Source organism: Phocoena phocoena, chromosome 6 (genome assembly GCF_963924675.1).
Source record: "Phocoena phocoena chromosome 6, mPhoPho1.1, whole genome shotgun sequence".
NCBI lineage: Eukaryota > Metazoa > Chordata > Mammalia > Artiodactyla > Phocoenidae > Phocoena > Phocoena phocoena.
Window position 1 is genome coordinate 88342328 of NC_089224.1, and position 144179 is coordinate 88486506.

General features: G+C 39.2%; 1 protein-coding gene, 1 non-coding gene and 1 pseudogene across 2 annotated transcripts; 2 read left to right on the plus strand and 1 right to left on the minus strand.

Annotated features, from left to right (window-relative positions):
* The first annotated feature begins 14330 nt into the window (after positions 1-14330).
* On the plus strand, positions 14331-14676 carry LOC136125108 (10 kDa heat shock protein, mitochondrial pseudogene; annotated as a pseudogene).
* Positions 14677-17249: 2573 nt separating this feature from the next.
* Positions 17250-87625, plus strand: TMEM38B (transmembrane protein 38B). The gene is made up of 6 exons (XM_065879433.1): positions 17250-17421; positions 38361-38517; positions 55053-55237; positions 56051-56138; positions 61817-61934; positions 86859-87625. The coding sequence occupies exons 1-6, from the start codon at positions 17310-17312 to the stop codon at positions 87072-87074; spliced, it is 876 nt and encodes a 291-aa protein (XP_065735505.1). The 5' UTR covers positions 17250-17309; the 3' UTR covers positions 87075-87625.
* A 25084-nt stretch (positions 87626-112709) lies between these two features.
* LOC136125263 (U6 spliceosomal RNA) lies at positions 112710-112817 on the minus strand. Its single transcript, XR_010656028.1, has one exon. It is a non-coding gene; the product is annotated as a U6 spliceosomal RNA (small nuclear RNA).
* Between the last annotated feature and the right edge of the window lie 31362 nt (positions 112818-144179).

Consider the following 144179-nt stretch of genomic DNA (forward strand, 5'->3'; position numbering starts at 1 on the left):
ATCATTCTTAAGGCCTGATTACTGGCACCTAATGATTAACTCCAGGATGATTGTTATTAACCTCATCTGCTCTGGAAGGAATTCTTTAGAAAAAGAAGAGTATGGAACTAAGAGAATTGCATACAGCTTAACTTTTGTGTCTCAGGATTCCAGAAGAAACCTCTGATGGAGCTGATGACATAACAATGCCTTTGACTGGACTCCAAAAACTTAACATGAATTAGGATAGGCTTTTATACCTTGGCTTACCATGCTACTCCCACAGAGATTGGGCTTCTTCTGGAGAGACAGAAAACCTAGTGAGGGCCAGACTGCCTACCAAGCCCTAAGCTACCTAGTAAATTTGTTAGAAGATGTCATTACTCCTCTTTAACTGAAATTTTTTGAAGTATAAAACATGTATAAAAAGTGCACAAATCATACCAGTGCAACTCTATGTATTTTCACAGTGAACACACCAACATCGTAAAACAGAACCAAAACTCCAGAAGCCCTCTCCCCCACCTCGAAGAGCATCCGCAGTCCTGACTTCTAACTCTGTAGATTAGTTTTACCTGTTTTTAAACACCATATACATGGAATCATGCAGAATGTCTTCTTTTTTTTAATCTCTGGTTTCTTTCTCTCAACATTATATTTGAGATTCGTTGATGTTGATGCAGGTAGCAGTATTTCATACTTCTCATTGCAAATATATTATTATATACGTATATATATTGTAAGTATATAACACAATTTATTAATTGTATTCATTAATATTACTTCTGATGAACATTTGGGTTATTTTCAGTTTGGGCTATTTTAAATAATGCCTCTATGAACATTTCTGTACATGTCTTTTGGTAAACATATGATCTCTTAGGAATGGAATTGCTGGGTCTGAGGCTATCTGTGTTCACTTTTAGCACATACCACCAGCTGTCCAAAGGGTTGTGTCAATTTATCCTCTTACCAGCAGTGTAAGAGAGCTCAAGCTACTTAACATCTTCAGCAGCAGTTGGTATTATTTCTTTTTTTTCATTTTAGCCATTTTAATGAGCAGATGGTGGTATCTTGTTGTAGTTGTAATTTGCATTTCTGTGATGACGACTGAAGTTGAGCACTCTGCATATGTTTATTGGTTATTTGGATATCCTCTTTTGTAAATTACCTGTTCAAGTTTTTGCTCAGTTTTGTACTGAACTTAAAAGATACTAGTTGTCTTTTACTTATCTATTTATACGAGTTCTTTATATTTTCTGGGTAAGAGTCCTGTGTTGGAGATAAACACAAATAGCAAGTATCTTGCACTTTGTGCTTGCCTTTTTATTCTCTTAATAGTGCCTTTGATAATTGGAAGTTCTTAATTTTAGTGTGATCCTATTTATCTATTTTTTTCTTTTTTAGTTAGAGCTTTTCCCGAGAAGGTGTCTTTTGAATAGCAAGTCCTTTTTGGCGCAACTCTTCACCCATCTGGGAGAAATTTTTGTTTGGTTCCTGCCAAGTGTTAACACTTGGTTAACACCAAGTGTTAGTCAGCCATACCTTGTCACCCAGGTGTTCCTTGCTTCATTGGCTTGACTTTTTTCTCCTGACATTTTTGCTCTGGTAACGTTTGACTTTGTTCCTGCTTAAGCCTGCTGACTAAACCTCATCCGGTCCTCAGGTTGGATTTCTTAGTCTCAGTTACAATCTGACTGACCAAACTTGCCAATTACTCTAATTAGCTAGTCTCAATATCCCTGCATCTAATTTTATCCTCAGCCTCTCTCCTGGTTATGGATTTGCAACAACTGTTGGCCCAGTTGTCCTAACCTCCGTCTGGTAGGGAATGTTCCCAGCTCTTCTTTAGAATATGTCCTGGCTAACCCTTCTTCTTCTTTTTTTTCACTTTGGGATGTCAAAGGTGAATTTAGAGGATTGGAGGCCCTGCCAAAGACTTTTCTGAACTGAACTAGTAGATTTCAATGTAGATGATTTCTGGCTGAGAGAATGTGCTAAGGGGTCTCCTAGAAGACCTCAAGAACACACCTTTGGTCAAAGCAATAGCATCACCTTCATGTATTCAGGGAAGCATTATTGTTATTTGGGCACACATTATTACCAGGTATAGTGCTAAAGAGAAGGAAATAAGAAGAAAAAACAGAACACAAAACCAAAAGGGAGACAAATAAAGGAGAAATGCCTATAACTGGAAGAGGCAGTTGGAATGCTAAAGACAATTTTAGTGAACTTTAGTAAGTCTTCATCCTTTTTTTTAAATAGATCTTTATTGGAGTATAATTGCTTCACAATACTGTGTTAGATTCTGTTGTACACCAAAGTGAATCAGCCATATGCATACACATGTCCCCATATCCCCTCCCTCTTGAGCCTCCCTCCCATCCTCCCTATCCCAGCCCTCTAGGTCATCACAAAGCACTGAGCTGATCTCCCTGTGCGATGCTGCTGCTTCCCACTAGCTATCTATTTTACATTCAGTAGTGTATATATGTCGATGCTACTCTCACTTCGCCTCAGCTTACTCCTCCCACCTCATGTCCTCAAGTCCATTCCCTATGTCTACATCTTTATCCCTGCCCTGCAACTAGGTTCATCAGTACTTTTTTTTTTTTTTAGATTCCATATACATGTGTTAGCATACGGTATTTGTTTTTCTCTTTCTGACTTACTTCACTCTGTATGAAGGATTCTAGGTCCATCCACCTCACTACAAATAACTCAGTTTCATTTCTTTCTATGGCTGAGTAATATTCCATTGTATATATGTGCCACATCTTCTTTATCTATTCATCTGTTGATGGACACTTAGGTTGCTTCCATCTTCTGGCTATTGTAAATAGAGCTGCAATGAACATTGTGGTACATGTCTCTTTCTGAATTATGGTTTTCTCAGGGTATATGCCCAGTAGTGGGATTGCTGGGTCATATGGTAGTTCTATTTTTAGTTAGTTTTTTTTTTTTTTTTTTTGCGGTACGCGGGCCTCTCACTGCTGTGGCCTCTCCCACTGCGGAGCACAGGCTCCGGATGCGCAGGCTCAGCGGCCATGGCTCACGGGCCCAGCCGCTCCACAGCATGTGGGATCTTCCCGGAGCAGGGCACGAACCCGTGTCCCCTGCATCAGCAGGCAGACTCCCAACCACTGTGCCACCAGGGAAACCCTATTTTTAGTTTTTTAAGGAACCTCCATACTGTTCTCCATAGTGGCTGTATCAATTTACATTCCCACCAACAGTGCAGGAGAGTTCTCTTTTCACCACACACTTTCCAGCATAGTTTCTAGATTTTTTGACAATAGCCATTCTGACCAGCGTGAGGGTGATACCTCATTGTAGTTTTGATTTGCATTTCTCTAATAAATAGTGATGTTGAGCATCTTTCATGTGCCTCTTGCCCATCTGTATGTCTTCCTTGGTGAAATGTCTATTTAGGTCTTCTGCCTATTTTTTAATTGGATGGTTTGTTTTTTTGATATTGAGCTCCATGAGCTGTTTGTATATTTTGGAGATTAATCCTTTGTCTGCTGTTTCATTTGCAAATATTTCTCCCATTCTGAGGGTTGTCTTTTTGTCTTGTTTGTGGTTTCCTTTGCTGTGCAAAAGCTTTTAAGTCCCATTTGTTTATTTTTGTTTTTATTTCCGTTACTCTAGGAGGTGCGTCAAAAAAGATCTTGCTGTGGTTTATGTCAAAGAGTTTTATAGTGTTTGGTCTTACATTTAGGTTTTTAATCCAGTTGGAGTTTATTTTTGTGTATGGTGTCAGGTAGTGTCCTGATCTCATTCTTTTACGTGGAGCTGTCCAGTTTTCCCAGCACCACTTGTTGAAGAGGCTGTCCTTTCTCCATTGCATGTTCTTGCCTCCCTGGTTGTAAATTAGGTGACCATATGTGTGTGGGTTTATCTCTGGGCATTCTATCCTGTACCACTGATCTATATTTCTGTTTTTGTGCCAGTACCCTATTGTCTTGATTACTGTAGCTTTGAAGTCAGGGAGCGTGATTCCTCCAACTCCGTTTTTCTTTCTCAAGATTGTTTTGGCTATTCAGGGTCTTTTGTGTTTGTAATATGAATATGAATTGTAAATTTTTTTGTTCTAATTCTGTGAAGAATGCCATTGGTAGTTTGATAGGGATTGCATTGAATCTGTAGATTGCTTTGGGTAATATATTCATTTTCATAATATTGATTCTTTCAATCCAAGAACATGGTATATGTCTCCATCTGTTTATGTCATCTTTAATTTCTTTCATCAGTGTTTTATAGTTTTCTGAGTACAAGTCTTTCACCTCCTCAAGCAGGTTTATTCCTAGGTATTTTATTCTTTTTGTTGCAATGGTAAATGGGATTGTTTCCTTAATTTCTCTTTCTGATTTTTCATTGTTGGTGTATAGGAATGCCAGAAATTTCTGTGCATTAATTTTGTATCCTGCAACCTTACTAAATTAATTGATTAGCTCTAGTAGTTTTCTGGTGGCCTCTTTAGGATTTTCTATGTGTAGTATCATGTCATCTGCAAACACTGACAGTTTTACTTCTTCTTTTCCAATTTGTATTTTTCTTCTCTGACTGCTATAGCTAGGACTTCCAAAACTTCTTGAATAAGAGTGGTGAGAGTGGACATTCTTGTCTTGTTCCTGATCTTAGTGGAAAGGCTTTCAGTTTTTCACCATTGAGTATGATGCTGTTGTGGGTTTGTCATACGTGGTATTTATCATGTTGAGGTAGTTTCCCTCTATGCCCATTTTCTGGAGAGTTTTGTTTTTTTGGGTTTTTTTTTTTTGCGGTACGCGGGCCTCTCACTGCTGTGGCCTCTCCCATTGCGGAGCACAGGCTCTGACGCGCAGGCCCAGCGGCCATGGCTCACGGGCCCAGCCGCTTCGTGGCATGTGGGATCCTCCCGGACCGGGGCACGAACCCGCGTCCCCTGCACCGGCAGGCGGACTCCCAACCACTGCGCCACCAGGGAAGCCCTGGAGAGTTTTTATCATAAATCGGTGTTGAATTTTGTCAAAGGTTTTTTCTGCATCTATTGAGATGATCATGTGGGTTTAATTCCTTAATATGTTAATGTGGTGTATCACATTGATTTGCCTACCTTGAAGAATCCTTGCATCCCTGGGATAAATCCCACTTGATCATGGTGTATGATCCTTTTAATGTGTTGTTGGATTCTGTTTGCTAGTATTTTGTTCAGGATTTTTGTATCTACGTTCATCAGTGATATTGGTCTATAATTTTCTTTTTTTGTGATATCTTTTTCTGGTTTTGGTATCAGGGTGATGGTGGCTTTGTAGAATGAATTTGGGAGTGTTTCTCCCTCTGCAGTTGTTTGGAAGAGTTTGAGAAGGATCAGTGTTAGCTCTTCTCTACATGTTTGATAGAATTCGCCTGTGAAGCCATCTGGTCCTGGACTTTTGTTTGTTGGAAGATTTTTCATTACGGTTTCAATTTCATTACTTGTGATAGGTCTGTTTATATTTTCTAATTCTTCCTGTTTCAGTCTTGGAAAATTGTACCTTTCCAAGAATTGGTCCATTTCTTCGTGGTTGTCCATTTTACTGGCATATAGTTATTTGTAGTAGTCTCCTATAATCTTTTGTATTTCTGCGGTGTCAGTTGTGATTTCTCCTTTTTCATTTCTAATTTTATTGATTTGCATCCTCTCCTCTTTTTCTTAATGAGTCTGGCTAAGGGTTTATCAATTTTGTTTATCTTCTCAAAGAACGAGCTTTTAGTTTTATTGATCTTTGCTATTGTTTTCTTCGTTACTATTTCATTTATTTCTGCTCTGATTTTTATGATTTCTTTCCTTCTACTGACTTTGGGTTTTTTGTTCTTCTTTCTCTAGTTGTTTTAAGTGTAGGGTTAGATTCTTTATTTGAGATTTTTCTTGTTTCTTGAGGTGAGATCGAATTGCTATAAACTTCCCTCTTAGAACTGCTTTTGCTGCATCCCATAGGTTTTGGGTCGTCGTGTTTTCGTTGTCATCTGTTTCTATGTATTTTTTCTTTTTTCTTTGATTTCTTCAGTGATCTCTTGGCTATTTAGTAGTGCACTGTTTAGCCTCCATGTATCTGTGTTTTTTACAGTTTTTTTTTCCTGTAATTGAATTCCAATCTCATGGCATTGTGGTCGGAAAATATGCTTGATACAATTTCAATTTTCTTAAGTTTTCTGAGGCTTCATTTGTGACCCAAGATGTGATCTATCCTGGAGAATGTTCCATGTGCACTTGAGAAGAAAGTGTATTCTGCCACTTTTGGGTGGAATGTTCTATAAATATCAATTAAATCTATCTGGCTTATTGTGTCATTTAAAGTTTATATTTCCTTACTTATTTTCTGTTTGGATGATCTGTCTATTGGTGTAAGTGGCATGTTAAAAGTCTGCTACTATTATTCTGTTACTGTTGATTTGTCCTTTCATGGTTGTTAGCATTTGCCTTATGTATTGAGGTGCTCCTACGTTGGGTGCATGAACATTTATAATTGTTATATCTTCTTGGATTGATCCTTTGATCATTAGGTAGTGTCCTTCCTTATCTCTTGTAACAGTCTTTATTTTAAAGTCTATTTTATTGGATACGAGTATTGCTATCCCAGCTTTCTTTTGATTTCCATTTGCATGGAATATCTTTTTCCATCCCTTCACCTTCAGTCTGTATGTGTCCCTAGGTCTGAAGTTGGTCTCTTGTAGACAGCATATATATGGGTCTTGTTTTTGTATCCATTCAGCCAGTCTCTGTCTTTTGGTTGGGGCATTTAATCCACTTACACGCAAGGTTATTATCCATATGTATGTTCCTATTACCATTTTCTTAATTGTTTTGGGTTTGTTTTTCTAGGTCTTTTTCTTCTCTTGTGTTTCCCGTCTAGAGAAGTTTCTTTAGCATTTGTTGGAAAGCTGGTTTGGTGGTGCTGAATTCTCTTAGCTTTTGCTTGTCTGTAAAGGTTTTAATTTCTCCATTGAATCTGAATGAGATCCTTGCTGGGTACAGTAATCTTGGTTGTAGGTTTTTCTCTTTCATCACTTTAAGTATACCCTGCCACTCCCTTCTGGCCTGCAGAGTTTCTGCTGAAAAATCAGCTGATAACCTCATGGGGATTTCTTTGTATGTTATTTTTTGTTTTTCCCTTGCTGCTTTTAATATTTTTTCTTTGAATTTAATTTTTGTTAGTTTGATAAATATATGTCTTGGTGTGTTTTTCCTTGGGTTTATCTTTCATGGGACTCTCTGTGCTTCCTGGACTTGGGTGACTATTTCCTTTCCCATGTTAGGGAAGTTTTCAACTATAATCTCTTCAAATATTTCCTCAGACCCTTTCTTTTTCTCTTCTTCTTCTGGGACCCCTATAATTTGAATGTTGGTGTGTTTAGTGTTGTCCCAGAGGTCTCTGAGATTGTCTTCAATTCTTTTCATTCTTTTTTCTTTATCCTGCTCCTTGGCATTTATTTCCACCATTTTGTCTTCCAGCTCACTTATTCGTTTTTCTGCCTCAGTTATTCTGTTATTGATTGCTTCTAGTGAATTTTTCATTTCAGTTATTCTGTTGTTCATCTCTGTTTGTTTGTTCTTTAGTTCTTCTAGATCTTTGTTAAACGTTTTTTGTATTTTCTCAATCCGTGCCTCCATTCTATTTCCAAGATTCTGGATCATCTTTACTATCATTATTCTGAATTCTTTTTCAGGTAGATTGCCTATTTCCTCTCCATTTATTTGGTCTTGTAGGTTTTTACCTTGCTCCTTCATCTGTGACATATTTTTTTTGCCATCTCATTTTTTTTTTTTTTTTAATGAGTGGGGTTGTGTTCCTGTCTTACAGCTTGTTTGGCCTGAGGCTTCCAACACTGGAGTTTGTAGGCTGTTGGGTAGAGCTGGCTCTTGGTGCTGAGATGTGGACCTCTGTGAGAACTCACTCTGATAAATATTCCCTGGGGTCTGAGGTTCTCTGTTAGTCCAGTGGTTCTGATACAGAGCTCCCACCACAGTAGCTTTGGCTCAACCCCCCGCTTGTGAACCAAGATCTCACAAGCCACCTGTGGTGACAAAAAGAAAAAAAAGAGAATAACAAAGTAAAAAATAAAATTAGACAAGGAAACTAACAGATATGTTAGAAAGAATATAAAAATAAAAATATAGATGAATCAACAACCTGAAGGTACAACAGTACCACAATAGTAAAATGAAGATGGGGGGAAAGGCCTTGGCTGTGGAGGGCAGGGCCTAAGCAAGGGTGAGGTTTGGGCTGTGGGTGGGGCCAATGCTTAAGACCCACAGGACTGCAAAACGTCCTGGGGGCTGTGGGGGGTGGGGCTTAGGCTCAAGGAACAGAAGGGGCCCAGGCGTGCCCCCCACCCCTGGTCGCCCAGCCGGCTTCCTGAGCTCATGTGGGTGGGGCAAACGCCCTCCTCTCCTCTCCTGCTACTCTGGTCTGGAGGGCTCCTCTCGCCTGCCTCTCCTGAACTCCCCTCAGCCTCCTTCCTATGCCCTCAGGACCCATGTGTGTGTGGGGGGGTGACCTTGGAGGGCAGGGGACTGGCCTGGGAGCTCAGCAGGCTCCCCAGACCCGAGTGGATGGGGCAAACGCCCTCCTCTTCTCTCCCACTCCTCCCAGTTGGCTCCTCCCTCCTGCCTCACCTGATCTCCCTGGCCTCCCTCCTATTCCTCCAAGGACCCACAAGGCCTGGAGGGGGCTTTGGAGGGCAGGGCACCAGCCTGGGAACTCAGCAGGCTCCCGGTGCCAGAGTGGGCGGAGCAATCGCCGGCCTCTTCTCTCCCGCTCCTCCCGGAGAGCCCCTCCCGCCTGCCTCTCCTGAACTCCCCTTGGCCTCCTTCCTATGCCCCCAGGACCAATGCGACCAGGGGGAGGGGGAGCCTTGGAGGGCAGGCCACTGGCCTGGGAGCTCAGCAGGCTCCCTGGGCCCCAGTCGTTGGGGCAAACTTCCTCCGCTCCTCTCCTCTCCTCTCCTCCCAGAGGGCCCCTCCTGCCTTCCTCTCGTGATCTCCCCGGCCTCAGGGGCGCTGATCCTGTCTGGCCTCCACTTCTCCCCCCTGTGTCCCCGCACGTCCTACCGGTTCACTTGGGGGTTCCTCCCGTCTCTTTGGGTGTCAGGGTCCCCCACCAGCGGCCAGCAGGTGCCCTAGTGGTGGGGAGACGCTAACTCAGTGTCTTCCCACAGCGCCATCTTCTGCATCCTTTTTCTATTGCACACTGATCATTCTGTTCATTATTTAGGTCAATGCACTAGAACACAAATTTGAATGCTTTTATGTGGTAGGTATTTTCCATGAAATTAGGTCCAGGTTGAATTCTATTCATAAGAGAAAATTAAAGAACTTACGTTGGGTAAGTAAATTCTGAGTAATAATAACTGACATTGATGGGATTTCTATGTGCTAGGCACTGTTCTTTACATATCTTAACATATTTAATCCTCACAAAACTCCATGAGGTCCAGTGTATTATTTTCACCATTTGAGAGATGAGAAAACTGAGGCATGGAGAAACTTGCAGAAGGTAATTCATGGAGCAAGGCCCAGAGCCAGGATTTGATGCAGGACATCTGGCTTTAGCAACGGCACTCTTAACCACTATGTCTCTAAAATTAGTGTGATCTCTAAACTTTAGAAGTTAAGAAAGCAGTAGGAAAGGAACTTCTAAGTTCCTCTTAAGAGATCTGAATATCGCAGGAGAAGAGTCATAACTAAAATTTATCAAGCAGGCACCACGTGTCAGGTACTGTGCTGAGCAATTCATATGTATGCGCTCTGAATTGTTTTTGCCTCAGGTCCTGCTTATCTGTCAGGTCAGGTCTTTTTGTTTTTTTCCCTTAAAAATTTTTTTTACAATTTTTAAAGGTTACACTCCACTTATAGTTATTACAAAATATTGGTCATATTCCCTGTGTTGTACAATATATCCTAGCAGCCTATCTTACACCCAGTAGTTTGTACCTCCCACTTCCTCACTCTTATATTGCCCCTCCCCCAACTGGTAACCACTAGTTTGTTCTCTATATCTGTGATACGCTCTTTTAACTTTGAAAACGACACCGTGAAATAAGTACTATTCTTCCTAGGTTAAAGAGGAAGACACAGGCTTATAGAGATTTAGCAGCTGCTTTCTATCAGGTTACACAATAAGTAGAATGTCTGACTAAAGACTGTGCATTCTGTGTTACCACTAGTGTACACCACCTCCCAAGATGAGAAAGTTTCTCAGATGAACTCCTTGGTATAAAGTCAAGAATATAATTTGATATGTTGCTCTGGCTGGCTAAGCCTAACAGAGAGGTAGCTGAAGAGGTGGAGGGAAAGACTTTGCTGTTATGATCTGAAAGATGAGATACATATTTATTGAGTGAATGAACATTTTAAATAACCTGATGGTGCAGCTGATTATAGTGGAGATAGGAAAAGCTTTCTACAGGGTTCTCAAGCTGGATTTCCAGTTTGGTGAACTGTTTGGAGGGGAAAAATTAGATTTCCATGGTTAAGCACTTTGAGAAATTATCCCATTCTAAAATAATTATAATGCCTATAAGAAGTTGGACTAATATTAAAAATATTCTCTTTAGCTTTTTTTTTTTTGTGTGTGTGTGTGTGGTACGCGGGCCTGTCACTGCTGTGGCCTCTCCCGCCGTGGAGCACAGGCTCTGGACGCGCAGGCTCAGCGGCCATGGCTCACGGGCCCAGCTGCCCTGCGGCATGCGGGATCCTCCCGGACCGGGGCACGAACCCATGTCCCCTGCATCGGTAGGCGGACTCTCAACCACTGCGCCACCAGGGAAGTCCATGAATTTTCTTTTAAACCTCACTCATCGACCTTGTTTTTAAAATTTCTTTCCTTTGCCTGTCTTTTGGTGTAACAAGATGTTAGTTGGGATTATCTTGGAATTCCAGGTAGAGGTCCAAAGACAAAAGATGTTACCTTCACACTGTAAAGAGAGGAGCTAGGCTGTCTAAGTGGGACTTAATTAAAGATAACAACTAGTCCAGTGAACTTCACTCCCAACAGCCCAAGAAATTAAAAATTTTAAAGGAAATTCACAGAAGGGAATTCAAAAGGTTAGAGTGCTTTTTCTACTCCTCTCTGTATGAGGAAAGCAGTGCTTCTCTTCCCCAAGCCAAGTCAGACTCTGTTTGAATAGATAAAGGATTATTTTTTTCTCACATAGCAGTAAGTCTGAGAGAGCTGCTACCTTCAGTTATTAGCTATTTTCTTGACCCTTCTCCCATGGTCACAGGGCATGCCCCAGCTCAAGGCAGAAAAAAAGAAGGGCCCACCTCAAGGGCATAGTCACTTTAATAAGAGAAGGCACATTGTTTTCATCCTTCTGCTTGTCTATTCTTTTACCAGTACCACACTGTCTTCATTACTGTAGATGTACAGTAAGTCTTAAGACTGAGTAGCATCAGTCCTTCAACTTTGTTCTTCTTCATTTAGTTTTCAGAGGCATGTCAAACAGATTTCTTCATTTTCATTTGCCCATATTCTAACACATGGCCAACCGCTTGCTGAGTGGCTGGAAAAAAACATATTTAATGTTTTAACTCAACATGCAGAGTTGGATATACCTTTTTGGTTAGCCATCTGATGGTATCCACAGTTCCTGACAACTGCAGGTGTCAGGAAACCTTGCTATGCAGAGGTCCATGGCATCATTGTGGAGCCCGCAAATGTACCCCATGAATGAGTCAGCACTGGGAGCCTGCTATAAAGAAGAATATCGATAGCAGAAAGGAAAACAGAAGCCATAACAAACCCCTGCGAACTAGAAGGCCTTTTGTTCCTTTTCTATAATCCCCCTACCTACTACCTTGACCCTGGAGGACACAGATGGTGGAAGGGGCAGAAGAGGAGGAAAGGTTGAAAGACCACCCCATGCCTCTTTCCCCCACTGCAAGGCTCTGAGCCAGGCAGACCTGAGCTGATGGAGTGGGAAAAGCTCTGAATTAGATGCAACACTGACATTTTAATTGGATTGGACTCAATATTTTAGTATCTTAAATGATGAGGAAGTAATGGGATCTGCTGAGATAAAGTTAAAGGATGGGAAGGGGAGATCTGACATAGGATCATAGTTGGGGGCTTTGTCTGGTGGATGTTAGATCCACTTCCTGACTGTGCCCCACTGATTTCAGCCTCTTCAACAAACTGGTTATGCTGGAAACTACAAACTCCTTTAATCCTAGCTGTTGACCCACAGTCCTTACTCCTAATAGGTCTTTCTGGCTCTCATCCAGTAGCCTTTTCATTGCTGTGGGGATGCTGGATCTGTCAGTAAAAGGCAACTTTAGGAGAACATTTTGGGTTGTGTGGGACCAGAGAAAGCCCAGTAGGAAGACTGTAACAGGTTAATAACAAATCCCGGTCTATCAATGCCTGCCTTTGTGATCTCTCTCTAGCTCTGAGTTTCCTACTCTGAAATAAATGGTCTAAAGAAAATGATTGTAATAGATACTTCTTGTGATGGCTGCGTGGCTCCCTCCATTCTCAGACATTGCCTCTGATACCTAGGGATGTGACCTAGCATCCCTCCAGAGCTGATCAACAAGAAGAGGACATCTGTCCCAGGCCAGGGCAGGCTCTTTCCTGGCAGTACCGAATAGGGGGACACAGACTGAACAATATTAACATTGACCATCATTAGTAACTGAGGGTATCCCACATCTACCTACTGCTGCTGGCCTCAGAAATGCCCAACTTCTTGCTCTTTTTGGGGATTGATGGCTGATTCCCTGGTAGCCTTTCAGTAAATCCGTCACTTTGCTTAAGCTGTCCTGAACTGTTTTATATGACTTGCAATCCATGTTACTTTTTTTAAAGGGGCCATTCAACTTCCAGAATTCTTTTATTCTTTGATTTAATGGTACCTGTTACTCTTGAACAGAGATGAATTATAACTTGGAGTGCGAGTAACCATAGACACCTGGCAACTATGGCACCAGTGGGTGACTGCAGTTTTGGAAGTCTTTATACTGATGAACACTAGAGATATTCCTTTTCATAACATCAGATATTTTAAGTAGGTAAATTTGTACTTGTTACACATGGAGAATATTTTTAGTTTAATAGTTCATATTAGAGGTATAAGTGATGTTTACAGAAAAAGATTTTATTTCAAGTGCAAGTAATAAGTGAGCCAAGTTATATTTTTCAAGTCACCATATCAGTGTGTATTATTAGATACACAGAGTCTAAAGAGTTGAGTTTATAATTGAATTGGTTTATCACTTAAATCTTATGTGCCAGGATCTCACGGTACTGACTGAATTCAGGACAATTTGTGCTCTTTAGTTAATCCTCCTTGATCATGCTGACCATTAAAAAAATAGAAATTAAATTTAACATTTTGTCTTAAATGTCATATTTTACTACACTGTAACTGGAAAGGGCAGAGTTATCAAATCCCTATGAGAATAACTTCAGAATGAAAATCCCTAACCAGAATACTAAAGTATAGAAGTGTAGTTGGCTCCTCTAATATGAAACTTCCTCATCATGGACTCTTCATGGTTTTTAAAACGTTTTTGACTTTCCAAAGTGAAAGGCATGCCAATCAGTGGATAGAAAGCAGTATTGCAGAGAAGAAAGAGCTAGGATTACCTTTGTGGTACTGGGTTTTGGGATGTTGCCAACTCGATCCAGGGGATGGATGATCAAGCTGAGACCAAGAAGGGTTATGTAGAATTAACTTGATGATTAATATTAGATGCATAACCATAATGTTTGTACAAATAGAGGAACATGCTGCCAAAAAATTTATAAAGTAGTTCTGAACTAGAGGCGATTCCCGCCTCCCCAAGACAAAAGTGTCTAGAGACATTTTTGGTTGTCACAATTGGTGTGTGTATGCGTGCTACTGTAATCTAGCGGGTAGAGGCCAGGGATGCTGTTAAACATCCCATAACACACCCCATAAGACAACTAAGAATTGTTCAGCCCAAAATGTCAATAGCATTGAGGTTGAAAAACCTGGTTTATAACAATTAGTTTCACATGTTTTTGTACTCAAAATGCTTCAAATATGTTTAATCAAAATTCTTTTCCATTTCCGGAAGGGGGGCTAACGGTAAGTATTTTCACCTCGGCCCGCGGCCTAGAAAAGCCTAGAAAAACCTCCTCTTTTCTTCCGCCTACCGGTCCGCGAGTCAGAGCCCTGAGCAGAGCCCAGGAAACGAACCGTGGCGCGCGCTGGTGCAGCCGCCCCCTTTCGCGGGGAGGGGCCGGGGGCGAGGGCGCTGGGAGGTCTTTTCTCGAGTTCACGTGGCCGGAGGGTCAGACTTCGGATCTCCCTTTTGTGGTGGCGGCCAAAGAGCGACAGTACGAACTGCGGCAACCAGAGTCATGGCAGGACAGGCATTTGGAAAGTTTCTTCCCGTATTTGACCGAGTATTAGTTGAAAGAAGTGCAGCCGAAACTGTAACCAAAGGAGGCATTATGCTTCCAGAAAAATCACAAGGAAAAGTATTGCAAGCAACGGTAGTAGCTGTTAGATCAGGCTCTAAAGGAAAGGGTGGAGAGATTCAACCAGATAGTGAAAGTTCTTTTCCCAGAATATGGAGGCATCAAAGTAGCTCTAGACGACAAGGATTATTTCTTACTTATAGATGGTGACATTCTTGGAAACTACGTCGACCAAAATAAGTCACTATTGAAATGGCATCACGTGAAGCTGCCACTGAAGTTCTGAAATCTTTCATCATGTAAATAATTTCCCTGTTTCTTTTATAATAAAGTAATGATATCCAAACGAAAAACAAAAAACCCTCTTTTCCAGATATTCATACAGTTAGACCACTTTTGCTTTCTAATAGATAAGCAGTACTTTATAATTTGATTTCTTTTATCTGCAATAATTATGTAACTTTGTAAACCGCTCCCAAAAGTCAGGGCAGGTTTTAATTTTCGCACATAATTTCCCCAAATCTTGCCTCTCCCTGTTACCAATTCAAAGCCTTCCCTCATTTTATTGCCCACTTGCTTCTGTTTGGCCCATTTCATTAAATAACTGAAGCACTGACCAGAAGCACATATAGTGAGCACAGTTAACGTTTAGATAGAACTTGTCTTTTTGTGAGATGATATCATTTCCCTTAGATTAAAAAAAAAGTATTCTTTAGGCTCTAGGCAGATGGGGATCCAGCTTATTTTCACAGTTTGGAAATGAAACAAATTTCAGATTACTCGTAGAGTCTGAGATGATTAATTCTCTTCTGTTGGAATTAATATGTTTAGGGAAAGCAAAATGTTTGATTTATCTTTTTAAAAAAAATTCTGATGCTTTTCACTATTGCCATATTGGTGTTAATAATGAACTTAATTATACCCCAGAATGATACTGGCATAGACATATGATTTAGAGATGTGATAGTATTTTTTTTTTAAGTTCAAGGACAAAACACATATTTTGTGGAGTCTAATTAAAGACTTTTAAAACTGTAAAATCTTTTGGGAAATAACATCCAAGTTCTGCCCCTAAATTCACAAAGCTAAAGAAATATATAAAAATTATGAAAGAACAAACTGAAACATCAAAGTATAAATATTCACAAAGGTTGCTTTTTTTCCTTTAGTTTGGCTAGAGGTCTAAAAGCCTTTCTCTAACAAGAGGTGCTTGCTTAGAAAACCACATATGAAAAGTATCTTAGCAACTCTATTCTTTCTTGATAAGTAGTGAAATGTAGAGATTTACTACAATTTCCCCCACATTTTGAACACTTAGTATTTAGGGCAGGGCCTCTGACATCCAGCAAAATGCCTGGTACAGAGCAAAAAGCCCTTGTTAAACGAATTAAAACGAACAGACAAATATTCAGATAAAAAAAAATCAATGCAAGTCTGTAGTTCTTACTCCCATGCGGCTCTTACTTATCTAGCAGCTCATTATGTTATTTCCAGTTTCCTGGTGTCTGCATGATCTGTTGACATATCAAATAAAAATTGTGCCAAACTAAACTTGTTTTTTTCTACCCAAGTCTACTCCTCATTCTTGTTTCCTATTTCTCTGAATGTAACCATAATTCTCCTACTCACCCATTCCCCACATCCTTTTTTGACAGGTTGAGGTGACACCCAGCCTGTTCTGGTTCTACTGCATCTTTCCCCATCCAGTTCCCTGCTCCTAGTGTCCTCAGCCTCCACTACATTTTGTTTGGAACTGTGAATATCCTCCATTTTCGCCTGTCTTTAGTCTCTTTTTACCAAACTTTCCTAATCTTGTTGCTTGATTGCAACCCTCCCTCCCACCTCACCACCCCCACCACCCCACCCCCGCAAAAAAAACAAAGAAAAACGCAGTTTAGCATAATGGTTGAGAGACTGGAGTCTGGCTCGGATTTGTCTGAGCATAAAATGTAGCGATCAAGAGCTTAGGCTCTGGGGTCAAACCACTTGGTTTATGGTCTGCCGTTCAAGGACTTCTTTTCTGAGCTAATTTCTCACTTCGTAGTCCAGCCAAAGTACTTCCCTCCATCTTTCCCTTAGCTTTTAGAGGCTAGTTTGCCTTACCACTAACCTGAAATAGCCTTCCTCTCCTTGGAACTTGCCCTATCATGGCACCTATACTTATTATTACCCACTTTGTAATCTCCCTTGGGAAAACACGTTTCTTGAGGGCAGGATATTATCATATTATTTTTTATATCTCCAATAAGTCATGGTGTGATTTGCATACTGTGGTTCCTCGAGAAATGTTAGGTGAATGAAATCAATTCACAGAAATAAATCCGATTCTGAGCGTCTCCCCTTGTGGACTGCGTTTATCCAAAATCATAAAACTTTACACTAAAAACGGTGAATAAAATGTATTTAAATTAAACTTTTAAAAAAGCCGACTTAAAAATTTTTCTTGAGGATCCCAAAAAGTCCTGAAGACGTTTATGGGTTTCATGTATCAATACTTAGCATATTAGAAATAACTGAGAAACATTTAAAATAGATCTTTATGTATTCGTTCTAAAAATAATAAATGCACTAAATGTTAAGAGAAATAATGCATATTCATTATTTATGTTGTATTCATCTGACCATTCTCCGCGTCTTACACAACTCCCAGCACGCAGAAGACGCTGGACTCTTATTAGGAGAACAAGGTCCGGCCCTCCTCACCCCGCCCAGCGGCCAACCGCCAGCGCATCCGAGGCTCCTGGGACACGCGGCCCGCCCCCTCCGCGCGCCGGCGCCGGGTGTCAAGGCGCACGCGCAGAGCTCCGAGAGGCCCAGCCGAAGAGCTGGCGGCCGCGGCCGTAACTTACCCCTCCCCTCGTCGCGCACGCCGGGAACCCGTCGCCGCGGCTGCTTCGGCTGCGGCGGTCGGTCGTCGTGATGGACTGTCCGTGGAATGAGCTGTCCCTTGCCTTTTCTCGTACTTCCATGTTTCCCTTTTTTGACATCGCCCACTACCTGGTGTCGGTGATGGCACTGAAGCATCAGCCGGGTGAGTGCGGGGCGCCGAGGACCGGCCCCCTCGGAATCCCCCTCACAGCGAGTACGGCCTTAGCTGGGTAGCGGCCGAGCTGCCCCCCTCGCCCGGAGTCCTATAGTCGAGCTAGAGGGGCGCCAAGAGGTGGCCCGTCCGACTCCTCGAGTACAGGTGGGGAAAATGAGGCCCGGGCGGTCCTCGCCAAAGGAGGCGCTGGGTTGGGGGGAGTGCGGGGGCGCCCCACCGCCGCGGGCGGGACTCCCGGAACAGGTGACAGGGCGGCCGCAGCCGCTGTTGGGAGCCCAGGACTGCCCGCGTCCGCCCAGGGGTTGCGCAGTCTCCCGGCGGTGCCACCAGTTCCTTGGAAAGTATTTTTAAATGACCTGGGAACAAAGCTCCCGGAGACAGCACGTCTGATTTCGTCGCTTGGGGTAGTGAATGGTTCTGGACGGCTCTTCGGTTTTGAAAGTTGGGTAAACACTGAAATAAAGAGCCTTAAGTAGGCACCCCCAGGTTCCCCTTAACGTAGAGGTCTCCCACCTTGTTTAGCATGTTAGACAATGATTGCTGAGAGGAGTGGATTCCCATTTTGGATCATATGAGTGACGTTGTACAAGAAAAGCCATTTGCCGTAGCTTCCCTTCTCCGCACAGTGGGGATGTGGTCTTAATACAGAGTTTTGAGTTTTTTCAACTATGCGCACAAGGAGCAATATTTGTTTTTTCTTGTATTTTACATTCAGGATATATTTGCTTCTGTATTGCTTTACTTTTGCCCTTATTCTACGTGCCTTTTCATTTTATGCTTTCTTCTTTTTTTGAGATCAGGCATTTTCTTTGCCTTACTTTCTCTGTGTTCATGCTGCTTTTAATCTGCCTTGTCCTACAGTCAGTGAGTGAGGGATTGAGGGTGATGCTGTACCTCTTATGGTCTGTTTTTTGCGGGTTTTTTTTTGTTTTCTTTAAAACCCTTGGACCTCAGAAATATTTTTCATTTAAATTGAAATTTGTAGTTCAGCCTAAATCATTGTTTGGTAGCAGTTTTGACCTGGATAAGGGGAATATTAGTGTATTAAATCGGGACAGATAATCTGCATAAGAGACTGCTTCCTTGATTTGAAAATAAGTACATTTTATTATTATGCCATATTCAGTATTTGGTATTTTCTTTTTTTTTTTCTTTTTCTTTTTTTTTTTGTGGTACACGGGCCTCTCACTGTTGTGGCCTCTCCCGTTGTGGAGCACAGGCTCCGGACGCACAGGCTTAGCGGCTGTGGCTCACCGGCCCAGCCGCTCCACGGCATGTGGGATCTTCCTGGACCGGGGCACGAACCCGTGTCCCCTGCAGCGGCAGGTGGACTCTCAACCACTGCGCCACTAGGGAGGCCCTGGTATTTTCTTGTATAGCTTAAATCAGAGGTTCTCAAAGTGTGGTCCAGGAGCCCCTGGGGTTCCTGACATTTCCAACTCAAAATTATTTTCATAATAATATGCAGATGTCATCTTTTTCACACTCATTTTCTCACAAATATACAATGGAGTTTTCCAGAGGCCACATGACCTGCCGTACTGTAACAGGTTGAATGCAGAAGCAGATATGAGAATCCATCTGTTTTCAATTTGAAGCAGACATGAAAGAGATTTACTAAAAAAGTGTGAGTTTTCTCACCAAATATATTTTGCTTTGGAAAATAGTTATTTTTCATGAAAAATATATTATTTTTTAACATTTAGTGCATTTATTATTTAAAAAATGAATACCTAAAGAACTATTCAAAAATTGTCTCATTTATGATTTCTAATAAGCTAATAAATATTGATAACCCACATAAAGAAAAGCTTTTTAGGGGGTCTTCAAGAATTTTGTTTTGGAGTCAGCCTTTTTAAAGGTTTAATTTACCTGTATTATATTCACCCTTTTAAATATAAAGTTCTATGATTTTGGACAAACACATACAGTCATGTAACTACCACCACAATCAAGATAGAGAACAGTTTCATCACCCACCCCAGATTCCCTCCTGCCCCTTTGTAGTCAGCCCTCCCCAAGCCCCTGGCAACCATTCATCTGCTCACTAATTTTGGGGGGTGCAGAGGAGTCCTGAGACCAAAAACCTTGAGAACCATTGGACTAATTGGATGCTAGTACAGTGTTACACATGGTGTAAAAATATATTCCAGTACTAGTACTTGTAAACATGTAAAAATTATAGAATTCACACAAAAGAGTGAACCTGCTTTTACTAGAATTGTGTTAGACTGTCCTTTCACAGTATTGGCTGTTATCAGTCCTAAATATCTTGTTATTCTGATGATCAGAAAACATAGTTTTCATTTGCATCTGTCATAGTTACTAATGTTTGCTGGCCATTTGTATTTATACTTATATATAAATAAATAGATTTACTTATATAAATCTATTGAGTTGATCATATTGTTTTTCCTGTTTAAAATGTAATACATTTTAAAAAATGAATTATCCTTATATTTTTGGAATAAACTGTTTGATGTATTAGTTTAATTCGTTAGGGATTCTCATTTGCCAATACTTATATAAAACTACTTAATTGGCAACTTTTTTCTGTTCCCCAGGGACTGATTCTTTAGAACACAGACCTGTAGTACAATAAAACCACAATTCATCTATGTACTGCTACCCGGGTTCTTCTTATCCTTATCTCCTCAAGCATGTTACTCCTTGAGACTCTTGACTTTTGGAATGTACTCTATCACTGCCAGTACCTCACTCCCCACTTTCTATAGTTTACATCTTATGGCTTACAGACTATGCCTAGATCTAGACTACTGAGGGCAAGTGGGTAAAGGGGATTAACTCTTTCTATCTGTGGTGTTGATAAGGATGGCATCTTTTTTTTTGTTTGGTTTAGGTTGTAGGCCTTCAAATCCAAGGAAAGATGATTGTCCCCCCTACCCCCTTCCTTTTCCATGTGACTTGCACTTCATAAGTGAAACCATCAGCGGGTATTTTTAAAATTTTTTATTTAGTTTAAAATTTTTATTGGAGTATGGTTGCTTTATAATGTTGTGTTAGCCTCCACTGCACAACAAAGTGAATCAGCCATACACATACAGATATCCCCTCCCATTTAGATTACCACAGCATCAGGGGGTATTTAATATGTTGGATTCTTTTTTATTTCTTAGTTTACTTCCATTTGCCTCATACTTAACCTTAGTTCCTCTTGAACTCTGGCATCTGATTGTCTATAGCTTTTAGTTTTGGCTAGTAGTGTAGAGGTTTTTTTGTTTGTTTTTTCTATTTTCCTGGGCATTTTATTAGGAAGTTGGAAAATGCTGCTTTGGGAATTGTTGGTCAGAAACCATTTTAACGGAATGTTTATGTCATCAGTTGTAATCTCTCTTACATTTTAAATCTGTGTTCTCTGTTTTTTTCCTATTTAAATGTTCATTAAAATAAACACATTTCTTTAATCCTACATTCATATCCGATTGCTATTTTCTGTAAGACATCCTGAAAATTTAATCTACAATGATCTCCACTTGATTTTTACACACAAAATCTATTATTTTACTCTTAATTCTCTGACCACTATTTTGCTAACTTCCCTCAAATCATATGTAGTTCAATTAAGCAAATATTCACTGTAGTAGGTACTATATTAGATGTTGAGGATACCAAGATGAAAGTTACTGTTATAGCTCTGAAAGAATTCAACTGTGCTGTTGTCACTGTAATCTCCTCTGCCTCCCCCTCCTCCTCCTCCTCCTTCTCTTTCCTTGCAGTGTCACATAAGGTTGCATTACCTTTCTTATACATTAATAACATTCATTCATTTCAGATACATGAAAAACATTTCAGTGTCTTCATTCTAATCCTCATCCATCTCTTTAGGTAGGTATTATTGAACACATTTTACAGATGAGTAGTCTTACAGGAATAAAATAACCTTACTTAAGTCACATAGTTTAGTAAATTATGGAGCTAGTTCTTGGGCTAATTTCAAAGTTCTCAACTATTCTGTGCTCTCTCTTTGCAGATACATTTAATGTTCCAGGTTTCTCAATATTTAGCAATTTCTCAATAAGTTGTCATTTGACATCGTTATTTTCTCCCATGATTTCGGTCATTTCCACATCACGATTCAGTTTCTCATTTGTTTTCAGGAATTAAATCCAGGAATAAAGTTTGTCATTGTTCCTTCCTCTAATCTGTGGGAGATGAAAAGATTAATAAAACAAGAATTTATCAGTTCTGGGGATTCTGGGAAGGTGGCAGCATACTTTTCCTATCTTTATGAATTCCGACGTAAACACATACAGAAAAGTGCAAAAGTAATCGTAAATGTATAGTTCAGTGAATTTTCAGAATGAGCACAACTATGTTAATCAACATCCAGGTAAAAATAGAACAACTATGATCCCCCCAAAGGCCTCTTTGTTATAGCATGCTTTTAAAAGAGCAGATTCTGCCCAGTGTGGGGTGGAAAAGGATGTCTCAGAAATGACAGTCCATAATTTACTTATGTGAATACAGAGAATCTTACTTAAATATCTTTAATATATATTTTTTAACATCTTTATTGGAGTATAATTGCTTTACATTGTTGTGTTAGTTTCTGCTGTATAACAAAGTGAATCAGCTGTACATATACATATATTATACATGTATCCGCATATGCCCTCCCTCTTGAGTCTCCCTCTCATCCTCCCTATGTCACCTCTCTAGGTGGTCACAAAGCACCAAGCTGATCTCCCTGTGCTATGTGGCTGCTTCCCACTAGCTACCTATTTTACATTTGGTAGTGTATGTATGTCCATGCCACTCTCTCACTTCGTCCCAGTTTACCCTTCCGCCTGCCCGTGTCCTCAAGTCCATTCTCTACATCTGCATCTTTATTCCTGTCCTGCCCCTAGGTTCTTCAGAACCATTTATTTTATTTTAGATTCCATATATATGTGTTAGCGTACGATATTTGTTTTTATCTTTCTGACATACTTCACTCTGGATGACAGTCTCTAGGTCCATCCACCTCACTATAAATACCTCAATTTCGTTTCTTTTTATGGCTGAGTAATATTCCATTGTATATATATATATATATATATATATATATATACACCCACATCTTCTTTATCCATTCATCTGCCGATGGGCATGTAGGTTGTTTCCATGCCCTGGCTACTGTAAATAGTGCTGCAATGAACATTGTGGTACATGTGTCTTTTTGAATTATGGTTCCCTCTGGGTATATGCCCAGTAGTGGGATTGCTGGGTCATATGGTAATTTGATTTTTAGTTTTTTAAGGAACCTCCATACTGTTCTCCATAGAGGCTGTATCAATTTACATTCCCACCAACAGTGCAGGAGGGTTCCCTTTCTCCACACCCTCTCCAGCATTTACTGTTTGTAGATTTTTTGATGATGGCCATTCTGACAGGTGTGAAGTGATACCTCATTGTAGTTTTGATTTGCATTTCTCTAATGATTAGTGATGTTGAGTATGATTTCATGTGTTTGTTGGCAGTCTGTATATCATCTTTGGAGAAATGTCTGTGTAGGTCTTCTTTTCATTTTTGGATTGGGTTGTTTGTTTTTTTGATACTGAGCTGCATGAGCTGCTTGTATATTTTGGAGATTAATCCTTTGTCAGTTGCTTCATTTGCAAATATTTTCTCCTATTCTGAGGGTTGTCTTTTCGTCTTGTTTATGGTTTCCTTTGCAGTGCAAAAGCTTTGAAGTTTCATTAGGTCCCATTTGTTTATTTTTGTTTTTATTTCCATTTCTCTAGGAGGTGGGTCAAAAAGGATCTTGCTATGATTTATGTCATAGAGTGTTCTACCTATGTTTTCCTCTAAGAGTTTGACAGTGTCTGGCCTTACATTTAGGTCTTTAATCCATTTAGAGTTTATTTTTGTGTATGGTGTTAGGGAGTGTTCTAACTTTATTCTTGCACATGTAGCTGTCCAGTTTTCCCAGCGCCATATATTGAAGAGGCTGTCTTTTCTCCATTGTATATTCTTGCCTCCTTTATCAAAGACAAGGTGACCATATGTGTGTGGGTTTATCTCTGGGCTTTCTGTCCTGTTCCATTGATCTATATTTCTGTTTTGGTGCCAGTACCATACTGTCTTGATTACTGTAGCTTTGTAGTGTAGTCTGAAGTCAGGGAGCCCAGTTCCTCCAGCTTTGCTTATCTTTCTCAAGATTGCTTTGGCTATTCAGGGTCTTTTTGTTTCCATACAAATTGTGAAATTTTTTGTTCTAGTTCGGTGAAAAATGCCACAGGTAGTTTGATAGGGATTGCATTGAATCTATAGATTGCTTTGGGTAGTATGGTCATTTTCACAATGTTCTTCCAATCCAAGAATATGGTATATCTGTCCTGTTTTTATCATCTTTAATTCCTTTCATCAGTGTCATATAGTTTTCTGCATACAGGTCTTTTGTCTCCTTAGGTAGGTTTATTCTTAGGTATTTTACTCTTTTTGTTGCAGTGGTAAATGGGAGTGTTTCCTTAATTTCTCTCTGAGATTTTTCATCATTAGTGTATAGGAATGCAAGAGATTTGTGTGCATTAATTTTGTATCCTGCTACTTTAACAAATTCATTGGTTAGCTCTAGTAGTTTTCTGGTAGCATCTTTAGGATTCTCTATGTATAGTATCTTGTCAGCTGCAAACAGTGACAGTTTTACTTCTTCTTTTCCAATTTGTATTCCTTTTCTTTCTTTTTCTTCTCTGATTGCTGTGGCTAAAACTTCCAGAGAGTGGGCAACCTTGTCTTGTTCCTGATCTTAGTGGAAATGGTTTTAGTTTTTCACCATTGAGAATGATGTTGGCTGTGCGTTTGTCATATATAGCCTTTATTTTGTTGAGGTAAGTTCCCTCTATGCCTACTTTCTGGAGGGTTTTTATCATAAATGGGTGTTGAATTTTGTTGAAAGCTTTTTCTGCATCTATTGAGGAGATCATTTGATTTTCTCTTTCAGTTTGTTAATATGGTGTATCACGTTGATTGATTTGCCTATATTGAAGAATCCGTGCATTCCTGGGATAAACCCCACTAGATCATGGTGTGTGATCCTTTTAATGTACTGTTGAATTCTGTTTGCTAGTATTTTGTTGAGGATTTTTGCATCTATGTTAATCAGTGATATTGGCCTGTAGTTTTTTCTTTGTGACATCTTTGTCTGGCTTTGGTATCAGATAATGGTGGCCTTGTAGAATGCATTTGGGAGTGTTCCTCCATCTGCTATATTTTGGAAGAGTTTGAGAAGGGTAGGTGTTAGCTCTTCTCTAAATGTTGATAGAATTCATCTGTGAAGCCATCTAGTCCTGTGCTTTTGTTTGTTGGAAGATTTTTAATCACAGTTTCAATTTCAGTACTTGTGATTGGTCTGTTTGTATTTTCTGTTTCTTCCTGATTCAGTCTCAGAAGGTTGTGCTTTTCTTAGAGTTTGTCCATTTCTTCCAGGTTGTCCATTTTATTGGCATAGAGTTGCTTGTAGTAATCTCTCATGGTCGTTTGTATTTCTACAGTGTCAGTTGGTACTTCTCCTTTTTCATTTGTAATTCTGTTGATTTGAGCCTTTTCCCTTTTTTTCTTGATGAGTCTGGCTAATGGTTTATCAGTTTTGCTTATCTTCTCAAAAAACCAGCTTTTAGTCTTATTGGTCTTTGCTATTGTCTCCTTCATTTCTTTTTCATTTATATCTGATCTGGTTTTTATGATTTCTTTCCTTCTGCTAATATTTTTTTTGTTGTTCTTCTTCTTTCTCTGATTGCTTTAGGTGTAAGGTTTGATTGTTCATTTGAGATATTTCTTGTTTCTTTAGGTAAGATTGTTTTGCTATAATCTTTCCTTTTAGAACTGCTTTTGCTGCATCCCATAGGCCTTGGGTCATTGTATTTTCATTGTCATTTGTTTCTAGGTATTTTTTGATTTCCTCTTTGGTTTCTTCATTGGTCTCTTGGTTATTAAGTAGTGTGTTGTTTAGCCTCCATGTGTTTGTATTCTTTACAGCTTTTTTCCTGTAATTGGTATCTAGTCTCATAGCATTGTGGTCGCAAAATATACTTGATACGATTTCAATTTTCTTAAATTTACCAAGGCTTGATTTGTGACCCAAGATATGATCTATTCTGCAGAATGTTCCATGACCACTTGAGAAGAAAGTGTATTTTGTTGTTTTTGGATGGAATGTCCTATAAATATCTATTAAGTCCATATCGTTTAATGTGTCATTTAAAGCTTGCATTTCCTTATTTATTTTCATTTTGGATGATCTGTCCATTGGTGAAAGTGGGGTGTTAAAGTCCCCTGCTATTATTTTGTTACTGTTGATTTCCCCTTTTATGGTTGTTAATATTTGCCTTATGTATTGAGGTGCTCCTATGTTGGGTGCATAAGCATTTACAATTGTTACATGTTCTTCTTGGATTGATCCCTTGGTCATTATGTAGTGTCTTTCTTTGTTTGTTGTAGTAGTCTTTATTTTAAAGTCTATTTGATCTGAAATGAGTATTGCTACTCCAGCTTTCTTTTGATTTCCATTTGTATTGAATAAATTTCTTCATCCTCTCACTTTCAGTCTGTGTGTGTCCCTAGGTCTGAAGTGAGTCTCTTGTAAACATCATATATATAGGTCTTGTTTTTGTATCCATTCAGCCAGTCTGTGTCTTTTGGTTGGAGTGTTTAATCCGTTTACATTTAAGGTAATTATCGATATGTGTGTTCCTATTACTGTTTTCTTAATTGTTTCAGGTTTGTTATTTTAGGTCTTTTCCTTCCCTTGTGTTTCCTGCCTAGAGAACTTACTTAAGCATTTGTTGTAAAGCTGGTTTGGTGATGCTGAATTCTCTTAGCTTTTGCTTGTCTGTAAGGTTTTAATTTCTCTGTCGAATCTGAATGAGATTCTTGCTGGGTAGAGTAATCTTGGTTTTAGGTTTTTCCCTTTCATCACTTTAAATATGTCTTGCCACTCCCTTCTGGCTTGCAGAGTTTCTGCTGAAAGATCAGCTGTTAACCTTGTGGGGATTCCCTTGTATGTTATTTGTTGCTTTTCCCTTGCTACTTTTAATATTTGTTCTTTGTATGTAATTTTTGATAGTTTGATTAATATGTGTCTTGGCATGTTTCTCCTTGGATTTGTCCTCTAGGGGACTCTATGCTTCCTGGACTTGATTGACTATTTCCTTTCCTATATTAGGGAAGTTTTCAACTGTAATCTCTTCAAATATTTTCTCAGACTCTTTTTCTCTTCTTCTTCTGGGAGCCCTATAATTAAAATGTTGGTGCGTTTAAAGTCCTAGAGGTCTCTGAGACTGTCCTCAATTATTTTCATTCTTTTTTCTGCTCTCTGGTAGTTTTTTCCACTATTTTATCTTCCAGGTCACTTATCCGTTCTTCTGCCTCAGTTATTCTGCTATTGATTCCTTCTAGAGTAGTTTAAATTTCATTTATTGTGTTGTTCATCATTGTGTGTTTGCTCTTTAGTTCTTCTAGTTCTTTGTCAAACGTATCTTGTATTTTCTCCATTCTATTTCCAAGATTTTGGATCATATTTACTATCATTACTTTGAATTCTTTTTCAGGTAGACTGCCTATGTCGTCTTCATTTGTTTGGTCTGGTTGGTTTTTACTTTGCTCCTTCACCTGCTGAGTATTTCTCTGTCTTCTCAGTTTGCTTAACTTACTGTGTTCGGAGTCTCCCTTTTGCAGGCCGCAGGTTTGTAGTTCCCGTTGTTTTTGGTGTCTGCCCCCAGTGGGTAAGGTTGGTTCAGTGGGTTGTGTAGGTTTCCTGGTGGAGGGCACTGGTGCCTGTGTTCTGGTGGATGAGGCTGGATCTTGTCTTTCTGGTGGGCAGGACCGTGTCCAGTGTTGTGTTTTGGGGTGTCTGTGAACTTATGAGTTTAGGCAGCCTCTCTGCTAATGAGTGGGGCTGTGTTCTTGTTAGTTGTTTGGCATGGGGTGTCCAGCACTGGAGCTTGCTGGTTGTTGAGAGGAGCAGAGTCTTAGTGTTGAGATGGAGATCTCTTGGAGAGCTCTCGCTGATTGATATTACATGGGGCCAGGAGGTCTTGGTGGTCTAATGTCCTGAACTCTCCCACCTCAGAGGCTCAGGCCTGACACCTGGCTGGAGCACCAAGACCCTGTCTGCTACCTGGCTCAGAAGAGAAGGGAGAAAAAAAAAGAAAGATAAATAAATAAATAAAATAAATGTAGTTATTAAAATAAAAAATAAGAATAAATAATAAAATAAAAGAAAGCAAGCAAACCAGTAAACAAATCCACCAATGATAAGAATCACTAAAAACTATACTATGATAAACATAGAAATCAGTAACCAGGGTGTTGCATTCAGCAAACCCCAAGTCTACAGTTGATCCCAAAGCCCACTGCCTCAATGTTGGGATGATTCGTTGTCTATTCATGTATTCCACAATGCAGGGTACATCTAGTTGATTGTGGAGATTTAATCTGCTGCTCCTCAGGCTGCTGGGAGAAATTTCTCTTTCTCTTCTTTGTTCCCACAGCTCCTGGGGTTCAGCTTTGGATTTGGCCCTGCCTCTGTGTGTAGGTCGCCCTCTGGCGTCTGTTCTTCGCCCAGACAGGACGGGGTTAAAGGAGCAGCTGATTAGGGGGCTCTGGCTCACTCAGGCCGGTGGTCGGGAGGGGTACAGAATGCGGGGTGAGCCTGCGGCAGCAGAGGCTGGCATGATGTTGTAACAGCCTGAGGCGCCATGCGTTCTCCCGGGGAAGTTGCCTCTGGATCACTGGAACCTGGCAGTGGCGGGCTGCACAGGCTTCCCAGAGGGGAGGTGTGGATAGTGACCTGTGCTTGCACAAAGGCTTCTTGGTGGCTGCAGAAGCAGGCTTAGCATTTCATGCCTGTCTCTGGGGTCCGCGCTGATAGCTGCGGCTTGTGCCTGTTTCTGAAGCTTGTTTAGGTGGTGTTCTGAATCTCCTCTCCTCGCACACCCCGAAACAATGGTCTCTTGCCTCTTAGGCAGTTCCAGACTTTTTCCCGGACTCCCTCCTGGTTAGCTGTGGAGCATTAGCCCCCTTCAGGCTGTGTTCACTCAGCCAACCCCAGTTGTCTCCCTAGGATCTCACCTCCGAAGCCCGATCCTCAGCTCCCAGCCCCCATACACCCTGGTGGGTGAGCAGACAAGCCTCTCACGCTGTTGAGTGCTGGTCAGCACTGACCTCTGTGTGGGAGTCTGTCTGCTTTGCCCTCCGCACCCCTGTTGCTGCGCTCTCCTCCATGGCTCTGAGGCTTCCTTCTCCCACCCACTCCTCATCTCCGCCAGTGAAGGGGCTTCCTAGTGTGTGGAAACGTTTCCTCCTTTACAGCTCCCTCCCCAAGTTGCAGGTCCTATCTCTATTCTTTTGTCTCTGTTTTTTCTTTTTTCGTTTCCCCTACCCAGGCAGGTGGGGAGTTTCTTGCCTTTTGGGAAGTCTGAGGTCTTCTGCCAGCGTTCAGTAGGTGTTCTGTAGGAGTTGTTCCACATGTACATGTATTTTTAATGTATTTGTTGGGAGGAATGTGATCTCCATGTCTTACTCCTTCGCCATCGTGAAGGTCCTCTCTTTAATATTTTTTAAGCTAAAGGAAAGTTAGAATATTTGAGTGACCTGACAAAACATTGATCAGGGAGTATGCTGTAGTAGAAAGCATTCATAAAGTCAGAAGTCGGAAGACCAGTGTTTAGTTCAAACTCTACCACTAACTAGGTAGCTTGGGATAACTTAAAACTCAGTATTTAAAACTCAGAACTTAAAACTCAGTGAGTGAGGTGGACCAGAGCACCAGCTGAGCAGTGTCCCCTCTCCAGGAGTCTTCAGTTTTGAGTCTAAAGAGCTCTTCCTCCAAGCTTCTAAGTTTTAGTAATTTCAGCCTATCTTTTGTTCCCCCAGGAGTGGTAACAGTTTTCTATAGTTGATACTTCTGTGACACCATAGTATTTACTTTTTACTTTTTCAATAATCTAGTTAACAATTTTATACCTACTTACTTATTTATATTAAATCCTTTCTGTTAATAAAACTTTGTATTTTCTGTTTCCTGACTGGACTCTGGTACAGAAACCTAGGAGTGGGGTTTAACTACATGCTTTCTGGTTTCCATATGTAATATTAAGATATCTAAAGTGCTGGCTATTTCCTGTCCATAGATCTAGTCAGTATAATGCCTTCAGTGTGGCAGGCCAGTGTGATGTTTTGTGGACTGTCACTATGATCATAATTTCTGTGGACTTGTTTAGAGAGCAGGAGAGTTGACATACATCTGAGGCAAGACTGTGATAGTGTACTGTTATACCTGTCAGGTAAAAGCAAAGTGTTTCTGGGATTCTTTGCAAATTAATATGGAGAAAAAAGCATTTCTTTACTAGGTTACAGAGGTTAATGCTGATTTGTTCTAGTAAAAATACTGTATTTTGAATACCAGCTGCAGTTGGAGTCATTACCAGTCTACATTTAAGATAGTTCACAATTACTTTTCAAGATCCATCTGCTTTACATATAGCCCAAGCAAGCAAGTTAAGTGGAATGTGATAGCTATCATCATATTTCATCTTTCATGTTTTTGGTTATGGTACTCATCTCTGTAATACTGCTTTGTAAAAATATCTTGGTGAGGAGAAGAAACTCTAGGGGCTTCTACCTGATCATTCCTGTCATAATGATTCTTATTCCAAGGATCAGAGAATCAATATGCAGAGTGTGCCAGTTGCTAAGTATGTCTAGTCTAGTTATACATTAAGGAACTGGGGAAATAACCACAGCCGTGGATTTACTTGGCCCACTATGATTCATACTTGATGTAAAACTCCTTGAATTGTGTCACAGGTAATCTCTAAGCCATTGTTGCCTACATGATTATTTTAAAATATTTTGATGAAAAAGCATACTTGAGGCATATGAGCTAGATTATGTTGTTAATTTTTCTTTTTAAAGAGATAAATCTATAAATGGGAAAGACTAGGGCAAAAGTTTACTAATACGCAATTTAAAAATACTTAACCTCTGGAGATGAGGCTTTAAGAAGGCTAGAGCATTCCCCTGCTTCTTTCCGGGAGTCATATTAACCACCAGCAAGCTGAATGCTAACTGTTTGGAAATAGCTACAGTGTAACTATTTCTTAAAAACGGAGACACACTGCGGAACTAAAGTAGACTGAGTATATCAAAATAAAGAAGTCATGTGTGCAGTACATTAAAGAATATCTTTCTAGTCTTTGTTTTAACTAAGTCAGTAAAAGTATGTTAAACATAGTCTAATAGGGCTTCCCTGGTGGTGCGGTGGTTGAGAGCCCGCCTGCCGATGCAGGGGACGCGGGTTCGTGCCCCGGTCTGGGAGGATCCCACATGCCGTGGAGCGGCTGGGCCCATGAGCCATGGACGCTGAGCCTGCACCTCCGGAGCCTGTTGCTCCGCAGCGGGAGAGGCCACAGCAGTGAGAGGCCCGCGTACCACAAAAAACAAAAACAAAAACATAGTCTAATAATACTTCATTTGGCCAGAGAATGGGATTATTTTGTGGATGTGATTTTAAATGAATTTAAGGGAGTAGAATGTGACTTTATTTCTCAGCTTTCATTTCATAATGAAAATATTTTGATGTTAAAGTCCCCAGGTGATTATATGTACTTCAGATATACGTTTTTTTTTTTTTGTACGCGGGCCTCTCACGTTTGTTTAAAACTGAGAAGAAATTAAAGATATCATATTAACTATTTTTTTCTACTGAAAATTATTTATATGCCCTAAAGATATACAGCTGTTTCTGGTTAACTTTCTGTATTTTTTTTAAATATAAATTTTGAAAGCATCATACTTTTATTTATTTGGCCCTGTCTCATGGCATGCCGGATCTTATTTCCCTGACCAGGGATTAAACCCGCACCCCCTGCGGTAGAAGCACAGACTCTTAACCACTGGACTGCCAGGGGAGTCCTGTGTTTTCATAATTTAACTTCACATTAAACTGACTGGTGCCAGTACGATATATACAAAGGAACATCATACCCAAAGAACTTTGTCATAAGATTGCGTCATGCTGAAAAATGTGTTATGGTAGTGTGTGTACTGAAGAAAGCTTTAAAGAAAGGTCTGTTTGAGTTAGAGAAATATTTCTGGCTGACATAATTTTGAAAATCAGGCAAAAAAGACTAGTATGAGAGAGACCCACCCTTTAACTGTGTTCTTTTCCTTTCTTTTTTGGTCTAATAAAATCTTAGTTTCATTGATTTAAGACTGTTGGGGTTATGAGTACCTTTTCAGTGTCATTCTCATCCCAGCTTTGCAGTAAGAACTCAAAAGTATTATATCTTGGGCTCAGATAATTGAGTCAGAAGCAGCCCAAGGATTGCATTCTCCTTGCCTCTTTTCTCTCTTGTCAGTGATCAATCCATTCAGCACACAAATCAACAGAGTGTCTGACATGTACTAGGTAGTAAATATGTATTTTTATGTATATTCTCTTATTTTAAGTTCTTATAAGTTATGTATTATTCTCATTTTATGAAACTTGAAGTTTAAGCCAAAAGAGGTTAGAGGTCCTACACAGAGTCACAAAACTGGTACGTAATCACAGTTATCTCTGTGACTTGCGATAAAACTAAGGGAAATTAATGGTAGTAAAATTATCATACTTACACTCTTGAAATATTGCACATATATTTTTCTGTTGTACAATAAACATTTGTTGAGCATCTACTTTATACTAAAGTTTCTTAGAGTCTCAAGGGGTATCAGTCTTATAGTGGAGCTAACACTTGTGAACAAAAACTAGAACATGATATATTTTAAGAGGAAAGGATAAAATACCGTGAAAGTTGAGGGAAAAGGAAAGTTATTTTGACAGACTTAATCGGAAATGCATATTACATGAGTGAATACTTTGTGTGAAAGCATCAAATTTAGTAAATTTGATTTGGATTGTTTTAGTGGTCAAAGGAAAACTTTTTTGGTATATTTGAATTTGCCTAAGCCTAATTGTTGTGTCAGATGGATGATAGTAATGCTAAATCTTCCATTAGAACAACGCTAAGGGATACAGAGGATACAGACATATTCCCTAATTGTATATTTACCAGAGGTAATCAGTTACTTTGGAATATGTCTTCATAGTAACTGTGTAATGATGGGCCCATTGTAACTCTCATTCACTTAGAGCTCCCATTTCCAGAATGTGTGTGCAGAGCTAACCAGGGTATGGCCTGAGAGAGAGAGAGAGGGACACACCCACACCCACACAGACAAACACACACGAGGACAAGGTTGGGGGAGAAGAAGTTCTTGAGGGGGAAAAAGGGTGTGCATGTGTAAATAAGCACAGAAAAAGAAGTCTGGAAGTTGCCACCCTACAGAAAATGAGTGTGACTGAAGGGTAGAAGTAGAGAGGAAAGGGTAATTTTCTTTTCTTTTCTATTTACTTCTATAATAATAGTGATAGCTAATAGTTGTTGCTTACTGTTTTGTTTTTTTTAAGATGTGGGAAAGCAGTTACCTTGTCCACTTCACACAGAGAGTAAGTGCTGGAGCCAGGATTTATACCTCGGCAATTAAGCTCCAGAGTCTGGATTCTTAAGCACTCTGTATTGCCTCTCAATGTGAGAATAGCTCAGTAAGGCAGCTAGTGTCCACTGACTAAAAGAAAAGATCATATTCATATATTATGCTGACTAGCCAATGTTCTAAACAGTCATCATCGTACAGGGCAATACTGAACAGTGCCCGTATACATATTTTGATGGATAGCAATATATATGTGTAGAGAGACATAGTGGTGTCACATCTTACATAGGGGTTTGGCTCTATAAAGACAGCATGGCCATGTATCATCAAAATAACTCTTGAATAATTCTTAAGTTTAGGGGAAATTGCTGCACTGGAGATAGACATCCTGTTTTTTAGTAAGTTTTTCAAAACTAGTTTTTCTTCCATATTGATACAAGTCACCATTTCTTGAGTTATCACCAGATGCATATCATTAAACCTTGGCATCACTTCATTTGACGATATATACACACCATCGAAAATTTACGTCTTCCAACTCATGTTCACTCCATGGCACATTTTATTGTGTGGAATGGTGGGTTGTGCAGTATTTAAATTTTTATCTCCCTCTTTTTTTTTTCCCATGAGCACATAGAGATGAATTCCCATGTTAGTACAAGTATGATGATATTACCCTACTGAATTCACACATACATTTGTATAGTTTGTTTTGTTGTTTGTTTTTGCATAAAAGGGCCTCTCCCTAAGAGGTAATAACAGTTAACAGTTTGCTTGGGTATTCTTGCAGACCTTCTTTTATGCATTAGCTGCATATGTACATACCTATAGAAATGTATAGTTTTCTGTTTTCCCCCTGTAAATGATTTCTTACCGTACATATTCATATAAATATGGTTTTCTTCTTGTCACGTCAGTGCATGTAAAGCTGCTACATTGTTTTGAATCGATGCATTATATTCCTCAGATTGGTTATGACATAATTTGCTAAATTTTAATTTAATTATACAATTAACAAACACTTTATTTTAAAGAATTCAGATATAATTAAATAATATAATCAATATAATTAAATAAATTTAAAGCCCCTTTGACCATCTTCCCTACTCCTAAGCTTCTCTCAGGAGATAATAGCAGTTAACATTTTGGTGTATTGCAGACCCTTTTCTGTGCATTCCATGTAAATGTATGTACCTATAGAAATGAATAGTGTTTGCATTTTTGCCCATAAATAATTACATGCTGTAATTTTTTTCAACATGATTGTGTTTGGTTTCTTGTTTTTACTCAACAGCGTGTCTTGGGGATCTTCCCATGTTGACGTTGATCTACCACACTCTTGAATTGCTCTTGTATAGTATTCCATAGTGCAAATGATCATGGTTTTACTCTTCCTCTGATGATGGTCATTTAGATTGTTTTCATTTTTTTCACAGCATTATGAACAACACTGCTTTAATATTCTTGTATGACACTCCTTGGGCACTTGAGTCAATTTTAAATTTAAAATTTTAATTGATAACTGCCAAATTGTTTTTCAAAATGGCTTTACTTGTTTTTATTCTCACAAGAGTATGTGAATTTCTTCACACCTTTGATAATTTGTTAATATTAAGCTGTAAATTTTTTTGCCAATTGAAGTTGTATGAAATAACATATTTTTAAAATCTCTTTTTCCTTGATTACTGATGAGTTGAGGACTTTCCTTTGTTTAGTTATTTGGTATATTTATTAGTCATTTATAGTTTCTGCTTTGTGACTTGCCCATTTTTCTGTTGTGTTTGTTGTCTTTTTCTATTGATTTGTTGGAATTTGCCTTATTGGTTAAAAAAATTTTATCCCAGTCTTTTGTTATGTAGAAGTTTTAAATTTTGATGATGTCAAACTTGTAAATCTTTTCCTTTATGGCTTTTTTCTGCTCTTAGATTGCTAGATTTTTTAAAGGGGAATGTTGAATTTTTATCAAATGACCTTTTACTTTCTGTCTAAAGGAGTGATCATAATAATTTGTTAGTATAGTGCATAATTTATTTTTTAAAGGTAACAAACTTGTATTCCGAGGTAGGCACTTTTTTTAACGTGACTTTATTTGGAAAGAATGTCTTTTTTAAAAAAACGTATTTATTTAATTTATTTATTTTTGGCTGTGTTGGGTCCTCATTGCTGCATGGGCTTTCTCCAGTTGCCGTGAGCGGGGACCACTCTTCGTTGTGGTGCGCAGGCTTCTCATTGTGGTGGCTTCTCTTGTGGAGCGTGGGCTCTAGGAGTGTGGGCTCAGTTGTTGTGGCTCACAGGCTCTAGAGCGCAGGCTCAGTAGTTGTGGCGCACGGGCTTAGTTGCTCCGCGGCATGTGGGATCTTCCCGGACCAGGGCTTGAACCCATGTCCCCTGCACTGGCAGGCGGACCCTTAACCACTGTGCCACCAGGGAAGCCCTATAATGAATGATTTTAATGAATTTCTAACTATTGAAACTTCCTTAAATTCTTTGGATAAAATCTACTTGGTTATGATATATTATTGTTTTGAAAAACTAGGTTTCAATTTATTATTGATGTATTTGTGCACTATACTCATAAGTTAGAATTATAATGTATCTTCTTCCTCTCTTTTTTCTTCCCTCCCTCCTTTCCCTCCTCCCTTCCTCCCTGACTCTTTCCCTTCCTCCTTTCCCTCTCCTTCTCTCTTCTTTCTTTTCTCTATAATTTTTTATGCTGCAGTTATGTTGTTTATAGACTGATTAAAGTTTTTCTAAACTCTGTAATGGTTATATAACATAAAAATGAGTAATCAAAAATTATTTGGTAAATGTTTTGCATAAATTTATCTGGGTCTAGCACCTTTCTTAGGATAGATAGATCTTGGATTACCCTCTAACTTTTTTCTGTGGTTATTTGTATGTTCAAGTTTCTACCTGTTCATAAGGGAATTTTGCTAATATATCGGTTTTTAGGAAAATTGTCCATTTCAACTATATCTTCACATTTATTAGATTAAATGCATGTTTTCTTATAATAAAAAACTCTCTAAAATTATTTCCTTTTTTTTTTTTTGCTTCTAATACTATGTATTATTTTCATTCCTTCCCCTCTCCCCTCCATTTTTCAGACTTGCTGAACAATGTTCTGTTTTATTGGTCTTTTCCAAGAAAAGCTTTGGGTTGGCTTTATTGATTGCCTATCTCTATCTGCCTGTTTTAGCATCTAATTAGTTTCTACTTTCATTTTTACAGTTTGCTTCTATTTCTCTGGCTGGGTTAAAAAAATTTTTTTTTTGTACTTTTTCCTTTAATAATTTCACTTACAGAAGAGTTGCCAGACTAGGTCAAGGAACTTCTATATACTTTACCCAGAATCACCAACTACTGACATTTTGCCCCATTTATTTTATTTTTTTCCCAGCTTTATTGACATATAGTTGACAAAATTATATATATTTAAAGTGTGCAATGTGATGATTTGATATACAAATACATTGTGATTATCACAATCAAGTTAATTAGCACATTCATCACCTCACAGTTACCTTTTGTGTGTGTGTGCACGTGTGTGTGTGTGTGTATGTGTGGTGACAACACTTAAAAATCTACTCTCAGCAAATTTTAAGTATATAAGATATTATTATACATTATTATTATTTGTTTGTTTTGGGTTTTTTTTTTTTTTTTTTTTTTTCAGTACGCGGGCCTCTCACTGTTGTGGCCTCTCCCGTTGCGGAGCACAGGCTCCGGACGCGCAGGCTCAGCGGCCATGGCTCACGGGTCCAGCCGCTCCGCAGCATGTGGGATCTTCCCGGACCGGGGCACGAACCCGCGTCCCCTGCATCGGCAGGCGGACTCTCAAATACTGCGCCACCAGGGAAGCCCTGTTTTGGGGTTTTTTTTGTGGTACACGGGCCTCTCACTGTTGTGGCCTCTCCCGTTGCGGAGCACAGGCTCTGGACGCGCAGGCTCAGCGGCCATGGCTCACGGGCCCAGCCGCTCTGTGGCATGTGGGATCCTCCCGGACCGGGGCACGAACCCGTGTCCCCTGCATCGGCAGGCGGACTCTCAACCACTGCGCCACCAGGGAAACCCTATACAGAATTATTAACTGCAGTCATTATGCTGTACATCAGATCCCAAGAACTTACTCATCTTATAACTAGAAGTTTGTACTTTACCATTTCTCTGGATGTTTTTGTCTATGCATAGTATTTTTTCAGAACCACTTGAGTGTGAATTGGAGACATTTTGCCCAGTTACTTCTGATTACTTAAGTGTTAATTTTAAGAACCACATTATAGTTGTCAAAATCAGGAAGTTTAACAGTGGTACAATACTGTAATCAAAGCCACAATCCATATTTAGATTTCATCAGTTGTCCAAAAAGGTCTGTCATAGATGTTCTTTCTCACTTGGGGATATGATCTAGGAAATGCGTTGCATTTAGTTGTCACTTTAATGTCATTTAATCTGGAACATTCCATCAGCCTTTTTTGTGTGTGTTCCTTGACCTTGACATTGTTAAAATATAGGCTAGGTGTTTGTTGTTGTTGTTGTTGTTTTATGCTGTATGCGGGCCACTCACTGTTGTGCCCTCTCCCATTGCGGAGCACAGGCTCCAGACGCACAGGCTCAGCGGCCATGGCTCACGGGCCCAGCTGCTCCGCGGCATGTGGGATCTTCCTGGACCGGGGCACGAACCCATGTCCCCGGCATCGGCAGGTGGACTCTCAACGACTGCGCCACCAGGGAAGCCCTGTTGTTGTTTTTTTTCAGAATAATGTTCAATTTGAGTGTGTATAATTAAATTAGTTCAGGTTATACATTTTTGGTAGAAATACTATGGAAGTGATGATGTGGTCTTAGTGCATAATATCAGGAATCACCTGATATTGTTAGTTTACAGTGATGTCTGCAAGGTTTGTCCACTGTAAAGTTATTACTTCCCTCTGTAATTAATAAATAATTTGTTAGGAGACATTTGAGATGATGTAAATACCTGTTCCTCATCAGCCTTTCACCTCTGGGTTTATTTTGTTATTCTATTTCAAGCCTGTCATATTGAAATTTTAGTTTATTTATTTCAGGCTTTATTTTCTTACATACTTAAGATTATAAATTTTTCTTAATGTATCACTTTGACATATTAACCGGCATACGTACAGTAGGGTTGGGAATGAAAGGAGACAGTGGTTGGGGAGATTGTCTTTAATAATGTACTACTAGGAAACTGGCCATAAGATCCTGAACAGAGTATTTTAAAGTTGCCCAAGTCACCCATGTCTTGACAAAATATTTCCAGTGTTGATTTAAAGAACAAAAGATATGTTTTATGATGATCATGATTGTCACACTTATGAGTATGTTCTAGAAAATTATGAAATTAAGAAGTGTGTTTAGTGCCACTGGTACCCAGGACTTGTTTAATATACAGTATCTCAGATGACGTATTTACTTTATCATTTCAGGAGCAGCGGTGATGGCATGGAGGAATCCTCTGTCAAGCTGGTTTACTGCTATGCTCCACTGCTTTGGTGGAGGAATTTTATCTTGTGTACTCCTTGGGGAGCCTCCATTGAGGTTTCTTGCAAACAACACTAATATATTACTGGCATCTTCAATCTGGTAAGCTGCCATTGTGGTGAATGAACTATGAGACATTTAAAAAAATCTGTAAATTGTTAGTAAATGGAATTTTTTTCTTTAAAAAATATTTTATATTCTTATAAGTTAATGCATGTGCAAAGGAAGGAACCCAAATAATGCCAAAGGTTTTAAGTGCAAAGTATGTCTCTTTCTCACCCTTCTCCCTTATCCTCTCCCAGAGGTAGGTATTGTTGTCTTATGTATCTTTAGTGGAAGCATTTCAAATATGAAAGGGCATCAAATATTTGACCCCCAAAAGTTGATCTTGTGAACCTAACCTATACACACAGTTATACAACGTGATAATCAAGAATGTGACCAACTACACAAAAAGTCCAAGTGATTATGATATTTATGGTAATTGTTTTTGGTAATTGTCATACTCTTTGATTTTTCAGAGCCTTATGAAATTTAACATTAATTTTATTTTGAATTTAGTTTTGAAGTGAAGAAAAAAATGTTAGTAGGAATTGCTTTGGATTCTTGCAAATTCAGCTTCAGTTATCTTTAAGAGGAATGATACATCAAGTTAAAAAAAAAAGTGTAATACAAATCAGAGAGCTTTGTTATACCTAAAGCAAAAACCGTGCTTTTGATTAGAAACCATAGCAATGAAATACGTAACATTAGGAGCACTTGAAGTTAATTTTTATTGTGATGATTTTAAATGAATATGTAACCAGTCATAAAAAGGAATATTATAAATAGTAGTAGCAATGGGACACATATTGGGAACTAGTGGCAGTAGAAACTATTAAGAGTAGAACAATAAATTTGATAGCTAATATTTATTGAGTTATTACCATATGTCAGCTAAATTCTTTATATTCGTTGTCATGTTTAATCACCAGAGTCCAATGAAGTAGCTATTATTATTTCCATTTGAAAAATGAGAAATCTGAGGCATAGAGGAACTTTGCTGAAATTTTCGTATTTAGTAAGTGATTGAGCTAGGATCCAAAACCAGGAAGTTTGACTTTAGAGCCTTGCCACTTAACAGCCACTGTCTCTCATTGATTTGTTTAACCATCTCTTAAAGTATATTCTTCCAGTTGCTATGTGTTTTAAAACACTTTCTCAAGGACTTTTATTTCTATAGCAATATTTTAAAAGGATATTAACATTTTGGAGAATTCTTTTTATGTGTGTAGATGCTTAAACTATATGAAAAGTAGGATAACCGGAATCTGACACTTTTCATCACTTCCACTTCTGCTCCTGTATACTAACTACCACTATTGCTTGGACAGTTGCAGTAGCTTCCTAAGTGTTCTAGCTGCTTCTTTCATTATCCCCCTGAGTCTTTTCTTCACATAGTAGATAAAGTGATTATTTTAAAATGTTAGAACATATTACTCCTATGCTCAATAGTTTCTTATCTTACTATGAGGGAAAATTCAAAATTCTTTATGTAGCCTATAAGACCCTATAAAATCTTCCCCTTCCACTCTCTTTGTTGTAATGTCTTTCTCCTGTACGCCTGCTCAGTCTGCGCTAGCCACGTTGGCTTTGCCATTTCTTGAACACAAAGATGTTCTTCTGCCTCAGCGCCTTTGTGCTTGCTCTCTTTTCTCTGTGATGTTCTTTTCCCAGAAGGCTCATATTTTCTTTTCTTGGAGAGATCTCTGAAAAAAACACCTCCTCTCCCATGACTATCACATCATACTTCTTTTTTTTCCCCTAGATTTATTACTGTATGATGTGTTGTCTCTTTATTTCTTCTCATGTTGGTTTGTCTCACTCCACTAGAATAACAGCCTATCAGAGAAGGGACTTTGTTTTGTTAACTGTGTGCCAAGTATTGTTCTAGGTTCAGTAAGTACATTGCTAAAGGAACGGACAGCTTGTGTTCTGTTATATGGGAGTTCTATAATTAGTAGCAAGAAATTACAGATCTTGGTTAGTGATACACTAAATGAAATAAAAGTGCTTGTCTGTAAATATATACTTCCTTGGCTGAAACAAAAAGATATGTTAGAAATGGAAAATAAGAAATGCATTTTTATGTAGTGAATTAATAGTATAGTATTTAATTATTTGTTAACTTGAGATCTTTTATTATGCCCATTTTACATAAGAGGAAATTGAGGCCTGAAGAGTTGGTAAATGACAGGGTCTGGATTTCAACTTAGCATGATCTTAACCAAGAAGAGTTTTCATTATGAACAATATGTGTTTTTTAAAAGTTTTAATTAATATTGAGTAGGTACAAAGGAACATTTATAAAAATATGCAGAGTATAAAGAATTATGATATAATAAAAACTTGTATATCCATCATTTAGATTAAGAAAAGAATTGCCACTTACAAAAATATTTTATTAAAAGATGATGACCTGCTTTCTGAGATTTCCTGAGTCTTTCCCCCTTCCCCAGTTTGGTCTGGACCTTCCCCTTCTTTTGTTCTATCCTGCTCGGTTTTGATTCTACATCAGCAGTTTCTTCTTATTATTGGACTTGTTCTAGAAGGGAGCCTGGGTGGATCAGTTTTCAAAGTTCACAGGGACTACATTGGTCCAACCCCTTCAGACGTTATCATGGACCCTTTGTCTCACCTGGTATTGGAAATGTAAGAATCCTTCCAGTTTCAGCTGTTGTTGTTTCCCAGATTGGCCTGCTGTGCCTTCTAGTGAATTCCCATTAGCTCTTTTGAAGCTGTTTTGTTCTTAGGTCCATTAGTTGCCACCTTGCTGCTTTCTTCTTCCTGCCAAGCAGTTTAGTTCTATGTATGCTGGTGATTTGCCTTTACCCATTTGCATTTTGGGATTTAAAGGGATACCTTGTCACATAGTTTTGTTGTAAGTGCTATGGATGGGATTTTGGCTTTGCTATCTAGTTGCCCTGTTTTTATGAGGGGATTTGAAGAGATCAAAATCTAGGCAACTACGGCTGCCACCATCTTCCCAGAACAGTTGCAGTTAGTTTTGATGTCCCCATGTGACCCTCCACCCTCAGCCCGATCCCATCTTCTCTCTTCCTTACTCATAGGTAACAATTACCCTTAATTTTGTACCTTTCATTCCTTTAGTTTTCTATGCAGTTCTGACATATATTTTTCTGAATAATATAGTTTTTGAAAATTTTATAAATGGAATCATATGTATGTATTTTTCAGTGACTTGCTTTTTTTGTTCAGCCTCTGTTCCTGAGATTCAGTCTATTGTGTATGCTTGTAATTTATTACTTTTCACTTCTGTATAGCTTATCAGAATGAATTGTCATCGTATATTCATCCATTTCTCTGTTGACATAGAGTTGTTTCTAGTATTTTTTCTGTTACAGTATTGCTAAGAACATGATGTACATGGGTAAGATTTTCTCTTGATATAGCCTAAGAGTAGATTTACTGAGTTATAGGGAAAGTGATTTATTTTATTTTATTATTTTTTTTTTTTTGCGGTACGCGGGCCTCTCACTGCTGTGGCCTCTCCCGTTGCGGAGCACAGGCTCCGGACGCGCAGGTTCAGCGGCCATGGCTCACGGGCCCAGCCGCTCCGCGGCACGTGGGATCTTCCCGGACCGGGGCACGAACCCGTGTCCCCTGCATCGGCAGGCGGACTCTCAACCACTGTGCAACCAAGGAAGCCCCAGGGAAAGTGATTTGTAAGCTCTACTAGATAATGAGAAATCATTTCCCAAAATGGTTATAATAATTTACATCTCCACTGTATTGCACTTAATCTAAGAACTGGACTTTACCAATAACTTATATATATACTTATATTTCTCTCCCAAATTCCATCTCTCTGCACTTTCTCCACAGTTAACTTCTACCCTGTGTTTATCTTTGTGTTTGTATTTTTTAAAAAGGTGTATATTTTATATATCAATATATAAACAATAGATTTTTTTAGTTTTATTTGTTTTTGGCCCTATTTTAAAATGGGGTATTATGCTCTGTATAGTTCTCTAGGACTTTTTTTCATTCAACATTATGTTACTAAGATTCATCTGTGTTTTGTTAGTAGCTATAGTACATTCCTTCTCACTGTTGTATAATCTATTAATATTAATAACTATTTTATTTATTCTTCTGATGAGCATTTTTATTGATTCTAGTTGTTGGGCATTACAAAACAGCAAGAGCAGCCACTGATGTAGTACAGACACTTTTCTAAGTGCTTTACATTTATTATCTCATTTAACCTCACAAGAAACTGGTGAGGTAGGCTCTCTATTATTTTCATTTAATAAATGAGGACTCTGAGGCAAGAAGGGTTAAATAACTTGCCCAAGGAATCACAGATATCTAGTAGCTGGAGCCAGCATTCAAACCTAGGCTACCTAGTCCTTTAGTCTGCACTTATACAGTGTATTATTTTGGACTTGGGAAATACTGGCATTGTCTTTGTGCTCACAGACCCTTAAATATAAAAAATGATGCTTGCTTAAAGGCATAGTATATTTACTGTTTTCTTTTTCAAGGTTTTAATGTTGAGAACAAATGTGTAATCTTTGCTTCATTTGATTTTAATTTGGGAAATTAAAATGATGTTTGTAATGTACTTTAAACTCTAGCAAGCTAAAGTAAGGGAGTATGTGAATGTACTTATTGGCAAGGTCATCTTTAGTACAGTAGCTCATAGTGCTCACATTTGGAGATTAGCACCATCTACTGGCAGAGGGAAACAATAACTTGGTATGTTTAATAGTTTGGAAGACAGTGTACCCTTTCATAGGATTTTTCTTTTTGAAAACTGTTTCGGGGGGGAATAAATATTTTATAATTTCTCTGTGTATTGATTTTTATGCCCCATTTTGTTTTCCTTTAACTTCCAAGTATCAGTTATATATTGCACATTTGCCTGAGACTGCATTTTTATGAGGAAGAGTACAACAAAAGGTATAGTTTTATAGGTCTGTCATTCTGTAATAGTCTTTTTCAAAGCATATACATAAAATTATTAATTTGTTAGAGTAGTAAGAGCAAGAGCAAAGCTCTTGTATTGGACTAATATGAACTGTATTTAACTTACTGTTCTGTTTTGGCCGAGTTAAGTCATACTGTTTTGGTAGTCAGAGGAGGGAAATTAAGGAAGGGTGAAAACAGTTCTCAGAGACTAACCGTGGGAAGCTCAGCTCTTGGTATTAACCTAAATTCTAATTTCGTCTTTCCTACTTAAACTGGGTTAGCTTTCATTTGTCAGTGAACTCGCATCCTGCTTGGATCCTGTTTTATTTTATTTTATTTTTAACATCTTCATTGGAGTATAATTGATTTACAATGTTGTGTTAGTTGCTGCTGTATGACAAAGTGAATCAGCTGTACGTATACATATATCCCCGTATCTCCTCACTCTTGCATCTGCCTCCCACCCTCCCTATCGGACCCGTCTAGGTGGTCACAAAGCACCAAGCTGATCTCCCTGTGCTATGCAGCTGCTTCCCACAGGCTATCTCTTTTACATTTGGTAGTGCATATATGTCAGTGCTACTCTCTCACTTCGTCCCAGCTTACCCTTACCACTCGCCATGTCCTCAAGTCCATTCTCTATGTCTGCGTCTTTATTCCTGTCCTGCCCCCAGGTTCTTCAGAACCATTTTTTTTAGATTCCATATATATGCGTTAGCATATGGTATTCGTTTTTCTCTTTCTGACTTACTTCACTCTGTATGACAGACTCTAGGTCCATCCACCTCACTACAAATACCTCAATTTCGCTTCTTTTTATGGCTGAGTAATATTCCATTTATATTTTGCCACATCTTCTTTATCCATTTATCTGTTGATGGGCACATAGATTGCTTCCATGTCCTGGCTGTTGTAAAAAGTGCTGCAGTGAACGTTGTGGTACGTGTCTCTTTTTTTTTGTTTTTTTTTTTTTTAATCATCTTTATTGGGGTATAATTGCTTTACAATGGTGTGTTAGTTTCTGCTTTACAACAAAGTGAATCAGCTATAGATATACCGTGTCTCTTTTTGAATTATGGTTTTCTCAAGGTATATGCCCAGTAGTAGGATTACTGGGTTGTATGGTAGTTCTATTTTTAGTTTCTTAAGGAACCTGCATACTGTTCTCCATAGTGGCTGTATCAATTTACATTCCCACCAACAGTGCAAGAGGGTTCCCTTTTCTCTACACTCTCTCCAGCATTTACTGTTTGTAAATTTTTTGATGATGGCCATTCTGACAGGTGTGAGGTGATACCTCATTGTAGTTTTGATTTGCATTTCTCTAATGATTAGTGATGTTGAGCATCATTTCATGTGTTTGTTGGCAATCTGTATATCATCTTTGGAGAAATGTCTATTTAGGTCTTCTGCCCATTTTTGGGTTGGGCTGCTTGTTGTTTTTTTTTTAAACTTTATTTTTATTTATTTTTTTATTTATTTTGCGGTACGCGGGCCTCTCACTGCTGTGGCCTCTCCCGTTGCAGAGCACAGGCTCCGGACGCGCAGGCTCAGCAGCCATGGCTCATGGGCCCAGCCGCTCTGCGACATGTGAGATCTTCCCGGACCGGGGCACAAACCCATGTCCCCTGCATCGGCAGGCGGACTCTCAACCATTGCGCCACCGGGGAAGCCCTGGGTTGCTTGTTTTTTTTGATATTGAGCTGCATGAGCTGCTTGTATATTTTGGAGATTAATCCTTTGTCAGTTGCTTCATTTGCAAATATTTTTTCCCATTCTGAGGGTTGTCTTTTCATCTTGTTTATGTTTTCCTTTTCTGTGCAAAAGCTTTTAAGTTTCGTTAGGTCCCATTTGTTTATTTTTGTTTTTATTTCCATTTCTCTAGGAGGTGGGCCAAAAAAGGATCTTGCTGTGATTTATGTCATAGAGTGTTCTGCCTATGTTTTCCTCTCAGAGTTTTATAGTGTCTGGCCTTACATTTAGGTCTTGAATCCATTTTGAGTTTATTTTTGTGTATGGTGTTAGGGAGTGTTCTAATTTCATTCTCTTACATATAGCTGTCCAGTTTTCCCAGCACCACTTATTGAAGAGGCTGTCTTTTTTCCATTGTATATTCTTGCCTCCTGTATCAAAGATAAGGTAACCGTATGTGTATGGGTTTATCTCTGGGCTTTCTGTCCTGTTCCATTGATCTATATTTTTGTTTTTCTGCCAGTACCATTACTGAAAGTACTGTAGGTTTGAGTATACTCTGAAGTCAGGGAGCCTGATTCCTCCAGCTGCGTTTTTCTTTCTCAACACTGCTTTGGCTATTCAGGGTCTTTTGTGTTTCCATACAAATTGTGAACTTTTTTGTTATAGTTCTGTAAAAAATGCCATTAGTAGTTTGATAGGGATTGCATTGAATCTGTAGATTGCTTTGGGTAGTAGAGTCATTTTCACAATGTTTATTCTTCCATTCCAAGAACGTGGTATGTCTCTCCATCTGTTTCTTTCATCAGTGTCTTATAGTTTTCTATATACAGTTTTTTTGTCTCCTTAGGTAGGTTTATTCCTAGGCATTTTATTCTTTTTATTGCAGCAGTAAATGGGAGTGTTTCCTTAATTTCAATTTCAGATTTTTTGTCATTAGTGTATAGGAATGCAAGAGATTTCTGTGCATTAATTTTGTATCCTGCTACTTTACGAACTTCATTGGTTAGCTCTAGTAGTTTTCTGGTGGTATCATTATGATTCTGTATGTATAGTATCATGTCGTCTGCAAACAGTGGCAGTTTTACTTCTTCTTCTCCAATTTGGATTCCTTTTATTTCTTTTTCTTCTCTGATTGCTGTGGCTAACACTTCCAAAACTATGTTGAATAATAGTGGTGAGAGTGGGCAATGTTGTCTTGTTCCTGGTCTTAGTGGAAATGGTTTTAGTTTTTCACCATTGAGATCGATGTTGGCTGTAGGTTTGTCATATGTGGCCTTTATTATGTTGAGGTAAGTTCCCTCTATGCCTACCTTCTGGAGGGTTTTTATCATAAATGGGTGTTGAATTTTGTTGAAAGCTTTTTCTGCATCTGTTGAGATGATCATATGGTTTTTCTCCTGCAGTTTGCTAATATGGTGTATCATGTTGATTGATTTGCATATATTGAAGAATCCTTGCATTCCTGGGATAAACCCCACTTGATCATGGTGTATGATCCTTTTAATGTGCTGTTGGATTCTGATTGCTAGTTTTTTGTTGAGGATTTTTGCATCTATGTTCATCAGTGATATTGGTCTGTAGTTTTCTTTTTTTGTGACATCTTTGGTTTTGGTATCAGGGTGATGGTGGCCTCATGGAATGAGTTTGGGAGTGTCCTCCCTCTGCTGTATTTTGGAAGAGTTTGAGAAGGATAGGTGTTAGCTCTTCTCTAAATGTTTGATAGAATTCGCCTGTGAAGCCATCTGGTCCTGGACTTTTGTTTGTTGGAAGATTTTTAATCACAGTTTCAATTTCAGTGCTTGTGACTGGTCTGTTTATATTTTCTATTTCTTCCTGGTTCAGTCTCAGAAAGTTGTGCTTTTCCAAGAGTTTGTCCATTTCTTCCAGGTTGTCCATTTTATTGGCATACAGTTGCTTGTAGTAATCTCTCATGGTCCTTTGTATTTCTGCAGTGTCAGTTGTTACTTCTCCTTTTTCATGTGTAATTTTGTTGATTTGAGTCTTTTCCCTTTTTTCTTGAAGAATCTGGCTAATGGTTTATCAATTTTATCTTCTCAAAGAACCAGCTTTCAGTTTTACTGATCTTTGCTCTTATGTCCTTCATTTATTTTTTATTTATTTCTGATCTCATTTTTATGATTTCTTTCCTTCTGCTAACTTTGTTTTTTTGTTCTTCTTGCTCTAATTGCTTTAGGTGTAAGGTTAGGTTGTTTATTTAAGATGTTTCTTGCCTCTTGGGGTAGGATTGTATTGCTCTAAGCTCCCTCTTAGAACTGCTTTTGCTGCATCCCATAGGTTTTGGGTTGTTGTGTTTTCACTGTCATTTGTTTTTAGGTTTTTTTTTATTTCCTCAGTGATCTCTTGGTTATTTAGTAGTGTATTGTTTAGCCTCCATGTGTTTTTATTTTTTTACAGGATTTTTCCTGTAATTGATATCTAGTCTCATAGCGTTGTGGTCAGAAAAGATACTTGATATGATTTCAGTTTTCTTAAGTTTACCAAGGCTTAATTTGTGACCCAAGATATGATCTATCCTGGAGAATGTTCCATGAGCACTTGAGAAGAAAGCGTATTCTGTTGTTTTTGGATGGAATGTCCTTTAAATATCAATTAAGTCCATCTTGTTTAATGTGTCATTTAAAGCTTGCATTTCCTTATTTATTTTCATTTTGGATGATCTGTCCATTCGTGAAAGTGGGGTGTTAAAGTCCCCTACTATTATTGTGCTACTGTCGATTTCCCCTTTTGTGGCTGTTAGCATTTCCCTTATGTATTGAGGTGCTCCTGTTCTGGGTTCATATGCATTTACAATTGTTATATCTTCTTCTTGGATTGATCCCTTGATCGTTATGTAGTGTCCTTCTTTGTCTGTTTTAATAGTCTTTATTTTAAAGTCTATTTTATCTGATATGAATATCGTTACTCCAGCTTTCTTTTGATTTCCATTTGCATGGAATATCTTTTTCCATCCCCTCACTTTCAGTCTGTATGTGTCCCTAGGTCTGAAGTGGGTCTTTTGTAGACAGCATATATATGCGTCTTGTTTTAGTATCCATTCAGCCAGTCTGTGTCTTGTTTGGAGCATTTAATCCATGTACATTTAAGGTAATTATCTATGTGTGTTCCTATTACCATTTTCTTAAATGTTTTGGGTTTGTTGTTGTAGGTCTTTTCCGTCTCTTGTGTTTTCTGCCTAGAGAAGTTCCTTTAGCATTTGCTGTAAAGCTGGTTTGGTGGTACTTAATTCTGTTAGCTTTTGCTTGTCTGTAAAGTTTTTAATTTCTCCATTGAATCTGAATGAGATTCTTGCCTGGTAGAGTAATCTTGGTTTTAGGTTTTTCCCTTTCATCACTTTAAATATGTCCTGCCGCTCCCTTCTGGCTTGCAGAGTTTCTGCTGAAAGATCAGCTGTTAACCTTATGGGGATTCCCTTGTATGGTTTTTGTTGCTTTTCCCTTGCTGCTTTTAATATTTTTTCTTTGTATTTTTTGATAGCTTGATTAATATGTGCTTTGGCGTCTTTCTCCTTGGATTTATCCTTTCTGTGCTTCCTGGACTTGATTGACTATTTCCTTTCCTATATTAGGGAAGTTTTCAACTATAATCTCTTGAAATATTTTCTCAGACCCTTTCTTTTTCTCTTCTTCTTCTGGGAGCCCTATAATTCGAATGTTGGTACGTTTAATGTCCCAGAGGTCTCTGAGGCTGTCCTCAATTCTTTTCATTCTTTTTTCTTTATTCTGCTCTGTGGTAGTTATTTCCACTATTTTATCTTCTAGGTCACTTATCCATTCTTCTGCCTCAGTTATTCTGCTATTGATTCCTTCTAGAGAATTTATATTTCATTTATTGTGTTGTTCATCCCTGTTTGTTTGCTCTTTAGTTCTTCTAGGTTCTTGTTAAACGTTTCTTGTATTTTTTCCATTCTATTTCCAAGATTTTGGATCATCTTTACTACCGTTACTCTGAATTCTTTTTCAGGTAGACTGCCTGTTTCCTCTTCATTTGTTAGGTCTGGTGGGTTTTTACTTTGCTCCTTCATCTGCTGAGTGTTTCTCTGTCTTCTCAGTTTGCTTAACTTACTGTGTTTAGGGTCTCCGTTTAGCAGGCTGCGCGTTTGTAGTTCCCTTTGTTTTTGGTGTCTGCCTCCAGTGGGTAAGGTTGGTTCAGTGGCTTGTGTAGGCTTCCTGATGGAGGGCACTGGTGCCTGTGTTCTGGAGGATGAGGCTGGATGTTGTGTTTCTTGTGTGCAAGACCATGTCCGGTGTTGTGTTTTGGGGTGTCTGTGAACTTATTATGATTTTAGGCAGCCTCTGTGCTAATGGGTGGGGTTGTGTTCCTGTCTTGCTGGTTATTTGGCATAGGGTGTCCAGCACTGGAGCTTGCTGATCTTTGAGTGGAGCCAGGTCTTTGCGTTGAGGTGGAGATCTCTTGGAGAGCTTTTGCTGATTGTTATTACGTGGGGCTGGGAGGTCTCTGGTGGTCCAGTGTCCTAAACTTGGCTCTTCCACCTAAGAGGCTTAGGCCTCACACATGGCCGGAGCACCAAGACCCTAAAGCAAGCCTCCCACAGACCTTCCTGAGGGTACCTTGTTTACAAGAAAACGGCAGGAGGAAGGGGCATAGCTGGGACTGCGCATTCTCTGTCAAATCACCAAGCTGAATTCCTGTATCCTGTTTTAGACTAACTTCTGTTATTTAGCACTCTTCTTTGTCATTTTTTTCTCTATGTTAATTACTTAGAGTAAGTCACTTAGACTTAAAAATGTATGAGAAATAAATTGCCTTCTCGTTCCATTTCATGTTTGATATGTTCTAGTCCTTCGTTTTTGATATGTTTTCTTTAAGCACTTTTCAAGTTAAAAGTTCCATAGATGTTACAATTTTAGTTAAAGGTGAAATTATAATCTTTACAGAAGGAGGGACATGATGATTTCTTAATGAGTGTTTGTTGAGTGAGTCATTGATGGAATTTTTAAAAGGTGACTTGTGTTATAGAGCAGGAATGGCTACTTAGGGCACCACTGGTCTGATCTGCTTGCTTGTAAGTCTACTGAGCACAATAAACAGTTGTTCTTTTGCCCTGTGGCTATTTAACAATTGAAACAAGAACTGTTTTCTGTTTAAAATATTAGCATACTGTAGATATACTTTAGAAATACAGTAAGTCCCCTACATACAAATGAGTTCAGTTCTGAGAGCTCGTTCTTAAGTGCAACTTGTTTGTAAGTCCAACAAAGTTAGCCTAGGTACCTAACTAACAATTGGCTATGTAGTACGGTATTGTAATAGGTGTATAATACTTTTCCACAAATAATACATAAAAAACAAACACAAAAATAAAGAAAACATTTAAAATCTTACAGTACAGTACCTTGAAAAGTACAGTTGTACAGTACAACAGCTGGCATACAGGGGCTGGCATCAAGTGAACAGGCAAGAAGCGTTACTGACTGGAAGAGGGAGACGAGGTGGGAGATGGCAGAGCTGAAGGATCATCAGCAACAGGAGACGGAGAGCAAGCCGCAGTTCCACTCAGGGCTGACGATGGCACAGGTTCTGGTTCCTTGCGGGATTTAATTCTATCTACCCTCTTGAAAAAAACGATCCAGTGGTGTCTGGGTAGTCGCTCTTTTTTTTTTCTCATCGTAGATGACAGTGTAGCCCTGGATTGCATTCTGAATGGCTGCTGCAACCTTTGCGTACCGTTCTATATTCGGGTCCTGTGCCTCAAAAACTAACAGTGCCTCCTCAAATAAAGAAAATCCCCTTGCCATTTCCTGTATCATGAATCTCTTCAGTTCTTCGGTTACTTCTTCTTCCTCTTGTCTCTTCGTCTTTCCTCTGGGCCTCCAATTGCATCAGGTCTTCAATACTAAGCTCTTCATGTTGCACAGCAAGGAGTACATTGAAGTCATCCTCTTCCAGATCTAGCGCCAGCTATTCGCTGAGGGTCACTGAGTTGCTGAAGACCTCTTTGGACTCCTCATCCACCTTCTCAAATCCACGAAAATCATGAACAAACTGTGGGCAAAGGTTCTTCCAAACCTCATTCATGGTGATGGCCATAACCTCACGCCAAGCAAAGCCCATATTTTTTATGACCTTGTAGATGTTACAGTCCTTCCAAAATTGCTGCAAGGTTGTTCCTGATCCGTCACTCGCCTTTACTGCCTGATGAAAAGTGTGATGTAAATAATATTTCTTGAAAGTTGGTATAACTCTCTGGTCCATAGGTTGGATGAGCAACATAGTATTTGGTGACAGATGCACTACTTTGAGGTTGGGATGAAAGTCATCCATGAATGGGGGGTGGCCCGGAGTAGCAAAAGAATGTTGAATGGGATGTCCTTTGCCAAGCAATATTTCTCTACCTCTGGGATAAGGTGCTAGAAAAACCAGTCCTGGAAAATGGCCTGTGTAACTCAGGCTTGGGGTTATTACTCTTCCACACAACAGGAAGAGAGCCTTTGGCTATGTGTTTAAGGATTGTTGGGTTCTCTGAATGATAAACTAAGAGAGGCTTCGGCTGCATATTGCCGGAAGCATTGCCACCAAACAACAGAGTTAGCCTATTCTTTGCTGCTTTATAGCCTGACATCAGCTTTTCCTCCTTACTGATGTAATTTCAGTCTGGCATCCTCTTCCAGTACAGTTCTGTCTCATCCACATTAAACACCTGCTTGGGTAAATATGCACCTTCATCAATAATTTCTTGAAGTGTTTCAGGAAATTCTCGAGCGGCTACCGTATCTGCACTTGCTGCCTCGCCACTTAATTTTACGTTGTGAAGGTTGGCTCTGCCTTAAACTGATGAGACCAGCCATGGCTGGCATTAAAAGGTGTGCCCTCTGGTTCTTTGCCATGTTTCTTCTTCAAGTCTTCATAAAGGCTTTTAGCTTTCTCTTGAACCAGCATTAAGCTGAGCAGGACTCAGCACTGATGCTGATCCTGCATCCACACACTGAGAAGTTTCTCCATCTCCTCCATCACTTTTCCACGCTTCTTCAGTATTATTGTTGACATCACCGGCATAGCAGACTTCGTGTTAACATGATCTTGTCCTTGTTCTTTAGAATCGTGCCAATGGTTGAACGATTCGTGTTATAAGAACGAGCGACATCTACCATCTTTTCGCCTCACTCCACTCAATTATTTTACTTTTGTTTCCGTCCTTATCGCTTGGCTCTTCTTAGCAGTACCAGCTACATCACTGCTGCTTTTAACACTTGCTCCCGGATATCCGGGGCTTGAAATAAAGATACTGTACTACTGTACTCTATACAGTACTGTGCAGAAAAGAACACAACCACTTGTAGAGGACGTATGCGTGTGACAATGTATGCCAGACACGTGAACTAACTTATGTGATTGGACATGGGAACGCATGTTCACATCTTTGAAAGTTCACAACTTGAAGGTTCAGATATAGGGGACTTTTGTATCTGATTGATGCAATAAAGACTTATTTATTAGAAATAGCAGTAATTACAAATTTTAGACCATATGCCATCATGTCACATAGTTGAATATAAAAAGTCCAGGATTGGGACTTCCCTGGTGGTCCAGTGGTTAAGACTCCATGCTTCCACTGCAGGGGGCATGGGTTTTATCCCTAGTTGGAGAACTAAGATCCCGCATGCCCCGTGACACAGCCAAAAAAAAAAAAAGTCCAAAATTGCTCTTGTGATAGTGTAGCCTTTTAACTCATGTTGAAGATAGTCTTGGTGTAGAGAATGAAAAGGGGGTCGTGTGTATTATTTTTGTTTTGTTGTTTTTTTGTTTGAGTATTTTGAGCATTCATTACTGCTAAAGTGAAACCAAATCTCCCTGTCTTAATCTAATCTAGAGTGGATACCAAAATATTTTTATTTTATTAAAAAATACATTTAAAAATTACTTAGGTGTAACTCTTTTTTTCCCCCCTGGCACCTAGCCAACTTCCTGGAAATTTGTTCTATATTTAAAGAGAGACTTGTATAGAGGCTTTCAAAATGTTATATGAACATTAAAGATTTTATATAATACCAGTCATTTTAAAAAAGCTTTTTACTGCTTTTAGATAATTTATTCCTTTGTCTCAAACTCTTTAATTATCAGGTGATTCTTTGATTTGATATATTTTGTGGTTTGCCTCCTGCTAATTTTTTAACTGTTAATAAATGATTTAACTCAGGCCTACAGTTTTTTTGTTAATAAACTTATTTATTTATTTATTTTTGGCTGCATTGGGTCTTCATTGCTGTGCACGGGCTTTCTCTAGTTGTGGCGAGCAGTGGCTACTCTTCGTTGTGGTATGTGGGCTTCTCATTGTGGTGGCTTCTCTTGTTGCGGAGCACAGCCTCTAGGCCTGCAGGCTTCAGTAGTTGCAGCATGTGGGCTCAGTAGTTGTGGCTCATGGGCTCTAGAGTGCAGGCTCAGTAGTTGTGGCACACAGGCTTAGTTTCTCCGTGGCATGTGGGATCTTCCTGGACCAGGGCTCGAACCTGTGTCCCCTGCACTGGCAGGCGGATTCTTAACCACTGTGCCACCAGGGAAGTCCAGGGCTACTTATTATGCTGAGTTTCAGGGGGTAACAAGATGAATGATTCCTGCCATCTAAGGACTGTTATAATTTGAATATTATAGCCTTTATATATTATAAAGAAAAATGTCTAAAGAGCTATGTTGAAGTATAGGAACCAGTTCTTTTAGTTGTACAGAACCATCAGAATTTAGTCTGAACTGAGAATATTAAATAAAACAAAACTCCCAAAGTCAATGTATATGGTAGTATTTAGATGCATCTTGAAGAATAGGAAGGAATCGGTAAGTGGAGTTGGAGAAGAGAGGGTGCTTCAGGCTGAACAAACCATTTCATCTTACATTGGGTCCCTGAAGCAGTGTTTTGGCAAACAGGATTTCATATTCCATGAATACTTTTAGGAGTTCAGACTTTATGAGCCATGAATTACAATAAGGTTAACAACTTCTTTTAGAAGAGATAGAGTACTTCTTCCTTGCAGTGTATTCTGTATCAAGATAAATGTTCTGCTTTAAGCACAAAATTGTCTGCCAGAGAGTATTTTAGGAATGGGGGGGAAAAGTGCTGTGTTTTCCAATCAACACTACTGTTAAATTGTTGAACAGGTGTTTAGAACAAATGAGGCTTCAAAAAATAATTCACCTGAGGAGGAGTGAATTATTCTTAAACTAACGTCACAATTTAATTGGTTAAAACTTAAACTTACTTAACTAAATTGAAGAACAAGCTTCATATTCTTTTAGCCGTATGAAAATAAGTTTTTCCTTAACACGAGTGAATCTGTCTCCTTGAGAGCAATGACCTTTCTCTGTATAGGTTGCAGTTTATGCACAAAGGGGCACAGGTGAAGATGTAAGTGGGATTGAAATGGTGTCCCTTGCTCAGCTACTAAGGTCCCTTTTCTAATTCCTTTTCCAAAGACAAAGGCACCCTACCTAGAGAAGCCCCAAACCAGAAGTGATTATACACTTGCTTAATTTTGTTGGTGGATTCAGCACTTAGCTTCTAGACTAGTGTAGTCACAAATTAGGAACTCAGTGAATACTTTTTGCATTTATAGAGTACTCAGAAGTACAAAATTTATATTCCCCTTTGATTATGACTTTTTGGCAGATTATTTTATGTGCTTCATGTGATTTTTAAAAATTGGCTTTGGGACTTCCCTGTTGGTCTATTGGTTAAGATTCTGTGCTTCCACTGCAGGGGGCACGGGTTTGATCCGTGGTCAGAGAACTAAGATCCCACATGCTGCACGGAGTAGCCAAAAAAAAAAAAAAAAAATTTATTTTACCCAATCTGTGGTCTTCTTGCAGTCAAATTCCATGTTTATATGGATAATTCCATTTGTTGTGTTTTATCAAATTGTTATTGCTGATATTCTGGATTTTTATTTTTGTTCTTCTGATTCCACTCATGTATTAAAATATTTAAATTTTAATTTCAGGTATATTGTATTTTTTTGCCCCCGTGACCTTGTTTCCCAGGGATATTCATTCCTACCTGTTCAACTCTTCGCTGTGGGAATGAAGGAAGTGACCAGAACTTGGAAAATAGTAGGTGGAGTCACCCATGCTAATAGCTATTACAAAAATGGCTGGATAGTCATGATAGCTATTGGATGGGCCCGAGGTAATATTAACAATATGTGTTCATAAATATTCTGTTATTGGTGTACTACAACTACTGAACAATTCTCTAGTTAAATTAATGGGGACCACATACTTTAATAACAGTCTTTTTTGGAAGATGGAAGCCTTGTTTCTGTTGGCTGGTAAAGTTAATTCAAAACTGGCACTATTCACTAGTACTAGTCATCAGCCATTCTTTTGAGCCTGATTGTCTTAAAAGTAGAATATTTATTATTGGTTTGATTAGAAGCCATAACCAGAGGGATTTGTAGTTAATGTGTAGCCACCACCATAAATAAAACAAGTTTACATAAGAAATTATGTGGCACGTGTAATTAAAAAACTTTGCTCTGTTTTTTTTTTTCTCGCTTTTTTCATCCTGAATAACCTGAAATAGTAAATGTGATTGATTATGGGTTCATGTTCACTCTGCATTACCTACCTTTATTGTATGTTGGAACTGAATAAATTTCTCAATCTGTTGTTATAGTGTACTGCACCTAAAACTAAAATTAGGAAAGGAAGTGATAAAGCAGAGAAGTTTATTTTTTCAGGTCAGAAACAAACCTCTAGCCACATCTCTGTCTGAGGCCCCAATTTTAACCTTATTTGTAGTACAATAGACAGTTGCCATGAAAGAATTGTAATTGTCTCTGTATCATAAATGTACAAGACAACTTTTTTCTCCCTCCCAAGAATCATATTTTGGAGTTGATTTTGGAATTTTAAGTCAAAAGATAGAATTATGGCTTTATTTCATATATTTTCTCAAGAAAATTGGTTAAGTATTCTTGTTTTATCTTGTTCTTTTTAGGTGCAGGTGGTAGCATTATCACGAATTTTGAGCAGTTGGTAAAAGGCTGTTGGAAACCAGAAGCTGATGAATGGCTGAAGATGTCCTAGTGAGTTGGTATAGACTGTACTGAGACTTAGCCTTTTATCCTTAGATCTTACCAGTTTATTTAAAAACACATTTTGGGATCTCTAAATGTGGATGAAACAAACAAACAAATAAATAAAAGGATAATGGGAAGAAAACCAGGAAACCTAAGTTTTTCAAGAAGTCTGCTCTCTTAAATGTAGCTTTTAAAATAAATATTGATTCCTTTTTCTGTGGGTTCCTCCTCTTAGAAAATAAAACCAAACAAAAACTCTTGGATTATTGTAGAACTGTGGGAAGAGTGTGTATTTATGGAGCAAGAACTACATAGGAAGAGAATTCTCTGGAATCAGTTGCAGGCTCTTGGCATTTTCATTAATTTTCACCCAGATTTCAAATTATTCATAGTTCCTGGTAGTAAAATGTCAAGCTTATGGCAACAGTCAATACATTATCATAAAGCCCTGTTAGTTGCTTTAAAAGTGAGAGGTGAATTTAACTATTGGTTTGGCCAAAAAGTGCCTTCGGTTTTTAAGTAAAAAAAAAGACACTTTTTTCATTTTTACCAAGAACTTTATTGAACAATGTACTCACTCTTTTGTTCCACTACCTTCTGCCATTTTTCAGGCAACTTCATAATTACATCTTCCCAAAACTTTTTATGTTTTTGAGCAAAGAACTGTTCCAGGTGCCTTTTACAGTCTTCCAGGGAATTGAATTTTTTTTCCATTAAAAGAATTTTGTAAGGGCCGAAGTAAATGGAAATTCGAAGGTGCAATGTCTGGTGAACATGGCAGATGAATCAGAACTTCCCAGCCAAGCTGTAACAGTTTTTGCCTGGTCATCAAAGAAACATGCAGTCTTGCGTTATCCTGATGGAAGATTATGCATTTTCTGTTGATTAATTCTGGACACTTTTCATCTAGTGCTGCTTTCATTTGGTCTAGTTGGGAGCAGTACTTCTTGGAATTAATCTTTTGGTTTTCCAGAAGGAGCTCATAATAGAGGACTCCCTTCCAATCCCACCATATACACAACATCAGCCTCTTTGGATGAAGACTGGCCTGTGGTGTGGTTGGTGGTGGTTTATTTCACTTGCCCCACGATCTCTTCCGTTCCACATAATTGTACAGTATCCACTTTTCATCGCCCATCACAATATGTTTTAAAAATGGAACATTTTCATTAAGTTTAGTAGAGAATTGCATGCGGAAATACGGACAAAAAGATTTTTTTCACTTAACTTATGTGGAACCCAAACACCAAAGCAATTAACATAACCAAGCTGGTACAAATGATTTTCAACACTTGATTTGGATATTTTGAGTATGTCGGCTATCTCCGGCATGGTATAATGTTGATTGTTCTCAGTTAATATTTCGATTTGGTCTCTGTCAACTTCAACTGGCCTGCCCAAACATGGAGCATCATCCAGCGAGAAATCTCCAGCATGAAACATCACGGTCCACTTTTGACATGTTCAGTCAGTCACAGCACCTTCTCCATATACTGCACAAATCTTTTTTTGTGTTTCAGTTGTGTTTTACCTTTCTTGAAATAATAAAGCATAATATGCCAAAAACGTTGCTTTTTTTCTTCCACCTTCAATGTTAAAATGGCCACACAAAAATTCACTAATTTTGGTAAGTCTTTTTTTAACTGCACACTGATGTGACAGCTGTCACATACAATCTAACAAAATTGTTTCGAATAAAATTAAAGACAATTAAGTGCTGCTAGAGCCATCTGCGGAAGAAACTGAACAAACCTTTCGGCCAACGCAATACATATAAAAATAAGAAAAAGATTAAATAACCCATTCTATGCTTGTACGATGCAGACTACCTTTTGCACCTATTTAAGATAATCTTATCATTAGGTATTCTCTAAAGACACTGACCCAATCTTAAATAAGTCACAAATATATCCCTGATGCACCTGAAAATGAAATAGAGAAATACAGTTACTATTCCCACAATTCAATAAGGAAAGCCTTAGGATTTAGTGGCCATAATAAGCAAGGTGAGGAAGTCTTCATGTGAAAATAAGCTCATTAGAATGGATTAAAAATGAAGGTTGAGAAGCAGTATGAATGATGAAGTATATGTTTGAGTGAACCAGTAGATTTCAGGATGTTTACCTTGGAATGTACCCCTTAAAGCTTGAATGAGGTAGTTTAGAAATAGAACAAAGGAGCTTTGATTGATAATAAGTTATAAATAAAGCATTAGTGTTATTCGGGGGAAATTTTTCTCATTTTGAGTATGTGCTTTGAAACGTCTTCCATGAAACATTTCTTGGGACTGTAAAACTGAAATCAAATTGTGATTCTCCTGTGTTCAGAACCTTGCAGTGACTCCCCAGATGGCCTGTGAGACCCTCCAAGATCTGTGTCTCTCCCGCACCTAATTTGCTCTGACTTCAGCTCTTACTGTTCTCTGCCTTGCTCACTGCACTCTGTCCTTGAGCAAGCCAGGGTGTTGTCTGGTTTAAAACTAACTTCTCTCTCTGCCTAGAATCTTCTTCCTCAGGTGGCCAACTCCCTTATCTGCTTTGCTCAAAGGATTTTCTCAGAGCTTACCTTCTCAATGAGGACTACCCTGCTTAAAATTGCAACACTTCCCTCTATTTCTCCCACAGCATTTATCATATTTTATAATTTACTTATTCATTATGTTTATTTTTCTCTCCCTTTGGCTTTCCTCCATGCTTCAAAGAATACAAGAGGTGAAGTATAGGGATTTTGTCTTTTTTGATTGCTCTTATATCCTAAACACCTATCACATAGTAGACAGTAAATATTATGTGAATGAATGAATGATTAACAATTTGTCAAGTGAGATCATTGGGATCCATTACGATATTTTGTGTATGCATATATATATGTTTTCATATATTTATTACCAAATACTTTTGCATAGTGGAAAAAGCCTGTATGGTCTTAGAGAATACATACATTGTAATAAACAGGATGTTGGTAAAAATATGAATGTTAGAGGTGCTGGTGAGGTCTTAGAGGAATTGAGGAACATGATACTGGAAACTGGAAGAAAGGTGATTTAGTTATATGGCTGCAGTTGTGTCGAAAGCATAATTGTAAGCATTGAACTTGGATATTTAGTTGAGTTTCAGAAGCAAAGTGTTGGCAGTCTGAGCTGGTTTCTTCTTGCTTCTTATAGTGAAGTGTGAGAGGAAAGAGTTGAATTGAGGGAATAACTGCTAAACAAAGAAACCAGGACTTGATGATTTGGGAAATTCTCAGCCTATACAGATTGCAAAAGATGATAAAATTAGGAGAGTCATTCTTAGGAAAAGCCTGCTGTGGAGAGAAAGTTAAGGGTGTGGCTGGACAACTTTTGCTAGTGTTAAAAGAGATTAGGCGTGTGATTCATGGATCCATTCATCTATCATAGCAGAAGCCTGGAATAGAGATGAGATTATCCAGGAAAGATCTGTGAAGGACCATCTTGACTGATGGCGTGGATCCCCTGTGCCATGCATAGGAAACCCAAAAGATTTTTGAAAGTGTTGTATCAGCAGAAACACTGCCAGGTTGGACTGAAAGGGACAGAGACAAGATGAAATAAAAGAAGTCAGACTCCCAAAATTCTACAGGTAGAAACAGGCTGATAAAATTTTTAGCTGTCGATATGTGCTACCATTCAGGGAAAAGGAAGAATGGCTTTAAGGTGGGACCTGCGGGCCTAGAAACCTGAGGCCAGACCCATAGGCTGGAGTCACAGGTGCAAAAGCCAGAGCCATGAATGCAGAGATTAGAGCTGTAAACTCAGAGGATGGAGCCTCAGGCCACAGAAGATTATTCCTGGGTCTTGAAACCTAATGGAATTTGCCCTGCTGGATTTTGAAATTGCATGGGACTGTGATCACTTTCTTCTTTCCATTTTCTCTCTTTTGGCATGGGAGTGCTTATAGCTGTTACCTATGCTTATTCCACCATTGTATTTTGGAAGCAGATAGCTTATTTACTAGGTTCACAGGAAACTAATATAATAAGTATAAGAATTTTCTGAATGCATTCTGATCTTTGTAACCAATCTCATTGACTTTTTCCTAAATCCCAGCCCTGCTCCAATCCCCTGCTTCAATTTATTGTTTACAGAATCCTTGCTCCTCAGATTCATCGCTTCTGAATTTATGCTCTAAGAGAACACAATCCAGAGTAGAATATGTGTATGCTAAGATGCCCATGATGAGGCACTATGGTTCAGAAACCAAACTATTAGAAACAGAGTAGCAAAAGGACATTAAGACAATGTCTTAATGGAATTAACTATTTTTTATCTCATTCTTTTAAAAGTCAGTTTGGTGTACCTTTTATGATACAGTTGTACATAATTTATAAATTAATTGATATATATTAAGGAGTGTCTTAAAACACTTTTACCACTAGAGATGCACACTCAAAAAGTTTGTGGACCGCTGTTCTAAAACAGGAATGCTGCCCAGTTATTGGTAGCCAAACCCCTGTTACCCAAACGTAACTGTTTTGAACTCAATCCTTAGCTTGTACTGATTAAACAAACTACTTGTTTTTCATAAAGTGGTTTATAGGGGCTTTTAAATTTGTCATATTTTATACTGTGGCATTCTAAGAGTTTATTATTTATCTTTTTCTAGTTTTAAGCATAAAGAGCTAGAAAATGATCTGTTACTGAAATATACTTTATGTGGCAAGTATATGACATGAAAGTAGTGCTTGTTATATGTTAATAGATAAACATAGACTTTAAATTTTAATGTGTTGGGTAATGTATTGGCTAACGCTAATACTTTGTGCTGGAGTTAGCTAAGTGATGTGCTGGAGCTGGCTCATACTGTTTTATGAGAGCCATTCCACACAGCAGCCTGAAGTGGGCTGTGGGAGTACAGTTGGGCCTCTGTATCCATGGTTTCTGCATCAGTGGATTAACCAACTGTGGATCAAAACTATTAGAAAAAAAATTCCAGAAAGTTCCAGAAAGCAAACCTTGAATTTGCCATGTACTGATAACTGTTTACATAGTACTTATACTGTAATTACAACTGTTTACATAGCATTTACATTATATTAGGTATTGTAAATAATCTAGAGATGGTTTAAAGTATGTGGGAGGATGTGCATAGGTTATATGCAAATACTACATCATCTTATATCACGGACTTGGGCATCAGTGGATTTTGGTAAATGTGGGGGCTCCTGGAACAAATTCCCTTCGAATACCATGGGGCGACTGTATTTACACTGTAAATACACTGTATTTACATGTGGAAATGAGGAAATGCTGCAAATCAGGACTTTCTTTTCCATCCCCCATCCCACCCAAGGAACTTGGTTAGCACTATAAAGTTTTTCAGGGCTAACATACTTTTCCCAAATCATGCTGTGGAACGTGGGACTTTCAAATCCTTTGTGAAAAAGTATTATGTGGTCAGTTCAGAAATATTACATATAGAAATGTACTCTCTTTATCAGAAAGTCACAGTATGTATGAACATTCTAAACTTTGATACTTTATGCTGTAAAGAAAGGTATTTAACTTTATGTAACTCAGCATTTCCAAAACTTTATATTTACAGAACTCATTTTTGTGTTACATCTATTAATAACTCATTAAATTAATATTTTGAGAATACTGTTTGAGAAATATAAAGATAAATAATATTTATTACTTATTGAGTTAAAATGTGTTTTATTTTCAGCCCTGCCAAGGTAACCCTGCTGGGGTCAGTTATCTTCACATTCCAGCAAACCAATCATCTGGCAATATCAAGGCATAATCTTATGTTCCTCTATACTATGTTTCTTGTGGCCACAAAGGTAAGAGTTCAAAGTAGCAATAAAGCAGTATTACAAATTCTGTGTAACCAAAATTCTGCATAAGGCAAGTAACGGAAAAATTTATTTTTTATTATAGTCTAAAAATATCAAATTTGGGGAGTTATTCAGCACATCCATGACTTACTGAAACATAGCTCTTCTGTGATTCCTCATTTGATTTATGCTGAGGCTATCAGGAAGGATCTGCAGATAACCTTATAGTATTTACATTGGAGGCCAGAGAGTAGTGGAAATAGCCAAGGCTGATCAGAGACTGCAAAGTGTTGTGTCATTTGTAAAATGAGGTTCTTGGAGTAGATGTTCTCTGAGGTTCCTTTAAACTTTAAAACTTTTATATTTTTATATTAGGACATATTTGTGGTCATTCTCTTTAATTACTGTTGTCTGGTTGGATGCTTTATCCCTTCGTGAAGTTAGGAAATAGTATAAGATGGTATAAGACCATAGGTTTCAGAGACAGGCAGTCTTAAATTCAAATCCTAGCTTCGCTGTCTAATCCCTGAATAGGCAAGTTACTTAATGTCTCTGAATCCTGATTTCCTCGTCTTCATTGTACCGATTGTTGATATGGTTCGAGATGACATATACCATTCTGTGACTGTGTCCGACACATCTTATTTATTTATTTATTTTTATTTATTTTTGGCTGTGTTGGGTCTTCGTTGCAGCACGTGGGCTTTCTGTAGTTGCGGTGAGCGGGGGCTGCACTTCGTTGTGGTGCACGGGCTTCTTATTGTGGTGGCTTCTCTTGTTGTGGAGCGCGGGCTTCAGTAGTGTGGGTCGCGGGCTGTAGAGCACAGGCTCAGTAATTGTGGCACGCAGGCTCAGTAGTTGTGGTGCAGAGGCTTAGTTGCTCTGCGGCATGTGGGATCTTCCTGGACCAGGGCTCCCTTGCATTGGCAGGCGGATTCTTAACCACTGCGCCACCAGGGAAGCCCTCTGACACATCTTATGAATTTTATTTCAGCTGTATGATGAGACTAATTCTGATTATTATTATTCTTAAATTTTTTATATATTCACTATTCACGAGTAGACAGTTGATTTTAAAATATTATTATTTAAGCCTAGAGAAATTTTATAGATATCTGTATCTCAGCCTAGATGTTTCCAGCTAAAAACTTACCTATGAGATGCTTAGAAGGAAAACAGTATGTATTATATAAATTTATATCTTAGAAAGAACCAAATCACTGTAGGGATCATTTATTTTTATTCCAGTAGTCTCTGCAGTGGAGGTGATCTGTGGTTGTTGTACTTCAGATATCTGAGGCAAAAATCTCTTCATATGTGCCTTCTTCTAACAGTCATCAGATGTTTTGTTTTGTTTTGTTTTGTTTTTTGCGGTATGCGGGCCTCTCACTGTTGTGGCCTCTCCCGTTGCGGAGCACAGGCTCTGGACGCACAGGCTCAGCAGCCATGGCTCACGGGCCCAGCCGCTCCGCGGCATGTGGGATCTTCCCGAACCGGGGCACGAACCTGTGTCCCCTGCATCGGCAGGCGGACTCTCAACCACTGCGCCCCCAGGGAAGCCCAGTCATCAAATTTTGAGCTGCATTTTTTGGTAACATTTTTACTGAGATATATTTTACATACCATACAATTCATCCATTGAAAGTATACAATTCAGTGGTCTTTAGTATATTCACAGAGATGTGCAGCTGTTACCACAATTGATATTAGAACATTTTCATCACCCCAAAATAAACCTCATACCTGTTAGCAGTCACTTCACATTTTCCCTCAATCCCCTCAACTGTAGACGACCCCTGATCTACTTTCTGTCTATAAATTTGCCTATTCTGACATTTCATGTAAGTGGAATCATGCAATATGTGGCTTGTGACTGGTTTCTTTCACTTGCATGATGTTTTTGATGTTCATCCATATTGTAGTATGTATCAGTATGTTATTCCTTTTAATTGCCAAATAATATTCCATTGTGTGGGTATACCACATTTTATTTCTCTATCAGTTGATGGATTTGGGGCTGTTTTACCTTTTGGGTAATATGAATAATGAGCTATGAACATTCATGTACACGTTTTTGTGTGGACATATATTACATTCCTCTTGGGTGTATCATATAGGAATTGAATTATTAGATCATATAGTAATTCAACGTTTAATCTTTTGAGGAACTAACGGACTGTTTTCCAAAGTGGCTTCATCATTTTACGTTCCCACCAGCAATGTATGTGAGAGTTCTAATTTCACCACATCCTTAACCAATGCATATCTTTTTTATAGCCATCCTAGTGGGTGTGAAGAAGCAATTCATTGTGATTTTGATTTATAGTTCCCTGATGACTAATGATGTTGAGCATTTTTTATGTGCTTGTTGGCCATTTGTATATTTTCTTTGGAAAAATATCTGTTCAGATCGTTTGCCCTTTTTTAATCATGGCATTTGTCTTTTTAATGTTGAGTTGTAAGATTTCTTTATGTATTCTGGATACTAGACCCTTATTAGATTTCTGGTTTGTAAATGTTTTCTCCTATTCTGTGATTTGTCTTTTCACTTTCTTCGTAGTGTCCTTGGAAGCACAAAATTTTTAAATTTTGATAAAGTCCAATTTGCATATTTTCTCTTTTGTTGCGTATGCTTCTGGTGTCATATCTAAGAACCCATTGACAAATCTAAGGTCAAAAAGATTTACCTCTATGTTTTTTTCTAAGAGATTTATAGTTTTAGCTCTTATATTTAGTTCTGTGATCTGTTTTGAGTTAATTTTTGTGTATGGGATATCTAGTTGTTCAAGCACCATTTATTGAAAAGACTGTTCTTTCCCTCATTGAATTGTCTTGGCACCCTTGTAGAAAATCAGTTGACTGTAAATGTAAGAGTTTATTTCTGGACTCTCACTTTTATCCCATTCATCTCTGCCTATTTTTATATTTGTACCATGCTATCTTAATTATTTCAGCTTTGCAGTAAGTTTTGAAATTGGGAACTGTGAGTCTTCCAGGTTTGTTCTTCTTTCTCAGGATTGTTTTGACCACTCTAGGTCACTTGAATTTCCATATGAATTTTAGAATTAACTTGACAATTTCTGCAAAGAAGGCCAGCTTATGTCTTCATAGGGATTACATTGAATCTGCAAATCAGTTTGGGGAGTAGTGTCATCTTAACAATGTTAAGTCTTATAATCCATCAACATAGATTTTAAAATTTTATTTAGGTCTTCTTTAATTTTTTTCAATGATGTTTTCAGTATATAAGCCTTACACTTCAGTTGTTAACTTTATTCCTAAGTATTTTGTTCTCTTTGATGCTATAGTAAATGAGATTGTTTTTTAAATGTTTTATTTTCAGATTGTACCTTGAAAATGTGTGGAAATAAAATTGATTTTTTATATAATCTTGTATATTGTAACCTAGCTGAATTTATTTATTAGCTCTAATAGTTTTTTATTTTTAATGTATTCCTTAGGGTTTTCTACAAGATCATGTCATTTGCATAGAAATAATTTTCCTTCTTCCTTTTCAATCTCCATGTCTTCTTATCTCATTTTCTTGCCCAGTTGCCCTGTCTAGAACTTCCAGCACAATGTTGAATAGAAATAGAGAGAATGAACATCCTTATCTTCTTTTTGATCCTAGGGAGAAAGCATTCAGTCTTTCACTAACAGGTATGATATTAGCTGAGGGTGTTTTATAGGTGCCCTTTATCAGATTATGTTAGTTCCCTTCTCCTCCTCGTTTGTTGAGTGTTTTTATCATGAAGTAGTGTTGGGAGCTATATAAATTTTGAGAGTTTCTAACTTTAATCTTTAAAGAAAATGAATGTGTGTTGTGGGTTTAGTTAGATTAACTGGTACTGGTATCTGTTAAATTTTTTGAATTGCAAGGATCAGTTTTTGTTGAAGGCCTAATTTGTAGCATAAAAATGATAGCTTTTCTTACAATAGTAATTGGCAGTACCAGACATACAGTTATTTATTATAGCACCTAAATTTAAATACCATATCACAAATTGATAATAAAAAGGTATTTTAAAGTAGAATAACATACAGTATTGAACTTTTCTCATAGTATTCCTCAAATCTTCCTAACTAGAATATTATTCCCCTAACATTTTAGAATAATATTCTAATAATTTAGAATAATATTCCCCAACATTTTACTAAATATCCACCAACTTCTGAGCAGAATATTCATTTTTAGCTCATCCTTTTGCCCAGATTCCCTTCAGATTTATACTGATTTTTAAATAGCTTGTGATTTGTTTGAGTAGCTACTATAGTTTTTCATTTCTTAGGTATAAAATAATGAATTGACAGAATATACAGAGAAAAAATCGGCACTAATTATTTTTCTTTACCTTGCTTTTCTTGTATTATTTATATAGTTAGGAAATTTGCATTGTGTGTTTGTTTTGGATAATAATCCAGTGTTTTGACATATACAAAGATGCTAATAAATATGATTCCTCTTTTCAAAGAGAATATCTCCCACAAGTAAGACAAGGGCACAGGTATCTATAATACAAGTATAAAAAGAGTAACAGAAAGTAAGTGCCACCAGTATTGCTCGACCTCTAGAATCTCTGTTGTCATCTCACCCACTAGAAGCTGCTCTGTGGTAAAACTCAGGTATTCTCACCCTTGAAATGTGCGGCCTAGCTATGGACTTGTGGCACCATCCCACGTAGACATGAAGTCTCCTCCCTGCCCCACGCCTGCCTATCTTCCTCCTGACACCCTGCCTGAGGATTCCAGTTAGTTTAGCTGCACCTGATGTGTCTCTCCCATTGGAGATGATTTGAGAAAAGTTTCAGAAGCATGGAATATCTTTTGGCTCCTCAGTGTAAGAAGTTATTGTGAAATAGATAAAGCAAAGGGAGATTTGAGTGGTCAAGAAAGATTAAAACCAAAAAGAGGCTGTTGGATTTTGAAATTGAGGTATTTGGTGACCTTGGTAAAAGTAGTTTCAAATGGACTGTTAGAGAATAGAAAAAAGTTTTTGATAGACTGAGGTGAATAAGAGGAAGTAAAGACGAGGAGTATAAACTACTTTAAAGGGATTTAGAGTCTAAACAAAAACAACTTGGGAGAGGAGTTTGGCAGTATCCGATAAAGTTGAAGATTTATGTATCTTGGACTTCCCTGGTGGCTCAGTGGTTAAGAATCCACCTGCCAGTGCAGGGGACACGGGTTCGAGCCCTGGTTCAGGAAGATTCCACATGCCGTGGAGCAACTAAGCCCGTGTGCCACAACTACTGAGCCTGCGCTCTAGAGCCGGTGTGCCACAACTACTGAAGCCCACATGCCTAGATCCCATGCTCCACAAGAACAGAAGCCACCACAGTGAAAAGCCCGCGCACCGCAACGAAAGTGTAGCCCCTGCTCTCCGTAACTAGAGAAAGCTTGTGCACAGCAACGAAGACCCAACTCAGCCAAAAATAAATAAATAAAATAAATTTATATTAAAAAAAAGATTTATGTATCTTGTGAACTAGTAATTCCATTTCTAGGTATAACCTACATCATTCTCCCAAGGTGTAATACAGAACCCAGCTTCATCAGGATCTCTTAAAAAATGCTTTAGCATTTAAGTAGCATTTAATATTCATTTACTAAAAACTTAAGAATGAGCTCCTTTAAAATTAACAAAAAAATCAACTTTACTGAAGTATAATTTGCACATAATAAAATATAGCCTTTCTAGAGTTTCAGTAAATTTGTGTACCTATGTAACCACCACTACAACCAAGATATGGAATATTTCCATTACTTGAAAAAGTCCCTTGTGCTCTAATCAAGTACATCCCAACCACCACCCATGGCCCCAGGGTGGAACACCCATTTCCATGTAAGTGGGATCATATAGTATATATTTTTTCTGTCTGGCTTCTTTTGCTCAGCATGTTTTTGAGATTTATCCATGTTGTCGCATATTCCTTTTTATTGCTAAGTAGCATTATATACCACAATTTGTTTATGTAATTACCTGTTGATGGATTTTGGATTATTACCAGCTTTTGATTATTTGAATACGGTTATTATGCATAAAGCTGCTATAAACATGTTTACTTTGTGTGCACATATATTTTCATTTCTCTTGGATATATAGGAGTGGAATTGTTGGGTCACGTGGAAAGCTTATGTTACATGATACAAGCTTAATATATAGAAATCTATTGCTTTTCTATACACTAATAATGAACTATCAGGAAGAGAAAGTAAGAAATCAATCCCATTTAAAATCTCATCAAAAAGAATAAAATACCTAAGAATAACTTAACCAAGCAGGTGAAAGACTCATATAACAATGATGAAGAAATTTGAAAATGATACAAAGAAGTGGGTCTGTTTCTGTTTTGTATATAAGTTCATTTGTATCATTTTTTTTTTAGATTCCACATATAAGCGATGTCACGTGATATTTGTCTTTCTCTTGTTTCACATAATATGTTAATCTCTAGGTCCATCCATGTTGCTGCAAATGGCACTATTTCATTCTTTTTTATGGCTGAATAATATTACATTGTGTGTGTGTGTGTGTGTGTGTGTGTATGCACACACACATACAACATCTTCTTTATAGATTCATCTGTTGACGGACATTTAGGTTGCTTCCATGTCTTGGCTATTGTAAATAGTGCTGCAGTGAACATTGGGGTGCATGTATCTTTTCAAATTATGGTTTCTCTGGATGTATGCCTTGGAGTGGGATTGCAGGATCATATGGTAGCTCTATTTTTAGTTTTTTTTTTTAAACATCTTTATTAGAGTATAATTGCTTTACAATGGTGTGCCAGTTTCTGCTTTATAACAAAGTGAATCAGTTATACATATACATACGTCCCCATATCTCTTCCCTCTTGCATCTCCCTCCCTCCCACCCTCCCTATCCCACCCCTCTAGGTGGTCACAAAGCACCGAGCTGATCTCCCTGTGCTGTGTGGCTGCTTCCCACTAGCTATCTGTTTTACGTTTGGTAGTGTATATATGTCCATGCCACTCTGTCACTTTGTCCCAGCTTACCTTTGCCCCACTCCCCGTATCCTTAAGCCCATTCTCTAGTAGGTCTGCATCTTTATTCCCGTCTTGCCCCTAGGTTCTTCTGACCATTTTCTATTTTCTTTTATTTTTTTTTAGATTCCACATATATATGTGTTAGCGTACAGTATTTGTTTCCCTCTTTCTGACTTACTTCACTCTGTATGGCAGTCTCTAGGTCCATCCACCTCACTACAGATAACTCAGTTTCGTTCCTTTTTATGGCTGAGTAATATTCCATTGTATATATGTGCCACATCTTCTTTATCCATTCATCTGTTGATGGACACTTAGGTTGCTTCCATGTCCTGGCTATTGTAAATAGAGCTGCAATGAACATTTTAGTATATGACTCTTTTTGAATTATGGTTTTCTCAGGGTATATGCCCAGTAGTGGGATTGCTGGGTCGTATGGTAGTTCTATTTTTAGTTTTTTAAGGAACCTCCATACTGTTCTCCATAGTGGCTGTATCAATATACATTCCCACCAACAGTGCAACAGTGCAACAGTGCATTCCCTTTTCTCCACAACCTCTCCAGCATTTATTGTTTGTAGATTTTTTGATGATGGCCATTCTGACCAGTGTGAGATGATATCTCATTGTAGTTTAGATTAGCACGTCTCTAATGATTAATGATGTTGAGCATTCTTTCATGTGTTTGTTGGCAATCTGTATATCTTCTTTGGAGAAACGTCTATTTGGGTCTTCTGCCCATTTTTGCATTGGGTTGTTTGTATTTTTTCATATTGAGCTGCATGATTTGCTTGTATGTTTTGGACATTAATCCTTTGTCAGTTGCTTCATTTGCAAATATTTTCTCCTATTCTGAGGGTTGTCTTTTCATCTTGTTTATGGTTTCCTTTGCTGTGCACAAGGTTTTAAGTTTCATTAGGTCCCATTTATTTATTTTTGTTTTTATTTCCATTTCTCTAGGAAGCGGGTCAAAAAGGATCTTGCTGTGATTTATGTCATAGAGTGTTCTGCCTATGTTTTCCTCTCAGAGTTTGATGGTGTCTGGACTTACGTTTAGGTCTTGAATCAATTTTGAGTGTTTTTTTGTGTATCGTGTTAGGGAGTGTTCTAATTTCATTCTTTTACATGTAGCTGTCCAGTTTTCCCAGCACCACTTATTGAAGAGGCTGCCTTTTCACCACAGTATATTCTTGCCTCCTTTGTCAAAGATAAGGTGACCATATGTGCGTGGGTTTAGCTCTGGGCTTTCTATCCTATTCCATTGATCTATGTGTCTTTTTTTGTGTCAGTACCATACTGTCTTGATTATTGTAGCTTTGTAGTATAGTCTGAGGTCAGGGAGCCTGATTCCTCCAGCTCCATTTTTCTTTCTCAAGATTGCTTTGGCTATTCGGGGTCTTTTGTGTTTCCATACAAATTGTGAAAATTTTTTTCTAGTTCTGTGGAAAATGCCAGTGGTAGTTTGACAGGGATTGCATTGAATCTGTAGATTGCTTTGGGTAGTAGAGTCATTTTTACAATGTTGATTCTTCCAATCCAAGAACATGGTATATCTCTCCATCTATTTGTATCATCTTTAATTTCTTTCATCAGTGTCTTATAATTTTCTGCATACAGGTCTTTTGTCTCCTTAGGTAGGTTTATGCCTAGATATTTTATTCTTTTTGTTGCAGTGGTAAATGGGTTTTCTTAATTTCACTTTCAGATTTTTCATCATTTGTGTAAAGGAAAGCAAGAGATTTTTGTGTGTTAATTTTGTATCCTGCTACTTTACCAAATTCATTGATTAGCTCTAGTAGTTTTCTGGTAGCATCTTTAGGATTCTCTATGTACAGTATCATGTCATCTGCAAAGAGTGACAGCTTTACTTCTTCTTTTCCGATTTGGATTCCTTTTATTTCTTTTTCTTCTCTGACTGCTGTGGCTAAAACTTCCAAAACTATGTTGAATAATAGTGGTGAGAGTGGGCAACGTTGTCTTGTTCCTGATCTTAGTGGAAATGGTTTCAGTTTTTCACCATGGAGGATGATGTTGGCTCTGGGTTTGGCATATATGGCCTTTATTATGTTGAGGAAAGTTCCCTCTATGCCTACTTTCTGGAGGGGTTTTATCATAAATGGGTGTTGAATTTTGTCAAAAGCTTTCTCTGCATCTGTTGAGATGATCATATGGTTTTCCTCCTCAATTTGTTAATATGGTGTATCACGTTGATTGATTTGCATATATTGAAGAATCTTTGCATTCCTGGGATAAACCCCACTTGATCATGGTGCATGATCCTTTTAATGTGCTGTTGGATTCTGTTTGCTAGTATTTTGGTGAGGATTTTTGCATCTATGTTCATCAGGGATATTGGCCTGTAGTTTTCTTTCTTTGTGACATCTTTGTCTGGTTTTGGTATCAGGGTGATGGTGGCCTCGTAGAATGAGTTTGGGAGTGTTCCTCCCTCTGCTATATTTTGGAAGAGTTTGAACAGGTTAGGTGTTAGCTCTTCTCTAAATGTTTGGTAGAATTTGCCTGTGAAGCCTTCTGGTCCTGGGCTTTTGTTTGTTGGAAGACTTTTAATCACAATTTCAATTTCAATGTTTGTGATTCGTCTGTTCATATTTTCTGTTTCTTCCTGGTTCAGTCTCGGAAGGTTGTGCTTTTCTAAGATTTTGTCCATTTCTTCCAGAGTGTCCATTTTATTGGCATATAGTTGCTTGTAGTAATCTCTCATGATCCTTTGTATTTCTGCAGTGTCTGTTGTTACATCTCCTTTTTCATTTCTAGTTCTATTGATTTGAGTCTTTTCCCTTTTTTTCTTGATGAGTCTGGCTAATGGTTTTTCAATTTTGTCTATCTCCTCAAAGAACCAGCATTTAGTTTTATTGATCTTTGCTATCATTTCGTTCATTTCTTTTTCATTTATTTCTGATCTGTATGATTTCTTTCCTTCTGCTAACTTTGGGTTTTCTTTGTTCTTCCTTCTCTAATTGCATTAGGTGTAAGATTAGGTTGTTTATTTTAGATGTTTCTTGTTTCTTAAGGCGGGCTTTTATAGCTGTAAAGTTCCCTCTTAGAACTGCTTTTGCTGCATCCTATAGGTTTTGGGTCGTTGTGTTTTCATTGTCGTTTGTTTCTAGGTATTTTTTGATTTCCTCTTTGATTTCTTCAGTGATCTCTTGGTTATTAAGAAGTGTGTTGTTTAGCCTCCATGTGTTCGTATTCCTTACAGATTTTTTCCTGTAATTGATATCTAGTCTCATAGCGTCATGGTTGGAAAAGATACTTGATAAAATTTCAATTTTCTTAAATTTACCAAGGCTTGATTTGTGACCCAAGATATGCTCTATCCTGGAGAATCTTGCAGGAGCACTTGAGAAGAATGTGTGTTCTGTTGTTTTTGGATGGAATGTCCTATAAATATCAATTAAGTCCATCTTGTTTAATGTATCATTTAAAGCTTGTGTTTCCTTATTTATTTTCATTTTGTATGATCTGTCCATTGGTGAAAGTGGGGTGTTAAAGTCCCCTACTATGATTGTGTTACTGTCGATTTCCCCTTTTATGGCTGTTAGTATTTGCCTTATGTATTGAGGTGCTCCTATGTTGCGTGCATAAATATTTACAATTGTTATATCTTCTTCTTGGACTGATCCCTTGATCATCATGTAGTGTCCTTCTTTGTCTCTTGTAATAGTCTTTGTTTTAAAGTCTATTTTGTCTGATACGAGAATTGCTATTCCAGCTTTCTTTTGATTTCCATTTGCATGGAATAGCTTTTTCCATCCCCTCACTTTCAGTCTGTATTTGTCCCTAGGTATGAAGTGGGTTTCTTGTAGATAGCATATATACGGATCTTGTTTCTGTATCCATTCAGCTAGTTTGTGTCTTTTGGTTGGAGCATTTAATCCACTTACATTTAAGGTAATTATCAATATGTATGTTCCTATTCCCATTTTCGTAATTGTTTTGGGTTTGTTATTGTAGGTCTTTTCCTTCTCTTGTGTTTCCTGCCTAGAGAAGTTCCTTTAGCATTTGTTGTAAAGCTGGTTTGGTGGTGCTGAATTCTCTTAGCTTTTGCTTGTCTGTAAAGCTTTCAATTTTTCCGTCAAATCTGAATGAGATCCTTGCTGGGCAGAGTAATCTTGGTTGTAGGTTTTCCTCCTTCATCACTTTAAATATGTCCTGCCACTCTCTTCTGGCTTGGAGAGTTCCTGCTGAAAGATCAGCTGTAAGCCTTATGGGGATTCCCTTATGTGTTACTTGTTGTTTTTCCCTTGCTGCTTTTAATATTTGTTCTTTGTATTTAATTTTCGATAGTTTGATTGATAGGTTTCTTGGCGTGTTTTTCCTTGGATTTATCCTGTATGGGACTCTCTGTGCTTCCTGGACTTGATTAACTATTTCCTTTCCCACATTAGGGAAGTTATCGACTATAATCTCTTGAGATATTTTCTCTGTCCCTTTCTTTTTCTCTTCTTCTCGTGGGACCCCTATAATTCGAATGTTGTTGCGTTTATTGTTGTCCCAGAGGTCTCTGAGACTGTCCTTAGTTCTTTTCATTCTTTTTTCTTTATTTTGCTCTGCAGTAGTTGTTTCCAGTATTTCATCTTCCAGGTCTCTTATCCGTTCTTCTGCCTCAGTTATTCTGCTATTGATCCCGTCTAGAGAAGTTTTAATTTCATTTATTGTGTTGTTCATCTCTGTTTGTTTGCTCTTTAGTTCTTTTAGATCCTTGTTAAACGTTTCTTGTATTTTCTCCATTCCATTTACAAGATTTTGGATCATCTTTACTGTCACTATTCTGAATTCTTTTTCAGGTAGACTGCCTATTTCCTCTTCATTTGTTAGGTCTGGTGGGTTTTTATCTTGCTCCTTCATCTGCTCTGTGTTTCTCTGTCTTCTCCGTTTGCTTAACTTACTGTGTTTGGGGGTCTCCTTTTCGCAGGCTGCTGGTTCATAGATTCCGTTGTTTTTGGTGTCTGTCCCCAGTGGCTAAGGTTGGTTCAGTGGGTTGTGTAGGCTTCCTGGTGGAGGGGACTAGTGCCTGTGTTCTGGTGGATGAGGCTGGATCTTGTCTTTCTGTTGGGCAGGTCCACGTCTGGTGTTGTGTTTTGGGGTGTCTGTGACCTTATTATGATTTTACGCAGCCTCTGTGCTAATGGATGGTGTTGTGTACCTGTCTTGCCAGTTGTTTGGCATAGGTTGTCCTGCACTGTAGCTTGCTGGTTGTTGAGTGGAGCTGGGTCTTGGCGTTGAGATGGAGATCTCTGGGAGATTTTCACCATTTGATATTACGTGCAGCTGGGAGGTCTCTTGTGGACCAGTGTCCTGAAGTTGGCTCTCCCACCTCAGTGGCGCAGCCCTGATGCCTGGCTGGAGCACCAAGAGCCTGTCCTCCACACGGCTCAGAATAAAAGGGAGAAAAGAAAGAAAGAAAGAAGATAAAATAAAGTAAAATGAAATAAAGTTATTACAATAAAAAATAATTAAGAATAGAAATTTTTTGGGCCTCCCTGGTGGTGCAGTGGTTGAGAGTCCGCCTGCCAATGTAGGGGACACGGGTTAGTGCCCTGGTCTGGGAAGATCCCACATGCCGCAAGCGGCTGGGCCCCTGAGCCGTGGCCGCTGAGCCTGTGCGTCTGGAGCCTGTGCTCTGCACCGGGAGAGGCCACTACAGTGAGAGACCCGCGTACCGCAAAAAAAAAAAAAAAGAATAGAAAATTTTTTAAGTAATAAAAAAAAAAAAAACCCGACAGACAGAACCCTAGGACAAATGGTAAAAGCAAAGCTATACAGACAAAATCACACAGAGAAGCATACACACACTCACAAAAAGAGAAAAAGGGAAGAATATATATATATCATTGCTCCCAAAATCCACCTCCTCAGTTTGGGATGATTCGTTGTCTATTCAGGTATTCCAGAGATGCAGGGTATATTAAGTTGATTGTGGAGATTTAATCTGCTGCTCCTGAGGCTGCTGGGAGAGATTTCCCTTACTCTTCTTTTTTCGCACAGCTCCTGGGGTTCAGCTTTCAATTTGGACGTGTCTCTGCGTGTAGGTTGCCTGAGGGCGTCTGTTCTTCACTCAGACAGGACGGGGTTGAAGGAGCAGCTGATTCGGGGGCTCTGGCTCTCTCAGGCGGTGTGCGGGGGGGTTAGTAACGGTGCAGTATGCGGGGTGAACCTGTGGCGGCAGAGGCCAGCAGGATGTTGCACCAGCCTGAGGCCCGCCGTGCGTTCTCCCGGGGAAGTTGTCCCTGGATCCCGGGACCCTGGCAGTGGCGGGCTGCGCAGGCTCCCAGGGCGGGGAAGGTTGTGTGGATAGTGACCTGTGCTTGCGCACAGGCTTTTTGGTGGCTGCAGCAGCAGCCTTAGCATCTCATGCCCGTCTCTGGGGTCCGTGCTGATAGCCGTTGCTCACGCCCATCTCTGGAGCTCCTTTAAGCGGCGCTCTTAATCCCCTCGCCTCGCGCACCAGGAAACAAAAGATGCAAGAAAAGGTCTCTTGCCTCTTCGGCAGCTCCAGACTTTTTCCCAGACTCCCTCCCCCTCCCGGCTAGCTGTGGCGCACTAGCCCCCTTCAGGCTGTGTTCACGCGGGCAACCCCAGTCCTCTCCCTGGGATCCGACCTCCCAAGCCCAAGCCTCAGCTCCCAGCCCCGACCCGTCCCGGCAGGTGAGTAGACAAACCTCTCAGGCTGGTGAGTGCTGGTCGGCACCGATCCTCTCTGCAGAAATCTCTCCGCTTTGCCCTCCGCAGCCTTGTTGCTGCGCTCTCCTCCGTGGCACCGAAGCTCCCCACTCTGCCACTGGCAGTCTCCGCCTGCGAAGGGGCTTCCTAGTGTGTGGAAACCTTTCCTCCTTCACAGCTCCCTCCCACTGGTGCAGGTCCTGTCCCTATTGTCTCTTTTTTTTCTTTTTTCTTTTACCCTACCCAGGTATGTGGGAAGTTTCTTGCCTTTTGGGAGGTCTGAGGTCTTCTGCCAGCGTTCAGTAGGTGTTCTGTAGGAGTTGTTCCACATTTAGATATATTTCTGGTGTATTTGTGGGGAGGAAGGTGATCTCCGTGTCTTACTCTTCTGCCATCTTGAAGCGCCTCTCTATTTTTAGTTTTTAAGGCACCTCCATACTGCTTTCCATCGTGGCTGTACCAATTTACATTCCCACCAGCAGTGTAGGACGGTTCCATTTTTGCCACACCCTCTCTAGCATTTATTATTTGTAGACTTTTTGATGATGGCCATTCTGAATGGTGTGAGATGATACCTCCTTGTAGTTTTGATTTGCATTTCTCTGATAATTAGGAATATGGAGCATTTTATCATATGCCTGTTGGCCATCTGTATGTTTCCTTTGGAGAAATTTCTTTGTAGACTTCTGCCCATTTTTTGATCGGTTTGTTTGTTTTTCTGATATTGAGCTGTATGAGGTGTTTATATATTTTGGAGATGAATCCCTTGTTAGTGCCTCATTTGCAAATAGTTTCTCTCAAGTCCTTAGGTTGTTTTCTTGTTTTGTTTATGGTTTCCTTTGCTGCACAAAAGCTTTCACGTTTAACATATACACACTGCTGTATATAAAAAAGATAAGCATGAAGGACCTACTGTATGGAGCAGGGCACTATCCTCAATACTTTGTAATACCTGTTAGAGAAAAGAATCTGAAAAAGAATGCACACACACACACACACACACACATATATATAAAAATATGAGAAACTGAATCACTGTGCTGTATACCTGAAGCTAACACGACACAATAAATCAACTATACTTCAATAAAAAACATTGAAAAAAACTCCTGTTTTCCAAATACCTTTTATCACTAAGAAATATTTCATAATAATATTTTAGCCTTAAAAAGTAAAAAATATCTCTAGTAGAACCCTGAATATTCATTCAGCAGTTCATAAACATTCTTGAACTGTTAAGAAAAATTAAGGGATAAAGGATTAAAAACCTAATAAAAAATTGAAAGAAATTTATCAACAGACAGTTCACACAACAAAGATATGATGTCCCTTAAACATATGAAAACATGTGATGCTCATTTGGGAATATATTAATGAAAATTACACTCAGATATCATTTCTCATCAGAGTGGCAAAAATTAAAGTCTGGCTGCATATCCTGTATGGAGAGAGAACTGGGCACTTTTTCAGTCTTATCTGGATATTCTGGCATGTGTTTATTTTCAGTTTTTTTCCCAGCTTTTTTTGCATATTGATATGAACTTTATTGGCAGTTTGTCTAACTCCATAATAAAATTTGTTGGTATTTTTATTGAGATTGTATTCAGTTTATAAATTAACTTAGGGTGGCAGTTGTATTACATAGGGACAAAAGCATAGAGTGAGACAGGAGAGAGTACAGAGTCATGAGATTTTCTAATATTTAGGTAGGGGAGATCCAGAATGAGAAATGGGAAAGAAGCTGCTAAAAACCAGGAGATGGTATTAAGAAGGATGGACTGGTCAGTTATGCTGCATGCTGTTGAGAGGTGTATTCAGATAGTATTTTGTTGAATACATGAATGAGGGACAATGGTATTAGGCCCTTTCGGGGGATACAGTTGGACATGTAAACTTTGAATAAGACACAGACTCTGTCTTTAATATGTTATTGTCTAGGCCTTCCCTGGTGGCGCAGTGGTTGGGAGTCCGCTGCCGATGCAGGGGACATGGGTTCGTGCCCCGGTCTGGGAGGATCCGCATGCCGTGGAGCGGCTGGGCCCGTGAACCATGGCCACTGAGCCTGCGTGTCCGGAGCCTGTGCTCCGCAACGGGAGAGGCCACAACGGTGAGAGGCCCATGTACCGCAAAAAAAAAAAAAAAAAAAAAAATTATTGTCTAAAAGGAAATATGAGGCATTGTACTTTTAAACTTTATGAGGATATGGACTAAGTTTGTTTTATTCAGCAGTGTATCCCTAGCATTCTGTCTGGTGCATGTAGTAGATTTTTAATATATATTTGTTGACTAACTGATAAATGACTAAAGTGCTCTTTCATAGGTCTCTCTGTATTTAATTCTCTCATACTTACTTATCTAAGACTATACTACCAGATGAACAGCTTATTTAACCAACTTATTGAAGACATGTATAAAAATGAGGATCTGAAGATTTGTTTGACAGTCATTTAGGTTAATAATTATTAATGTCTGAGTGAGTGATATTACCAATGAAGAAAGCATAGAGTAACCAGAAAACCAGGCTGAATATGCCATGTACCAGAAGTTAATTATTGGAGGGCATTGGGGGAGGCTTAATGGAGTAGACACTTCGCAGTTGCCCTGAAAAGGATTGTTTGGATTTAGGCAGATGGAGGCAGGAAGAAGTATGTTCTGGGTGGAGAGAAAGATTAATTATGCAAATTTTGCTTATATAGATACATTGTAATAGTCTTTGAATTATTCATATGAGGTAGAAGTTATGTTCGTTCATTATACTTTCATTGCTATGCACTATAGAGGATATAAAAGTACATGAGTACTGTTTGTGCCTTGAGGAACTTATAGTTTAGGTCACATTTTTCTGGGAATATTCTGAAATGATATAACATGAGATATTATAAAAATAATGTGCCAAAGCAATCTTGAGAAAGAAAAACGGAGCTGGAGGAATCAGGCTCCCTGACTTCAGACTATACTACAAAGCTACAGTAATCAAGACAGTATGATACTGGCACAAAAACAGAAATAGAGATCAATGGAACAAGATAGAAAGCCCAGAGATAAACTTGGGCTTAAACCTAAATGTAAGGCCAGACACTATAAAACTCTTAGAGGAAAACATAGGCAGAACACTCTATGACATAAATCACAGCAAGATCCTTTTTTGACTCACCTCCTAGAGAAATGGAAATAAAACCAAAAATAAACAAATGGGACCTAATGAAACTTAAAAGCTTTTGCACAGCAAAGGAAACCATAAACAAGACGCAAAGACAACCCTCAGAATGAGAGAAAATATTTGCAAATGAGGCAACTGACAAAGGATTAATCTCCAAAATTTACAAGCAGCTCATGCAGCTCAATATCAAAAAAACAAACAACCCAATCCAAAAATGGGCAGAAGACCTAAATAGACATTTCTCCAAAGAAGGTATACAGATTGCCAGCAAACACATGAAAGGATGCTCAACATCACTAATCATTAGAGAAATGCTAATCAAAACTACAATGAGGTTTCACCTCACATGGGTCAGAATGGCCATCATCAAAAAATGTACAAACAATAAATGCTGGAGAGGGTGTGGAGAAAAAGGAACCCTCTTGCACTGTTGGTGGGAATGTCAATTGATGCAGCCACTATGGAGAACAGTATGGAAGTTCCTTAAAAAACTAAGGATAGAACTATCATATGACCCAGCAATCCCACTACTGGGCATATACCGTGAGAAAACCATAATTCAAAAAGAGCCATGTACCACAATGTTCATTGCAGCACTATTTACAGTAGCCAGGACATGGAAGCAACCTAAGTGTCCATCGACAGATGAATGGATAAAGAAGATATGGCACATATATACAATGGAATATTACTCAGCCATAAAAAGAAATGAAATTGAGTTATTTGTAGTGAGGTGGATGGACCTAGAGTCTGTCATATAGAGTGAAGTAAGTCAGGAAGAGAAAAACAAATACCGTATGCTAACACATATATACGGAATCTAAAAAAAAATGGTTATGAAGAACCTAGGGGCAGGACAGGAATAAAGACCCAGACATAGAGAATGGACTTAAGGACACGGGGATGGGGAGGGGTAAGCTGGGACGAAGTGAGAGAGTGGCATGGACATATATACACTACCAAATGTAAAATAGATAGCTAGTGGGAAGCAGCAGCATTGCACAGGGAGATCAGCACGGTGCTTTGTGACCACCTAGAGGGGTGGGATAGGGAGGATGGGAGGGAGATGCAAGAGGGAGGGGATATGGGGATATAAGTATATGTATAGCTGATTCACTTTGTTATACAGCAGAAACTAACACAACAATGTAAAGCAATTATACTGCAAGGTGTTAAAAAAAATGTGGCAGAGCTCAAACAATTTCTTTTCTGGAATTAATTTTTATTTTAGGATATGTTTAAATGTCAGATTAGGGCTTCTACATTCTTTGGTTTACTTCCCTTTTTAAGCAAGAGACTATGAAGTCAAATGCTGTTTAATTTAGGTAATATGCTTTTTCTTTTAATAGTTTGCTGAATAGGGAGACAGTTTTATATTTTATTTATAGAAGAATAAGGGTTCATTCCATTTGTCACCATTATATTTGTGTCACCTTATGAATAAACCCTAAGAAGAGGCTGAATTCACAGAAATCCATCCATGGACCTCATAAATCTATCTCAGCAGTAATTTATGATGCCAGCCGTACTCCTTAGCTGAGTGATGAGTCTACTGGGAGTGGAGATTCTATTAAAACTCGACTTGAAAAATACTTAGTATAGTTCATGTTCTCAGGAAGTACTTTAGATCCTGACACTCATCTCTTTTGGATTTTGTAAAAAGACATTGCTGTTTTCCTGACAGTGGACCATTGTTTGACCTGAATTCTTTTGATTTTTGTTGGCCGTCCATGAAGTCAAGCTATTATGCTAATACATCTCATTGTGACTATTTATTCTAAAGAATAATTTAATCTAAAGAAATTCTTCTTAGATATTAACCAGTAATGGTATAAACTTGGAGGTTAACATATTTGGACTCTTCTCACTCTATATTCTCTCCAGGTGATTACATTCTAAGTCATGCCTTTACGTTTTACTTGTATGGTAATGACTTCTAAATCCATATCCCTTACTTAACGTTTCTGGGCAAACCTCCATTACTGCACTTACTCTTTACGGTTTTGTAATTACAGATTTACTTGCCTGTCTCTGGCTAGTCTGTAAGATTTTTGAGGGCAGGGATCACATTCAACATTCTTTTGGCAGCCAGGTGTAACGCACAAGCAGATTATTTTAATCCTGTGGATTTTAGGCTTTGTTAGTGCTGTTCTGTTTCAGATTTGCCCTTCTAGAATGTGACCCTTTTGGGGTCTCACGTTAAGCCCGAGGTGTACCCCTGGGCAGGTCCACCTTGCCTGGCTTTGAACTCCAACCTGTCTTCCCAGAACCAAGCAGTGGGCTACTCAGCTTTGGCCTCCCATCTGTTGTTCTCTGCTAGGTTTTTGAAATCTGTTTCTATGTTTGCACAGTTTAGCGTTGGCAAACTCCTTCAGCACAGACTACGCATGCACTTGGGGGCTTACTTAATGTGGTTCACTTCTCTTTGAGCTGTTATTGCTCTCAAGTGCTAGATGCTTTGGCCTTCTCAGACTCCAGCCTGTGTCCCTTTAACCCATTTGGGACTTCTGCATTTCATTTCCCTATGCTGTGAATTGACACATGTCCTTAAAAGAAAAAGCCAGGATAAATGTGGAGTTCACTTTGTTCAACTTCCTTTCTTTTAGGGATCATAACCCCACCAGGTTATGTATTACCTGTGTTGGTTGTTCTCCAGTGTCTTTTTACTGTTGTTTCATGTATTTGTGTCTTTTATGTTGATTTTGTTGAGATACTGAGTCTGATATAAGCTATTTAGTCATGGCTGGCCTGTAGTTTATGTGCATGCATTAAAAAAAGGTTTATTTGTTATTTGTTTATTTTTTTTTTATTTTTTATTTTTTTTTGTGATACGCGGGGCCTCTCACTGTTGTGGCCTCTCCCGTTGCAAAGCACAGGCTCCGGACATGCAGTCTCAGCAGCCATGGTTCACGGGCCCAGCCGCTCCGTGGCATGTGGGATCTTCCCGGACTGGGGCACGAACCGTGTCCCCTGCATCGGCAGGCAGACTCTCAACCACTGCACCACCAGGGAAGCCCCTATTTGTTTATTTTTATTGTGGTCAAATTGCCATAACAAAATCAGCTGTTTATACAATTCAGTGGTGTTTAGTACATTCACAATGCTGTGTGCATACATTTTAAAATTTAAATAAATTCTAGTACGTTATAGCTTTTGTTCTTTGTCTCATTTTCACCTAACAGTATATTTTAAGAATTTTTCCATATAACTTTATGATTTATTATTTTTAACAATTACACAGTATACATTTCACTTATCCATTCCTCTTGTGATGGACACGCACTTTGTTTGTTTGTTTGTTTTTTTGTGGTACGCAGGCCTCTCACTGTTGTGGCCTCTCCCATTGCGGAGCACAGGCTCCGGACGCGCAGGCTCAGCGGCCATGGCTCACGGGACCAGCCGCTCCGCGGCATGTGGGATCCTCCCAGACCGGGGCACGAACCCGTGTCCCCTGCATCGGCAGGTGGACTCTCAACCACTGCGCCACCAGGGAAGCCCGGACACGCACTTTGTCTCCAACTCCCCACTACCTAGACTATATTGCAGATAATAAGAATTTACTCTTGTTTCCATTGTCCTCAGGAAAGCTGATTATGTAGGGACCTCTTATGAAATTTAATTCCAAAAATATCTAGTTTGATTCATTATCTGAGATCTGCTGGAGGAATTGCCTCTTGGAAATTCATGGGCTTTTGGGAACCATTCTAGTCCATAACATTGTCCCAGATTCATTTTGGCACCAGTATAATTTCTTTGAGCAAATCTAAACATCTCTGAACACTATACATTTTGCCAGATAAAAGATTGGTAGCACTCCATTCTATCTCTCAGTGTCTCAGTTGCTTATATATATAAATATATATGGAAAAAATTGGATGGCTAGAGACTTACTACAGTCCCTCAGACTGGCAGGATTCTACAATTTACTGGAAGTCTGTGACTTTAGATAATGATAGACTGCAGTGTATTTAGTGATCAGACTCAAAATCTGAGTGTTCCTAAGTGCTTAACCACTTATTAGCTCTGTGACTTTGAGCAAGTTACTTAACCTGTCAGAACCTCAGTTCCCCATCTCTATGATGAGAGTAATAATAGAGTAGTGTTTGGATGACATTTAAAGAGAATAAGGTAATACAAAACACTTATCACAGTTCTGGCACATGTTAAGTGCGTAGTATTAATAGGTATTCTTGGTCATTTGGTGTAGACTGTAAATGATATTTTATCTTCTTATTTCCTTTCAATACTAAATGTATTTCTTTGCTTATGCTGCTCATTTGGCACTCAAAAATGTGGTAATTTGTATTATTGTTAATGAGTTATGTTCTTTTCCATTAATTAAGTGTAAACTTATAGAGAACAGATTTTTTTCCAGAACCTAACTTAATTTGCTTCTGCTGAAGATTAAGTTAAGAATGCATATTGAACACAGTGAGAAGTCCAACAAAGAAAATAGGAAATATAAGAAAGTACTAGATAGAAGTCACAGAGCTGAAGAATATAGTAACTGAACTAAAAAATTTACTAGGGGGGTTCAACAGCAGACTAGAAGCAGCAAAAAGGATCAGTGAACTTGAAGACCAGGCAGTGGAACTCACCCAATCAGAGCTGCAAAAAGGAAAAAGAATGAAAGAAAGTGAAGATAGCTTAAGGAACTTATGGGACAACATCAGGAGGACTGACAGTCACATAACAGGGCTCCCAGAAGGAAAGAAGAGAGAGAAAGGGGCAGAAAAATTACTTGAAGAAAGAATGGCTGAAAACTTCCCTAATCTGGGGGAAGGAAACAAACATGCAGATCCAGGAAGCCCAGAGAGTTCCACATACAGGGACCCCCAAAGAGGTCCCACCAAGACACATTATAGTTAAAATGTCAAAAGTTTAAGACAAAGAGAGATTCTTAAAAGTAGCAATGGAAAAACAGTGTGTTATGTATAAAGGAACCCCCATAAGACTATGAGCAGATACTTCCAGTAGAAACTTTGCAGGCCAGAATGGAGTGGCATGATATATGCAAAGCACTGAAGGAAAAAAACTCCCAACCTAAGTTACTCCACCCGGCAGTTACATCCAGAATTAGAGGAGAGATAAAGAATTTTTCCAGACAAGCAAAAGCTAGAGCTTATCACCACTAAATTGACCTTACACAAAATGTTAAAGGGACTTCTTTAGGCTGAAAGGAAAGGATGCTAATTAGTAACAAGAAAACATATGAAAATATAAATCACTGGTAAGGGTTAATATATAGTAAAGGTAGTGGATTAATCACTTATAAAGTTAGTATGAATGGTAAAAGACAAAAGTAGTAAAAACTGTAACTACAATAATTAAGGGATACACACAAGATAAAAAGATGTAAAATGTAACATCAAAAACAAAAAAACATTGAGGGGGAGAGTAAAAATGTAGAACATTAAAATGCATTTATACTTAAGTTATTGTCAACTTAAAATAGACTGTCACTAACATAAGTTGTTATATGAAAATATGATAACTACAGAGCAAAAACCTGTTGTATATACACAAAAGATAACAAGAAAGTAATCTAAGCATTGCACTAGAGAAAGTCATCAAGCCATAATGGAAGTGAGCAAGGGAAGAAGAAAGGACCAGAGAGGAACTACAAAACAGCCAGAAAACAATTAACAAAATGAAAATAAGTGCATACTTACTAATTACTTTAAATGTAAATTGACTGAATTCTCTATTCAGAAGAGTAGCTGAATGGATAAAAAAAAAATAAGACCCATCTATATGCTGCCTGCAAGAGACTCACTGCAGATGTGAAGAGAGAAATAGACTGAAAATGAAGGGATGGAAAAATATATTCCATGCAAATGGAAGCCCAAAGAAAGTTGGGATAGCTATACTTATATCAAACAAAACAGACTTTAAAACAAAGACTAATTAGAAGGGCGTTACATAATGATAAAGCGGTAATTTCTAATAAGAGGATATATGACATTTGCAAATATTTATGTACCAACATACATATATAAAGCAAATATTAATAGACATAAAGAGAGAAATGGAGAGCAAAACAATAACAGTAGGGGACTTATTGAAGTCCCCTCACTTACAACAATGGATAGATCACTAGACAGAGAATCAAGAAGGAAACATTGCCCCAAAGGACATATTAGACTAGATAGACTTAACTAAAGATATAGACAGGACATTCCATCCAAAAGCAACAGAATACATATTCTTCTCAAGCACACATGGAATATTCTCCAGGATTCATCATATGTTAGGTCATAAAACAAGTCTTAATAAATTTAAGAAGATGAAAATCGTATCAAGAATCTTTTCCAGCTAGAATAGTATGAAACTGGAAATTGTTTACTAGGAAGAAAACTGGAAAAATCACAAACATGTGGGAATTAAACATAATGCTATAGAACAACCAGTGGGTCAGTGAAGAAATAACAGAGAAATCAAAAAATACCTTGAGACAAAAATGGAAATACAACATTCCAATCTTATGGGATGCAGCAAACGTAGTTTTAAGAGGGAAGTTCATAGCAATAAATGCCTACGTCAAGAAATGAGAAAAATCTCAAATAACTTAACTTTATACCTTAAAGAACTAGAAAAAGAACAAATGAAGCCCAAAGTTAATGGAAGGAAGGAAATAACATAGAGCAGAAATAAATGAAATACAGACTAAAAGGACAATAGAAAAGACCAAACTAAGAGTTGGTTCTTTGAAAAGATAAACAAAATTAACAAACCTTCAGTTAGACTCACCAAGAAAGAAAACAAGAGAACTCAGGTGGATAAAATCAGAAATGAAAGAAGAGACGTTACAACTGATACCACGAAAATACAAGGGATTGAGACTGTTATGAACACTTATATGCCAACAATGTGGACAACCTAGAAGAAATGGACATACTTCTAGAAACATACAACCTGTCAAGACTGAATCACAAAGAAATAGAAAATCTGAACAGACCAGTTACCAGTAAGGAGATTGTATCAGTGATCAGAAACCTCCCAACAAATAAAAATCCAGGACCAGACAGTTTTGCTGGTGAATTCTACCAAACATTACAAGAATTAATACCAATCCTTCTCAAACTCTTTCAAAAATAAAAGATGAGGGAATGCTTCCAAACTCATTTTACAAGGCCAACATTACCATGAAACCAAAACCAGACAAGGATGCCACACAAGAAAAGAAAATTATAGGGCAATATCCCTGATGGGCATAGATGCAAAAACCCCCAACAAAATATTAGCAAACTAAATTCAACAATACATTAAAAAGATTATACATCGTGATCAAGTGGGATTGATTCCAGGGATGCAAGGATGGTTCATCATCTGCAAATCAATCAGTGTCATATATCACATTAACAAAATGAAGGATAAAAATCATAATCTCAATAGATGCAGAAAAAGCATTTGACGGAATTCAGCATCCATTTACAATAAAAACTCTTAACAAAGTGGGTGTAGAGGGAGTGTACCTCAACATAATAGAGGCTATATATGACAAGCCCACAGCTAACATCAAAAGCAGGGCATTATGCCTGGTGAAAAAAATGAGACAAAGACAAATACAGTATGATCTCATTTATGTGTGGAATCTAAAATTTTAAAAAACGCACGCTCATAGATACAGAGAACAGATTAGTGGTTGCCAGAAGTGGATTGGGGGGGTGGTGACGAGGCTTGGTGAAATGGGTTAAAAGGAGTCAAAAAGTTCAAACTTCCAGTTATAAACAAATAAGTCATCAGTGTGTAATGTATAGCATGGTAACTATTGTAATACTGTATTGCATATTTGAAAGTTGCTAAGAGAGTAGATCTTAAAAATTCTCGTCACATAAAAAAATTTCTGTGTGCTGTGTATGGTGATGGATGTTAACTAGACTTATTGTGGTGGTTATTTCATAATATATGCAGATACCGAATCATTTTGTACACCTGAAACTAGTATAATGTTATATGTCAGTTATACCTCAATAAAAAAAAAAGCGTTTTGAATATTTTCTTCTTTTTCACTTTCCCCTCTCATTTTTAGGAAACAGAAAACATTTGTATTTAAATTCAAAATTGAACTTTTTTTTTCAGATAACCATGATGCTTACAGAGACTGCTGTTATGCCTTTTGCTTTTTTTGAGGATACATTGTGTTGGATGCTGTTTGGCTGGCAGCAGCTGTTTTCATCATGTGAAAAGAGAAGTGAAACAAACTCGTCTCTCAGTGGTACTGGTTCATCGATCTCAAAACCTATAGCTGATGCTTCAGATAAAGTTCATAAGAAGCATACTAAGAAGACTAAGTAAATTTACTTGATGAACTTCAGAAGGCAAAAAATTTTCTTTGTCTTACCTACCTGTCAGATTGTCATAAATATTTCTATGTAAATGATGTAAAATAAAGATTATATATAAGGATTGGAGGTGACAAAAAGAAAGAACTTCTTTCTGTTTCAGGGAGACTCTCCCTTTCTGGATTGTAATTTCCTGAGTGTTATGAGTGTATCATGTGAAATGGTTTTTCTAAGTTATATATAAAAGATTCTACTGTGATTTTAAAAATAGTTTTATATTGATAAAAGCCTAGTGTTTTTGAATGTTAGAAAAAGTAAACCTACTGTTATTGCAAAATAACAAAAATTAAAGTTTTATTGTTTAATCTAGATATTTTCATACATGTTTTTTATTTGAATCTATTTGAGCTTTAGTTTAGCAAAATTAAACTTTTATTAAACATTACCATTATAATTCTTAGATATGAAAAACAATTCCTGTTTAATTTTGAGTACTAAGAAAAGTAAACTTTACCTAAATCACTTTATATTATGAATGAAAATAAATTATTAGCTTATATTTCAGAAATAAACATTGTATATTTTGCCCACATTAAATGGAAATATCTGAAATTTTATTTAATTTTTTTTAGTAGTATTTTTCAGTGAGAGCAGAGTATTATTAGTCTTAATCTTAAGTGTGTTTCATGCCCTGGTTTAAACTATTTGTTTTTTCTCAAAAGAAAATCAGGGGTATAGTTTTTAATAAGTTACTAAGTCCATGTTTTGCTTTGCAAGTTTTGAGGAGCTTATTTTTTTCTCTCTCCTTAAAACACATTTGTTTTAACTGTAGGAGAAATTATTCTTCTCAGCATTTCATATATTCTTAAGTATTATTTCAATTTAAAAATTTCACCTTTGTCTTCTTTTTAATGGGTACTTTTCAGTTTTCTGGTTGAATGTCTCTTACTAGTTTACATAGGTTATATTTTAATGTACATGTACATATATTTTTAGTTTTATTTTAAATTAAAACTAGTTACCCTTATGTAAAAATGCTCAGCTCTAATGAGAATTGTCTTTGGGCATTTGATAACAACCACGTAATTAAGAAGAAACAAACTAAAATCTTGTATGGTAGTAGTCTATTTGAATGAAGAATGAGGAAGTGAAATTTGATACCTTATTGGCAAAAATAATTAAAAGAAGAAGAAAAGGTACTAAATCATGTTAGATTTTCTTATTTTATTTTGTAGTTTAAAAGCCCAGTTATAATTTTGAAACTTTATGACTGACATGATTTCTTCTACTGAGACCATGAGCCTGCAAAAAGTTAGTATGTATCAGGCATCTTTGGATGGTATAGAACTACTCAAATCATATTCAAGTTAGAAGTCTTGATTTTTAAAAATTTTAACAAATATAAACACCAGCAGGGATTATACTTTTGTTAAAAAAAATTTTGGGGGGGGGAGGACCTTTGATAGCCTTGGGATGCTAAGAAGTTTGTTTTTAATATTCTGACAGAAGGCATTAAATATTTAAGAGTTCTGTATTGCATTTGACACTCTTGTAGTTAAAAACTTTTCACAGTTAACATGTTGCTAATTACTGACTTAGTTTTGAAGTTTGGGTTTAACTGTAGTTGAAATGTTAGGAATCTTATTTTACACTTGTATTAAAGACAGATTTATTAAACTAAATTATTTAGCATCAATGGAATATTTTATCATTTTTATGGTTTTTCTGTTTTTCTTGATTTAGGAGTTTATAACTCCTTTGGCCTTTCGACTGATATATGGTATATATTCAGTGATTACTGTCCGAATGAGATGTACGACCTTTATGGAACAAACTTTTATTAATCTGTGCAAGTATCCTGTAACCTTTAATTCAAGGTTTTTAGGAAAAAGCTGTACTGGAGGACATGGCTTAGGTTTGAAACCTCCCACCCTTAATATATTCATGATCCCTGCAGAGACTTGACTGGATTTGCGAAGCAGATTGTTAGACTCCTTACCCAACAGTGTAGCATGAATGAAGCCTGTGGGCCTGCTTCACACAGTCATAGGTGGCCCTGAGAAAGTCAAGATCTGGTAGGTCTCGTTAAATACTAGAGAATGGACTTGATACAGGGAGGGGGAAGGGTGAGCTGTGACAAAGCGAGAGAGGCATACACTACCAAACGTAAGGTAGATAGCTAGTGGGAAGCAGCCACATAGCACAGGGAGATCAGCTCCGTGCTTTGTGACCACCTAGAGGGGTGGGATAGGGAGGGTGGGAGGGAGGGAGACGCAAGAGGGAGGGGATATGGGAACAGATGTATACGTATAACTGATTCACTTTGTTATAAAGCAGAAGCTAACACACCATTGTAAAGCAATTGTACTCCAATAAAGATGTAAAAAAAATAAATAAAAGGAGACAAGAAGGTGGCAAGAACATGGACTGGCTACCTCAGTGATCTCACCCTCAAGTAAAATATGGCCAGATTAATATCAAACTCTGATTTATCAGATTAGTCACACTTCCTTGCTGAGTGTGCAAGGGCTGGAGAGGGACCAGAAAATGTAGAGTGAGTGGATTTCAGTGGAAATTCCAGGTTTCTTGTAGGCAGAGACCAAAAAGTGGAGACAATAGGGGAGACGTTCCCTCTGTAGTGTATTTTTTGGTCTTATTCCTGTAAGGCCTACATCATTCCATTAAAATCTGCCTCAGATCACAAGTTGATTGCAATTGAGTGATACGTTAGAAATGGAATAACATATACAAGAATACCCTCTTTCCCCCACTGCTTTCTTGGTGTTTACATTTTACTGGTGGTGAGACATACAATAAGCAAACAGATGTGTTCTTGTGGTAATACTACAGGTTATGCATATATATTAAGCAGGACACAAGGATAGAAAGTGAGAATTGGGGGTACTTGTTAATTAGCAGTTAGAAAAGGCCTTTCTGTTAAAATTGTATTTTACCAGAGACCTGAAGGAAGTGGGTGGGGCAGGCCGGGCAGACATCTGTGTTAAGTGCAAGTGTCATTCTGTTTCTTCATATACTTGACTTAGATTATGTACTTTTTTCCAAAAATTACTTAATTTATTTTTCTTATTTAGTACAGTTTCACACTTGTAGTTTTTAACAGGCATATTTCTTTGATAGAATTTATTGTTTCCACAGTTTGTTCTTTTTTTAAGGTAAAATTCACATACAATGAAATGCATAAGTTGTAAGTGTATATTTAAAGAGTTGGCAAATACATACAACTGTACAGCCTAAAATCCTATCAAGAGATAGAAGGTTGCCAGTGCCTCAGGAAGTTCCTTTCTAGTTAATTCACACCCTCCCCCGCAACTGAATAGAAATAAAATCATGCAGTATATTCTCTTCGGTGTAAGACTTCTTTCAAATGACATAATGTTTTTGAAATTTATCTTGTATTTATCATGAGTTCATTCCTTTTTAATTCCTTGGTAGCATTGTACTATATGAATATGTTGCAGTGTGTTTATCCTATTGATGGACATCAGGGCTGTTTCTAGTTTGGGATATTGTGAATAAGCTACTATGAACATTTTTGTACAGTTCTTTTGGGGAACATGTTTTTTTATTTCTCTTGAGCAAATACCTAGGAGTAGAATTATGTTTAGTTGTAAAAAAACCACTAGACCTCTTTTCCAAAGTGGTTGTACCATTTTATACTTCACAACAATGTATGAGAGTTCCAGTTGCTCTACATTCTTATCAAGGATTATTGTTGTCAAACATTTTAATTTTGTCCATTTCCAATGGGTGGTTTGTAGTTTTTAAGGTTTTAATTTGCATTTCCCTAATGATTAGTGGTGTAGAGCACTTTTTTGAGTGTGTTCTTATTGGCCATTTGTGTATCTCCCTCAGTAAAGTGTCTCTTCAGACCATTGCCCATATTATATTGGATTTGTCTTTTTATTATTAAGTAGTAGTAGTTCTTCATGTATCTTGGATATCCATTCTTTGTTAAATAGGTGTTTTGTACATATTTTCTTTCTGGGCTGTGGAATACCTCTTCATTTTTATAATGATGTCGTTTAATGAACACACATTTTTAATTTCAAAGAAGTCTAATTTCCCAGGATTTTATTTTACAATTATTGTTTTCTGTGTCTTAAGAACCTTTTTCCTACCTGCAAGTCATAAATATATTTGCCCATCAAGGAACCCCAAATAATATAGGAGTGCCTAGTTTTATTCTGAGAAACACTTAAAAGAGAAACACCTTATGCTACTATGTAATGATTATGTTACTCAGCAAGTCGCTCAGGCCTAATTTTTTGTTCTGCTTCTCAAAAAATCACTGCACATCTTTTATATGTGGTCACTTTTTCTGTGCTTGTGCTAAAGGTAATACATTATAGGAATTGAAGACTTTTTTTTCTGTATGTCTATTTAGGAAGTTTCTGTATGTAGGCTTGTCCTTGGTTTATCACAACTCTGGTGTTTAAAAGAGATGGTGAATAAGAATGTGACAACAAAATATATTTAGAACGAAATAAAATATCTTCTAAGCTCAGTCTAGGTGTGGGATTGGTTGGGAAGGTAGTGGTCCATATTGAAATATATAATCCAAGTGCATCTTTGTGGTGACAAAATGTGGACCAGTGATCGGGTATGAAAATGAGTACAGCTTAATTTACATGGCTGACTATCTGATATTCCATGACAATACAAAGTGGCACACTGAATTGAAGTTGAAAACTATTGCGTTCTTCCTACATTTGATAAAGAGAATTAAGATTTAATTGGGATAAAAAAAATAAGCAATTTGTATGGTGGGATTATGGTTTGCTATGGGGAAGAGGAAATGGGGGAGACTCCTGCCAGACAAAGTAACTTCAGATGTATTTTTACCCCTGTAGAGTTGTATTAGTAAAGAGAATAAAGTTGATAATGAATATTTGTATTTTTATAAATATTTTATGTAATGTAAAGTTTGACTTAAAAATTCAGTCTAATCTCAGTAAAAGTAGACTGTAGACTGAAACCTTGAGAATAATATGAAGTGAAAGGAATAGGGTACAGTGGCTGCTAAGCAGTGTTGTTATATTGACATCTTAATGAGATGTGAGAAGAAGTACATAATACCTTGATTAAATTTGCAAAGGACATTCGGCATAATGAAAGCCTGTGTAACTGACAGGAAAAATTCAAAGGACTAATGGTATGCTTGGAAAATGATTCAACTTATTCAGTTAAAAAATGTTGAATTATACAGCTGGGGAGAATTATATAAGGCCCAAACCTAAGGAAAAATGCATGCATTTTGTAAAAATATGAATAACAAAAATTAATGAAACATTAGCATGTTCTAGTCTTTATTTAGAGCAGCTGATGTTTTGGGGGTTATATTACTGAGGAAAGAGCAATTCACCCCAATGTTAGAGGACACATTGCTGTCTTTGCCATGACCTTAAAGGACTGTTTTGAAAATAAGATAATGTATATGAAAATGTGTTTGAAACATTATTTTACAGAGAAGAGTCTAGTTAATTTACAGATAAAATCAGAGTTCTGCAGTTTGGAGTGAAGAATAATGTGCCCTAGTCATTTTTTATGTATAATATTTAAATACCACAAGCCAGTAAGACAGGAAGTTCAGAAGTCTGCTCTCCTCATTACACTGTTACTGTGTTTTATTTTATTGTTATGCTGTGGTGATATAATGGTATTACGGAGGAGCTGAGTCACTCTGTATGGCATTCTGACTCATGCACTTAAGTGATTGTATCATTGCTATCACCGCACTACTATGCCGATGATCGCATTCACCTTCTGTGTCTGATCTTTCATGTTCTCAGTTGAATACAAGTTTTCAGAAGCTCACATTATATTTCCCTCTGATTGAGAGTATGTATTATGATAAGTTTTGTGGTAATTAAATCCATTTGAACACCATCTTTTAAAACCCTTCTCTCTCCCTCTAAAGTGGTTATGTGTTCAAGAGGCGTCAGGTTTGGTCCTGCCTCCTTATCTTGAGCAATGCGTTGCTCTTTGTAAAGGAGACTTGAAGCCAAAACTGTCCAGAATCTTTCATTTCCAATCCCTGTCCAAACCAAATCCATGGGATTCTAGACCAGCCCAGGGCAGTGGCAATGGCACAAGTTGAGTTGATAGTCGCACCTCGGAGGTGGCCATGATCTGAGTGAACAGGTGGTAGGTTGGGGCAAAACGCTGGGGCAGCAGGAATAAGGCTGAGTATTTCCTTGGAAGATGAGACTCCTCAAAAAAGTCTCCAGGGGGAACAAGTGCTTTTTGTGCTGGCACAGTTACCCCCAAGAATCAGGTCTGAAGTAAGGTGGCAAAGGCCAAATCTTTAGCTGCCAGCAAGACTGCTAATGTGAAGTTCTTTCACGGCAGTTGTTTAGAGAGGGACAATCATCCTGTATCATATGCCACTGAGGTGTTTTAATTTCTAACAGACCTCTTAGCAATCGATTCTCTTTGTTTCACTTAATACCACCTTGTAGCACGCAAACCTGGAACCCCTTATTCCTGCTTCCTTCTTGGTGACTGACTACCTCCACAAGAGCTCGTATTTAATGTCATTCAAAATACTGGTAGTTTTGCTAAGCCTCTATCCAAGGACAGGAGCCCACTGAAGGGATTCCTTGCAGAAAGAGGAAGATTTGCTTCAAGGTGACTTTTAGTCCTTGACTGTATCAAAATGCAGCTGACGCCCACTGTAGAAGAGAAATGAAAACACACATTTAAACTCTGACTGGATACTTCCCTCAGAAGGAGCTCCATTACCTAAAGGAGACAGAAGTTCAGTCAGGGATGAAAGCGAGCTAGCAAGGCAAGTAACCTTTGTTAGAAACTAATATTTCTTGAAAATAACCTCAGGTTTGCATTTAAATTTTTTAATATATACCATTTAGAAAAGTGCACAAATGATGTGTTTGTCTTGTTAAATGATCACAAAGAGAACATAGCCATGCAACCACAACCCAGCTCAAGAAATGAAACATTAGCATTTTTCCTTTTCTAATCACTATTCTTCCCTTCTCAAAGGTAACCAGTATCCTGACTTCTAATACTAGTTGTTGGTTTTGACTGTTTTTGAATTTTATATAATTGGAATTAGACTGTTTATCCTGGTGTCTGGCTTATTTTGTACATATTATGTTTGTGAGATTCATCCAAGGTACTTTGTATAACTTATAATTCACTCATTTTCATTGCCAATATTGCATTGTATGACTATATATACTCAATTTGTGTAACCAACCCATTGTGTTGATAGAAATTTAGATTGTTCTTAGTTTGAGGCTATGAAAATATTCTTTTGCATGTCTTGGTGCCTAGGTACACATATTTTTGTTCCTTACATTCTTAGGAGTTAAAGTGCTGGGTCATGGGTATGAACACATTCACCTTTTGTAGATCCAAAAAGTTTTCCAGGATAGTTGGCTTAATTTGCACTCCCACCAGCAGTGTGTGAGAGTTTCAGTTCCCCCACTTCCTTACCAATGTGAGGTATTCTCTATCTTTTAAATTTAACAATTCTGGTGAGGGTATAATAGTATCTTGTGTTTTAAAATTTGTTTTTCCCTGATAACTAATGAAGTTGAACACTTTTTGAATAAGCTTATTGGCCATTTGGATATACTCTTTTGCAAAGTGTCTGTTCCAGTTTCTTGCCCATTTTTTTCTGTTGGGTTGTCTGTCCTTGTGTTTGGGTATAGGGTCGTGTGTATGTGCTTGTGTGTGTGTGTGTAAATGGGTACTTTGGATATGAACTCCTTGGCGGTTCCTTGGATTGCAAATATGTTCTTCCACTCTGTCAGCTTGCATTTTTACTCTCAATAGTTTAGTACCACGAACATAAATTATGAATTTTAATGTAGTCCAATTTAACAATGTTCCCTTTATGATTGATTAATGCCTTTTTTATCTTATTTAAAAAACCTTTCCCTATCCCAAGGTCATAAAGATATTTTCCTATATTCTAGAAGCTGTATTTAGCTTATTCTAAGATCTGTATTCCACCTGAAAATTTATTTTTTTGTATGATGTGAGCAAGGGGTCAATTTTTCTTTTTTTTTTCTTTTTTCTTTTTCTCTATGGATATCAAGTTGGTCCACCATCATTTATTGAAAAGTGCCACTTTGTCATAAATCAGAGATCCATATGTGCATTAAAATGCTTTGGACCCTGTTTGTTATATTATTCTATCTGCATATGTGCTATACATGCATTGGCTTAACTACAGTAGCTGTATAAATCTTAATATCCAGTGGAGTAAATCCTTCCACTTTGATCTTTTTTCACAGTTTTCTTGTCTATCCTTGGCCCCGTTTGCTTCCATATAAATTTTGGCATTATCTTGTCAATTTCTACAAAAATAACTAGCTGGAGTCTTTATTGAAATTTTAAAAATTAGGATTTAAACAAATTTATTGAGGTTTAAATTTTACTTTCACCTATTCCTTCTTGAATGCTCTTCCTTTCTTTATATGGATTGAGTTTCTGACCTGTATTATTTCCTTCTCCCTAGAGAAGTTATCTTAACATTTCTTGCAAGGCAGATCTACTGACAACAAATTTCCTCAATTTTTGTTTATCTGAGAAATTATTTTCCTTTACTTCTGAAGGAAATTTTTCAGGGTACAGAAGTCCAGGTTGGTGTTTTGGTTTTTTTTCCTCTCTCAACATTTAGATATTTCACTCCATCTCTCTTGCATACATGGTTTCTAAGAAGTCAGATGTATTTCTTGTCTTTATTCCTCTATAGTTACGGTGTTTTTTCCCCCTGGCCTCTTTGAGGATTCTTTCTTTATCTTTGATTGTCTTTATTTTGAAAATGATAGGCCTAACTCTGCAGATTTTTTTTTTTGTTTGTTTGTTTGTTTTTCCTGCATTTAACTGGTATTCTCTGAGCTTCCTGAGTCTATGGTTTGGTGTCTGACATTAAGCTGGGTAAATTCTCAGTAATTATTACTTCAAGTATTTCTTCTGTCCCTTTTTCTCTTTCTTCTCCTTCTGGTATTCCCATTACATGTGTGTTATAGCTTTTGTTGTTTTCCCACAGTCCTTGGATATTCTGATCCTTTTTTTCAGTCTTTATTCTCTTTGCTTTTTGGTGTTTGAGGATTCTATTGATATATCCACTAACTCAGAGATTCCTTCCTCAGCCATGCCCAGTCTTCTAAATAGGCTCTTCAAAGGCAGTCTTCATTTCTGTTATAGTGTTTTTGATCTGTAGCATTTTTTGTTGTTCTTTCTTAGGATTTTTATATCTCTGCTTACATTGCTTGCCCGTCAGTTCTGGCATTTTGTCAACTTTATTCATTATAGCCCTTAGTATGTTAATCATAGTTATTTTAAATTCCCAGTCTAATAATTCCTGCATCCCTTCCATGTCTCATTTTTATGCTGGCTCTGTTTCTTCAGATTGTATTTTTTGACTTTTGGTATGCCTTCTAATTTTTTCTTGAGAGCCAGACATCATGTATTGAGTAAAAGGAACTGCTGTAAATTGGCTTTTAGGAATGTGGTGGTGAGGCGGGGGGGAAGCATTTTGTAGATTTATGATTAGGTCTCAGTCTTTTAGTGAGCCTGTGCCTCAGGACTGTGAACTTCATAAGTGTTTCTCAGTTTGATAGGATGGCTAGAGGGGGCTGAAATTGGGTATTTCCCTTCCCCAGGTCAGTTAGGCTCTGATGATACCCTATAAGTTTAGGCTCTGGTTATGTCCCTCTTAGGGCAGATCTTGTTAAGGAAAGAGTGTTCTTATTTCAAAATGGTTCCTCCCCCCACCCTCCCAGCCCCTTGCTGTAAGCCCAAGGGGATTTTTCTCCAATATTTACTATGGGAACCTAATCGAGGTTCTGCAGGTTAAGTCTCACAATATTGTGGGGGACAACTTATGACTAGGTCCCTCTGCAGTTTTTAACTCTCAGGGTTGTCTGCACTTCAGCCTTTGGCAATTCATCAGTTACGGTTCAGGATTTCCCAACTGGCACTGGTTTAATTGGTGTTTTCCTCTGGTGAGTCTCTGCTCCTGTATACTGCAAGTCCCTCCATTCGCCTGTTCGTCTCTGCATTCTTGGGGGCAGTGGTTTACTCTGTGCCTTCCCTTCTCATGGATCCAAGAAGAGTTTTTGATTTTTCAGTCTATTCACCTTTTTACTTGTTGTTAGGACAGAGTGGTGACTTTCAAGCTCCATACATGTGGAACTGGAAATTGGAATTCCCTCATTTTTAAAAATTATGGCAAAGTACACAAAACAATATTTACCATCTTAGTCATTTTTAATTGTACAGTTCAGTGGTATTAAATACATTAATAATGTGCAATTATCACCACCATCCATCTTCATAACTTGTAAAACTGAAATTCTATACCCGTTAAACAGTAACTCCCTATTCCCCTCTTTCCTAGCCCCTGGACGCCATGACTCTACTTTCTGTCTCTATGATTTTGATTACTCTAAGTACCTTATATAAATGGAATCATACAGTATTTGTCTTTTTGTGACTGGCTTCTTTCACTTAGCGTAATGTCCTCAACGTTCATCTATGTTGAAGCACATGTCAGAATTTCCTGTCTTTCTAAGGCTGAATAATATTCCATTGTGTGTATATACCACAGTTTGCTTATCCGTTCATCTCTCAGTGGGTACTTGGGTTTCTTCCACATCTTAGCTATTGTGAAGAGTGCTGCTATGAACATGGATGCACAAATTATCTCTTTGAGATCCTGCTGTCAGTTCTTTTGGGTATATACCCAGAAGTGGAATTTCTGGGTCATATGGTAATTCTATTTTTAATTTTTTGAGGATCTGCTGTAATGTTTTCCACACTGCCTGTACCACCTTACACTCCCAACAATGGTCCATAAGTGTTCCAATTTCTTCACACCCTCATCAACAGATTATTTATTTATTTTTTTGATAGTAGCCATCCTAATCAGTGTGATGTAGCATCTCATTGTAGTTTTGTTTTTTGTTTGGTTTTTTTTGCGGTACGTGGGCCTCTCACTGTTGTGGCCTCTCCCGTTGTGGAGCACAGGCTCTGGACGCACAGGCTCCGGACGCGCAGGCTCAGCGGCCATGGCTCACGGGTCCGGCCGCTCCACGGCATGTGGGATCTTCCCGGACCGGGGCACAAACCGGTGTCCCCTGCATCGGCAGGCAGACTCTCAACCACTGCGCCACTAGGGAACCCCTCATTGTGGTTTTGATTTGCATTTCCCAAATGATTAGTGATGTTGAGCATCTTTTTCCTGAGCTTATTGGCCATTTGTATGTCGTCTTTGCAGAAATATTTATTCAAGGCATTTGTTCATGTTTTAATTTGGTGGTTCTTTTTTTTTTTTTTTCTATCATTGAGTTTTTAGGAGTTCTCTATATATTCGGTGTATTAATCCTTTATCAGATATATGACTTGCAAGTATTTTATCACATTCTGTGGGTTGCCTTTTTACTCTGTTCATATTTTGATGCACACATTTAAAAAATATCATGAAGTCCAGTTTGTTTATTTTTTCTTTTGTTGCCTTTGCCTTTGGTGTCCTATTAAAGAAATAATTGCCAAATTCAATGTCATGAAGTTTTTGCCCTATGTTTTCTTTTAAGAATTTTATAGTTTTAGGTGTTACATTTAGGCCTTGGATCCACTTTGAGTTAATATTTGTATATAGGGTTAGGAGGCTCCAGCTTTTTTCTATTGCATGTGGCCATTCAGTTTTCCCAGAACCGTTTGTTGGGAAGACTGTTCCTTCACCATTGAATGGTCTTGGCACCCTTGTCAAAAATCATTTGACCATATATGTAAGTTTTAATTTCTAGGCTCTCGTTTCTATCCAGTTGGTGTATATGTCTGTCTTTCTGCTAGTATCACACTCTTGATTACTGTAGCTTTGTAGCAAGTTTTGAAATCAGTAAGTGTGAGTACTCCAGCTTTGTTCTTTTTCAAAATTGTTTTGGCTATTTGGGGTTGCTTGAGATTCCATATAAATTTTAGGATGAGTTTTTCTTTTTTCTTTTTAATATTTATTTATTTGGTTGTGCCAGGTCTTAGTTGTGGCAGGCGGGCTCCTTAGTTGCAGCTCACCAGCTTCTTAGTTACAGCACGTGGGCTCCTTAGTTTTCGCATGTGAACTCTTAGTTGCATCATGCATGTGGGATATAGTTCCCTGACCAGGGATCAAACCCGGGCCCCCTGCATTGGGAGCGTGGAGTCTTAACCACTGTGCCACCAGGGAAGTCCTGAGTTTTTCTATTTTTTCAAAAAAAAAAAAAAATCAAGATTTTGGCAGGGATTGCATTGAATTTGCAGATCACTGGGTAGTATTGACATCAATACTAAAACTTCTAATCCATGAACAGGAGATTGTGTTTCCATTTATTTATGTCTTCTTTAACTCCTTTCAGCAATATATTATAGTTTTTGTTGTGCACATCTTTCACCTTCCTGGTTAAGCTGATTCCTAAACATTAACTATAGTAAATGAAATTGTTTTCATGATTTCCTTTTCAGATTGTTCCTTTTTAGTGTATAGAAATGCTACTGGTTTTTGTGTGTTTACATTTTATCCTGCTATTTTTATGAATTCATTGATTATTTTTCACTTTTTTGTTGTAATACTTAGGGTTTTCTACATATAACACCATCAGCAAACAGAGACAATTTTACTTCTTTCCATTATGAATACCTTTTATTTCTTTTTCTTTCCTAATTGCTTTGGCTAGGACTTCTAGTACTATGTTTGAAAGAAGTGTCAAAAGCAAACATCTTTGTCTTGTTTCTGATCTTTGGTGGAAAAACTTTCAGTCTTTCACCATTGAGTATGATGTTCTCTGTATGTTTTTCATATATGGCTTTTATTATTTTGAGGTAGTTTCCTCCTATTCCTAGTTTATTGAATTTTTTATCATGAAAGTGTGTTGAATTTTGTCACATGCTTTTTCTGCATCAGTTGAGGTAATCATGTGGGTTTTTTTCCCTTCGTTCTGTTAATATGGTATATTACATTGATCAGTTACATATGTTCGACCACCTTGCATTCCAAGAATAAATCTCACTTGGTCATGGTATATAATCATTTTAATATGCTGTTGAATTTGGTTTGGGAGTATTTTATTGAAGATTTTTGCATTAGTGTTCATAAGGGATATTGGTCTGTAGTTTTGTTTTGTTTTTTTCTTGTAGTGTTGCCTAGCATTGGTATCAGGATAATGCTGGCCTCAGAGAATGAGTTAGGAAGTGTTCCCTCCTCTTTAGTTTTTTGGAAAAGTGTGAAAAGGATTAGTAATAGTTCTTTTTTAATGTTTGGTAGAATTCACCAATGAAGTCATTGGATCTAGGGCTTTCTTTGTTGGGAGATATTTTTTTCTTTTTACTTCTAGTTACAGGTGTTCTGAGAAAATGTCCTATGTGCACTTGAGAAGAATGTATATGCTATTTTTGGGTAGAGTATTCTGTACTGTCTGTTAGATCTAGTTGGTTTATTGTGCTGTTTAAGTCTTCTGTTTCCTTACTTACCTTCTTTTTGGTTATTCTATCTATTATTATGAGTGGGGTATTGAAGTCTCCAACAATTATTGAAGAACTATTTCTCCCTTCAATTTTGTCAGTTTTTACTTTATGTATTTTGATGGCCTGTTATTAGGTGTGTAAGTATAATGAACACGATAATGATTGTTTTGTCTTCATGCTATATTGAACCTTGCATCAGTGTGTAATTATTAATGTATAATGCCCTTCTTTGTCTCTTGTAACCTTTTTGATTTAAAGTTATTTTGTTGGGCTCTGTTTTGATTATTATTTGCATTACATATATTTTTCCATCCTTTCACTTTGAATCTGTTTGTGTCTTTGGATCTAGTGATTCTATTGTAGAGAGCATATGGTTGGATCATTTTTTAAATCCATTCTACCAATCTCTGTCTTTTGATTGGGAAACTTAATCCATTTACATTTAAAGTACAGGCATACTTCAGAGATATTGTGGGTTCAATTCCAAAGTACCACAATAAAGTGAATATCACAATAATATGAGTCATAGGAAGTTTTTGTTTTCCCAGTGCACGTAAAAGTTATGTTTATATTATACTGTAGTCTATTAAGTACAACAGCATTATGTCTAAAAAATAATGAACATACTTTAATTAAAAAATACTTTATTGCTAAAAAATGCTAACGATCATCTGAACCTTCAGGAAATTGTAATACTTTTGCAATAGTAACATCATAGATCACTGATCACAGATTGCCATAACATAAAAATGAAAAAGTTTGAAATATTGTGAGAATTACCAAAATGTGACACAGACACACAAAGTGAGCAAATGCTCTTGGAAAAATGTGCTGACAGACTTGTTTATGCAGAGTTACCACCAAACTTCAATTTGTAAAAAAAATACAATATCTGTGAAGTGCAGTGAAATGAGGTATGCTTGTATTTAGTGATATAAAGAGACTTACTCTTGTCACTTTCTGTTTCCTCTATGCCACATAGCTTTTTTGTCCCTCATTTCCTGCATTACTGTCTTTTGTGTTTAGTTGATTTTTTATAGTGAAGCATTTAAATTCCTTTCTCATTTCCTCTGTATATATTCTACAGCTGTTTTCTTTCTGGATATCATGAGTATTCCATTTAACATCCTGAAGTTATAACACTCTAATTTGAATTTATACCATCTAAACTTCAATGACATAAAAATTCTGCTCTTTTAACAGTTCTGTTCCCACCCCTTTTGGTTGTTGATGTCACAAGATTATATCTTTATACACTGTGTGCCCCAAAACGTAAACTAATAATTATTTTAAATGCATTAGCTTCTTAAGTTATGTAAGAAAACAAAATGTGGAGTTACAAACCATAGTTACAGTAATACTAGCTTTTAAACTAATAATTCTTTTTTAGAAATGTATTAGTCTCTTAAATCATGTGGAAAACAAAATGTGGAGTTATCAACCATTGTTACAATAATACCAGGTTTTATCATTGTACATGTATTTACCTTTATTAAATCTTTATTTCTTTATATTGCTTCAAGTTACTGTCTAGTGTCCTTTCATTTCACACAGCAACTCCCTTGAGATTTCTTTTAAGGAAGATTTAGTGGTGTTGAACTCTCTCAACTTATGTTTATTTGAGAATGTCTTAATTTCTCCCTCACTTTTTTTTTTTTTAAGATTCTTTTTTCTGATGTGGAACATTTTTAAAGTCTTTATTGAATTTGTTACAATATTGCTTCTGTTTTATGTTTTGGGGTCTTTTTTTGACCACAAGGCATGTGGGGTCCTAGCTCCCTGAGAAGGGATTGAACCTGCACCCCTTGCTTTGGAAGGTGAGGTTTCAACCACTGGACCACCCAGGAAGTTCCTCTCCCTCACTTTTTTTCTTTTTTTAACATCTGTATTGGAGTATAATTGCTTCACAATGGTGTGTTCGTTTCTGCTTTATAACAGAGTGAATCAGTTATACATATACATATGTTCCCATATCTCTTCCCTCTTCTGTCTCCCTCCCACCCTCCCTATCCCACCCCTCTAGGTGGTCACAAGCCACCAAGCTGATCTCCCTGTGCTATGCGGCTGCTTTGCACTAGCTATCTATTTTACGTTTGGTAGTGTATACGTGTCCATGCCACTCTCTCAGTTTGTCACAGCTTACCCTTCCCCCTCACCATATCCTCAAGTACATTCTCTAGTAGGTCTGTGTCTTTATTCCCACCTTACCCCTAGGTTCTTCATGACCTTTTTTTTTTAGATTCCATATACATGTGTTAGCATACGATATTTGTTTTTCTCTTTCTGACTTACTTCACTCTGTATGACAGACTCTAGGTCCATCCACCTCATTACAAATATCTCAATTTCATTTCTTTTTATGGCTGAGTAATATTGCATTGTATATATGTGCCACATCTTCTTTATCCATTCATCCGATGATGGACACTTAGGTTGCTTCCATGTCCTGGCTATTGTAAATAGAGCTGCAATGAACATTGTGGTACATGACTCTTTTTGGATTATGGTTTTCTCAGGGTATATGCCCAATAGTGGGATTGCTGGGTCATATGGTAGTTCTATTTGTAGTTTTTTAAGGAACCTCCATACTGTTCTCCATAGTGGCTGTATCAATTGACATTCCCACCAACAGTGCAAGAGTGTTCCCTTTTCTTCACACCCTCTCCAGCATTTATTGTTTGTAGGTTTTTTTTTTTTTTTTTTTTTTTTTGCGGTATGCGGGTCTCTGACCATTGTGGCCTCTCCTGTTGCGGAGCACAGGCTCTGGACGCGCAGGCTCAGCGGCCATGGCTCACGGGCCTAGCCGCTCCGCGGCATGTGGGATCTTCCCAGACCAGGGCACAAACCCATGTCCCCTGCATCGGCAGGCGGACTCTCAACCACTGCACCACCAGGGAAGCCCTGTTTATAGGTTTTTTGATGATGGCCATTCTGACTGGTGTGAGATGATATCTCATTGTAATTTTGATTTGCATTTCTCTAATGATTAATGATGTTGAGCATTCTTTCATGTGATTGTTGGCAATCTGTATATCTTCTTTGGAGAAATATCTATTTAGGTCTTCTGCCCATATTTGGATTGGATTGTTTGTTTTTTTGTTATTGAGCTGCATGAGCTGCTTGTAAATCTTGGAGATTACGCCTTTGTCAGTTGCTTCATTTGCAAATATTTTCTCCCACTCTGAGGTTGTCTTTTGGTCTTGTTTATGGTTTCCTTTGCTGTGTAAAAGCTTTTAAGTTTCATTAGGTCCCATTTGTTTATTTTTGTTTTTATTTCCATTTTTCTAGGAGGTGGGTCAAAAAGGATCTTGCTGTGATTTATGTCATAGGGTGTTCTGCCTATGTTTTCCTCTAAGACTTTTATAGTGTCTGGCCTTACATTTAGGTCTTTACTCCATTTTGAGCTTATTTTTGTGTATGGTGTTAGGGAGTGTTCTAATTTCATACTTTTACGTATACCTGTCCAGTTTTCCCAGCACCACTTATTGAAGAGGCTGTCTTTTCTCCACTGTATATTCTTGCCTCCTTTATCAAAGATAAGTTGATCATACGTGCGTGGGTTCATCTCTGGGCTTTCTATCCTGTTCCATTGATATATATTTCTGTTTTTGTGCCAGTACCATACTGTCTTGATTACTGTAGCTTTGTAGTATACTCTGAAGTCAGGGAGCCTGATTCCTCCAGCTCCGTTTTTCTTTCTCAAGATTGCTTTGGCTATTTGGGGTCTTTTGTGTTTCCATACAAATTGTGAAATTTTTTGTTCTAGTTCTGTGAAAAATGCCAGTGGTTCCCTCACTTTTGAAGGACAGTTTTGCTGGGTGTAAGATTCTTGGTTGACAGTTTTTTCTTTTATTACTTGGAATATGTTGGCCTACTTCCTTCTGGCCTCCAAAATTTCTGATGAGAAATCTGCTGATAATATAATTGAGTATCCCTTATATGTGATGAGTTACTTCTCTCTTGCTGCTTTCAAGATTCTCTTTGTCTTTTGAAAGTTTGATTATAATGTGTCTTGGTATGAGTCTCTTTGAGTTAATCTTACTTGGAGTTCTTCAAGCTTCTTGGATGTTTATATTTATGTCCTTCCTCAAAATTGGGAAGTTTTCAGCCATGTTTTCCTCAAATATTCTCTCTTCTTCTTTCTTGCTCTCTTTTCCTTCAGGGACTCCTACAGTGTGGATGGTGTTCTGCTACATGATAGTCTTCAGATCCCTTAGGCTCTGTTAACTTTTCTTCAATCTTTTTTCTTTCTGTTCCTCTGACTTAATAATTTCATTGTCCTATCTTCAATTTTCCTGATTATTTCTTCTGCCTGCTCAATTTTGTCTTTGAATCTCTCTAGTAAATTAATTATTTGAGCATATATTTTATGTTATTTAAAAATTTTTTATTAGAGTATAGTTGATCTTCAATGCTCTGTTAGTTTTTGCCGCACAGTAAAGTGAATCAGTTATACATATACATATATCCACTCTTTTTTAGATTCTTTTCCCATGTAGGTCATTACAGAGTACTGAGTAGAGTTCCCTGTGCTATACAGTAGGTCCGTATTAGTTATCTATTTTATATATAGTAGTGTGTATATGTCAATCCCAATCTCCCAATTTATCTACCCCCCGACTTTCCCCCCAGTAACCATAAGATTGTTTTCTATATCTGTGACTCTCTGTTTTGTAAATAAGTTCATTTGTACCATTTTTTTAGATTCCACGTATAAGTGATATCATACAATATTTGTCCTTCTCTGTCTGACTTACTTCACTTGGTATAACAATCTCTAAGTCCATCCATGTTGCTGCAAATGGCATTATTTCATTCTTTTTTATGGGTGAGTAATATTCCATTGTATTGTGTATATGTACCACATGTTCTTTATCCATTCTTCTGTCAGTGGACCTTTAGGTTGCTTCCATGTCCTGGCTATTGTAAATAGAGCTGCAATGAACATTGGGGTCCATGTATCTTTTTGAATTATGGTTTTCTGCAGGTATATGCCCAGAAGTGGAATTGCTGGACCATATAGCAGCTCTATTTTTAGGTTTTTAAGGAAGCTGTATACTGTTCTCCATAGTGACTGTACTAATTTACATTCCCACCAACAGTTTAGAAGGGTCCCCTTTTCTTCATACCTTCTCCAGCATTTACTGTGTGTAGATTTTTGATGATGACCATTCTGACTGGTGCAAGGTGACACCTCATTGTAGTTTTGATTTACATTTATCTAATAATTAGTGATGTTGAGCATCTTTTCATGTGCTTCTTGTCCATCTGTATATCTTCTTCGGAGAAGTGTCTATTCAGATATTCTGCCCATTTTTTGATTGGGTTGTTTGTTTTTTTGATATTGAGCTGCATGAGCTGTTTGTATATTTTGGAGATTAATCCCTTGTCTGTCACTTCACTTGCAAATATTTTCTCCCATTCTGTAGGTTGTCTTTTTACTTTGTTTATGGTTTCCTTTGCTGTTCAAAGGGTTTTAAGTTTAATTAGGTCCCATTTGTTTATTTTTGTTTTTATTTTCATTCCTCTAGAAGGTGGATCAGAAATGATATTGCTGTGATTTATGTCAGAGAGTGTTCTACCTATATTTTTCTCTAGGAGTTTTATAGTATCAGCCTTACATTTAGGTCTTTAATCCATTTTGAGTTTATTTTTGTGTATGGTGTTAGAAAGTGTTCTAATTTCATTCTTTTACATGTAGCTATCCAGTTTTCCCAGCACCACTTATTTCAGAGACTGTCTTTTCTCCATTATATATTCTTGCCTTCTTCATCATAGATTAGCTGACCATAGGTGTGTGGGTTTATCTCTGGACTTTCTATCTTGTTCCATTGATCTATATTTCTGTTTTTGTGCCAGTACCAAACTGTTTTGATTACTGTAGCTTTGTAGTATAGTCTGAAGTCAAGGAGCCCAATTCCTCCAGCTCCATTTTTCTTTATAAGATTGCTTTGGCTATTTGGTGGTCTTTTGTGTTTCCCTACAAGTTGTAAAATTTTTTTGTTCATATTCTGTGAAAAATGCCATTGTAATTTGATAGGTATTGCATTGAATTTGTAGATTGCTTTGGGTAGTATAGTCATTTTCACAATATTGATTCTTCCAATCCAAGAATATGGTATATCTCTCCATCTGTTGTGTCATCTTTGATTTCTTTCTTCAGCACCTTATAGTTTTCTGAGTACAGATCTCTTGCCTCCTTAGGTACGTTTATGCTTGGTAGTTTATTCTTTTTGATGTGATGGTACATGGGATTGTTTCGTTTTCTTTCTAACCTTTTGTTGTTAGTGTATAGGAATGCAAGAGATTTTTGTGTATTCATTTTGTATCCTGCAACTGTACCAAATTCATTGATGAGCTCTAGTAATTTTCTGGTAGCATCTTTAGGATTTTCTATGTATAGTATCATGTCATCTGCAAACGGTGACAGTTTTACTTCTTCTTTTCCAGTTTGCATTCCTTTTATTTCTTTTTCTTCTCTGATTGCCATGGCTAGAACTTCCAAAACTATGTTGAATAAAAGTGGTGAGATTGGACATCCTTGTCTTGTTCCTGATCTTAGAGGAAATGCTTTCAGTTTTTCACTGTTGAGAATGATGTTAGCTGTGGATTTGTCATATATGGTCTTTATTATGTTGAGGTAGGTTTCCTCTATGCCCACTTTCTGGAGAGTTTTTTTTTCCTTTGGTCATAAATGGGTGTTGAATTTTTTCAAAAGCTTTTTTTGCATCTACTGAGATGATCATGTGTTTTTTGTTCCTCAGTTTGTTGATGTGTATCACACTGATTGATTTGCACATATTGAAGAATTCTTGCATCCCTGGGATAAATTCCACTTGATCATGGTGTATGATCCTTTTAATGTGTTGTTGGATTCGGTTTGGTAGTATTTTGTTGAGGATTTTTGCGTCTATGTTCATCAGTGATACTGGCCTGTAAGTTTCCTTTTTTATGATATCTTTCTCTGGTTTTGGTATCAGGGTGATGGTGGTCTCAGAATGAGCTTGGGAGTGTTCCTTCCTCTGCAGTTCTTTGGGAGAGTTTTTTTTGTTTTTGTTCTTTTATTTGTTTGTTTTGGCTGTGTTGGGTCTTCGTTGCTGTGTGCGGGCTTTCTCTAGTTATGGTGAGCAGGGGCTACTGTTCGTTGTGGTACGTGGGCTTCTCATTGCAGGAGAAGCAGTTGGCTCAGCAGTTGCGGTACGCAGGCCCTAGAGCATGCGGGCTCAGTAGTTGTGGTTCGTGGGCTCTAGAGGTCAGGCTCAGTAGTTGTGGCACACGGGCTTAGTTGCTCCGTGGCAAATGGGATCTCTCCGGACCAGGGATCGAACCCATGTCCCCTGCATTGGCAGGAAGATTCTTAACCACTTCACCAGAGGGAAGTCCCTGGAAGAGTTTCAGAAGGATAGGTGGTAACTCTTCTCTAACTGTTTGATAGAATTTGCCTGTGAGGCCATCTGGTTCTGGACTTCTGTTTGTTGGAAGTTTTAAAATCACAGTTTCAATTTCAGTACTGGCAATCAGTCTGTTCATATTTTCTATTTCTTCCTGGATCATTCTTGGAAGATTGTACTTTTCTAAGTATTTGTCCATTTCTTCTAGGTTGTACATTCTATTGGTGTATAGTTGCTTGTAGTAGTCTCTTATGATCCTTTGTATATCTGTGGTGTGAGTTCTAACTTCTTTTTCATTTCTAGTTTTATTGATTTGAGCTCTCTCCCATTTTTTCCTGATGAGTCTAGCTAAAGGTTTATCAATTTTCTTTATCTCTTCAATGAACTAGCTTTTAATTTCATTGATCTTTTCTGTTCTTTTCTTTGTCTCTATTTCATTTATTTCTGCTCTGATCTTTATGATTTCTTTCCTTCTACTAACTTTGGGTTTTGTTTGTTCTTCTTTCTCTGGTTGCTTTCGTTGTAAGGTTAGGTTTTTATTTGAGATTTTTCTTGTTTCCTGAAGTTAGTGTTCACTTTTTTTTTTTTATCTTTTTTCTTTTTGTTCCTCTGGTTTAATAATTTCAGTGTCCTATCTTCAGTTTTGCTGATTATGTCTTCTGCCTGCTCAAATTTGTCTTTGACCCTCTATAGTAAATTTTAAATTTCATTTATTGTACTTTTCTGCTCCAGTATTTCTTTTCTGTTTTTTAGGTTTTCCATCTCTTTACTGATATTTCCATTTTTTTCACACATTGTTGACTTGGCTTTCTCCACATCTTCTTTTAGTTTTCTGAGCATCTTTAAGACTGTTGTTTTAAAGTTTTAATCTAGTAGATCTGCCACCAGGTCTTTTTCAGGGACAGTTTCTGTTTATTTATTTTTTCCTTTGAATGAGTCATACTTTTCTTTTTCTTTTGTGAATTTTGTTGACAGCTGGACATTTGAATCTAATAACGTTGTAAATGCAAATCAGGTTCTCCCCCTTCCCTAGGGTTTGCTGGTTTATAAAAAAAATGTTTTTATTACTTTGTTTTTTCTTTTGTTTGTTGCAGATTATTTTTGTGTCAAGGATTAGCCTGAGGAATAAATGTAATGTCTTCTAATGTCTATTTTCAGCCTGTGCCCTTTCCTGGGCATGCACAGTCACTTTCTCATTTCCTCCACAGATGCAGTTGTTTTTGAATGTCCTAGAAAAAAGGGCACTGGACCTTCATATCCCCTAGAAGTCATTTAATCCATAGGGGGAGGGACTTCCAACAATGGGGGGTGGTGCAACAAAAATGGCTCCCTACCTCTTTGTCTGCACCTTTGTGATCAAAAGCATCAATCAGCAATCAAAGCACAGATCCCTGATAATTGGAGGACAGGGTCTCTCTCTCTCTCTCTCTCCCCCCCCATTTTTTTTTTTTTTTTTTTTTTTTTTTGGCCAACCCTGGCTCCTGCAAGTTATGTGCAGGTTGTTCCTGCAATACATGCACAGCTGTTTGCTAGAGGGCTAGGGGTGGGGGAATAGGTAGCTACTACTGTGCTAAGAGCTGAAACTGACCAAAATTAACCATAAAAAGAAACTATCTGTGAATTATTGGAGTCCCAAAAGAAGAAGAAAGGTAGAAGAGGGAAGAAAGTTTATTTAAGGAGATAATGGATGAGAATGTCCCAAATCTGGGGAGAAATATAGATATTCAAGTTCATGAAGCTCATAGGTCATCAAATGATCTCAACTTAAAAGTGATTATTCTCCAAGACACATTATAATAAAATTGTCAAAAATTAAAGACAAAAAGAGAATCTTAAAAGCAGCAAGAGGGAAGAAACTTGTAACTTACAAGGGAACTCCCATAAGCCTGCCAGGAGAATTCTCAGCAGAAACCTTGCAGGCTAGGAGAGAGTAGAATGATATATTCAAAGTGAAATATATACAACTGAAAGAAAAAACTTCCAACCAATCGTGTCTAACTGGCAAAGCTGTCTTTCACAAATCAAAGAGATATAAACATTTTCCCAGACAAACAAAAGCTGGATGGAGTTGATCACCCCTAGACCTGCCTTGTAAGAAATGCTGAAAGAAGTTATTCAAGCTGAAATGAAAATATGCTAATGAATAACATGAAAGGATGTTAATTAGTAGCATGAAAACATGAAAATATACAGGAAAAGGTAAGTATATAGTCGAAATCAGGTTACTCTAATACTGTAATATAGTGGTGTGCTAACCACTTAACTCTAGTATAAATGTTAAAGGGCAAAAGTATTAAAAATACTTGTAGCTATAATAATTTATGAATACACAATATAAAAAGGGATAAATTGTGATATCAGAAACAAAAGGGGGGAAGTAAAAGGGTGGAATTTTTGTATGTGATTGAAGATAAGTCATTATCAGTGTAAAATAGACTGCTATATCTATAAAATGTTTTATGTGAACCTCATGGTAACCATAAAACAGAAACCTACAGTAGATACACAAAAGGTAAAGAGAAGAGAAAGCATATCAAAATGAAAAATCATCAGTTCACAAAGGAAGGTAGTAAGAGAAGAGCAAGGGAATAAGAGAACTACAAAACAGCCGGAAAACAATAAGATGTCATTAGTAAGTCCTCACTTGATTAGTAAGTCATCAAAAATTACTCTACTTGTAAATGGATTAAATTATCCAATGGAAAGTCATAGAGTGGCTAGGTGGATAAGAAAACAAGACCCATCTATATCTGCCTACAAGAGATTCACTTAAACTTTAAGGATACACATATGCTGAAAGTGAAGAGATAGGAAAAAATATTTCATGTGAGTGGAAACCAAGAGAGCAGGGGTAACTATACTTATATCAGACAAAATAGACTTTAAGCTTTAAGTCAAAAACAGCAACAAGAGACAAAGAAGGTCATTAACTAATGATAAAGGGGTCACTTCATTAAGAGAATATAGCAGTTGTAAATATATATGTACCCAACATCAGAGCACCTAGATATATGAAGCAAATACTAACAGATCTGAAGGGAGTAAGAAACACTACAGTAATAGTAGGAACTTCAATCCTGTACTTTCAACAATGCATAGATCATCCAGACAGAAAATCAATATGAAAACAGTGGATTTGGACAACATTATAGACAAAATGGGCCTAACAGATGTATACAGACTACTCCATCTAACAGCAGCAGACCATCCTTCTCAAAGGCATATGGAACATTCTCCGTCATAGATCATATGGTAGGCCACAAAACAAGTCTCAACAAGTTTAAGAAGATACAAAACATTGCTGAAAGAAATTAAAGGAGACCCAAATAAATGGAAAGATATCATGCATTAGAAGACTTAATGTTAAGATGGCAGTATGTCCCAAAGCAATCTACAAATTCAGTGCAATCCCTATGGAAGTTCCAATAATCTTTTTATGCAAAAAATGGAAAGGCTGGTCCTAAATTCATATGGAGGTTATGTATGAGCTCAACAACATGGACTTCTCAGCAAGGCCAACTTGGCTATACTGCTGCTGAGTGCCCAATCTGCCAGCAGTAGAGAGCGATACTGAGCCTCCAGTATGGCACTGGTTTGATTACACTGGACTGCTTCCATCATGAGAGGGGCAGCACTTTGTTCTTATTGGAATAGACACTTTGGACGTGGATTTGAGTTCCCTGAGTGCAATGCTTCTGCTAAAACTATCATCCTTGGGTTTACAGAATGCCTTATGTACCATCATAGTATTCCACACAGCATTTCTTCTGATAAAGGAATTCCCTTCACAGCAAATAAAGTTCAACAGTTGGCCCATGCCCATGATAATTCACTGGTCTTACTATGTTCCCCAAGCCTCTCTCTTGTGTCTCATCTCTGCCCTCCGCTGGTTCAAGGGCTCAGGTTCTAAGCCTCGTTTAAGCATTGCAAGAAAAGCACATCAGATAGGGACCCAGAACACCCCTAACATTGTTTATAAACTGGGTTAACGGAAGTTCCACTTGGTTTCAGAAGTTCTTAATTACCCCAAAGAAGGCAATTTCCACATCTACTATCACAAGAACAAATGAAAAAAAAATCTACTCTAGAAAAGCAAGGAAAGTGAGTAATATATTGATTGGCATTCTTTTGGATCCTGTCATCTCTTCACAGAGTGACACTGAAGTTATAGGCTTACATTCCCTCACTGAGGGGTGCCATTCAAGCCACCCTTGGATGAGCAGACTGAGAGAAACAGGCTCAGGGCTGTGCATGTGTACACTCCCGCGTCTCCTTGCCATAAATCCAGCTTTTTCCATCCCTGAGTTTATAGAGTGCTGTGCTTATTTAGATGGAATTGGAAGATAAGAAGCTGGGATCTCAGCCATGCAGGGTGGGAGAAACCAGCAAGCTAAGACTGAGTACAGGGCCAAGGAGGTTAACTCACCAATGAGGAGGGTCCTCATGGATGATTCTCTAAAGGGTGTTGTGGATTGGGGCTTGCTCCACTTGTATTAGTTGGATAGGCCAACTGTAGTAACCAAAGTCTCCATAATGTATAATGGCTCAAATACATTCAAGTTTATTTTCACTCACAAGAAGAGTTCAACACATTTCAAGTTGGTGGGGAACTATGCCCTGCACAGGCATTCAGGGAGCCAGGCTGAAAGGCTTTGCAATTAAAAAAAATTGAAGTATAGTTGATTTACAATATTTTGTTAGTTTCAGGTGTACAGCAAAGTGATTCAGTTATTTTTTTCAGATTATATTCCATTATAGGTTATTAAAAAATGGAATGCTTCACGAGTTTGCATGGCACCTTTGTGCAGGGGTCCATGCTAATCTTCTCTGTATTGGTCCGATTTTAGTATATGTGCTGCTGAAGTGAGCACGACTTTGCCTTTTTTTTAAATTAATTAATTTTATTTTATTATTCATTTTTGGCCACATTGGGTCTTCGCTGCTGCAGGCGGGCGTTCTCCAGTTGCAGCGAGCGGTGGTTACTCTTCGTTGTGGTGCACAGCTTCTCATTGCGGAGGCTTCTCTTGTTGTGGAGCATGGGCTCTAGGCATGTGGGCTCAGTAGTTGTGGCTCACAGGCTCTAGAGCGCAGGCTCAGTAGTTGTGGCGCATGGGCTTAGTTAGTTGCTCCGCGGCATGTGGGATCTTCCCGGACCAGGGCTCGAACCCATGTCCCCTGTGTTGGCAGGTGGATTCTTAACCACTGCACCACCAGGGAAGCCCCACTTTGCCATTTTTAATAAACGACTTTCAAGGTTGCCCTGGAAGGGGAAAGAGGCACATACGAGGTTTTTATGGGCTAAACTTGGAATACCATTTCTTACTTCCCTCTGATAAAACTAAATCATAGAGTCACATCTAACTGCAAGAGAGACTGGAAGAAGAGGAGATTAATTTGGTGAGGACTAGCAATGTTGGACACAGCGTCTGTATCCAGGGGACAGTGTTGTGGTGTCTGGAGCAGGGCAGCAGGGGCTAAAGCCAAGATTTTGCTGGAATTTAGACAGGAGCTAGCATTCTGTTTGCACTGTTCTGCCCAGTTTGAAGTAAGATGTTAGCCAGCTGCAGGTGTGGAGATGGTTTTGGTGTTGGGACGGTTATGCATGCGAGTGTCCAGGCCCTGGAAAAATGGGGCTCCAGGAATCAAGTAGGGTGAGATTCCCAGACCTGAACCGCAAGAACTGAGATTCAATTCCAGGCTCTAGTGGTGATATTAAAGTCCAGTAATATGGACAGAGACTTGGGAGAAGGCTTACGTGTGAGGGCTTACCTTGCATTCTTTGCCTATGACAGCAAAACTTAATTCCAGGTACCCCCTGCTATTGGGCTTTGGACTGTTTGGGTCAGGCTTGGTTCTGGGATAGTTTGGGGAGAGTCCTCCTGATTTTCCTTAGCACCATCTTTTCCAGAAGGGCACTCAAATATGCCCTTCAAAGGGCTTTGTATCCTCAGAAGAAAGGTGTCCTGGTACATGTGGCTTCCTCAAGCAGCCATACTCGTACTCCCCAGCTTTTAGCAATTTACATTAAAATAACCCTGGGACACAGATCATAAATTTCTGATGTCCTGTGGTCTCACAGGACACATTCTGTCTCACAGTTTAGGCATGTAACCTAGGGGCTAAATAACTACTAGATACTAAATGATTGTATATAGAGAGCTGGAACATGAATTGCTTGCTTTGTTTGCTATCCTCTTTGGAGGTGGGCAGAAAATCTTAACATTTGCTCAGGGCTTTCTGAACACTGTCTTTTAAGGATGATACTGCATGTACTGTCTAGAGATGTTGTTGGAACAGATGTTGTGAGAGGCTCTTACACTCTAATATGCTGAGAATACCCACGTATCCCCCAGGCATCATCACAGAAAATCCTCAAACACATTCATAGCACTACAGGGCGTTGCCTTCCACTTGACCCTTCTGTTCTCTTGATTGTTCAATGCACAAGGGTTATTAAGAAGCTGAAAGATGATCATTACACTCCATCGTGGTTGCCAGCTATGTGCTGGCAGATTTTTGAAAACAGATTCAGGAAACCACTGTAGACTAATGACATAATAGGATGTGGAAAATTCTGGTCTTGTTCTATGAAATAGCTGGCCTACAAAATATGGGATGGTAAAGGATGCTGTATACTGGGTATTGAGCGTAGATTCTAGTAAATCTGCCATTTAATGGCAACTTGACCTTGGGCTAATTTAAACTACTTCAGTGCCGAAGTATCCTCACTTGAGAAATGAGAATTCTAATGGTACTGACTTCCACAGGGTTACTGGTAGGACTAAGTGAGTGAGACAGTGTACGGAAAAGTGCTTAGCATGACGCCTGGCATAGAGTCGGCCTTCAAAAATGATGTTCCGGGCTGCCCTGGTGGCGCAGCGGTTGAGAGTCCGCCTGCCGATGCAGGGGACACGGGTTCGTGCCCCGGTCCGGGAAGATCCCACATGCCGCGGAGCGGCTGGGCCCGTGAGCCATGGCCACTGGGCCTGCGCGTCCAGAGCCTGTGCTCCGCGATGGGAGAGGCCGCAGCAGTAAGAGGCCCGCGTACCGCAAAAAAAAAAAAAAAAAAAATGATGTTCCTTCAAAAAATATAGTATAGGCTAAGGTTTTTTAAAAACCTGTCATTTGAGTAAGAAAAAAATGGGAGATAAATCAGCCACCAAATACAAACACTTGTTTTCAATGGTTAGAACTGAATCCTTGAAATTCTGCTGGTAAAAGGGAACATTTTTGATCATCTCCACCTGTATCAGTCCTTTTAGTTACCCACTCAGAGAAAATCTCAGATCCAGTGGGGAAAACAGCCCAAACCAAAGTCTAGAGCAGAGGTTTTCGTGGTGTGAGCTCCAGGTCAGTCACAACAACATCACAGGAAATTTGCTAGAAATACAAATTCTTGGGCTGGGGACGCCAGACCTACTAACTCTGAAACTCGGGGGCGGGGCCCAGAAATCTGTGTTTTAACAAGCCCTCTAGGGGATTTGTAAGCTCAGGTTTGTGGACCAGGGGGCTAGAGCTGCCAAGGATAAATTTGTTGATAAAATGCAGCTGACAGTGCTTGCAGAGAACTTACCAGAGTTAATGAGCCCAGATCCACATTCACAGCTGCCTTCTGTGGTCACTGCCTTAGCCCTTCACCCCCTGCCCTGCCTCCTCCTGTGGCATCCTGGTTAATAGTCCCATCATCCACCCAGTTGCCCACTCTTCTCAATTCTTTTACTCTCACTTTTCACCCAGCCAGGCACTAGGAACCTGTTGATTTCCCTTCCCGAATGCTCATATCTCTCTGCTCCTTTCTCCCACCACCTCTTTTTGGGTTTAGGATGATCGTGCCATATTTTTGTTTCTGACCTTTGCTCTTCAGTTTCCCCACTCTCCTCTCCCCGCTGCCACAGTGTGACTTTACTAAAAAACGGATGGACCGGTTGTTCCAAGGTTTCAAAGTCTTCAAGCACTGCAGACACATCCTTACCATGATATTCCAGGCTCTTCACAGTCTGACCAGAGACTACGTTTCCAGCCTCCTCCACTTCCTACCCCTCTTGTACCATCTACTTTTGCCGCTCTGCCTTCTATTCTGTCGATTCCTAGCTCTTTCCTACCCCCTTGCTCTGCATATGTATTTGTCCCCTGCTTTGCATGTTCTTCTTCCTTATCTGCTTATTGAGGTTCTGTTTAACAGCTCAGTTCCCACATTGCCGACCCTGGAAATCATCCTTGACGCTTCTAAGGAGATCTGGAATCTTTCTTTTCGGTTCTCCAGCTATACTCCATTTTAAAAGCCGTTTACCACTCATACTGATGGTTTTCCTACTAGACTGTGAGCTTCCTCAGGGCCAGAGAATTTATTGTCTTATTCATCTTTGCACTCCAGCACTCCGCACCATGCTTAGCACTTATTAAGTAGCTGCTTAATAAATGTTCGGCAAAGGAATGGAGGAATGAGAGTAAGTGTGTCGTTATAAGAGGATTTTCCTTTTAAGGAACAAAACCTCAGCTGCCCAGGCATAGACTACTGCCTTTGAGAGAGTATTTATGTTCTGGATCACTGCAGCCGTGGAAGAGGAATACGCCTCTTGGGGGAAGCCATGGGGGAGTTTGGGCAGGTGAAATGTAATTATCCAAGTTGGCCCTGTGCCAAGGCTTCTCAGTGCTGCAGCCGAGGCCAGGGCTAAACACAAATGGGTACGACCTTCATCTCACATCCCTTCTGAAAAGCTGCTCCTCTGGCAGCCCCGAGCCCCCTAACAGCTTGCCGGGGCCTGGGGTCAGATTCACTCACAGGGATGGGGCAGCCGAGCCCCGTGACCCCGCTGAACTGGCTGCTTGGCTCTCCGCTGCCTTTGGTCTAAGCACAGAGCCTGGCGTGGAAACGGAAGCTGGCCTGTGATCACTCATTCATTCCTTTCGGCCGCACTGCTGCATTCCTTCCAGCTTAAGTTAGAACATGCACTTGGCTTTAAGGACACAAGACCCCGGCACATAACAATAAATTGACCTCAAGTTACTGGCAGCTGAGTTCCTCATTGTGTGTGTGTGTGTGTGTGTGTGTGTGTGTGTGTGTATGTGTGTGTGTGTGTTTATAGTTATTTCTAAAAGCAAATTCCCCTACCCAAATCACCAGGCAACACGTGCACAAATGCACAGAATTGAAAAGCCTTGGGCTTCCCTGGTGGCGCAGTGGTTGAGAGTCTGCCTGCCGACGTAGGGGACGCGGGTTCGTGCCCTGGTCCGGGAAGATCCCACATGCCGCGGAGCGGCTGGGCCCGTGAGCCACGGCCGCTGGGCCTGCGCGGCCGGAGCCTGTGCTTCGCAACGGGAGAGGCCACAACAGTGAGAGGCCCACATACTGCAAAAAAAAAAAAAAAAAAAGAAAAGCCTTTTTGCAGATGACCTTAAATCCTTTATGGAAGAAAGTGCAGGTTAAACAAAAAGTGGCCGAGCCGGAATTTAAACTCAGGAAATCTGACTCCATGGTCTGAGCTCTGAGACCCCCACAACTTTGTGGCAGGTGGGCCTCTCAGAAGATCTACTTGGTACACCTGAAACTAATGTAATATTGTAAATCAACTATACCTCACTTAAGAAAAAGATCTACCTGGGAAGGTGTGGGTAGCAGGGGCCAACAAGCACAGCCAGGACTCCTGCGCCCTTGCTTGTTTAATATAGTAAAAACCATAGAGCCTTGGTTCTTCCACAAGTAAATGACCTTGAGGGTGGCCACAGGAGACAGGCAGAAGAATGCAGAGTAAAGAACGAGGCCTGTCCTTTATACAAAGCAATCTCACATTCAGTCAGTATTGCGCCTCTCAACCATTCTCCAGACAAGACTTTTATGCCCAAAGCAGAGACTTCCCCCTAAACAGCAATATTCCTGTATGTTCTACTTTTCATTTCCTTGATTCTCCCTCCAAAGGTCTCCAAGCAATTTACAAACTGTAGGTTGTGTTTGCAGTTTGGACCCTTAAAGTTTATCTTTCTCTCCCCTCTCACTTTTCCTTTGTCTTTTATGATTGTGATTGAGAAAGAGGAAGAGCTGGGAGACCAAAGCTCATGAATGTATATGAAGCCATTATATCTGCCAGGTGAGGTGCGCGCACAGGCACTGGTTTTTAAATGTTTGTCTCCGCGTTGCCAGAACTGCTTTAGAGCTTTTTCCTCCAATTGCACAAATTCATTACTTAGTCTTTTACTGTATCTATTTATAAGTCCACATGGACCCTCTGGGAGGCCCAGTTCGGGCCTCAGAGCTCCGGTAATGAAGCCTGGCTCACTCTACTTTGATATATCTCCCTGCTATTGCTGCTTGGGGGATAGAGAGTGTGCCCACCTGTTTTTTGGAAGGTCAGCCTGACAGAGGACAGAGGATTTTAAATTGTGCTCTGTGGAATCCTGGAATCCTGAGTAGGCTGCCTAGAGCTCTAGGAAATAACAATAATAAAGTCAGCTATGGACGTTGTTTTATTTGTCAAGGCACGATGATTTTGGTTTGGTTGTTAAACTTTTTCTAGGGTTAAAGGAAGTATCTAGTGTAAGCAGTTTGTTGTAAGAGTTAACCACAGGCATGGACCGAGCGTGTATGGGGGAGCCAGCTGAGTGCTTACTGGGGACATTCTGTGGTTGTGACTTGTCCCAAATAGAGAATTGCCACTTGACTAGGATGTCAGCCCCAAGAGTACCTGGCAATGGTAGGCACTCAATAAATATTTGTGGGAGGAATGAATGAATGAATTTTCTGAGTACTCTGTGTCCTCTGATGGCCCCACTTGCAGGCTTCATTCTGCTCCAGATCTTGTGCTCATTTCTACCAAGGCTGGCTTTGCTGTAGGGGCCTCATGTGCTTAGAGTCAGGACCCTCAGGCCAGATTGGGACCACGTGACCCCATCATGACTCATTGACTGATCCCAGTATTGCTCCCCTGGTCTCCTTTCCTGCATAAGACTTGCTCCCGAGGGAATTCCTGGGTGCTTGGCTCACCTTCGGTCCTAGCTCTTCCCTCTCCCTTCTGGTGATGGCTCAGGTGGTAATTCTGGTCCGCGTTCTTTAGTTCCCCTGATTCAAGGACAGAAGCTCTGGGGTCCTGTCACTCTTGGGTTTTTCTCCAAATAAGTGCCTTTTCTCTTAACTCTAGAGTCTTGGCCACCAACTGTGATAACCAGGTCCCTGGAACTGAGAGCTTTGTAGCCTGGGTGTCCCTGGAATATGCTTCTCTAGGTAGCCAGACTTTCCTAGCAGAGAGCTGAGCACCTGAGTACGGGGGCAGGGCTGTCAGGGCTTGACTCAGTTTCTCTTCTAGAGTGACCCCTGGTGCTCCAGTCCCCCAGCCTCCAAACTCTCCAGAACAGTCAAGATTCTCAGACTAGAGTTCAGAGGGAAGGGAAGTCTCTAACTTCTACCCCACTGGTCATAGGTAAGTTAACAGCATTACAAGTGCCTCAACTAACAAACACATATAGTGACTCCTTGGGAAAATTTTGGGATCCCTGGCCTGTTTGCTCTCGGAGGTTGCATTTGTAACAAATCATCACCAAAAAAACTTCTTTATTACAATTACCTTGGGAAGAGCAGTCAGAGTGAGGGAACCTTGCTTCTTAGAGGACTTGGTCCACTTCTCCCTGGGAGAAGGGAGCCATCCTAGTGTGCCTAGTGTGCCTCAGAGGTGGTGGAAGCGGAAGTCCTGGAAGTGAGTCCTGGTGAGGATGTGGGCGAATTGGCCTATGAGGAAGGAAAATAAAGAACCTACATGGACAGGACACTTGGGGAAGTTTCAGGGAGAGATGTGGAAGTGAGGGTTTTAGAGGAAGCAGCTGCTGGAATGTAAGAATTAAGGGTGGAAAGGAAAATTTTAAGACATTTTGCTTGGATTATGACTGCAATCTTCTTTAGAGTTTTTTAAGACCACAGTAAAAGGTTCAAATTATTTTTGGCTGCTTTATTATCTTACTTGAATGAGATACCACACTGGAATCGAACTACTTGGGAACCAGGGATTTCATTCCATAAATATTGAGTGCTGACTACTGGGGATACAGCAATGGATGAAATGGACCAAAAACCCCTCCTCATGGAGCTTATTAGAAGACATAGAAAGTAAATACAATATGTAAATTACATCATCTATTGTAAAGCTGGAAAGGGAGATAGGGAATTCCATGTTGAAAATTTTAAATATGGTGGTCAGGGAAACCCTCCATGAGAAAATGTCATGGGAGCAAAGAGTGGAAGGCTGTGAGGGGGTGAGCCAGGCAGGTGTCTGGGGCAAGGTCCCAGAAGAGTTGGAGCTAGGGCTTGTTTGCGGGACACCAAGGAGGCCAGTGTGGCTGGAGTGGAGTGATGGAGGCAAAATGTGGTGCGTGAGATCAGAGGCCCTGACCATACAGGAGTTTGTAAACCATTATAAAACTCTGGCTTTACTCCAGAGAGCTCTGAGCAGAGGAGTGATAAATACTATGTCTTAAGTTTTAAAAGGAGGAAAGATGGAAGAGGAGGTGGATATAAGGAGAACAGTTAAGAATTATCACAAAAATCCAGATGATAGAGATGGTGGCAGGGAATACAGTGAGAAGTGTGTGCATTTGTTAGCATTGCACATCCATTTGTTCATTAATTAATTTAAGAAATCATTTAATAAAAGGCTTAATAAATATTTATTGAGTCTTCACAGAGATTGCATCTGAAATGGAAGACAAATAATTATCATAAGCCCATCCAGCTCCAGAGTTCCAGGAGCCTAAGGAACCTAAGGAACAATAGAATTGTCTTGTATCCTGTAACTGGGTGTTAAAAAAGCCCTCTACGAATCTTCACTGCTTTGTGAGTTGTATTTGCAACTTCAGCAGATACCAGCTAAATTAAAAAATTGCCCCTGCAATAGACACGTGTGGCCACCAGGTGGCAGGAGAAACCTGTGATGCAATCAAGGAGGAAAAACATTCCAAGAGATAGAATGAAATACATTGTGATTGTTAAGAGCAGCCAACTCTTTAGTGATAATTAAATAAACCAAAAAGCTTATTTATAAATCACAGTGTCCCTGAATAAACCAAATATAAAGCTTACAAAACTGTGTTTCAAACAGTTTTTTAGGCAACGGCGATCATTTTTCAGATGAAATCTTATACAAAACCTCAAATACATGAAATAAATGAGAGTGACAGAAAGAGTGGTAGTCTTTCTGAAGTGGAGCAGGGACACTGGGCATCTGTTCCCTCATCCTTCTCTTTCATCCTTGAGCCACCTCTGCTGAACCTCAGGGCTTCATGGGACAGATTTTCATTTTTTTATATTATTATTTAAAACATGTATTATTACTTTTTTTTACCAAATGGTTCTTTATAAGCAAATAGCTTCATTTAAATTTCATCAGTCAATATCTCAGGTTATTTGCATAAATTACAGGTTATATCTATTAAATGTATTCTATAATGACCCTTTTTTTACCCCACCCCTATATTGCCCCTCCCCACCTCCCCTCTCCCCACTGGTAACCACTGGTTTGTTTTCCATATCTTTGAGTCTGCTTCTTTTGTGTTATATTCACTAGTTCATTGTATTATTTTAGATTCTACATGTAAGTGATATTACAGTATTTGTGTTTCTCTGTCTGACATAAAAATTTATTTTTTATTGAGGTTTAATTGACATACAACATATTAGTTTCAAGTGTACAACACAATGATTCAGTATTTGTATATATCATGAAATGATCACGATAAGTCCAGTTGACATCTGTCACCATACATAGTTACAGAATTTTGGGGACAGAGTTTTAAATCACTATTCTGATAAGTATATTTTCCTAACACACTCTTAAAACATTCTTTTATCATTATGAAAAAAATATGGTACTTTAAAAAATATAGACTTTTAAATAGTTTACATAAATATAAATTATAAATGTATAAAATGTATAAATTATAAAACTTATAGAATTTATAGAACCAGCATATAGAATTGTATAAACTAGGATTATGACACATAAATATAAATTTTTAAATTTTAGGATAAAATATATTTATATAATTTTAAGGCACTTAAGGAAAGTATCTTAAAAAGATTAATTTTTTAAAAAACTTTATTTTATTGAAGTTGATTTACCATGTTGTGTTCATTTCTGCTGTACAGCAAAGTGATTCAATTATACATATATATATATATATTCTTTTCCATTATAGTTTATTACAGGTATTGAATATAGTTCCCTGTACTATACAGTAGGACCTTGTTGGTTATCCATTCTATATATAATAATTTGCATCTGCTAATCCCAGACTCCCAACCCATTCCTCCACCACCCCACCTCCCCCTTGGCAACCACAAGTCTGTTCTCTATGTGAATCTGTTTCTGGTTTGTGGATAGGTTCATTTGTGTCATATTTTAGATTCCACATATAAGTGATATCATATGGTATTTGTCTTTCTCTTTCTGACTTACTTCACTTAGTATGATAATCTCTAGGTCCATCCATGTTGCTGCAAATGGCATTATTTCATTCTTTTTTGTGGCTGAGTAGTATTCCATTGTAAATATGTACCACATCTTCTTTATCCATTCCTCTGTCGATGGACATTTAGGTTGTTTCTGTGTCTTGGCTACCGTAATTAGTGCTGCCATGAACATAGGGGTGGATGTATCTTTTTGAATTATAGTTTTTTTTAGATATATGCCCAGGAGTGGGATTGCTGGATCATATGGCAACTCTACTATTTTTAGTTTTCTGATGAACCTCCATACTGTTCTCCATAGTGGCTGCACCAAGTTACATTAAAATAATATCCTTAATATTCTCTGTAGCTCCCCACCTCTTACGTTAATTGTTGGAAATTTTCTACCTAGCTTTCAGTTCAAGACGGCAGACTGAGCACACGCATTCAACCTCTTTCACCCTTAAGAGCATCAACCTGAATAAGTTAGTTCAGTGTAGAGAAGTAATAAAATAAATCGATTCGTTACAATGAGAAAGTGGTGTGGCACGTTAGAACATCAACTATTTTGAAGAATTTCTAGAATATAGAAGGCAGATGGAGTTTAAACTCGTGGGCAAGCCAGAGTGGAGAGGGCCAGGACTCAGTCTTGCCCTGGAGAAAGCAGCAGAGCAGAGGATAGGCAGGTTTCATTGGAAGGGGAGCCTCCCCATCTCCCAACGTCAACAGTATGGAGATAATGAACAAACTGCCTGTGGGATGGCTGCCTTGCTTAACTTTTCAAGCTTCCCTCATTATTCTCCTCCTCAAATTCCCCTGCAGAGTGGGTGTCCTTTCCATCTAAAGCTGAAGAGAGAGGAATATTTTCTAAAGAAATCAAGAAATCTCGATGCAAGAGGTCAGGCCCCACAAAAGGACTATTGTAACCCAGAATACAGTCTTCTTTATATAGACATTGGGGTAAGCGGGCGCTGGGGATGGTGCCGCCTGCCTGTCCCCACTCTCACACCCTAAAGAGATGCTTCCTAGTGAACACACTCCACCTGCAGACTGAGAGCCCACATTCACTCCTCTCACTCAGGGGCGATGCTGGTCATAGCTGAGCAAACATATACCCATCTCTCCATTAATCAACCTAGCCTTTTCTTCAGCAATATGAATGGACAACTACTGATTGCCAGACTCATGAAGACTAGAAGCAAAAAATGAGAACGAACTAACAGAACTGACCCCAGAGAAAACAGGGATACTTCAGGGGAAAGAAGAAAAGCTGAGTTTGGAGGTCAGGCACCTAGATTCAAGTGTAGACTATGTCACAGCTGGGGAGATGGCTTGACTTCTCTGGATCTTAGTTTCCTTCTGGTTCTGAAATATTGTGGGATCAGGAATGTACCTAATGAGGGCACAGCATGAGGTCTTTTCCTGTCTTTGATGTTACAGATGTTAATTCCACAGGTGGCCCTGTTTAATCTCTAGGTTGTTTAATGTCTGCGTTTATAACCTGTTGCAACTTTTTTCTCCCTTGGATTTGAACCTGGGAAAGCGAAGGAGTTGGAAGGGCACCCTCTTTTACTACTCATTACCCAAACTCTGACTAGTCCCGAAGCAACTCTTTCTTGGTAATGCTTCAATCCTGGACAAGTGTATGCCTCCTTCATAAAGATGAAAACAGAGGGAAAAATCAATATAAGGTTTATGGGAAAATTCTCAGAACAAGAGAAGCACGGTAATGTACTGTGACTAAAAGCAAATTCACTTTCCTCTGAAATAGATTTTGTACAAGAAGCTGAAAATACATTTTAAAAATATCAATTCTTAACAAGATACACAAGGTACTTGCTTCTATTTAACTGACCAGGCTGTTATGGGGAAGGAAAGGAGTAAGAAGACAAAAGGATGCCTACAGATGGACAAATAAAGTAGCTAAAATCATATCCATATAGGACTCAAGAAAGTGGAGTATACTATAAAGAAAAAGCAATTAAGTGAGGTGGAAGATAAACTTTAGATGTTCTTAGAATGCAGAGGAAAGGGACAAAGATATTAAAACAGTATCAAAGAAGATGACAGCTATAAGCAAAAAAAGCAGAAATTAACTTCATGATTAATAGGCATTCTAGAAAATGAATCCAGATTAAATGGAGTAGACGAGGTTAAGGAAAATATGAAAAAAAGGATTTCTGGATTTAAAAAACTTAAAAAATTTAAAAAATTGGATTTCAAAGAAAAAGAAATAATCCTGCAAGCATCCTGATAAGAAAGGAAAAAACCCAATTCTGACAAATGAGCAAAAAGTAGGTTGATGCTAGAATTATTGGCAACACGAAATGCCAGAAGACAACGTAGTAGTATATATAGAACTTACTGGGAAAGGTTGTGCCTCCCATATGAAGGGAATAGGAAGACAACTCCAGGTATGTTTGGTACCTGGAGAAATATACCACCCACATAATATTGCTTAACAAATTAGCAACAAGGTGTCCTAGATCACTGAGACAGGTATTTCACTGTGGTGAACATTGAATATATTAATTTAAATAATAGTGATAAAAGTAGTTGCACAGAAGGCAAAGGACTGTATATTAAATTATACCTATTACATATATTTAAAAGAGAAAATAATACTATCTGAATTTAAAATAAAGCAGAAAAGAAAGAATAGAGGCCAAAGGAAAATGCAACTGCTAATTTTCATGTTTTTAATAGATTACAGTAAAAATTACAGTCTTTGTATTTGATAAATAAATACAGATTTGAGAATGCTTTTGGAAGCTTTACATGCTAGAAGTTTTACTACTAGAATTTCAAATATTTTTAGAAGAGTAAAATGAGGTTTAACCTATAGAAAACTCGAACAGAAAGGAAATATTGAAGAAATAAAAACCAGAAAGCATAAAATGGCATTAGATAGACCAAACATAGTAAGTATGAGAATAAACGTAAATAGTTTAACCTTTCCTGTTTAAAAAAAGTTAAAACTTCTGAAATTTGATCACAAAATAAAATTCAATGGTTTGCTATGTTCAACAATAAAATAAAAGGCAAAAATATGTCAGGAAAACAGAAACAAAAAAGAAAGCAGAGTGGTTATAGTAATCATTAACTGAGTCATTTGGAATCATCTTACACTGCTAGAAGAGCTGATATAGATCAGGGTTTCTCTGCCTAAGGTGCGTCAGAATCACCTGGAGGGTCTGTTAATAAACAGATCCCTGGGCTGTACCCACAGAGTTTCGGATTCATTAAGTTTGGGTTGGGGCATGACGATTTGCATTTCTGACAAATTCCCAGGTGAGGCTGGTGCTGCCAGTCGATGAGAAACACTGACTGGGAGTGGAGATTCAATAGTAATGAGAATGTATGTGCTAAGGAAGCATCAAAATATACAGAGCAAAAAACATTGCAAATATAAGAAAAAATAACAACTTTCAACACATTATTAATTTTAAACAGAAGTAATTTAAAAAGGGATGAGGTTATCTAAATATTTTAATTAACATTATTATATTAATGCTATACAAATAAAAAACATGTCCTTTCAAGGATCCTTGGAATATTAGATTTAACCACAAATTAATGTACCCTTATAGAGCTTTATAAATAATCCATTTATAAAGATTGAGGTACAAAAATATTAAAGTTTTTGGAAAAATTGTTAATTAAAAAAATTATTTTATTTATTTAGTTTTGGTTGTGTTGGGTCTTTGTTGCTGTGCCTGGGCTTTCTCTAGTTGCGGTGAGCGGGGGCTACTCTTTGCTGTGGTGCACAGGCTTCTCATTGCGGTGGCTTCTCTTGTTGCGGAGCATGGGCTCTAGGCGCACTGGCTTCAGTAGCTGTGGCACGTGGGCTCAGTAGTTGTGGCTTGCGGGCTCTAGAGCGCAGGCTCAGTAGTTGTGGCACACGGGCTTAGTTGCTCTGCAGCATGTGGGATCTTCCTGGATCAGGGCTCGAACCCGTGTCCCCTGCATTGACAGGCGGATTCTTAACCACTGTGCCACCGGGGAAGCCCGAGTATTAATTTTTTAATTAATAGAAGCTAGAAAAAGGACAAAAACTACTTTTAAAAAAAGCGTAAATAGGGCAATTATAAAGAAATACACTTAAAAGTAGAAGACAGTGGAATTTGTCGATAATTATCAGAACTGGTTCTTTAAATGAAGACAAACTTCTCAAAATTTTAATCACAATAGAAGAAATAGAGAAAATATGTCAATAAAAGTATAGCTCAGGACTTCCCTGGTGGCGCAGTGTTTAAGAATCCGCCTGCCAATGCAGGGGACACGGGTTCAAGCCCTGGTCTGGGAAGATCCCACATGCCATGGAGCAACTAAGCCCGTGCTCTACAACTACTGAGCCTGCACTCTAGATCCCGTGAGCCACAACTACTAGCCCACACGCCACAACTACTAAAGCCCGTGCGCCTAGAGCCCGTGCTCCGCAACAAGAGAAGCCACCGCAGTGAGAAGCCTGAACACCACAACGAAGAATATCCCCCGCTCGTCGGAACTAGAGAAAGCCCACGCGCAGCAACGAAGACCCAACGCAGCCAAAAAAAAAATATAGCTCAGAACAGTAATATAATAACAGATATGCAGAATATTAATAAAAGTCAATAATATGGACATTTGGAACAGAGTAACTTAGAAATGGATGGTTTCCTGGGGAGGAGTAAATGATCAAAATTGATTCTAAGAAATAGAAAGCCTGAATGCATGATAATCAAGGAAAAAAACAGAAATAAAATTATTAAATCTCAAAAGAAAACACACCCTAGGTTATAGGTAATTGTGGATAATTCTTCCCCAGTTGACAAGAATTGGAAAACTTCCATATCATCTGTACTGTTCTAGAATATGGAACCTGATGAGTTTAAAGCCAATCAAAAAGTAGCATAATCTAGTCTCAACATAGATGGATTAAAAGGAAATCTGTAGAGCATTCTTAAGAATCTGAAATCTTACAAAGAAAAAGTGAGTGGAAAATGACATAAAAGAACCAAATAGGGTTTATTCCATCACGGAAAGGATTACTTTTAGGACTTTATTGTAATAAGACATCATATCCACAGAGGCACAGTGAGATCCCTAAAAAAAGATAAAATGTTACACCTATTTACTAGACAATTTAGCATTATTAAGAGTATCTGTCTAAGCCAAAATCATCCTTGGTGTGATCAGTTGTAGTGATCAAGAGTTCCTATTAATCTCACAATACTAGTGGGAGCATATACGTTTCCCAAAATAGAGTATTTGTTGGGTTCAGTTTGCCCTCACGCATGTGGAATATACCTCTAAAGCAGTGTCTGTATCAAGCCATCTTAAAAGTTCATGGCCTTCTTCATACCTTTGCAACTGCTCCCTGGTGCCATCAGCTATGGCTGGAGTGGCAAGGTTGTGTATGTGACACATATGGTTCCAGCCAGGGTATGCTTGTGGGAGAAACCTGTTTGGGATCCCTTTACTCAGGAGAAAAGTGAACTGCAAGGCATTCTTTGGATTTCTTTTGCAATGTGTGCAGTTCGTGGGCGTTTACTTTCTGAGCCATACAGCATCTATGATAGAAAAAACCCAGGAGCAAGAGTTTAGAAAGAGAGATGATGAAGCATGACACATTTCTCCGTGTAGGAATCCTTAAAAATAGTGGTGATAGTACTGAACTTCCTGCAGCTGTACGGGTTGAGGTTTTGAGTTATTTCTCTTGGCTGTTAAAGAACACAGTGACTCAAAAGACTAGAAGTGGTGCTGGGACAACTTGATATCCAAATGCGAAACAATGAAGCTGACCCCTGTTGCACTCAATATAGGAAAATTAACTCAAAGTGTATTAATGACCCAAATGTAAGAGGAACTACTATAGGATTCTTAAGGAAAACATAGGCATAAATCTTCGTGATTTCAGATGTGGTAATAGTTTCTTATATATGGAAACAGAAGCACAAGCATCAAAAGAAAAACTAGTAAATTGGACTTCATCAAAATTAAAAACTTTTGTCCTTCAAAAGTTTTCAAAGAACACCATCAATGAAATGAAAAGATAATCCATAGAGTCAAAGAAAATATTTGCAAATCATATATTTTATAAAGGATTTATATCTAAAATATTTAAAGAATTCTTACAATTCAATAATAAAAAGACAACATAATCAACAATGGGCAAAGGAGCTGAATAGGTATTTCTCCAAACAATATATACCAGTGGCCAATAAGCACAGGAAAAGATGCTCAACATCATTAGTTGATTAAAGAAAATGCAAATCAAAATCACAGTGCGACACCACTTTATACCCACTAGGATGGCTATAATTAATAAAACAGATAATAACAAGTGTTGGCAGGGATGTAAAGAAATTAGAACACTCATATACTGCTAGTAGGAACGTAAAATGGTGCAGTTGCCTTGGAAAACAGCCTGTCAATTCCTCAAAATTTAAACATAGGGTTATCATGTGACCCAACAATTCTGCCAAAAACAGACAAAAAAACCCAAACTTGTACATGACTGTTCATAGCAGCATTATTCATAATAGCCAAAAGGTGAAACAATCTAAATGTCCATTATTGGGTCATGAAAAGTATTGAATGAAATGAATCTCAAAAATATGCTATATGAAAGAAGCCAGCCACAAATGCCACATATTTTATGATTCCATTTATATAAAATATCCAAATAGGCAAATCCATGGAGACAGAAAGTGTATTATTAGTTGCCTATACTAGTGGCTGGTGGGGGATGGGGAGCTTAGGGATTCCTAAGGGGTATGGTGCTTCTTTTTGGGTTGATGAAGTAGTCTAAAATTGATTGTGATAATGGCTGCACATCTCTGTACATATACTAAAAACCACTGAGTTGTGCACTTTAATTGGTGAATTACATGGTAGGTGAATTATATCTCAATAAAGTTGTTATAAAGGTTAGAATATTGCAGACATTAGGATCATACATAGTCTGAATCTCCTCGGTATATCCTCCATGTCTTCTTATGTTTTAAAAAAAGTTTATTTTTCTACTTTCCTCTTCCACTTCGGCAATCTGAGTTTCTGCAGTATCTATTTGCTTCCATTACAGCTTTAATTCCACAGTTTTGTTTTTATCTCTATCCAGTCTTTCTTGGTGTCAAATTATTACTTCTTCATAACTCTTTGCTTTAGTTTCATAGATGCAATACATTCTTGAATCTTGCTGAGAGTATGACATAAATGCTTAAAAATTTCTCCTGCTACTTGGAGTAAATCTCTTACACAAAAGGATTTTTTTAAAAAAGATGTTTTCTTCCTCTGACCTTCAGTATTATTTATTTCATAGATGTGATTTTACTGTTTCCACTTGTTTCCAAAACTCAGCGCTGCCTGTCCTTCCACAATTAACACTAATTAGCTGTTCGCTAAACGTCGTACATCCCCTGGGGTAATGCCAGTCTTAGTGGTCTTTGCTGGGGTCAGTCTACAGATTGCTAATGGAGTGTTAACTAAAGTTTGTTGCCATTTTCATGGAAATTTGGGAGTGGGGATATCAAATATCTGCTGTATTAGCCAGTTCCCTTTCTGGTCAAATTTATCTGCTAAAAAGTTTGATATTGAGTTACCTCTACATAATTTAGAGAGATTGAGAGTCATGGATGTATTGGTAGGAATTCAAATAATTGGAAGAGCATTTGGAAAACTTCAACGTTGAGAGAAGAACGCCTTATCTTGTGATAGTAATTGCGGGAAGAAGCAATAAGAAGACTTTTGTCAGAAATAGGGCTAGATAGACCAGTAGATCTAAAATTTGATTACTACCATACTCAAAATGAATTCCAGATGGATTCAAGAGTTTTAAGAGTGTATAGTAAGAAAACAGACTAAAGTAAAATACAGTTGTTATCAATTTTTTCCCTGCAGCAGAATACCTTTCCAAGCATTGAGGTCACAGAAAAATAATCATAAAAGAAAGAGTTTCAAGTTTGGGTCCACAAAATGAAAACTTCTGTCCATCAACAAAAATAACCAAAATTTCAAAGGCAAACATACTTTGAATGTATTTGTGTTGATAATGACAAAGTCATGATCGTAGCATTTCATATTTGCATGAATTACTTTGGTCACCTTCCTCCCTAGGCGCAGCGTGGGATAGTAGATCCACTCCGGACTTGTGGCTAACTTGCTACAGGAAGGCCATCAAGTAAGTGTACTGGTTAAGAGCATGGCCTTTGGAGTCTCTAGGCCTGAGTGTGATTTTCAGCTTGACTACCTACTAGCTGTGTTACCTTGGGGAACTCGTTTCCCTCTAGGCCTCAGTCTCTTCATCTGTAACGTGGAGTATAATGATCATCTCTACCTCACAAGGTCGTAGTGAGAATGAGATGAGATAAAGGATTTAAAATACCTGACAATGCCTAGCACATAGAAAGGGCTCGATAAATAGTACTGTTTTATTTATCGTCACTGACATGCTCTCATCATTACCATCACCCCCATCCTCATCAATCTTCTTTGTCATCATCGTGACCTGTGTTTGAATCCTCAGTCAGCTTTTCTGAGGGTCAGAAGCTTAGGTGGGTGAGATGAGATGAGGTCAGATTGGGCAGAACATCACATGTCCCTGCTGCTGTCCTGCCCTGGTTCCTCTCTTCCCTCTGCTGGTTTCCTGCTTGGGATTACTTCCCATAACTCAGACGCTCCATCCCCTGGCCAGTCCTGATGTGTCAGGGCCCTGAGTGACGTTGGGAACGTTATGACACTTTTCTTTCTTCCAGTGTCCTCGCTTGGAAGTTGGGAATAACAATTTTACATTCCAGTTGTAGTGAGGATTTAAAAAGTGTATGATTACAAAATTTAGCATAGTGGCAGACGTATTGTAGGTCCTCCAAAACTCTTAATTAATTTTGAGAGAGTGTGATTGCTCAGTGTCACATATCTTATTGAACCAAGGAATGCCCTTGGGCACCACGTCTAGCGGCTGTTAGATTTATGGCCTAGTCTCATGTTAAATACGGAAAGACAGGCCGTTGCTTGGATGTGCTATGCTTGACCCAGTTCTCTCTGAGCTCCATATTCATCCACTTCTGAAATTTCTACAGTGGCTTTTCCTCACTCAGTAGTAATAGCCTTTTGGCTTTCTGTGATAGCTTACTTTTCCTTTTTTCTTTTCAAATTACTTATGACCACTTGTTTTTTTATACATAATTTAAAGAACCGAAGCTAACACCCCTCCCCCATGTAACAGTTGGCAAAGACACTAAAAATATGCCAAACCTTAATTTTATGTGTGTACTTTTTTTACCCCCTAAGAAATAATAAAAAAAAAATTATACTTGCAAAACATGTAGTGTGGGTCTTGAATCAAGTAATCAAGTTACTCCTGCCAGATGCCTCTGACAGCACCCAAGAAGGTCTAGATTTCTGGGAATTACATTCCCCGTGTGTACCCGTCCACATGTCCGTACTTTTTGAGTGTGTAAGGTGCAGGCTGGATGCAGCCCCCGTCCCCCAGGACACAATTCCTGGTGTTAACAGGCAATGCTAAGGACGTTTTGGGGGGGTTTCAAACAGCGTATTTTTATCTCAACTGTCTGATGCTGAAGCAGACCTCCTCTGGAAAAGCAAGTCTGTTTCTTGTGCAGTTTGTCCCCAGCCCCCTCCCACCCTAGCCATATGCTTTTTCTATCTAACTCCCATCTCTTGGATGCCATAAGGTTTGGCAGAATCTTGGCATGGCGCTCAGAGATCTGAAATTATGTTGGGTGTGATGTCTGACCACCCTCTCCCTGTCTGTCCAGCTTTACTCCCCGTGGTAATATGGACATACGTGGCGATATGGGTTTTGATGTGTCCCTCTGGCAGTTGGAACCGATCGCATCTCATTGATATTGATATGCGAACTCTTGATTTAAATACCGCCTTTCAATTTAAAGAATTTTATTGGGAAGGTGTTCTTAGCATATGTTCCCAGATGACATTATTCTTCTGTAGCTGTAATTCAGCGGGAACTAGATTCAGCAGGAGCTGGATCATTGCCCCTTGGATGCGATTCCTCTACCTACAAGATGTAGTGCCACCGTGCAGGGCATCAGTGACGAATGGTGGTCCTTGTGTTATTTAATACAGAAGATATACTCACGTCGTTATGGCCCCTATGCTGTTAACACGTCAGGGTCAGTTGTGAAGCACTCTAGAAAGACCGCGATATTAGGTGCCATCTTGCTTCCCTGACCTCTGCCTTCCTCAACAATTTCCCACTGGGTTCCCTGACATCTTCCACCTACAGGATTCCCCTTCCTCAAGTCCTGAGCTCACCATGCTCGAGAAAGCTCCTGTATTCCTTTCCCTTAACACCATGGTCCTTAAAAGGAACTCAGCCTCTACCCCAGATCCAGGCTCCAGCAGCTATCCACCACTCTCAGTTTCTTCTTTGACCCATCCCCTAACCCACCTACTAAAGTCTCTTTGGTAACCAAATTTCAGACCTGTGCACCACCAGGAGCTACTTCAAGGGACCTATGAAGGTAGCTCTTTTCATTCATTCATTCACTCGTTCACTTATGAAACATTTGCTGGATTCCTGCTCTAGATAGACTCTCTCCCAGGCCCTGTGAAGGAGACAGAAAGGTTAAGGGACATTTACACAACAGTATGATAAAGGCTAAATTAGAGGGAAGCACAGAATGCTATGAAGCAAAGAAGAGATTTTTAACCCAGTCAGGGGCTGAGCAGAGAGCAGAGAGCAGAGAGGGGGCTGTACGGAGACACTTCCCTGGAAGCAAATTCGTGGAACCATCTGCACGATGGAGCCCTTCTGCCTCCAACCATGGGACTCTTTTCTGCCTCAGTTCTCTCTCTGTCTTGTAGTTTACTGGTTGCCCTTTCTAGTTCTCCAGTCCCACCTCTGGCTGGAAGTCCCTCCTTGAACCTCAGTGAATTTGGTTAGAGCCCAGGTACCATGCTTAGTTCCCACTGGCACTCCTCGCCCCTCCAGGTGATGGAACACGCCTGCCCCACCTATTGCCTGGGACCTTCCAGAGCCAGGTTCGCTACCTCCTGAGTGTTTGACCTCTGAGCCTTGGGCTCCCATTGCTGCCTCATCTTCCCGAGCAGTCAGACTGCCCAACACAGTTATGTGAAGAACCAGACTTTGGGAGCTGGGCTGGGGCCCACCTACCAGTCCACACCAGCCTGGTCCTGAGCCAGGTTAGCTTCCCCAGACCCCTTCTCTTTGGCCCCATCTTCCGGATTCTCCTCCCCGCTCATAGTCTGCACTTAACCCCCATCTCTTGCAGGGTTCTAGCATGCCTTACATCTGAGCACAACCGAACTACAAGTATAACTTGCCTATATGTTGAACGGGCTGGATGTGGTAGAGTAAAATCCCCACATCATTTTTTTCCCAGCCAGTACTCTTTAAACCAGCTCTATTAGGAGCCCCTTTCCTGTCTGTGGATAATGTGTCAAAAAGAGATACTAGCTTTTCTGGCAATTTCAGGTATCAGAACAGACTCATTTTTAGAGTATTAAAAAGTTCACTTTGATTTAAATTAAAATTTCACTCTCTTACCCAGTTCTCTCTGTCCTCCAATCCCCAGCTCAGGGCAGACTCAGGCTCAGCCCCCTGCCTTGGAGAAGAGAGGGGAGGTCTGTTCTTTCACCCTGACTCCCAGCTCCTGCTCTCTCCTCTCCATTCACCTACTGCGTCTGGGCAGGAGTAAGTAGAGGGAAATATCATTTCTTGTTTGACAGCTGCTGGCCCGATTGGGTCTTGATGTTCTCAGTGTGGCAGATGCCCAAATGCTCAAGGAGAGATTCTGTGAGTCCCTGAAGCCCCAGCCCTGACCCCCCAACCCCCAGGGGTTTCTGGCATGGAGGATGTAGTCTCTGGCTCAGAGGGAACACCTCCAGACTCTTCCTGCGGGCCTCTCTTCAGCCGGCAGTCCTCCTGCGGAGGTCCTTCCAAGATGGCCCCTGCTTACGTACTCTTGGTGGAGTCCACATAACCCACGGGAAACCTACACTCACCCGTGCCTCACCTTCCGAGGAGGGGGCTCTCCCTCTACTCTGCAGCCACAGGCAGCTCCCTGGGGGTTGAGGTGGGGTGAGCACACCCCCCGCTTCTTCCTTCACGCAGAGGGGATGGGCAACTTCCTGCCAGATGCGCAACTCTCGTCCAAAAAACCCTTTTACTCTGACTCTCCTAAGCTCATCTAGGCTGAAGGTGCGTGATGAACAAAGGGACCCAGCACCCATTTGTGGCCACCTGTGAACTTCAGGCTTCAAAGAAAATTCTGAGACACTAGCAAAATTCCCGTTTAACAGAGACGCGCTGTGGACTGTTTCATTTGAGAAAACGTACCAGACAGGAATAGGCCCATCTGTGTGAACTTGAACTGTTTGGATTCATGAACCGAGGCTCCCTCACTCCTCGGGGAAGCTCCTGTCGCTGCAGCTGGTATGTCCTGGGCTGCTTCCTGCAGCTGCGATGAGTCTCTATCAGCACATTTTGAGCCATAGGATCTGGAGGGAAACCAGTGGAGAGCAGGGATCGAATGGAAAGGTTGTGGGGTGGATTAAATGATGCCCGCTGTCCACTGTGGTCCATAAACCCACGATAAAGAGGAAACCGGCCCTGACGAAAGCTGGTCGTGGTGACTGGCAACGCGTGTGCCACCTGGAGACGGGACAGTGGTGGGACTGGCCTCACCTCCTGCCGGAACCTCAGCCTGTGATGGCCGTGAGCCTGTGGAGGGGAGGGATGGGGAGAGAGAGTGCGTGCTGAGACCTAGCGTGCTTCAGAGAAACCCCACTGGAAGAGATCTGAGTCAGGAGGGGAGGGGAGAGGGGAGGGAGAGAGGAGGAGAATGCAAACCAGAGCAAGCAATCCAGAAAGCAGGTAAAGACCACCTGTGCTCTGGCCGCCTCGCGGGGCTGAGTGGGCCTCGCCCCGGGTGTCAAGAGAGCGTGCTGCCACTTCATTGACTGCTCGGTCCTGAGCTGCAGGGCTGTACCCGGCCTCCCGCCCACCCTCATGGGACTCGCAGTCTAATTGGCAGAGAACATCAGTGTGAGGGGTTCAGTGCCAATGACTCCAAGGGAAGTGCAGACAGGGGCTTCCTGGAGGGGCAGGCATTTGGCCTGGGGTATGAAGAAAAACGGGGAAAGGTGGTGACTGGGGAAGGAGGCTTTCAGGAGGAGGGGGCAGCAGCTGCGGTGGGGGGCAGGTGGTGGGAAACAGACACCCTCACACCCAGCAGGAGCGTAGACCGGACAGAAGCCAAGAGTTTGGTCGAGGGGTCGGGGGTCACCAATACTCTGGCTGACCTCTGTGAACTTGATTGCTTGCCTTCTTCGACCTTTAATAATTTCTAAGCCACCCTGTGTGGTTGGAGTCCAGGCCCCAGCCCCTCCCGATCAGCGGCCGGTGTCACGGTCTCCGGTAGCTTCTGCCCAGCCTCCCGGCCACCACCCCAGCTGCATCTTTGTCCTCCCCTCTCCTACCCCCGCCCCGTCCCCGCCCCAGGAGGATGGGAAGTCGGCGAAGAACCTTCACCGCTGCTTTAGACAGCGTGGCCTGCCTTCCCATCCTTTCCGTAGTCTCTACCCAGTGCACCGCTGGGAGACGGAAGGCCTTTGATGAAGATTCACTGAATGAAGGAATGCAGGAGAAGGAGGGGGCAAGAGCACGGCTGACTCTGGAGTCCGAAAGCCTGGCTTTGTCATCAACTTCACCACTTTCTCCTGGACAAGTTTAAGTAAGTCACTTACCTTCCTTGCTCCCAGTGTCCACTTAACCCCCCTGGTGATTAAAGGAGTCAAATGAAATCACTGCTAAGTATCAGCTGTTGAACAAAACTCTAGGACAATGGCGCTAAACGCTACATAGAATTGTGCTTTCCAGCTGAGGAACTTTCAGAAATTATTTATCATGGCCTTATGTGTTCTATCAGGGTTTTTCAACGCTTCCCGAAGGTAAGAATTACCTGGAACTCTGCTTAGAAATACAGATTGCTGGGCCTCTTCCCAGAACTAGCATTTCCAGGGGAGAGGCCTGGTAATCGTATATTTAGCAAGCATTCCAGATGATTCATGTCAGCAGTCAGGTTTGGGAAATTGGGCTCTGTGGTGTTATATAATCCTCAGGTGCTGGGAATCCACAGAGGAGATAAGAGTGAGCAATGGAAGCTGGGGGTGGGAAAAGAGAGGCAGTCGGTAATTTATTAGAGGTGAGTACCGAAGCCTTATTTTGTAAGTGTTGGGCATTATAGTTATTGCTATTAGTCCTGGCTGTGAATCAGAGTCAGGAACCTTTGTACCGAGGCTGCCCTTCTGCCTGTTACTCCCATCCTGAAGATTAACAGCCCTGTTCTGTAGCAGCTACCACTGTGGAAGGAAGGCCAGGGCACTGAAAGCATGAGGACGAGGAGGGACACGGAACCTTCCACTTTAGTAGTTGCTCAGCTCCTGCCTGCGGGAGAGCAGTCTGATGATGGGCAGAAGCCTCTGGGCAAAGGCGGGCTTCTGCTTGAAGCTGAGCTTGTCCAGCCTTCCCTCTCCCTTGTGGGTAGAGAACTGCACTGCTTGGAAATGCAGGACTGACCACTGAAGAGAGAAATGCCACCCCTGCTTCTCCCGGACAGCTGGGCTGGAGGGAACTGCCCTCCTCTATATCTTTTAATCACACCCTACTCACCTCTTAGGAAGCAACACCTTCTACTTTTCCAGTTACTTCTCTAGCAGGGCCTGGCTGCATGGTTACCATTGCATGTGCTCTTCCTAGGAACCCTATGGTTGGAAATGACATTGCCACATCCAGGCCTGGCCATTACAATTTCTCTGTAATGTTCTTGGCTCTCTTTCTCCTGTGGAGACAAGGAACCCTTTACGCTGCTGATGGAAGTGTAAATTGATACAGCCATTATGGAAAACAGTATGGAGATTCCTCAAAAAATTAAAAATAAAACTACCACATCATCCAGCAGTGCATTTCAGGATCCAGCAGTGCATTTCAGGATCCAGCAATGCATATATCCAAAGGAAATAAAATCAGAATCTTGAAGAGATATCCATAATCCCATGTTCTTTTAAGCATTATTCACAACAGCCAAGATATGATAACAACCTAATTGTCTGTTGATAGACGAATGGATAAAGAAATTGTGATACGTACACACATACACACAACACACACAATGGAATACTATTTACCCTTAAACAAGAAGGAATCTTGCCATTTGCAACAACATGGATGAACCTAGAAGACGTTATGCTAAAGGAAATACACAGTGAAAGAAAAATACCACATGATCTCACTTATATGTGGAATCCAAAAAAGTCAAATCCATAGAAACAGAGAGTAGAATGGCGGTTACCAGAGTGGGGAAGGGTGGAGAAAAAGAGGAGATGTCGGTCAAAGGGCACGCGAAATTTCAGTTTTGCGGGATGAATAAGTTATAGAGATCTAAGGTACAGCACGGTAACCATGGCTAAGATACTGGATGATATACCTGAAATTTAACAGAGTAGATCTTAACTGTTCTCACTACAAAAAAGTAACTGTGAGGTGATATGTCAGTTAGCTTGACTGTGGTAATCATTTTACAATGTGTGTGTATATCAAGACAGCATGTTGTACACTTTAAATACATGCAATTTTTATAGAAAAACAAAAATAAAAAATAGGGATTCCCTAGCACTGACAACAGTTTCGGGCTCCTAGTAGGCCCTTAAAAACGACTGGTAGATGGAGGCCCAGAGTCATTTTGTGGTGGCCAGGAGCTGATTCTGTACTGGGACATTTGCTAGCTAAGCATGTGCTGGGCAAACAATCCAGATATATCTTCCTGGGGTTACTGTTTTTTTTTTTTTTTTTTTGCAGTACGCTGGCCTCTCACTGCTGTGGCCTCTCCACTGCTGTGGCCTCTCCCGTTGCGGAGCACAGGCTCCGGACGCGCAGGCTCAGCAGCCATGGCTCACAGGCCCAGCTGCTCCGCGGCATGTGGGATCTTCCCGGACCGGGGCACAAACCCGTGTCCCCTGCATCAGCAGGCGGACTCTCAACCACTGTGCCACCAGGGAAGCCTGGGGTTACTGTTTTTTTTTTTTGCGGTAAACGGGCCTCTCACTGTTGTGGCCTCTCCCGTTGCGGAGCACAGGCTCCGGACGCTCAGGCTCAGCGGCCATGGCTCACGGGCCCAGCCGCTCCGCGGCATGTGGGATCTTCCCGGACTGGGGCACGAACCCGTGTCCCCTGCATCGGCAGGCGGACTCTCAACCACTGCGCCACCAGGGAAGCCCATGGGGTTACTGTTTTTGATGGTAGCAATGACAGCCCCCATTTACTGATCACGTACCACTTACCAGGCATTGTGCAAAGTGCTTCACTACAGGCAGTGAGGCAGGTACTACTGGTATCCCCATTATTCCCTTTTCACAGAGGAAGCTCAGAGAGGATAAGTAAATTCTTAAGGATCCACGGCTAGTGAGAGGGGACCTGGGATTTGAATCCAGGCCATCTGATGACTCTAGTGCTAGAGTTATTAACTGCGACACTTAACCATATCTCAGGCATCATGTGAGTGACTGGATGTCTTTTACTGGAGGAATCCGGTTGAGTCCTCAGGTTGCAGTTTGAAATGATACTGATACCTCGCAGACAGCGTGAGAGGCTGGAGGCAGGGAGACCAGTCAAGAGACCAGGGCAGAGTTGAGGAGGACTGGGTCAGGACAGTGGCCAGGGGGCCGGAGCAGACACCCCGGAGGGGACCTTCCAGCCCCACAGCCCTGCACGTCTGTCTCTGATTTACGATCTTCAGGCCCAGGGCACCACATTCAGAGTGATGACCCTTCGGTGACCCTCTAGGTCGGCTGCACCCCTTGTGCTCTTGGGGCTGGCACCTGGTGAGAATAATGGGAATATTCTTCCTCTTGCTGAGGACCTTTCAGTGTTGGGTCTGCCCTGATAAGCTTTCACCCTAGCACAGCTTCAACATTTATGAGGTTGACTTGCAGTCACTGGTCACTTTTGCTTTCTGAATCCTCTAATGCCCTCTCTCTTGATGTCTGCTAAAAAGTCCTCAACCTTTTCTTCTACTTATATTTTATTCTGCTTGATTCATGCCAGTTGCCCTCTTCATTGCATTCCTTCCTAGAAATCCCTTCCCTCTAGTCCAATATTGTCTGTCAAAGCAGCTCCAAGTGTTGAAAGAGCCAGGAAACTAGAATCTGAAGAGCCGAGTGTCCAGGGACAATTTGATCATTAGCTTGAGCCTTGATTTCTTTGACTGTAGAAAGAAAACAAGAAACCTTGTTCTAAAGGTTAAATGAGAAGATGCTTGTCTAAAGGGCTCCGTAAATCCTAGGATATTATGTGAATCCTCATTAACTTCATTTAGTTCAGTTGTTCATAATTTCTTCCCCTCAGTCATCTCCTTCTGCCCTCTTGTGATACTTTCTTTCCGGCTCGATGACAAGAGTTACTAATGCTGCAAAATACTTACCTGGGTGGCAGGTAGGACCTGACTGAAACCACCTGGTCAAAGAGATGCACTGGATCACTTTCTCTGCTCGAAGTGGGCTTCTCCACTCCAACGCGGTCAGATTTTCTTCACTGCTCAGAGAGACAGACAGTTTTCATTTTGTACTTTCTTTTCTGAAATTAATCATAGCAGTACTTTTCTTTATTAGAAGTTAATTGTTAGTCACATTAGGGAATTGTTTAGTGATTTGGTAGCTGCATTGCCGAAAATACTTGAGGACAAAATTAGTAGACTCGTGGGGGAGGTGATACATCTTGAAACTCGCAAGTTGGGTTTGAATAGTATTTTCCTAACTTGCCTGGTTTTAAGAATAATCTGGAGTGCTCGTGAAAGCACGTATTTCTTGCTCCCACACTAGAAGGAAGGAGTCAGCTCTCCAGGTGACGCTTAGCATCAGGCAACGCTGGAAAACACTGACTTTGGACATCTGGGAGATATTTTTGATACCTGTATTAGGATTCCTGTCTTCATCCCAAATAATAGTCAATTTTAAAAGCTAACAATTCAACATAGATATTATTTTAACAAATCCAGTGTGTGCATTTTTTTTTGGATATCCCCTACATACTCACACACAGCAAAAGTGAAACACATTCCCTGGTAGGTAAAAATAAGAAATTTATAATATTGGGTTATGAATTTAGTTTAGTTTCTACTGTTTATTCTTAACTTGGAAAAGGAAAGATGAACTCCCTTACTTTCTTAATTCCCCAAAAGAATTTGTTCAAGGAAACATTTTTTTTACAGTTACAAAAGTAACCGTGGCTATTAGAAGTTAGGTTATCATTTTAATCGTTTCTCACTGTAAGGGATTTGCAAACAGAAAAACCCGAATGAACTTTTTGGCCAGCCCAGTATTTCAGTAGGACTGATTTGAAGACTCAGATTAAAAAACAGGCACTGGGACTTCCCTGGCGGTGCACTGTCTAAGAATCCTCCTGCCAATGCAGGGGACACGGGTTCGAGTGCTGGTCTGGCAAGATCCCACGTGCCATGGAGCAACTAAGCCTGTGCACCACAACTACTGAGCCTGCGCTCTAGAGCCTATGTGCCACAACTGCGGAGCCTGCATGCCACAACTACTGAAGCCCACATGCCTAGAGCCTATGCTCCGCAACAAGAGAAGCCACTGCAATGAGAAGCCCGTGCACCACAACGAAGAGTAGCCCCCGCACACCACAACTAGAGAAAGCCCACACGCAGCAACGAAGACCCAAGGCAGCCAAAAATAAATTTAAAAATTTATTTATTTTTAAAAAAACCAGGCACTATGCTGGGTGCTTTCCCATATCCCAGTATAATCTCATTTAATCTACATAGCAACTTTGCAAAGTATTATGATCACCATTTTGCAGGTGAACAAATAAAGGCTCTGAGAGTTTAGGGAATTCACCCCCAAGTTACATTGCTAGTAAGGGCTATGATTTTCTTGAAAACCTCATTACCAAGAATCATACTTATCCTTGAAATGAATTGCTCTTGAGCCTAGAGAGTTGACCTTGGTTGTGTTTTTTGAGAGATTAATGATTAACCTTAGTATTGAGAACAACAGCAGTCAGAAAAAAAAAATACCATTTAGGAGTTTTGTGACCTTGAACAACTTACCGAACTTTCCTGAAACTTAGCCTCTGAAAAATGAAGACAATAAGTGCCTAATTCACTCTTCAGAGAGAGTTGTGAGCAGTGAATGAGACTACGGATTTAAAGGGTCTAAGAGTGTCTGTCACATGGTTAGTGCTTAATAAAGTTGAATTCTTTCTTCCTTCCTCCTTCTGTCACAATTTGAATATCTGCAATTAAATCATGTCATTATACATTTTCTTCTCAAACTTTCTACGAACCCTTTTCTAACTGTAATAGGATTCTTAAGAATAGTGTTTACTTATTTATAATTTATTTTATTTTATTTATTTATTTTTGGCTGCGTTGCATCTTCATTGCTGTGTGCGGGCTTTCTCTAGTTGTGGAGAGCGGGGGCTACTCTTCGTTGTGGTGCACGGGCTTCTCATTGCGGTGGCTTCTCTTGTGGAGCACCAGCTCTAGGCACGCGGGCTTCAGTAGTTGTGGCTCGTGGGCTCAGTAGTTGTGGCTTACGGGCTCTAGAGCGCAGGCTCAGTAGTTGTGGTGCATGGGCTTAGTTGTCCCACGGCATGTGGGATCTTCCTGGACCAGGGCTCAAACCCGTGTCCCCTGCATTGGCAGGCGGATTCTTAACCACTCTGCCACCAGGGAAGCCCAAGAATAGTATTTAAATGTATCCATAATAACTAATATTTATTGAGTGTTTTACATGCATTATCTTTGAATTCTTACCACAGCTTTTTGAGGAAGATAGTATTGTTATTATCATTTTCAATTTACAGATGAGGAAGTAGGCTGAGAGAGGGAAGTGATTGTCCAAGGACATACACGTAGTAAATGGCAGAGATGAGATGGAACCAGATCTGCCTTGTATTATTAACCTCCATGTTCTATTGCTTCAGTTAAGGTAACCACTTGCCAATTATTCCTAGTCTGGAGAGATAGGTCCCTGGGGGGTCAATATCGGTTCTCTGGTTTTCCTGAGCCCAGGACTGTCAACTTCGGCTCTGAAGGATGGGTTGACTTATTCGTGTCTTTCTTTGGGAACTGGCATCTTGTGATGATGAACCTTATGTGTCAACTGGACTAGACCATGGGGTGTCCAGAATAGATGCTAATTTCTGGGTGTGTCTGGTGAGAGTGTTCCTGGATGTGATAAGCATTTGAATTAGTGGACTAAGTAAGGCAGATTGCCCTCCCCAGTTTAGGCGGGATTCATCCAGTCCATTGAGAGCCTGAACAGAGCAAGGAGGTGGAAGAAGGGGGAAATTCTCTCCCTCTGCCTGACTACTTGATCTGGGACATCAGTGTTTTGCCTACCGGCTGGGACTTGTACCATCTGTGTTCTTAGTTCTCAGACCTTTGGAATTGGATTGGAACTTACACCATTGGCTTTGCTAGGTTGGTCTTCAGTTTGCGGATGGCAGGTTGTGGGGCTTCTTAGCCTCCATAATCACATGAACCAATTCCTCATCACCTCTCTCCCTCTCTCCCTCTCTCCCTCTCTCCCTCTCTCCCTCTCTCCCTCTCTCCCTCTCTCCCTCTCTCCCTCTCTCCCCCCGCCCCCATTGGCTCTGTGTCTCTGGAAGACCTGAACTAATATGCATCTAATCAGACTAGTTTCTAGTATGATGCTTAATCTCCTATTATGATTTCCCCCGAGTTTTCTTGTAAAGTGGCAGCAGGTGCAATGGCAGCAGAACCAGCAACAAAGTGCTTCTGATCAAATATGTACAGGTTCCACAACTTTCTCCAAAGATTCTAGAGCACCAAAAGGACCTCTCAGATGAAGGCTACATCTCTATTACTAATGCCAATGTTTGTGACCGATTTCCTTTAATCCCTCATAAGTTTATTTTCCCTGACAAAGCTACCTCCCAGATTCTTCGGCTTTCTTTACCATTTGTTCCAGTAGCTTTGCTCCCTCTTCTGTTTGGCTTCTTGGTGAGTAAGAGCAACTGGTGTGAGTGGAGCCCTTTCTGCTTTATAAAGCACTCTTGACCATATAATCTCATCTTGTCCTCACACTGTCATTGCCCCTACTCTGCTTCTGTCTGGAACACACTACCACTTTTAAGTCTGGCAAACTCCTGTTCATTCTGTAAGCCCTAGATCAAATATCCTCTGTTTCAGGCTTCTGAACTTCCCAACATTCTGCCACTCTGACAGCTTTGAACATGCCAAGCATACCCAGCTCAGAACCTTTGCATTGGCTGTTCTCTCAGGTTGGAACGTTCTTTCCCCAGATTTCTGCGTGACTTATCATTTCATTTCAGACTTTGCTGAAAAATCACCTCCTCCGAGAGGCCTTCATGACCATGTGTTTAAAAAGAAATCCTTCGTAGACATTAGACTATTACTAATGTTCACAAATATTGAATAATTTAGCTCAATGATGCTAGGGAAAAGAAAAGAATATTGGTTTCTCCTCAAGTTCTGTGGGCTCAAAGGATCACGTTTCTCTGAGTTCTGGAATTTCGGTGTGGCGGCTGGCTAGCTCTGGCCAGTGAACCTGGAGCAGAAGCGCCACATGTGACACTGGGCTGTGGGTGCTTGCCTTTTGGGTTCTCGCCTCACCAGCCCTGGTGGGCCCTGGATCCTCGCGCTGAGGCTGACAGCACTGGAAATTGGTGGACCCTGAGTGGGACTGTGGGGCAGCACACAGTGGGAGCTTCCAACCCAGATGGTGGAGCAGGGAAGATCAGAGGAAGCAAGTCCAGGAGGCT

What these genes read in the sequence shown, in the direction of transcription:
- TMEM38B (XM_065879433.1), top strand. Translation starts at nt 17,310, where the DNA reads ATGGACTGTCCGTGGAATGAGCTGTCCCTTGCCTTTTCTCGTACTTCC. An exon ending in GGCACTGAAGCATCAGCCGG is followed by an intron (nt 17,422 to 38,360) that starts GTGAGTGCGGGG and finishes TTATCATTTCAG; the next exon opens with GAGCAGCGGTGATGGCATGG. An exon ending in GAATGGCTGAAGATGTCCTA is followed by an intron (nt 56,139 to 61,816) that starts GTGAGTTGGTAT and finishes TTTTATTTTCAG; the next exon opens with CCCTGCCAAGGTAACCCTGC.